At 40.5% G+C, this 144179-nt stretch overlaps 2 protein-coding genes across 2 annotated transcripts; both read right to left on the reverse strand.

Moving 5' to 3' along the window:
- Positions 1-24498: 24498 nt before the first annotated feature.
- Positions 24499-61560, reverse strand: LOC147612423 (P-loop NTPase domain-containing protein LPA1 homolog 2-like). Its single transcript, XM_086783026.1, has 8 exons — positions 61294-61560; positions 60815-61001; positions 60324-60667; positions 27099-27180; positions 26453-26956; positions 25619-26371; positions 25257-25370; positions 24499-25165 (listed from the first exon to the last, which is right to left on the reverse strand). The coding sequence occupies exons 2-8, from the start codon at positions 60974-60976 to the stop codon at positions 24797-24799; spliced, it is 2328 nt and encodes a 775-aa protein (XP_086639152.1). The 5' UTR covers positions 60977-61001; positions 61294-61560; the 3' UTR covers positions 24499-24796.
- A 60893-nt stretch (positions 61561-122453) lies between these two features.
- Positions 122454-124858, reverse strand: LOC147612424 (pentatricopeptide repeat-containing protein At4g13650-like). Its single transcript, XM_086783499.1, has 5 exons — positions 124087-124858; positions 123834-123974; positions 123576-123674; positions 122924-123476; positions 122454-122874 (listed from the first exon to the last, which is right to left on the reverse strand). Exons 1-5 carry the CDS (start codon positions 124856-124858, stop codon positions 122454-122456), a joined length of 1986 nt encoding a protein of 661 aa, XP_086639625.1.
- Positions 124859-144179: the final 19321 nt, after the last annotated feature.

Consider the following 144179-nt stretch of genomic DNA (forward strand, 5'->3'; position numbering starts at 1 on the left):
CGTTAGATTGTTATGCATTGGCTGTTTCTAGTATGTGCGATGAAAGTGAGCCTGTTTCATTTGATGAGGCACAAAGTTCAGAAAATTGGATGGCTGCTATGCAAGCAGAATACGATGCTATTATGAAGAATAGTACATGGTCTTTATGTGACTTGCCCCCTGGCAAGAAGGCCATTGGCACTAAGTGGGTATACAAATTGAAGCGTAAGCCTGATGGCACAGTGGATCGCCATAAGGCTAGGCTTGTTGCAAAAGGTTATGCTCAAGAGAAGGGCATTGATTTTGATGAGACTTTTGCTCCCACATGTCGTATGACCACTGTTCGTAGCATCTGTGCATTAGCAGCTCATAATGGTTGGAATGTACATCAGCTGGACATAAAGACTGCGTTCTTAAATGGAGATTTGCATGAGGAGGTGTATGTATCGCAGCCTCGTGGTTTTGTTCAAAGAGGGCAGGAAAACAAAGTGTGCAGGTTAAAAAAGGCTTTATATGGTTTAAAGCAAGCTCCACGAGCTTGGTATGAAAAAATACATGCATATTTGACTGCACATGGGTTTCAGAATAGTCCAACAGAAAGCACTTTGTATGTTAAACGTGTGGATGGTGTACATCTAATCATTGCTCTCTATGTCGATGACATGCTGCTCACAGGACCAAATGAGAGTCATATTGCTGATTTTAAGGCTGATTTGAATGCCTCTTTTGAGATGTCAGATTTGGGGCATTTGCATCATTATTTGGGGATACAATTTAAGCAGTGTGATGGAGGTATTGCTTTGTGTCAGACAAAGTATATTGAAACATTGTTGCGGAGATTTGGCCTTGAAGACTGCAAGCCTATTGCTACTCCAATGGAGACAGGTTTGAAGTTGAGTCTTCATGATGCTGGAGATCACTTTGATGTCACACTCTATCAGACAGCTGTTGGTTGCCTCATTTATGTATGCATTACGAGGCCAGACATTCAGTTTGCAGTCTCACAGGTGAGCAGATTTATGCATAGCCCAGGCATTAAGCATTGGCAGGCAGTGAAGCGTATCTTTCGCTATTTGAGTGGTACTCGGCATCTTGGGTTGTTTTATCCCAAGGGGGGATCATTGCCGCCAGATTTACATGTTTTTTCAGATTCTGACTGGGCTGGTTGTTATGACACACGCGTGTCCACGAGTGGTTTTTGCTTCATGCTTGGAAGCTCATGCATATCATGGTTGAGCAAGAAGCAGCCTACTGTGGCCACTTCTAGTTGTGAAGCTGAGTACAGGGCAGCTTTCACAGCTACGGTTGAGTGTGTGTGGCTCAGACGCCTTATGGCTGATTTGGGTGTTGGGCAGCCATCTGCCACCACCATCTTCACTGATAGTCAGAGCGCATTGGCAGTTGCGCGGAACCCAGTGTTCCATGCTCGTACGAAGCACATTGAGGTGCACTATCATTATGTCAGGGAGAGACTCTCTGCAGGAGAGATCAGTTTGGCTTATGTGCCAACACAGGATAACCTTGCAGACCTTTTCACAAAGGCTCTGCCTCGTGAGAAATTCGAAGCTTTTCGCAAAGCTTTGGGCTTACTCCCTTTTGTGGATTCGTCCACATAGCTAGACACTTCCCTATACATGAGTGCTAGCTCTTGTTCACCGCATCACTCCAGGGGGGATTTGTTACCATATTATAGTAGTGATGTGTGTGAACACACTTAGGACCGCCGGGGCACTTTTTCCCTCACTAGGAGGTTTTTTCCCCCGTGCATTGTATATACGCCCATTATCTTCTAGGGCTTGTTATCTTTCATTTTTGGCACTCATAATACACTACTGTGTTGTGCTCAAGCTTCCTCATCTTCTTGAAGTTGTGTGTGCATTCCTGCAACCCTAATTCCAACACTGGCTCCTCTCAAGAGCTTTATGAGGATCCAACAAGACTTGAGGTTTGGGTAAAACATTGTTGAACTCCCTTCGTAGATCTTAGATCTCCGCTCATGGTTGGGCTTTAGGCCAAATGGTGGTTTACCTGGGCATAACGCTTTCCTTGGCTAGCTAGGGTACTCTTGGTGGGTACTCATGTCTTCTTAATGACCTCCTTGAAGGGTTGTTGAGGTTGAGGTTTGGGAGGTGGTCTTCATCTTAATCGATGAGGTTTTGGATCTACATAATGGTTTGAGGGGGTAGCCAATGACACGGCGAAACATGATACTTGTTTAGAGTTAGTGGTTTATCTGAGGTGATGGTCTATAAGTGGAGGATGAGGCTTGTTGGGACGTCGATAGGTTTAAGGTTCCCTCATCCACTAGAGTACAATAACCATTCCCAAGGGGAGCTCGAGCGCATCACGATCCTTCTTCACCCAATAATGATGCAATCTGTGGTCACGATCCATCCCCCCAAGGATGATGCTCTCTTTCAATGTACCTACTCAGGGTCACATAAAACTTGCATGATGGAGGTTAGATCCAATGAGAAACTATGTTTTAAAACAACCGAGGTCATAGATTAGGAATTATTTACTATGGTAATGGTTGCAATAGATGGTGTGATGGGGGTGGGTGGCCTAATGAGGTCTATGTCTCCCAAGATAAAATAGTGTGGCTAGCCTCAGTGTCAACCAAAGATGGCCATGCTACTAAATGGTGTGAGGGGGGTGGGTGGCCTAATGAGGTCTATGTCTCCCAAGACAAAAAATCATGGCTAGCCCAGGTGTCAACCAAAGATGGCCATGCTGGTCGATGGCCTTCTTGGAGGAACTCCACCTCAAGGAGTGATAAAATGTGCATCACAATCACTACTATTTCTAGTGGTGGGAAACCAGAACGGGTAATCACATTCTCATAGAGGAACTTGGTACTTGCTCTCATCATGCTTTGCATTGCTTCGGCCTTGGCCCATGAAATAGCGGTAATGATGATAAAATGCACATGGGTTTCTTTAGTAGTAGGGCTAATGGGACCACTAAAATCTAAACCCCATTTTTCAAAGGGTTTTTCCACCAAAGCCACTTGGGTTAGGGGTATTCGGGCCTTTTCATTGACCATGACAAACCTTTTGCATTCTTCACAATGCTTGACAAACTCAACCGCATCTCCAAAAAGTGTAGGCCATCAAAGTCCAACCTAGAGAACCTCTTGTAGGCCATCAAAGTCCAACCTAGAGAACCTTGTAAGGAGTCGGTCCTCAACAAAGTGTTCTCCACCTATGCTAAAGTGGACTTGTTCAAGCACAACAATGAGGTCATCTTTATGAACACACTTCGTTTTATGATGCGGCCTCCTTGACCCTTCTTATAAAGCATTCTCACTATCAAATTGATAAGGAACCTCCTTCCTAATAACACATCTGGCTCTATCCTTTTTGATGGGATGGTCAATGGGAAATCCATTGCCCCAAGAAGTGGGCGATGCCTTCACTCTACTCAAGTGCAGGATAAATGTGGAATATTAGAGCATAAAGATAATCGTCTTCCAATTCTAGAGGGGGTTCTCCATTTGGATTTATGGAAAGGTGGTCAAAATGAACTCCAAAAGAATAAGCAACCATTTGGATTTCTTGAAACGTGGTCAAAATGAACTCCAAAAGAATAATCAACCATTTGGATTTCTTGAAACGTGGTCAAAATGAACTCCAAAAGAATAAGCAACCATTTGGTGATGTGCCTTGTGGTGCAAGGCTCATTCACCAAATTCACTAATGCTTGATGGTCGACAAAGAACACAGATTTGTTAGCCAATAGATAATGCATGTACTTTTTCATAGCATATACCATGGCTAACCCCTCTATTTCAGTGGTGGTGTAGTTTCGCTCAACATCATTAACTTGATGACTAGCAAAGGTCACATAAAGGAAGTCCATGTTGTGCTCCCCTGGCTATGCTAAAATGCATCCAATAGGTAAGGATGAAGCATATATATGCACATGAAAAGTTAGATCTCAATTGGGGGCTCTCAGGATGGGTACACTTGCTATGCCTTTTTTAGTTTCTCGTATGTTCATTGGCATCGTCAAGACAATTATAGCAACGCATACAAAGGTCTTGCATATATGACACATAGGAAGATAAATCTTTAGTAATACCCTATGTTCCCCATGAGTCTTTGCACCCCTTTGTATAATTGACTGGTGGTGGCACTCTAAGATCACACATATCTTGTTTTCCTCTATGGTGGAGATGCCATTGTTAGAGATGATATGTCCAAGAATGACACCATGTTTAACCCAAAATTGATATTTAAGTGGGTTTAATAAGATGTATGTTGAGATATGTGGTGCCAAAGAGCACAGGGAAGAGGTAGGGAGTGAGTTGAGTAAGCTAAGAAAATGCAAAGCCTAGCATAAAGCCACATGAGCAAAGGGATTTATCCCACATTAATGTACAAGCCCAAGGGTGTACCTCCTCATATAAAAAGGAGCCATTTCAAGCAATGAAATCGTATCACTTGCACACATCTTAAGCCTCTTTTATGAGTACAAGTATTAATCTTGTAACCTAATTGTGCTTGAGTCTATTGCACATACTCATCATCATGAGTAAACTTAGAATACACCCACCTTAGATTAATTCACTCTAATCACATTAAATTAAGTGTAGGATTAGTACTAATCAACTTTCTCACATGATATCCATGGATTTCAATATGGTATCAGAGCCTTCCCTTTCCTCCTTGAGCTTCTTCGGATCATTCACTTCAGCTCATTAGTAAGTTTTTATCTCATTAATCATAATAATTAACTCACTAATCATAATCTTATCCTCATTACCTCCTTGTGGCAAAAAAATGTGCTTACAAACATTGGAGAAAATCTCTTAGCCACACATTATCCATCTTTAGGGGAGGCTAGAGTTCCAAGGATTCACACCGAAATCACGCGCTACAGCCCGTATTTTTTGAATTTCTGGTGATGATTGGTTATTTAACCCATTCACCTTTTGTGCTTCAAATTACTCTAAGCCCTTTGGTAGGTTTGTTGCTTACCCTATAAGGACTCTACAGTTTGAAGATCAAAGCAAACAATGCATGCATCGTCGAAAACTGACCAAAAAACCAGTCATTAGAAGAGGCACAAATTCGCCTGTTTTCTGAGGTTTAAGCTAGGTTTCTCAGCATAAGCCACTTGTACTCATCAAGGGTAATAAAGCACTAATCACCATCATTAGTACTATATTTACAGAAATTAGGCTAATCAAAGTTCAAAATTGGAAAAGTAGGGTGTAAATCCACTGTGGTGGGAACTCTCTCTTTCACCCGAATTCATCATATTCATTTCCATTGCTCAATTTGAGTGGCTTTCACTACATTCACTTCATTTTTAGTACATAAGCTTGCATCTTATCACCTGCATCATCTTGTAATCAGTCATTGCACAAGAGCTTAATCTTGTAAGAGAGTATAGATAATTCCATAGAGATTTGTCACAAGCTCATGGTAAGACCCTCTCATGGCATCAAACATTGGGAAGTTCATTGGGGAAGGGTTAAATCCTTGGGAAACTCATTATGGAAAAAAAACATGTATATAAGCATCAAAAGCAAAGGAAATGTTCATTAAACACTATCATGAGCATGCTCAAAGCACAAGTGCATAAGATGATCATAGCACACCACGTTGCATCCACACTAAAAGCATCAAAGCATCAAAGCATCAAACATTGTGAAGTTCATTGGGGAAGGGTTAAATCCTTGGGAAACTCATTGTAGAAAAAAACATGTGTATAATCATTAAAAGCAAAGGAAATGTGTATAAGCATTAAAAGCAAAGGAAATGTGCATTAAACACTATTATGAGCATGCTCAAAGCACAAGTGCATGAGATGATCATAGCACAAAACATGGCATCCATACTAAAAGCATTAAAGCACCAACTATCAAGTGGCAACAAGAAGGATGCCCACACCAAAGAAGCTATCAAAGAGCCAAGAGTCAAGCCAAAAAGCAAAGACCAAGAGCCAAGAAGCAGTCAACAAAGTGAAGAAGGTAATGACATTGACATGAAGCATAAAGGAAGCAACAATCTTCATCAAGCAAAAGTAAGGAGATCTTGTGCTAGCAGCACTAAGCAACATTAAGTTACCAACCACTACCCTAACCTAAATCATATATTGTAAAGGCCACCAAATGAGTAGGCCAAAAATCATTTATTATATGTATCTACCCGACAACTTGAGAGTAGCCAGTTGAGCACCCATGGGAGTAATGATTGTTGTAACCCTACTCTTATTAGAAGAAACTCTAGATCTCAAATATTGTTGTAACCCTACTCTAGAAGAGACCTGTAGACCTCAAAGATAGGTGAAGTCTCTATCAAGGGGGGGACCTCACTCTTAGAGATGACCTCTAGGCCTCAAATATAGGTTAAGTCACCATCAAGGGGGGGTGAAAATATATTGTAACTCGTATCCGACCAACTTGAGTAGCCCAAAGATTTCACACCAAGGGGGGGTGTTAAGAAATGTGGTGCCCAAGAGCACAAGGAAGAGGTAGTTGAGTAAGCCATGAAAGTGCAAAGCCTAGCATGAAGCCACATGAGCAAAAGGGATTTATCCCACATTGATGTACAAGCCCAAGGGTGTACCTCATATAAAAGGGAAACATTTTAAGCAATGAAATCACATCACTTGCACACGTCTCAAGCCTCTTTATGAGTACAAGTCTTAATCTTGTAACCTAATTGTGCACGAGTCTATTGCACATACTCATCATTATGAGTAAACTTAGATTACACCCACCTTAGATTAATTCACTCTAATCACATTAGATTAAGTATAAGATTAACACTAATGACCTTACTCATGCACATGATTAGATTCATTGGTTAGAATGGCTCGGCCCATTGGATGAGTCTTCCATGTCTTCAGGTTTACCTTTAAGGACTAGAGTTATCTTTACATGTATAGATGTGACTAGTTTCCCAATCATGAACCACCCTTGCTTCCATCATGTAAGGCCTTCTGAGGATCATAGTGTATGATCCTCTTCTTTCAAAATCCATCATCATAAATGTGTGGTGGAAACTTAGTCCGAATGTCTTAATCTTTTCATCCTACAAGATGCCTAAGGGTTTAGTTGTGTTCCCTCTGCAAGCTTGACCACAAGGCTTGTGCCTACAAGTGGTGGGCTACCCCAACCTTTGGTGATTATGTTGACACCACCACCACCATCCAAGATCATGGAGACTATAAGTCTCTTGTACATAATATGTAGCACTATGTTGACTTTGTTGCTTTCAAAAAAGTGTCCCCACTTGTTCATGGGCACTTTGGACTGTCCTTTTGTCTTGACTATAGAGAGAGGGTGTTCAATGGAGCATGGTTCATTTTCTTCCTCCTCTGGCTTAGGTTTAGCTATATGGGCTTTTAAATTCCCATTCATCCAATAATCTGATAAGTCTCTCCAAAGTTGAGACTTTGCTTGTAAAGAGAACTTATTGGAACTCGGACCTCAAGGGCAAGAAGGCTATGAAGCCTACTATGTCGTGCGGGTAATACTTGCACTCTCACAGGGCTCGTACTCACTATGAGGTGGGCTAGGACCTATTAATGTGTAAGGTATGTGCACTAATCCCTAGGAGGCCATACCTTTGAAGGGGATGAGATAAAGTTGTTTCCAATCACCTTAGAAAAGATGTTGCATTGGCTATGTTGAGCCATGAAAGGCCAGCTTTTAGCTCCCACTAAGTCCTCTCTCACTACATATTGGGAAATTTGAGGCTTGGTTAGATTGGTTCCAGAGGCAGAGGCTCTGGAATTGGTTATATTTTTGTAGCTTCTTAAAAATGGATACATGTCTATCTAAGGCCTTGGGCAAACTCTAAGGATCCATCATTTGTTTTATAAGAGTTTTATAATTGGCTCTAGGATAGGTTCTAGGAGCTCTTGGGCTTGTTTCATTCTCTCTTTCTTTCTCTCATACTCCAACATGGGGTTGGGATACTCCTTGAGTTTCTTCATAAGGTTTTCATAGTCTAATGCCTTTGAGGCAAAATCCAAATGAGCAAATATTGGTGGGATCCTCAATACATCCCATGGCCTCACAAATTTGATTGAACTTCTCTAGGTAAAATGGGATCTCCAATTCCATCAAATTTGTTCATCATCCTTGAGATGTGGATTGGCTTGGTTTTGCCCAACTCTGAGCTTGTAGGTGCTATATTGGTTGTTGCAACCGAGCCCCCTTCATATTTCAAATGCCATCCTCATCATGTCTTTTATGTATTCATGTGTAAGGTAGAACATGAGGGGTGGTTGCACAAGACTCCTTGTTTCAGGGTATGGGATCTCTTGCTCTATGGGGTTAGACTGCATAGTTTCTAATGGCACTATCTAGAACCGGCATGGCTTTAAGGGTGTAGGTGCATCTAGCCGAGGACTATTGTTGAAACGGATGGTTATATTGTTATCATGTTATCACATTACAGACAAAGAAGATAAATGAATAACAGCACATACAAAAGTATACAAAAGACAAGTAGTCAACACAAACCATCGGTATATACATATATTGATGCTTCTCTCTCTGAATACACATATGCTTCAAAGTGATTGCGCTATGCGCCATAAGATGTGTCTAGTTTAGATACAAACAACACATATTATCTATATGCCAATTGAATAATGAATAAGAATAAAGAATAACTATTTGGTGATAACTAAGGATTAATACCTGGCACACCCGATGGTGGGTAGTCTTCCCTATGGAGGATGAAAGACAAACCCACTTGTTGATGACAAGGATAAGTAATGCAAAACCAGATTTTATAACTTCCTGAGAGAAATTTTCTTGAAAAAAAATCCAGTTCTGTCTAATGGGTTTCTAAAATTGATATCTATAATATGAGAAGATGGATGAACTTGTCTATAATATTGAAACTGAGAATTTTAATAATCTGAAAAAGAACGAGAGTGGTGGGCTTCCAGATTAGTGGACTCTAGAAGATCTTCAGGCTACTCCGTGACCTTGGGTTGGTTACTCTAACCATGTACTACACCTTTTCTATGTAAACGAGTCGTCTTAGACGACTGGACTTTGTGTGCAGGCTCTTTGTATCAAGTAGGGCACTCCGAAGCTTGCCGTCACTCCGGAGTTTCTTGACAACAATCATCCGGAGGTGGTTGTTGGTTTAAAGACGGCACGCCCCTACTAAAATGGACCACAATATTCTACACTATTTTCCAATTGGAGGGAAAGTGGTAGATTATCAGAGCGTAAGGTTTCCACTGCTTCTTGTATGTATGTAGCACACTTCTCCATCTCCCTTTCTAGAACTTGAATTGAATTTTTAAGTTGTCCTGCTTGCACTTTCAAAACTCTTGCTTTGACTTCACTTATATTTACATACTCTATATGTTCATGTTGTAGAGGCGCTGAAGTTCTTCTTCATATTGTTCCAACTTTTGACTGTATTCTTGAGCTCAGTAGAAGCTTTTTTGTGGAGTTTTGTAATCTTGGCCAAATCATGGACTTTTTCATCTTCTAGTTATGCGTTACACTCCTTCAGCTTGCTGATTGGCCAGCTTCAGTGTCTTGGCTTCATTCTTATATTTCTTGGCATTGTGCTGAAATGCCTAGGCTTGCTCTCCTGAATAACAATGTATTGCATACGAAGTTGGGCTAAAACACTATCTATATTTGAGCATCCCTGCTCGCCTTTTCTTTTAGGATCATTTGATGTTTGCTCTCTCTTGATCCTTTTGAGAGTGTCCTGGCTTGCCGGCTACTACTGAATGAGTGAGAACTAAGAGGTCCATTTGCTCCACCACCATTGTTAGATTTGCCTACGCTAGCTTTATCATCATGTTGTCATGGATGGAGCTCATCCGAGCGACATGTCATTTCAATAATTTTCTTGAATTCTTAAATATATCTTGAATATAAGCTATCCATGAGTTCTTGGATGCGAACTTCATAAGTATCGGCCTCGCTTTTGCTGACAACTCATATACTTCTTGATCATTTTACGAGCTTCAAGAGCACTGACTCTACAGGACTTGTAAGCTTGCCCGATCTGCCTTAGCTTGGGCCTCATGTTGTTGCATGACAAACATATGCTGGTTTAATAAATGTCGACTTTGCAGCTCAGCATTCGTGTATTTCTAATGGCAGATGTCGGATCTGCTATTGCATCTACACCTTGTCCTACTTGGCTTGTGATAACTCTTTGGCATGGAGCTCAATAATGTTGCAAAAATAAACTTGCTTTGCCTCCAGAGTTTGTACCCTCTGTTGGATACGACGGAAAGGTTTTGTAGAGCTTCTTTTGCTTTTCTTAGCTCCTCTTTTGTTGATTCTATGCTAGTTTGAAGGACTACTGTCTTTTCGGCACACTGGGAAATAAATCTGCAGGTAGCTTGCAACATGACTGGGTACACTTCCTCCATAGTGTCTAGAAAAGAAGAAACCAAGCTGCATCTCCTCTTTGTAGTAGTTGGATCCAAAAGTGCGGATCCTTCACCGGATTCCCTCTGAGGTTGTTCTTCCTAGGCTCCTTCTAAAACTTCCTTATGCACTTGATTCTTCTTGTTCTTTTTATCTTTGTGGAAAAATTCGAAGGCACCCCCGATAATAGTATTAGGATTTTGAATGGGGAGTACTATCTTAAGCATGCTAAGAGCAAAAATGCATGGAGTGAGAACATCACAAAGCATAGCACTCGCACACAAAACATTAAAGGAAGCATCGAAGCACCAAGCAAAAGCATCAAGTAATATGAGTGGTAAAGATGAAGTCTACACCAACGGGCAGAATGAAGAAAACAACGCCAAAAGGTGGACACGCAAGCAAGCAAGGACAAGTAATCAAAAGTCGGAGTCAAAGCCAAGAGCAAAAGACTGGGAGCAAAAGCAAGGAGATCTCAAAGCAAGAACTAGAATTGAGCAACAAAGGAGCCAACAGACACTACCCTAACCTAATGTTGTAAGCCACCAAATGAGTAGGAAAATCTATTTGTTTGCAAGCATGCTTTACCACCTAAGAGTAGCCAAAGAGTACCTAGGGGAAGTGATGCAAATGTAAACACTCCTAAATAACCACCACCTGAGAGTAGCTAGTCAAGCACCCAGGGGGGGAGATGTCCCATGTCCAAGTCCAAATGTTAATCCACCTACCACCTACATTAAGGGGGGTGACGTATTTGTAAACCTCACATCTAACCACCTTGCAATAGCCTAAGAATATGGCACCAAGGGTGAGTGTTGAGAAATGTGGTGCCATTGAGCACAAGGAAGAGGTAGGGAGTGAGTAAAGAGTCAAAAACCTACAAGATGGAATTATCCCATAAAGTGACCCCAAGGTAATCCATGTACCAGCTCATATAAAAGGGGTCATTTTTAAGTAATGAAATATAAAGTAAGCTCTCAAGCCTCTCCACCACCATGAGTACAAGTCTTAAGCTTATAACATAATTGTGCTTGAGTCTTAAGCTTATAACATAATTGTGCTTGAGTCTTTTACATAATTAGAAATTAATCATTATATTTATGCTTAGATGTCACCCACCTTAGATTATCTTAATAACCATATTAATATAATATTAGTACTAATCACCTTAGTCTTGCACATGCACAAGGTACCCATGTTTTTTGATAAATCATACTATTGCTGCACATAGTCTATGTGTGTATTCAGGATACCCATAAGAATCACACTGTTGTGATGCTTAATTAGTTTAGAAATTAATCATTATATTTATGCTTAGCTGTCACCCACCTTAGATTAGCTTAATAACCATATTAATATAAGATTAGTACTAATCACCTTAGTCTTGCACATGCACAAGGTACCCATGTTTTTTGATAAATCATACTATTGCTGCACATAGTCTATGTGTATATTCAGGATACCCATAAGAATCACACTGTTGTGATGCTCATATGATCTTGTTGTTCATAAGACTCATAGCTCTCTTATTCTTGGGTTTCTATTTATGTGGGCAGGGTCACCAAGTACTATTATACTAGTGAGGTTCTTGGAGGAACCAGTTGAGGTAGTAGTACCAGAGGTGGTCTATACACATCTCTCGATTAAGGGTTTTGATAGATGCAATGCAGCTTATAGTGGAGCTTGTGCATGTTGAGGAGTGGCTCGTGGTGTTGGAAGGTCCAATTGTTGCCTTACTGCTGCGAGGAGCATCTCTCATGGTTTTAGAGTCCACCCTAGTGGGTTTTCTTGGTACCAACAATGGGATGTGTCATGGTTTCCAGTGGCACTAGCAATGAGCATTAAATTATTGTTGTCTAGATCTCAACATCGAACACTTTTTACTTGTATGATTTTCATAGAAAAACCTTATCTCTTCATGGAAGTAGGTGTGAGTGTCATGTTTGAGGGCCTGGCTAGGGCTGGCTTGGCCTCCCTCATACCATTGCTGGCCTAAATGGTGATACAATTTTTGCTAACTTATCCATGCTCATGTCGTTGAGACTATGACTCTAGATGGAGATGGTGTTGGTGGGGCACCCTTTGCTAAGGCTTTGGATGATGTATCCCTTATCTCTTGGTTTCATTGGATGACTTCTACATCCTTGTCTTGCATACTAGGTTTATTGCCTCGTCGACAACATTCATCCAAAGATATAGTGTCTTGCATACCTATAGAGATGGTCATGAAGCCTCTTTCTCTTGAGATCGATCATAAATTGAGCGACAAATCATCCAATGTTTCAATGGGTGCTATATCTCGTGTGGAGATACTTGGTTCTAACAATGTAATCAGTGTAATCATGCATTGATGCTCCCTTCTCTTACTTAAGGTTATAGATTTGTGTGATGGGGCTCCATTTAGCTCCAGTACATTGTGTGTAAGAATCCCACAATAAATGTGTGTCTCAAGACCTTATAAGCTAACCTTTTCAAGTGAGTTTAGTGACCTAAACCATTGACCTACTTTGTCTTCATTAGCAAAGTCCAAATGTACTGATCTTGGTGGGATGATCAATTCTTCGCATGGCCTTACAAATTTAATCAAACTTTTCTAGGTGTTGAAAGAGAGAGCAAGGAGAGAAAGAGCAAGATCTGCCACCACCCTCCAACCTCTACCACCACTACAGCCTCGCGAGAGAGAGAGAGAGAGAGAGAGAGAGAGAGAGAGAGAGAGAGAGAGAGAGAGAGAGAGAGAGAGAGAGAGAGAAGCTTGATCCAGTGCCACCCTCCAACCTTCACACATTTATCAACGAGGTGAGCCTGGTGTGTGAGAGAGAGAGAGAGAAAGAGAGAGAGAGAGACCTCCAAGGTGACAAAAACCACGACATGCACCAACAAGCAGGCCAAGAACATCGAAAGTCAATAGAACCACATGAAAATCCTCGAAAGACCTGGTAGTGGCCAAAGCAACGACAAGTTTAAAGGTTGTCCGAAGGTCAAGCATCCCAACAAGGACACCATCCCAACAAGGACATTGGCCAACCACCACCAAAGCAACTGGTCAAGAACACCGAAGCCCCTCAAAAAACAAGCATGCAACTGCACCGCAACCCACCAGTAACAAGAGCACAAAGCAATGCAACACTTGAAAACCTGACAAGCCCCCAAAAACCAAGCATGCAATTGCAACCACAACCCACTGATAAGAGCAAAAAGTAATGCAATACTTGAAAACCTGGAAAGCCACACAAAATGCATTGGTAAAGAGACAAAATGTGCCCCACTGCTAAGAAGCAATCAGGCATTTAGGCAAGTGTTGTGATGCACCATCGACGTCCTTGCATTTTCCTAACAAACCAATAAATTGAGGTAAAAACATTTCTTAACCCTCCTTTTACTACTTATTATGGCTTTATCCCACTAAGTGGGTAGAGCTCTCCACACGGATAGTAGAGTTGGTATAGTTGGGTTTGCTTACAGCACAGGTACCCTCCCAAAAGTCTAATATCACACTTGGAAAGTCCAAGAGCTTTCACCCAATAAGTCGAAACCCCATTCCAAACCTAATCAACTCACCTAAGCCATTTACACAACTTGGCATTAATGTAGCACTTCCCACACGACGGTGCACTTACTCAGACTAAAAATTTAATCCCTTGCACAATAATTCACGTACATACCATGGCTAATAGAGCCACATGCACATCATTGCCACACTATATAGGGAGCCTAGAAAGCTGCCTCTAGATCTCCCAAATCCATTCGCTAAAATGTCACTCACCAGTATACGGATGATTTATGTTCCCCAGATCACCAATCCAAGGAACCCTCATTTAGCCCAAGATAAAACCCTTTAGGGTCACCTATCCATGGGTAGAGTGTCATGTCATTTTTCCACTTCTCTAAAGGTAGGCCTCGTGACCTTTTGTAACCAATCCCCATGGGGCATGGATCCCCCTCTCATCCTACATTACATTCAGTCCTACCATAATACGAACAATTCAGGGTGGTGGATGGTCACATCACCGGTCCCTCTCACCAAGGATCTCATAAGAAGAGCCCTACATCTCCTCTGTCTAAATGCTAAAGTGGAATGGGAGCCATTGCATCGTCACTTGTCACCAACGATGGTCTCAACTTCAATGGGGATAAATTTGAGGACATTTCAAATTCCCTAAATTAGCTCATGTGCTCACATTCCTCAGTCTCACTAGAAGGCTTGAAACTAACATAACAAGATGTCCCTTGCCATGCTAGCTAAGCTTCTTTCTAGACGACCATCAAATTGGTGGGCCAAAGCCTTTACAACCCACTGAATTCCGAAGCTCACGAAAGATCTCGAAGCCTTTACCACCCACTGAATTCCGAAGCTCATGAAAGATCTCAAAGCATGGTACATTGCATCCACATGTTTACAAAAATCATTTTCATGCCATTGGCAACCCCCTGTGCCTGGCCCAAATCATTCCTGGCTTATGATGTAGTGCCTCATCAACAACCCCAAGCCCCAACCTCTCCTAAGGAAGCACAAACTAGAGACATCCTACCCATTTCTTCCCCGAGGCCAGCCATGGAGGACCCTTCAACTGCCCACATGCCATTGTCACTAGCCCAACTGCAACTGCAACAACCACAATTCCCATTCCCCAATCCACTCAAGAGAGGAAGCTCCTCTCGGCTCTACAAATAATATGTTTAAGGGCGCAGACTTGCATATGAGTGTTAATCCAATTCTAGGATTAACAAGAGCTACCGCCATTATCTTACATCAAGGAGTCACGGTAGATACACCAAAGGGTCATACATTCAAGATATGAAGCAATAGTGTCCAAAGCTACAACTTGGACAGGCACCCGTAATGGTGTGACAAAATATTTATGGTGATTACCGCTTCAAGTGCGTGTGGTAGCAAGCAAGGATCAAGTCCTAAGTGATGTACTTCATGGATATATTATGAGAGTAGTCATTGTTATTGCATTAGGCCTCTTATGAGCCTAAAGTGTCCGGTTGGGCATAGTTTAAGTGAGTGTGAACACTTAAGGACATGTATATAAGTGAATATCTCTTATAATACAACATACTCTCCCATTGTGCAATTGAGTCTTGCTCTTGCTAATCCTCTTGCTAATCTCTCTCCCTAATGCATGCTAGTGAAAGTGTGTGAGTGAAGTGAGGTGAGAGGAGGGACGAGTACCCATAGTGCAACGCGGAGGTGTGACATTCTCTCTCCCTAATGCAATTACAATGACTACTCTCGTAATATATCCATGAAGTACATCTTTTAGGACTTCATCCTTGCCTACCACACGCTCTTGAAGCGGGAATTGCCATGAATATTCCGTCACACCATTACGGGCGCCTGTCCAAGGTGTAGCTTTGGACACTATTGCTTCATATCTTGAATGTATGACTCTTTGGTGTATCTACCGTGACTCCTTGATGTAAGATAATGGTGGTAGCTCTTGTTAATCCTAGAATTGGATTAATATCTCCCCCCTTGATGGTGATCACGTCCTCGTGAGCGCGTTGAAGACCTTTGTACAGAGAATAAACAAGCTTGTTGATGGCTTTGATGTTGAGTGACGTTCAATGGTCTTTGTTCCTCCGGAAGAAATAAGAAAAGATAGTTAATGAATGAAGAGGTTAGTGGTGTATTGGGAATTCCTAACAAGGTGGGAGTGGGGTTTTTTAAAAAATAATTACATTTTTATATTTGTGTGAGCCCTTTTTTTTGCTCAATTTATTTTTGGCAATCATCGATAAGGTTACATGCGATTTTTGTTAGTAGAGACACTAAAAAGAGATGTTAATAATGGGAGAGAAGAGAGGGAAGGATCTGGAGGAACGTAGACGTAATCATCAGAACGAGATGGTGATTCTCAGTTCCTCATTTGATTCATTGAAGCGACATTCATCATTTGAAGACATTGGCCTTCGATGATGACCCTGCCTATAGGATTCTTGTCAAATGTTGTTGAGGAGGACCTATTCCTGTCTTTTATGCCCATGTGCTTTTTATGTTTTTATGTTATTTAAGTGCTCTTATTATGAAACAAATTTACATGAAGTACAAGAATTGAGTCATATAGACTCTTATTGAACCTCTGTGGTGTTGAAGTAGCCACTTGTTGGTGAGGATTGAAAGAATTACATTGACTTGCGAGGATAATATAGATATCTATTAAAATTACAGCAATGTGATGAGCTATGGTGGATCAAATGCTAGAATCAACATCATTAACAAAGAGATTAGATGATAATTAAGATGTGATTAGTGAGCAATTGACTGATAGCTTAATGTAGGCATGGATAATAAAAAACCAGTAAATTCTCATTAGGCCAATGCCTCAATTTATAGAGTTTACATCCAAGCATCTAATCCCACTAATTTCTCCTTGATTCACTCCACCTCTTTTGCTTGATTCTCTCCACCTCTCCCAAAATATCTCCACACCTCCTAAATCTCCTCATGCTACCCTTTATTCTCTCCCAGTAGATTCTTCTCACCTTTTCACAGGTTCTCTCACATTTACAGATTCTCTTTTATAGCCTCTAGCCAAGGGCTTGTTCCTGCACACCCCCTATTCACTTGTATATTTCAACACCTCCCCTCATCAGTTTAAATGATGAAATCATTCATCACATCACAGGGATACAATGGGCAAAAGATGCATGGGATGAAATCAATAAATTATTTGGCACACACAAGCTAAAAATTCAACGATAAATTTGTTAATGCAATTCTATAAGCTAAAAATTCAAAGATAAATCTGTTAATGCAATTCTACAAATTGGATGTGAAGGAAAGTGAACCTTTAATCACATACTTGAACAGATATAAAAGCATTAAGCAACAACTGGTAGCTATTGGCAAAAAGGTAGAAGATGATGAGGCACTAGGAGTGCTTCTGAAGAGTGTGGACAAAGGTGAATATGAAAACATTGTAGCAACACTAAAGAATGTACTTGAATTGAAGCTACACGAGATAGAATGAGCTCTACTAGAGCAAGAGAGCAGAGGTATAGAGAAGAATCAGTTCGACTCAACAGCAGGAGAAGAAAAAGCATTCTTCACTCGAGGAGGATTCTCTCGAGGGGACGAGGACGAGGAAGAGGCAGAGTAGGAGGAAGGACCTTCACTTGCCAACACAACTGTGGAAAGCCATGACACATGGCAAGAGGCTGCTACTATAGCTAACCTAGTGGAGAAGGAATGATATCGGCAAACTTCATGGAGGCTCCTAAGGAAGTGGAGTCGGATCATCTTTTCTGAGAGAGAGAGAGAGAGAGAGAGAGAGAGAGAGAGAGAGAGAGAGAGAGAGAGAGAGAGAGAGAAACCCCACAACCCAATGTAACCTGCCCCAACAGAGTAAAACCACCTCTGAGCCACCGATGATGTAGGCCATGTGGTAGATGTATGTATGAGCACTTTAGTCAAGGTCACGGGCAATTGTAGTAGCCTTGAACACAGAGAGAGTGTGTGTCAACAAGGACTATGAGTTTAGGGACTTGAGGCACTGGTCACGGACTATCAAGTAAGAGGGAAACTTGGTATAGAGTCTAGGTGTGCTTTTCCCTCTCACCTTTGGGCATTCATCTCTTCCCTCAACTAGTCCCCACAGATTTTTCCTCATGAGCAGATACATGGTTTTTGTTTGCCATGTGTAGAAATGCTCCCCATTAAATTTGGCTATTTCTTGTGCCGTACTCATGATAATGTGAAGGGGTTCTTACCTCTTGATCCAATTTCAAGATTCAAGGGCAGTTTTCTACCCTTTTTACAACTCAATTTGGTGTTTAGGAGATGATTACAACAGATTTATCAGCATAAAATCATTAGAAATTACATTAAATCAAGGGTAACCAATTTGTACGGAATGGTTGGAGTAACAAACCATCTCTGAAGTTATAAGGATCTGTATCAGATACCTAATGGTTAACTTGGACCCTCAATTATACCAAAAAATATTGATTAATAGTGATTAATCATAAATTAGCAAATTAATCCTTTGTTTTGTGTGCAAAAAACAGAGTATGCGGGGAGCCCAGATTTGAGGCCTTGGAGTTCAAATGAGCTCAAATCCTTTCAAGGCCATCAATAGCAATTAGTCAACCACATGAAGCACAAAGAGAGCAACTCCTAGATGAGCTGAACCAAGCTAAAGAAAAAGAAGCCCAAGTGGTGCGTAAGGCTAATAAATTTGCAAAGGAGTGTGATGCTGCCCTTGCTTTGCAACTAATGAGTCAACCAAATCTCTCACTGAATTCCATGATGAGGAGTACAAACAAGCCATAACCAAAGGGGACGCTCAATTGAAAGTAGCTTACCAAGAAATCCTTCACCACAAAGTTTGAGCACAAAGAAGACTTCATCACCCAAACATATGACAAAATCCATAAAGTGGAAACCCTTTCCTCAGATGATATCCCATTGGAAGGGAACCACCAAAGGAAGCTATACATTCATCGACCTCCACACCTCGTCAACCATGAGCCAATCTCCCATGGATACCCTTACTCTTAGAACTATATCCTAACCCTTTAGTTACTTCAATCAAATATCTTTTTATCATACCTTATCTCAATCCTCAACTTCGACACCATCTTAATTCACATCAATACAACACAACAAACAACCCCTCACCGCCCTTTTCTTCTTTAACCAACCCATCTTAACTCGCATGAATACAATACGACAACCAACCCTTGCCATCCTTTTCTTCTTCAACCAACCCATCCTAACTCGCATCATCAATACATGGCAACCACCCTCACGACCCTTTTCTTCTTTGACCAAGTCATCTCCTTTATGGACACCACACTCTTGTACTCGATTGGATCCCATCCAATCGTGTCCAACCTCGTCACGTGATGCCACCTATTCAAGAATTATACACTCTTTAACAAGGAAGATCACTTCCTCAACCTCTCGGCATCACCTAGCCTCAACTTTCCCATCCATGAAGATTCACTTCACTCGGCCATGATAGCCATGAAGACCAGGCTTAGGACTCTAGCTGTGCTGGTTGGGCATCTCTTGGTTCGGGTGTGGATAAATTCTACATTCTTATCTTGTAGATTTTCTACTAGGTATATTGCCATCCGGAAACACTCATATCAAAGATGTAGTGTCTTGACCTGTAGAGATGGTCATGAAGCCTCTTGCTCTTGAGATCAATCACATAAATCAATCAATGAGTGATAAGTCATTTAGTCTATCTCGCAAGGGTTTCATCTCATGTGGAGATACTTGGTTCTAGCAGTATATTTCTGCAGTGTTTCTCCCTCCACTTGTTTAATAGTATAGAGTTGTGGGATGGGGCTCCATCTGGCTCCACCGGGTGAGAATCCCACAATGAATGTGTGTCTCAAGACCTCATAAACTGGCCTTTTTTCATGTGGGTTTGAAGACCTAAACCACTGGTCTGTTTTGCCTTCAAGGCAAAGTCTGATATCTTAATGGGATCATCAATCCTTCCCATAGCCTCATAAATTTGATCAAACTTCTTTGGATACTGAACGGAGAATTGGAACTTATTTCCGTGGTGAAGAAGCTTCTATAGTGGGCTCCTTTAGAATATGAGACTCTTACTTGCACTGTTTGTGCTTGTTATTAGGTGTTTTGTGGAACACTCGTCTCTAAGGGTACAATAAAAGAGACATGTCTGATTATCATATAAGAGTAGTTTTATTGGGCTACTTGTTGGTTGTGGTCAGCAGTGACAAGGACATGAGCATGTATAAGTTGATAGAAAATGGGATCAACTGTATAGGCTAGCAGTGGTATAGCCAAGCCCCAAGGGCGGCAACCCCAATGCTAGCCCCCCAACTAGTTCCTCAAGAGGGACATCCACATTTATTCCTCACAGAGCAGAGAGAGATGGTTTGGTGTGCAATCTATCATTGCTAGCATCATACAAGCATGGAGTGTTTGTTAAGACCTAGAAAACAATAGTATTATGTTCATTGCCAATGCCATGGGAACCATGATACAACCCATTGCTGGTACCACGAAAACTTGCCACTATGCTCCTTGTGCCAAATCAAACACTAGTAGCCCAATCGTCAATACCAAATGCTTCTCCATTTTGGCACATATAATTTAGTGTCCACATTTATCAGATTGTATTCAAAGAGTTATGTATAGACCACCACCGACCCACCCCCCGATACTACCACCTCAACTGGTTCCTCTTGGAACCGCACCAATACAACATTACTCCATGGCTTTACCAGAGAAGAGTCCCTAAACATGAGAGATATGAGTCATATGAGAAATACGGTTTATATAGATATCCAAATATATTAGTAATACAATTTATATGGATATCTAAAACTACCCCCATCCATTGACTATGCTTCCTTGTTTTCGAAGCTATGGTGCAACAAAGGCGACATACTTTAATAACATATGATGCAGGCCACCTCCTCAATGTTTCATTGTAAGGACTCCATAGCAAGGGTCCGCATTGTGTTGCTAAGTGTCCTCATAGATCCATCACACAAAGTACCCCAACTCCATCCTCCAATCCATTGTCAAACCCTAACCTCATTTCATACCGAAGCACATCTTACTAGTGTGGATTCATACGTGATTTCAAGGATTGTCCCAAAAAAAGAGTGACAATCACCTCGATTACAGTAGCAACCACATATGCCTTAACCATAATACAGTCCCTCTTAATGCCATCACAAGGCTACAGACCAAGACAGGGGAGTTGCCACCACCCAAGGAAACATTCAAGGCACCTAAGAGTGACAATCACCTCGATTACAGTAGCAACCACATACGCCTTAACCATAATACAGTCCCTCTTAATGCCATCACAAGGCTACAGGCCAAGACAGGGGAGTTGCCACCACCCAAGGAAACATTCAAGGCACCTAAGAAGCAGAAAGCTCAGGCTTTAACTTTGAAGTCACCAACTAAAGAGCATGAGGTGCAAGCCCCAAAGGCTGAAATATCCCTTGAAAAGGCTAAAGGACTAGAACCATAGCTCTAAAAGAAGAAAATCTCAAGAGAACATGGAAACGCAATGCACGATCCGTTGTCAAGGGAGATGAAATCATGATCATCTAAAGTGGTTTGGATGATATCTTCGAAGCTTCCTCCCTCACAAAGACAATGGACAATCTCTTGCTCAAACCAACTCTTCTAAAAGAGAATAAATCCAGAGAAGAAACAAATAAAACAAGCCCAGGTGCTTGTAAGGAAGGTGCAAGGTGAACTAGAGTGAGCACTTGAGCTAGTGGTCAAGTACAAACCATTAACCTTCCCTAAGCGTATCCTAGATCCTATTCCAGATTCCATCATAGAACCAATAAGGGAACCTAGAGTGTACCAAAGGCCGTAGCCAATCCCATGACCATTTTGAAGAAGTCATAAAAAGAGCTAGTTCCGGAGGAATGAAGGCATAATTCGGATAGTGCTAAATTTTTCAATCATTATTGCTTTTTTTTCGTCATTCCTGCTTTAAAGAAATGGTGACACTATTTTTATAGTGCTTTATTTGAATTATAACTAATAATCAAGTGGATTTGTAACTACCTTGATCTTCATAGAAAGAAGGCTAGATGATGGACTGAGATGACAAGAGTTCGATTTTGAATAGTGGATTTGTAACTACCTTGATCTTCATAGAAAGAAGGCTAGATGATGGACTGAGATGACAAGAGTTCGATTTTGAATTGAGCTATGGGAAAGGGAATTGAGCTATGGGAAAGGGAGTTATAAAACTACTAGGACATAGAGGGACGCGATTTTGTGTAGGTAGTAGTTGATAAATTGACAAAGATGACTCATTTCATTCTAACTAAAGAAAATGTTAAGACTGTGGAATTAGATTGACTATTCATGGATGGTATGTTTAGGCTTGATTGGATACCATCCAATATTATTAGATAATTTTGACAATCATTTTTTGAGACCTATCTTTGAGAAGTTCGATGTGAGGCAGGAATACATGGCCGCACCCAGAGAGTGCACATTGACCCCAAGTATATGCCAATCAAAAGAATAAAAAGAAGATGGTCTTGGCACTAGTTTTTGCACGAGGAAGGAAAAGGGCCCGTCTATAACTTCCCATAAATTGATGGCCCCACACCCCTCACCATGGTGATGCGACCCTAGAAGAAGAACTTTACTGACCTCTACTACTCTAAGATCCCTGAACCGTGTATAATAGCCACATGCCCTGTCTATAACTTCCCATACATTGAGGCCCCCACAGCCCTCATCCCAGCACGGAGTTGCGACTCTGGATAAAGAACTTTAATGACCTCTACTACTGTAAGGTCCCCAACCCCTTTATATAGTAGCCATATGCCGCGTCTTCCAGCTCATCATCCTTATCCTTGTTGAGGAGGAGCCCAACAGCCAATATGGATGAGCAAAGAGTAGTTAGTCTTTGATCACAATGAAAGTCCCGCTAGTACAACAGAGATAGATCTTTACGACATGGTCAAATACTTCCACAACCATAGATTGGTCATTTTTTAAGACATGCCAACTCTCGACTTCTATAAATTCTTTGAGATGATGCTTGGATGTGGGCGTTGGCTTTCTTACAAGCCCTTTGTCACAACTTTCTATGAAATCGATAGTGTCTTTGGAACTAATACGGGTTAGGAAGTTTCTCACCCTATGCTAGGCCTAGTCTACTACTTTCCAAATTCTTTATATGGGCCCAAAGTCAATACAAAACCCTTGTTCCAGGGTGCTACACACAAGCTGCATGAACAGAGTCAAAGAAAGCAGAATTATAAGACTTGAAAAAAGCAATATGTTGGAGTTTACACCAAAAAGAGCTTTTACATTGGGCACACCTGTAGCCTTATGCCCATGCACAACACAACTATTGTGAAAATCATTCATTCAATGTCACATACCTTCCTTAAATTGCTATGCTTTAACTATGAAGACACAAAACCCACACCCACAATTTACAAAAGTGGCTTACAGTCTACCAACAATGCACTTGCATTAGGTCATTAGCAATGATAATACCAATGTGCAAAGCTACTTTATCGTCAAATTAGATAGTAGCCCTCAATGTCTCTTAACTTTTTCCACCTCTCTTTTTACTTACTAGTAGACTTAGCATAATCTAAGAATATATATAGTCCACATTAATAAGAATATATATAGTCCATATATTAACATACTTTGGAAGCTTGATGCCTCGTCAACATCTCTCTTTCCTTGCTAAAAGCTAGTGTTGCACATTGCTCAAGAATAAGCTAGCGCACACACTAATATTTAGAACACGTAGGAAGTAGTGGAAGTGGCCTACATGTGGAAAGGAGTTGAAGAGCATAACCATCTACTTAGTGGTGATGTTGGCTCAAGGATGATTGGTGCAACTTCAGGTTTAAAACCAAATCCACGCTTCTTTTAGCTAAATCAGATCTTGGTCCTGCATCTCGTGTTACTACTTTGTGTTACCCCAAAGAAGCCTATATTGAAGCATCCACCAAGGGTGGAAGAGCCAAAACAGATTTTCATTCTGTGAGAGAAAGAGGAAAGACAATGATCAAAAAGTTCCTCTTCGAATTCGAGAATTATTCGCTATTAAATGCCACAAAAGTACTTCAAGGACTTGGGAGCTTGTGGGTATGTGTTGTTGCAACCACTGTAGTTCCGAGTGAGAACTTCTAGTTTTTCCTTCCATCTACTGAAGGAGTACATCCACCAAATCCTAGTGAACTTGTAGCACAACTCTTATAGCACACCATCACTATAATCTTTGGGCGATAAGACCCCTGCATACAAAAAACCTCACCCCGATACTTATTTTGCTTTTTAGAAGGCTGTCTTTTCTCTTTGGGGTCAGTTTAAGAGGACGGTTCTTTTCAAACAATCTTGGATTGCCCCCCACGTGATGTGGATATCATTTTGCACTCTCTTCATTCAAAGTCCACTCTTTTTCTCTAGCCCCCAACCATAGTAGGGGGCAACCTTACATATCAAATTTTATGTTGTCCTTTTGGTTCCCCAAAACCAAGCCAATAGTCAGCTACAAGGTGGGTGACCTACAGGGCAGCAATTTATGAAGCTCCATGAGATGCAACGCTGTATCTAGGCAAAATTTGAGGGAAACGAAGTTTATTTCAAGGCAAAATTTGATGAAAAGTTTTTAAGACAAGATGACACAAGGATGTTGGAAACACATGTTCTGCCATTATTCTGTTTAAAGCAACCCAATGTTCTGTCTACACCCACAGCTGAAGTGGGTAAGAGTTCTTTGACTGGTAACCACAAAGAAGTGACATCTATAAGAATGCTTGTTTTGCACATACTTTGCAGTCAACAAAATGCTAGCCTCCTCGGTGACAGGCAATCACAGAACAAATTTAAATGCGACAAAACTTTGGACAACAGGATATTATGAAGATGTACTTCCCAAAACATAGCAAGCCAAGAAGAGATTTGAGGGGGCTAAACTCTCTTTGTACTTTCTATAAGAAAAGAGTTGTCCCAAAATTACTGTAGGTTGTAAGGGGAGGAAGACTTTTAGACCGTCCATGCAGATGCTTCCCATTTGCTTCCCTGCCAGAAACTTCAGTATGGGTATTCGGTATAATGATGTGCTGGGTCCTATCAGCTTCGTTGAGAGGAAGCCCATAATTAGCTGAACCTGGATTTTGATGAAATAATTTATTCGACTTGCGTCCATTATCAGAATAAACTCGTAAAATAGTCCTACTTGTACATTCTAACGAATCCATTCTCTCATCATCTGCTAAATTGTCTTCTTGATCAGCAGCTGCAGCATAGTCATCTTCCTCATCTGAACCAATGCTTTGATCATCAACAGAGCCCTCAACCTGTAGAGAACCTCGCAGCCAATTTTCAATTAGTTAACAAGAGGGCAAATTTACCTGAATAAAAATGATTATGCATAAATCAAATGCATACATCTTCTTCATGTTGCTGTTCCCTTTCATCGTTGAGCTCTTCTTCACTATCAAAATCCAATACTTCCTCCTCTTGCTCCTCATCACTCCCGGATACTCTACTCTCATTGAGAAGCTGTGAACCAGACAAAGACCAGCAATTTGCAGAAAAGGCTACTTAATATCATGCACCCAAATCAAAATAGGTTGACAATACTAAATCACAACTTATCAAACTCAATGACATAGTGGGTAAAAGATCCAGTTACTTCCAGGTCCTTAATAGCTGATCCCAACTACACAGGTAAAATTTCTCGGACCTAAACAAATGCAGGAGATGATGCATAACTGTTTAAAACACAACATTGTTGAGCCAAAACACACCTCTTTTTCAGTTCCTTCAACCAGACGGGGAGAACTTGAACAGGATGATCCATATCGGCTACTTCGGTGACTACTCTGGTAGTCAATTCCATCCCCCCTTGAGCTTAAACCATCTATACTTCCACTGTAGCTTGTGCCCCCCATATCATTTGGCCAAGCACTAAGGCCAAAATTACCAAAGTGAAGATTTACACGGCTCACTTCCAAAGCCTCAGTTGTGTACATAAAGCATGAGTTTTCTTCCCCATTATTCTTATTGGGGATAGCTAGCTTTCTTGCAGTCTCAAAAGGCCAGGCTTTGGCAACTGAACCATCAGTATTCATGAGAGCCATCAGCTGACGGGACGACCCTCTCCGCCGTATAACTTGAAGCATTCCCTTTGAGCCTAATGAATTTGCAGCACACTGGTTTTTGTACTCATCATCAACCATTTTGACTGTATTTGTGGTCTCATCATAGTATGGCTCTCCTCCCTCTCTCCTACGCAAAGAAGCAAAAATGGTTGCATGTATGGAAGCTACACTCTGGTCCATATTTGTGTTGTTTACCTTTGGAATAAGGTGCTTATCTGCTCGCTTGCACTGATAGTCCTGTATGGCTCTAATGTTACGGATATATTTCACATACTTATTTTTTGCAGGGTCTAAAGTCATGTACTTCGCACGAACAGCAAACCTCTCCAGATGTTTCTCTTCATTTGAAATGTAAACCATGAAAGGTATGATTGACGGGTGCTTCTTCACAAGTCCCATCTGTAAAAGAGAGAAAAGAGTATCAGAACATGAAACAAGAAATCCCCACGACAAAGAAAGTGCAAGACCACTGTTACATACCACAAAATTCAGGCTCAAATGCACGCCTTCAACAATTACAGACTCACACTTCTGCTCCCATGAAGTGATCAACCTGTCAAGACTATCGATTACCATCTCACTCTGAGCCTTATAGCCCTGTACTGCCATTGTTTTTGAGCTAACTGTCACTTCCATTGAGCTACCAGGGAGGTTCCCTTCAATTGTCACAGGAGCCTTTCCTTTGATGTCTATCTCTGCACTGAGTGAATGCTCCTTTGCTCGTTGCATGACTCCATTCTCTCTCCCATTTGAGGAAGCCCTTGAGAACTGAGAATTCTCAAGATGAGAATTCACCAACCTCCTAGCTATTTTCTTTGCTATCTTTTTAGCCTTTGCCTCTGCAACTGCTACTGGATCAAGATGTTCTCCAGCAGAATACGTGGAGGCCCATAGGAGAGGGTTCTCCTTCTCATCCACAAAGCTCCTCATCATATGCCGTATTGAATCTGTTGACACAACTGTCGTAATTCCCAGTCTACTAGCCTGAACACATCAGGTAAGTAGTAATATTCAGTAAAAGCAGCAGCTGTACGAAAGCCAAAATCTTTAGGCCGACTTCATTGAAAAAATTAATCGTGACGCTTTCACCAGAAAATGATGCAAACATAAAATGTACTCGGTATACCAGCAAAGTTGACAAGGTTGACTTGCCACATCCGCTTGTTCCACACAGCAAAATTGTCACTGATGCTTTCTTTTCTCGAATTCTGAAACTCAACACATCGTACAATTCAGATATCTAAAGTTGACCATTGAGTTTATCACATGGAGGTTAATAACTGAAGCTTATAGGTATGCACATGTGAACAGGAGATAACTCCAGGGGCACTTCTATCCCAACGGGTTTTTCCCCGTGGACATGCGAAACGACACTTAAAACTAGGGCTTTCATTACAAGTTCTACTTGTGCATCATTTCGGGGCTTAAAGAATGCAATTGGGACAGATGTGAAGACACAAAGACCAACAACTCTCAAGGATGCAATGATCTTAACTGAAGTATATGAAGAAAAGTATGCAAATCCATGGGTGAACCGTCGACCGGATTATGGGTCAAATGCTTTCACAAAGCCATCTCCTACCACTACAAATGTACCCAAATTTTCTACGGTCTATGGTAGTGGTGGAAAACCATACAATGCGGGTGCTCTCAAAGGTGGAAATACTTCGCAAAAGCCTTCACAAGCAGGTGCAAAGCCAACTAATGATGGGGTCATCAAGACTAAATTTGTGAAGGAAGACCGTATTAATGAGATGAGAGACAAAAACCGAAGTATAGCAAGGAACATTGGAATGACTGCAAAGCCCGCAATGTCAAGATTAATATGGTTTATTCGAAGGTGGTAGATGACACTAATGACAAAGAATTAGAGCCATGTGAGTTTGTGGATGCCAACTATTCTTTAGATCCGGATGGAGAGTTTCTTTTTAACCCCGGTGGTTCTCTTGGTGATCTTCATAATTATCGGTGGTTCTCTTGGTGATCTTCATAATTATGATGATGGCTTACCTCATACTTTGGGTGCTACAAATGCATATGAACACAATACACAATACTTCTCTTTGTTCCATATCCAATGAATCTTATGCCGATTGCAAAGGGACACATACATTGAGATTCAAGGCTAAGGTCAAGGAAAGAGATGCATTTGTGTAAGTGGACAGCAATAGCACGCGTAGTTTTGTGAACTACAAGTCATTGGGAAATCTAAAATTGTACCCGGATGCATTGGCAATAAAAAGAAAAGTTGAAGTAGCAAACGGGGATAGCATGGATTCCACAATGATTTGCAAAAATGTGAAATTGATGCTCTCAAAAAAGTACACTTGCAAAGCTGAATTGCCAGTGCTCGATATGGGACCCATTGATATGGTTTTGGAGTGTGATTGGCTATCAACTCTTGAAACCTTTTCCATGAATTTGAAACAAGGTTTTTTGAGGTTTATGCATGGAAAGGAGACCATTACATTGCATGGTTTTGGCACCTCAAAGTTAACCTTGATCAATAGCACACAACTCAAGAGTGAATTGAAGAAGAGTGGCTATATGTATGTTTTGCAGCTTTGTAAGGATGAAGACAATAGCAAAGTTACACATGAGGACATGAAGAAGTTACTTAAAGAGTATGAAGACATGTTCCATATGCCCAAGTGCTTGCCACTCATGCAATTGAGTTGAGGTTGATCATGCAATTGAGTTGGAGCCAAATGCAAGGCCGGACAACAAATCGCAATATAGGTTGTCAAAAGTGAAAAAAGATGAAGTGGCAAAGCAAGTTAAAGAGCTCATTGATATTGGTTGGGTGGAACAGAGTCAATCGCCATTTGCATTGCCCGTTTTATTGGTGAAGAAGGATGAGACTTTTAGAATGTGCATTGATTATCGGGATGTTAATCAAATTACCATCAAGAATAGGTACCCAATCCCAAGAATAGGTACCCAATCCCAAGAATGGGTGGAACAGAGTCAATCGCCATTTGCATTGCCCGTTTTATTGGTGAAGAAGGATGAGACTTTTAGAATGTGCATTGATTATCGGGATGTTAATCAAATTACCATCAAGAATAGGTACCCAATCCCAAGAATTAATGATCTTTTGGATAAATTGAAGGATGCCAAGTTCTTCACCAAGATTGACTTACGGTCCGGCTACCACCAAATAAGAATGAAAAGTGGGAATGAGCACAAGACAATATTTCATACCGAAAGAGGTCTATATCATTTCATGGTGATGCCGTTTGGTTTATGTAATGCACCGGCCACTTTTCAAGCATTGATGAACAAAGTGCTACAACCATTTCTCATCAAGTTTATATTGGTGTTTTTCGATGATATCTTGGTGTATAGCAAGAGTGAAGAGGAGCACTTGGTTCATGTGAAGGAGATATTTGATCCATTGAGAGCCAACCACTTGTATGCTGAAGAAACCAAGTATACATTCATGGCAAAAGAGGTGGAATACCTTGTGAGCATTGATGGCATAAAGGTGGACCCCAAGAAAGTGGAATGTGTAAAGAATTGGCCTACTCCCACCAAACTCACTCAAGTAAGGAGATTCTTAGGTCTCTCATCGTTCTATTGCCGGTTCATTGAGAGATATGCACATATAGCGGCTTCTTTGACGGATAAGTTGAAGAAAGAAGCATTCTTTTTAGATGCAGCGGCACAAAAGAGTTTTGATTGCTATTTTGCACGCAATCAAGAAGTGGCATCACTATCTTTATGGAAGCAAATTCTATGTGCAAAGTGACCATAGGGTTCTTCAATTCTTCCTATCTCAATCAAACCTCTCACCTAAGCAAAGAAGATAATTGACTACCCTTCAACGATATGATTTTGAGATCACATATATGAAGGGAAAGGAGAATGTGGTGACAGATTCACTCTCTAGAATGTGGACATGTTCTTTATCGGCCATCACGAAAGTGCATAATGATTGGGTTGAGGAGATTCAAGAGGAATATATGCTTGATGATGAGGCTTCACAAATAGTACAGAAATTACAGCATGGTGTTTGTGATGATTTACCTCATTTTCGATTGCATAATGGTCTCCTATATTATAAGGAAAGAGTGTATCTTGTACCCCACTCACCCTTCAAGAAAAAGGTCATAGATAAGATCATGGCGGGACACGTGGGTTTGTTCAAAACCTATGATGCCATAAGGAAAAGTTTCCATTGGAAAGGCCTATGGAGGGAAGTCAAAGAATGTGTTGCTAAATGTATGCCTTGTCAACTCAACAAGGATCCCACACACAAGCCCGATGGTTTGCTTCAGCTTTTACCCATTCCGGAGGATAAAGACACATATTACTATGGATTTCATGACCGGCTTACCTTCTACCAAGAGGGGATGGAATAGCATCTATGTGGTGGTTGACCGATTGACAAAAGCTACCCATTTTGTACCAACAAAAGTGAGACACTCAACATCTATGGTGGCACATCAATTCATAGAAAATGTGTTCAAGTTGCATGGTATTGTTATGTGCAAAGTGTGTATCTACCGTGTGCTATACACTGTAAAGCTTTTATAGCTTTATTAACATTATTAAGACTTAATTAACAAACATAAGACAAATGTTGATAGAAAGATTGAGATGAGATGTTTGCATTAAGACAGGGGCCTTTCTTAAATAGAGGCCGAAAGGGTATAAGTGAAGAGACACATCCAGGGAAGGAGTGTGGCTCTTGAGTCAACGGTTATGTCCTTTGGACTTAGGGGTGTGCCTTTTAATGAATAGACATGTCCTTTGATAGTGACCCATGTGAAGGGTGTGACCCTTCACAGGTGTCCTTTCAGTTAATAAGAGATTAAAGAGTAATTAAGGAGAGATTAAGAGAGTTAGTCAAAATCGTGACATTCCCTCCCACTAAAAATAAGACTCAGGAGTAGTTGTTGAGACTCTGGAAGAAGAGAAATGATCGAATTGCTTCTGCATCCAAAGCTCTAGCTGCTAGATCCCATGTCATGGCATTATCGTTGACCATAACAATCTTGCATATACCAAACTGAATATTAACTGCATCTGCAACTTGTCTCATCTTTACCAAAAGCATGAGAATCATATCTGTAACTTGAGTAGAACTTTTGTTAACATCATTGGGAACTTCGAGCTTTGTCCAAGAAAAGATTGAATCTTTATCTGCTTCAAGTGAAACTATTGGTAGATTATCTGATTGTGTCGCCACGCTTTCCGGCTGAGAGGCGACAACCACCTGTTGGATGTCTGAAAGAGACTCCACTGATTTTTCTAGAACACAAAAGTCTTCAAGTGTTGTCATAGGTTGAGAAGAAATATCTTCCATATGCTTTTCTTTGCTCAGAAAGTTGTTCTCGGAACAAGTTATGTCCAAAGATTTATTTGTAACAACTGAAATCATGCTGCAAGAGTCTGCGTCTGATTTATCCTTTGCACCATTGAAGGTGAGGACTGGAGTCTTCATTTTTTAAGAAGAATCATCATTCACCACGGCGTCAGGTATCTGGTCAGAGACAAAGACTTCGTTTTGCACGGGCGGTGACGAGGGTATCGCTTCTGCCTGGGTCACGGCAAGAAAAGGAGTTGTGGACATTGTATTTGTCACACATGTACAAGAATCTTCTGAATCTTCAGTTTTCTCAGCAGGTATTAAGGCTTCCAATGTAGAAGGGGGAGGTTGAGATTGTTTGCGCCTCTTAGACCTCTCAAGGATCCTCTTGCACAACATGAGAATGAGTAAGTCTTCAACACTGCCACCAAGAGCTTGCAAGGACTTGAATGTAGGGCATTGCTCGCGAGGGGAAACTTGTCCAATGTCGCGGCGTTCACGACCGAGTACTCGACTAGGGTCGGACACACGTGCCACTAAGTAAGCCCATCTTGATATGGCTGATTTCTTTCCAAGATGTGATTCTTTGGAAGCTTCATGTTGCTGCTTCTGTTGCTGATGATTCCAATAAGAAGTACCGTAACATTTTCAAGAATATCCATGCTGAGGCTTGCGTTGCTCGCACGACTGTAAAGCTTTTATAGCTTTATTAACATTATTAAGACTTAATTAACAAACATAAGACAAATGTTGATAGAAAGATTGAGATGAGATGTTTGCATTAAGACAGGGGCCTTTCTTAAATAGAGACCGAAAGGGTACAAGTGAAGAGACACATGTGGCTCTTGAGTCAACGGTTATGTCCTTTGGACTTAGGGGTGTGCCTTTTAATGAATAGACATGTCCTTTGATAGTGACCTATGTGTAAGGGTGTGACCCTTCACAGGTGTCCTTTCAGTTAATAAGGGATTAAAGAGTAATTAAGGAGAGATTAAGAGAGTTAGTCACAATCGTGACATACGCACACAAGACTAGCTTCGAGGTTTGGGGAAGCTTGTTGGAGCTGGGCAGGCTGATTGGCGAGTTGAGTTAGGGATAGACTAACGGGCGGGCACCCAAGTATGGACAGGCGGGCACCCAAGTGTGGACGCCCGATGACCGGCCAAGAGCCTATAAAAGGGTGGCCAAGGTTAGTCATTAGTCATATAGAGTCTCGCGAGATTTGTGAGAGCTCTATGGTCTTGGAGCTTGGATTTAGTACAGACGTGCACCTGCTTTACGCAACCGAGGCCGGCAGCAATCTCAAGGCCCGCGAGGGTAGCTTCGTGGCGGTATAGGACGTCGTGAGGAGGAGATTGGTCGGTACATCAACCTAGTTAGCTCAACTCGTGGCTCGGTGGGGACAGCCAAGACTGTGGGCTTGCCCACGGCTGTCATGGTTGGGAGGTGAGTCAAGCCTCCACCCCCTTGTTGTTTGTTTGTTCACAGGATTCCAGTCGCGTACCAGGAGCGTTCCACGAGGAGATCCGGTGGGGATTTGACAGTGGTATCAGAGCATGCCTCGTGAACGAGCAAGTCGGTAGGTAGAGAAGATGAGGTCGAAGAAAGGTATGTGTTCAAAAAGCTTGCTGTTTTTCTGTGCATACTGCTGTTTTTCAGATTCAGTATGTTGTTTTTGCATCCTAGAAACCCGTGATGATAGCGATTGTGGTCTAGAAAGGGTTGTTTGCTTTGCAAAGAAGAGGAAAGATGTTTTGACCTGTATAAACAGTTTCAAGTGAGAGAAAACAGAAAAAAAGCATGTTCGTTTGTTTTGGTTGAACGAGAGAGAGAGAGAGAGCGAGAGAAGTGATGGATTGGCTATGCAAGGTCGCATGCGTGTGCTGGTCGTGTGCTGTTGAAGGGCGGTCGCATGCTGGTCGTGTGGTTGTTGGAGGCGCACGCATGCAGTAGGCCAAGCCTACGCAGGTAGTTGGCCAGGCCTACGCAGGCGTCCAGGCCTACACAGGCAGGCGGCTAGGCCAGGCCGGCAGGCGCCCAGGCCTACGCCGGCTGGCGCCTGCCGGCTTGCCAGGCCTACGCAGGGGCCACGCCTTGTGGCCAGGCCTACGCAAGGGGTCATGCTACGCAGGCAAGCTGGCGCCGACAACCACGCAAACCTGCACGAAGGCGGCGTCGGCAATACATGAGGCGACAACAGCAAGGTGGGCGACCGCAGGCTCACGCTGGCAGCCGGCGACGCTAATCCAAGAGGGAAGGGAAAAAAAAACCAAAAAGCATTCGGCGCTTTTGTTTTTTTTAGATTAAAACTTTTTTTAAAAAAGGTTTAAAGCCCCCTCCAAGGTTTAAAGGTGTTTGTTTTTTAATTAAGAAAACAGAATATATATATCCACGTATATATATATATATATATATATATATATATATATATATATATATATATATTTTAAAGCAAAAGCTCAAGTAGCTTTTGGGGATAGTTATATAAACCCCTTAAGTGGGCTTCTTGCCACACCTCTCTCAAGTTTTCAAGCTCTCAAGTTCCCTTGCACTTTTATTGTGCAAAGATCGAATTTTCTCTCCACTTACCCTCTTCACGATGTCGACCCAAGAATCAGAGTTGGAGCCCCTTGTCGAACGCGAAGGCTTGCCGGCTACTACGGAAGATACCGATGCCAAATCTTTTTGACGAATTGTGTGTCAAAATCAGATTTCCAAGAGTTCAAAGTAGTTACCGAAGCTGCTTCTTCGGAACGACAGGTACACGCCGCCCAGATCTTGCAGAACTCCATCTCTCTCTTGACCACTACCCTCTCTACTCTTTCGGGTATGGATACCTTACTTTAGGCCCCAACATTACTCCGGAACCGTTCGGGGGCGAGCAAAAGCAGCGTACCAAGGAGATCGTGGACACTTGGCTACATAAGTGGCAGGTCCATTTTCAGTTTCATCCATATGATGATGGAAAAAAGATCCAGTTAGCAGCAGGTTTCCTCTCAGGCAAAGCTTTGCTTTAGTGGAAGGAACGCAACCCTAAGCCAACAACTTGGGCACAATTCGAAGACGTCTTCAAGAAGGAATTCCTCAAGAAAGAGGATGATTATGATGTTGTTGCCCGGTTTACAGCTTTGACCATGACCTCGCAGCACCTCACTTATGAGGTCTATCTCCAGAAGTTTAGGGGCTTGCAGATGAAAGCTACAAAGATGGATCCCACTACTCTTTTGGAGTTCTTCGAAGCTGGTTTACCAGACTCATATCGTTTACAAGTTAAAAATAACAAATGCAAAACATTGGACGAAGCCATTCATTCAGCTCGTATCTATGATGATACAATGGTCTCTTCCAAGTCGAAACCCGTTACCGAGCAAGGGAACAAGCATAAAAACGAAAGTTCTCTGCACCCATGGCTAACACGACTTAAGGAAAGTCTTCGGACCAACCTTCGAAGAATTCAAGTTCGACACCAACGAAGAAGAAACGACTCCTTAGAGCTTTAAAGCTCAAGAAGGAAGGACGTTGTTTTATCTGCGAAGAAAAAGGACACATGCGTAACGAGTGCCCAAAGCAAAAGGGTGCCAAGACCAACGCAAGACCCAAGCCAAAGGTAGCTAACCAGTTGTCTTTGACAGGTACGTCAGTTACTGTACTTTCTCGCCCTAGTGCATGTTCTGATTGTCTGTTCAACTCTAAAGTATTTGGCTTGCATGATCTTCTCCGAGTTTATGGAGAAGTGTGGGGCCATAAAATTCAAATTCTTCTAGAATCTGGCAGCTCACACAACTTTGTTAACTACGAACTTGTGCAGAAATTGAGTCTTGATACGACACCCAGCGATCATACCTATGAGGTACGTCTACCTGCGGGAAGGCAAGTATGGGATCGAAAGGTGGAGATGCTTCCAATCCAGATTCAGGACTACAAAGATACTCTAGAATGCTATGTTATGCACCTAGAAAATGTAGACTTGTTATTAGGGATTGAGTGGTTTAAGACTCTTCAAGTCCAGATAGATTGGTCTAGTCATATTTTTTCTTTTCAGCATAGAGACATCCAGTATAGTATTTTAGGTGATTGTATTCATCCCTCTCAAGGACCTCTTGTAAATACAGTTGATTTTGGAAATATAATGGATTCTTCTTTGTATACCGCTTTCCATTGTGTATTGATTCCACTTTCTTCCTTTCTCATCCCTTCCATGGATGTAAATGAATTAAGTGTGTTTGAAAGCAAAGAATTACAGAAGATACTTAATTCGTTTCAAGATGTATTTCCTAAGGAACTGCCATCGGGTTTACCACTTGCACGGGCCGTAGATCATCGTATTGACTTGATCCCTGGTGCTCATCCTGTCAGTATTCCACCTTACAGGATGAGCCAAGTTGAGGAAGATGAGTTGGCTAAACAACTCGAAGATTATTTGAGGATGGGCCATCCGTCCAAGTAAATCACCTTGGGGTGCACCTGTGTTGCTTAGGAGAAAGAAGGACAACACCTGCAGAATGTGTATAGATTACAAGAGATTGAACAAGCTGACAATTAAGAACCGTTATCCTCTCCCTAGATCAGATGACCTGATTGACCGGTTAGCAAGAGCGAAATATTTCACGAAGATAGATTTACGTACTGGCTATCACCAGATACGTATTCATGAAAGGCATGTCGAAAGAACTGCCTTTCGGACTAGTAAGTATGGCCATTACGAGTTTCTCGTCTTACCTTTTGGATTAACCAATGCTCCAACCACTTTCCAGCAAATGATAAACGATCTTTTTCGTGAACATTTGGGGAAATTTGTGGTGATGTTCCTGGATGATATTTTGATATATAGTCGTACTCTTGAGGATCATGTTAGACACCTCACGATTGTCTTATCTATTTTAAGACAGAATCGACTGTATGCTAAGTTAAGTAAATGTGAGTTCTTTATGACCGACATCATTTACTTGGGACACAAGATCACTAGAGATGGATTGAGCATTGACTATGACCGAGTTCAGAAGGTTCTGGACTGGCCTATACCGCGAACAATGAAACAACTTCGTTCTTTTCTCGCTTTTGTTGTTTTTCTTCGGAAATCTGTGCGAGAGTACTCTCAGCCCACACTATCGATGACCGACTTATTGAAAGGTCATGGACGTAAGTCAAATCAGCCTATCACTTGGAATAACGATTTGGATATGGCCTTGAGACTTTTGAGAGATAATGTCAAGGAAGCACCTATCTTAGCATTACCCGATCCTAGTCGGCCTTATGTTCTTGAAACTGATGCCAGTGACTATGCCATCAGGGCTGCTCTATTTCAAGATGGTAGACCGTTTGCTTTTGAAAGTATAAAGCTAGACGACACTCAATCTCGTTGGCCAACCCTTGAGAAAGAGCTTTATGCTGTGATTCATGCTCTCAAGGTTTGGAGACATTATTTCTATGGCTCCAAGTTTGTGGTATTGACTAATCATTAGTCAATCAAGTATGTGTGTGATGTGGATGATTTGAAAGGAAGGAAAGCTCGTTGGGCTGAGTTAATGCAGGATTTTGATTTTGAGATCCGTTATCGGAAAGGGTCAATGAATAGTGTTGCAGATGCGCTTAGTCAAATTAGAGAGGTGAATACTTTGTCGTTCACCGAGATTTCTACCGACTTATTTCAGTTATTGAGAGGGCTTTGAAAGACTGATAGTTATTTTGGTCCATTTTGGCAGAAGCTCCAGGACGGGAGCTCATTGATTGACCAAAACTCAATGACTGAGCAGTCTACCATTCAGGCTGCAGGAGGCCAGTGGATGATTCGGAATGGTTTACTATTCCGTAATGACAAGATTTGTGTACCACAGATCCCGGACATTAGGTCCAAGATTCTTAAGGAGTGTCACAACGCCCCTTCTGTCATGGCCCTGTGAAAATGGAATAGCACAAGTGTGGGCATGGTGGTTGCTGAGTCAAAATATTGAATGATTCACATGGGGGGTGCCCGGACAGAGTTAATGATGTGTGGACATCCCTAGGTGTGAACGGGGGAACTAGAACATTAGGATTTTAATGTTTTATTAAAAGTTGCCCCTAGGCCTTAGTGGCCCCTAGGGAACTTTAATAACTTTTAAAGTTGGGGCCGTAGGATTATTATGGAGAGAGAGCCACTCCACTTTTGGAGTGTGTGCTTCTCTCTCCTCTCTCTCTCTCTAGCTTTTGGAGAAACGTGGAGCATACATGCTAGTTCTCATGCGTGGAAAGCAAGAGGAGAAGTCGTCGACTGAAAGAAGGTGTGCTGCTGCTGTTTTCTCTGTGCAAACCAACCGTACAGTTCAGTACGGACAGGCTGCTGCTGCAGGTACACGCTCTGTTGCTGGCTGTGCACAGGAGTTGCTGCGAGTATCTCTGCTGGAACAGGCTGCGCACAAGTTCTGGACAGGCTGCTGCAGATTCAGCTGTACAGACAGCTGTACGGACAGAACAGAAACAGGCGGCGCTGGACAGTACTGCTGCTGGCGGCGCTGGACAGATCTGGTACAGGCTGACTGCGCAGGTACATTCGTGTATAGATACTGGCTGCAGGCGGCATATGCAAGGACAGCTTCTGGCACGTATTCCGAGGCAGTACAAATTGATACAATGCTGTTTTTCAGGACTGTACAGACAGGTACAGCACTGAGGTAGATACAAGGAGGAGGGTACAAACAAGTACATACACGTGTGAAGCAGGGTTGTGGAAACAAGTGCCTACAAGTAAAGATTGATACCGTTACTTCCTCCAGTGCAGATACACGGGCTGATTTTGGTAAGCTCCGCATCTGTTCATCTATCTCTCTTTCTACTGCTTTATGACTGTTGCAGATTTGAGCTATCTGACCCCTTGTGAGAGGAGGGGTATGGCAGATTGACAGGGGTGGAGACAGAGGTTGAACAGTACACGTATGTATGAGCTAAGATGTTGAATCATGTGCTTGAGTTATGCCAGATGTATGCTCATGGCTGCCCTGCTTAGTGGTCTTGGCTCATCAGAGGGAGGCACAGTGTGTTGCTTTGAGACACAGATCTGTGTGCGTGCATCCTCTGTGCTAAGAGGTATTGTGGGCCGTCAGATTGGACATACAGGTGTAATCTCTTGGTGGCTGATTTTGGTTGTACTCAGCCTTTCATACTTTTGGAATTGAATAAAGAAATACCGCAAGGGGCGCCAAGCTTTGGGGCCAACAGGTGTCGCTTTGTTTTCAGATTTGGGCACTCTAGCCCCAATCTTTTCTGTTTTCATATCTAGACTACAAGTGGACGGGTGATTGCTAATCTACTGCACTCTGGTTTCTATCAGAGGCCGATTTCAAGGTTCCGCTGCCAGGACCAATCATCAACTTTCTGAAGGGAAAATTCAGCAAACATGTCTGATACAGAGGATGAGTACTTCTATCATGAAGAGGAAGAGCAAGAGACTTCTCCTGAGAGAGATGTATCTGAGGATATTCATGCAGGAGAACAGGCTGCAGATGCTGAGCCTTATGAGGATGTAACACAGCCAGAGGATGTACATGGTAAAGAGGATGATGATGCTCGATTCAAAGATCGTTTGGCTAGTGTTATGGATGTATTTATGCAGTTCACACAGAGTGAGAGATTTGCTGAATTTATCAGATCCCGCACAGAGCCCGAGAAAAAGGAGGAGGAGGTTCGTTCTAAGAATCTTCCACAAGGTCATAGTGGTGCCATCCCACAGGAACCATCTTTTGGCCAGTTTCTGAACATGCAGCATGCTTATGGTGCAAACTCTCAGAGTTCCTTCTATGGACAGCCACCTATTCCTCAGCAGAACATGCATCCAGGTTATTTTGGTGGTGGCTCGGTGTTCCAATCTATGACTGGGGGTTATCCTCAGGGAGGCATGGGTATGCACGGGCCTTTTGGAGCTAATTTTCAGCCTGGTATGCAGGGGAATATGTATGGTGGTATGCAGTCCGGTATGCAAGGAAATATGTTTGGAGGCATGCAACCTGGAATGCAAGGCAATATGTTTGGTGGTATGCAGCCAGGTATGCATAATGGAATGTTTGGAAACATGGTTGGAATGTATGGTATGCCTGGTGTGGGAATGGGAAATATTGACCCAATGATGGGCATGAATGTTGGGGGCAGCAATCTTGCGAAGCCACTTCCATATGATAATCTAACGCCTATGGGAAAGGCGAAGGATTACAAGGAAGGGGGGGCTGCAGTGAAGTTTGATACATTCAGTGGGGCCAAAGATAAATTGAAAGCACTTACCTTTTTACAGCAGTTTGATGCTGCTTTTTCTGGTGGGAATTACACAGAGTAAGGTGAGGAAAGCTGCCACTTTTCTCAAGGGCAATGCTTTGCATTGGTGGTCTACTCTTCTTTTGCAGGGCATAGCACCCACTACATGGGTCCAATTTAAACAGGTTTTCTCTTCCGTATGGCTCACATCTACATTTGAGGTGGATGTTATGACTGCATGGCACAAATTGGATGCTTCAAAGTGTGAGAATTTGGAGGATTATAACAAGAAGATTTGGGAAGCTTTACTCCCAGTGACTTCTTACCGTGCAGTGCCTTTGTCTGAGCAGGTAGAGAAGTATTGTTGTGGGCTGCCAAAGAGGTACGAGATTATTGTATCAAGACAAGAGTAACGAACATGTCACAGATGATTGAAAATGCTATGACAGCTAATGCGTTACTCACTGGTGGATCATCTAGGTTTAAAGGCAGTAAGAACTTGAGCAAGAAAGCTGAAAAATCTGGGCATGCTTCTCGTGATGCTAAAGGGTCTTCAGAGACGAAGTATAAGAAGTTGCCAATGCCCAAGAGGACTTCTGAGGAAAGACAAGCTTTGAGAGATGCTCATAAGTGTTTTTATTGTACTGAAGAGGGGCATATGTCATTCAATTGTCCCAAAAGAAAGTCCCAAAAAGACTCTGACAATAAAGGAGAGCCCAAGTCAAAGAAACCAAAACCTTCTGCAAGCTTAGTTCCTGATCTTGTGGAGGAACAGCCAGGTGGTGAAGCAACAGAGTTGTGCAGGGCATGGGGCAAAGTGAGAGATCAGAATGCCTTGATCTTCTTTGACACAGGTGCTAGAGCCAACTTCATTTCACCAGATTTGGCTGGCCCATTGGGGATTCGCGCAGAGGAGATGGGGCCGTTACATGAGGCTAATATGGCTTGTCCAGGGTATGCAGAACCCGTTACTCCTATCATTGGGAAGCTTCGGCTTCATTTGCAAGGTTATGTGGATAGCGAAGAGTTCTTTATCATGCCACTTGATGGCTGTGATGTTTTGTTGGGGATGCCATGGTGCCACAGGGTACATGCGGTGGTGGATACTTACAATAGGAAAATCACTCTGACTCATAGAGGGAAAGAACATGTATTGGATGTAAAACTCAAAGGGGAATCTGTTCCTATTGTATCTGCTTCGGCGATTTCATCAGTGATGAAAAAGCATCTTTCCGCGTACTTGATTTATGTAAAGGATGCATAGGATGATGAGTCTAAGTCTAGTTTGTCTATGTTAGATAAGGACAGGACTGATTTCTTATGTGGGTTTCAAGATTGTTTTTCCGAGTCATTGCCAGGAGAACTTCCTCCTGAGAGGCCAGAGGACATTGATCTGATTCCTAGTAGTACTCCACCGAATAGACCGCCGTATCGTGTTAGTGCAGCCCAACAGGAAGAGATTATGAGTCAAGTGCAGGAGCTTTTGAATAAAGGGTTGATACAGTGGAACCGGCCTGACGGGCGGTGAAACAAACACTCGCACATAAAACACTTCAACGCCATTGAGGACCTAGAAAAGGAAAACAAACAGGGGGAGCTAGAGTGCTCCTGCAAACAGTACACGGACACCGATTGGCCCCAAAACGTAGTGGCGCCCCTTGCGGTATTTCTTTAATTGATTATAAGAGCTTTGGTTACAATATAAGGCTGGGAACTCAGCCGACACAGTAGAACTCCTGAAGCCTGCAAAGAACCTGCATCATGGCTTCAAATCCACACGGCATCCCCAAACAAGTCCAGCCATTGTTCATATCAAAAGGCTCTCTCACATTGAGTCTGCATACAAAAGCTTTCTCCCATGATTAAGGCTGCCACAACCATCCATAGCCTCTCACACTATGAACAGCATCACACCCTGACACATCCAGTGCTTCTGCATCACAACACAGACTCCCAAACTGTCTCTCAAAAGAGAACTCGCATCACAGCACAGCATACCATACAGTCGACACACCTGTACCAACCCTCTCTACCTTCCAAGGGTATATCCATCTCTGTCATGGATTCCTTGTCCCCTGTCCAATCAATAGCAAGGCTGTACCATACATGTGTCCATTCCTGTACCCTCTGCCTGCATGTGACCTATCTCCTGGAGAAACCCAAAAACATGTTTCCTCGAGAAAATCTACGACCTGTTTCCACATGAAACCCTTAGGCCTGTTTCCCTTTGAAACTTCTGTCCTGTTTCCATACATCTAGTTACCTGTTCCCTCATGAAACATCTGGCAACATAGAGATGCCCATAACTGTAGGTCCCACTGTTCCTTTCTAGCATGAAGAAAACAATATGCTCCATGAGCACGCAGCCATGCGAGCTTGCATCACTCCCATGCCAAGAAACATAACCAAATGACCTGTACTTGCAGCCAAAAACCCAAGCACATAGCTGAATTTGCAGCCAAACAAAAACAGCCCATAAACTGTCCTATTTCCACCCTCTGAACTGCCAAACCCTTCCTCTCACAAAGGGCTAGAGAGAACCACTCTGGAACAGTCTTGAGCCAGTGAAAAGAGAGACTCCGAAAGACATCACATGCAGTCCCACTTGCTCACAAAGAAAGAGAGACTTACAGTCTTTATGTCGCTTTCCACAAGAGAGAAAAAGACACGAGGAAAAGCCCCGTTGTGTCCTACCTTCTTGTCCTGCAGCCGCCTGCAGTCCAGCACCTGATTCAACGTGAGAGAGAGAAAACTTGTGGGTAAACTTGCTGTCTAGCCCTGCACTCCCTCCTACAGTCCACGCCTTTGTGTTCAGCTCTGCCTGTTTGGACAGCAGCGCAGCCAGCCAGCTTCTTGCCAAAAGCAAAGGGGAAAGAGAGATTCAATAGGCGCCTGTGTGTACTGTTGCGCAGCAGCCAGACCACCTCCTTCCTAAAGCCACGAGCGAGAGAGGTTCAGTCTGCGCCTGTGCTTTCTGTAGCGCAGCAGCCAGCCAGTCTTCTCTCCCCAAAAAGCATGCGTGAGTGTGACATTCAGGCAGTGTATATCCAGCGCAGCCCGCCAGCATCTCCTCTTTTTTCCAAAAAGCACACACGTGGCCCCAAAATAGCATAAGGGCCACGTTTTCTTTCATAAAAGACATTAAAAATGATTTTAAAGGTTTTTAAAACCTTTTAAGTTAAAATCTCTTTGCCCCCCTTCACACTTGGCGTTGTCCACACATGAGCTCCCTTTTTGACTCCAACCTAATGCCATTCACACTGTCCACCATGTCCCCGTGCACACTTGCATATTGTCCAGAGAAAAACATAGGGTCATAACATACCCCCCTCTTGAAAAATGGCAAGCGTCCTCGATTGCACTCAATGGCACAGTAAGGCATCTCATGAGCAAAGACACCCCATATGGCAAAAACAATGGCCTTCCAATGCATCTGGGTGATAAAATAATCATCCTGCACAATAAGCCACACTGTCCTCTTGCTTGTTCCTTCAGAACCTACAGCAAAAGTCTAAAACCAAATGGAAACACGTTACCTGTGTTAGCCAAAAACAAAACCATGCATCATTCTACATATGACAAACATATGCATGACACATATATGCATTTGCAAACAATATGCTCCTCAAAATGCTCTACCTACTCCAAAGTAACAGTCTTAAGGGCTGCTCGCAAGCCTTATGCCCATGGGCATCCCGCAGGACCCTTGACTGATGGTACAACATGAGCATATGAAAGCACTCAATGCATCCAAACACTACATCCACTAAGTACTTTCCCACATATGTCTCATGGCCATCCCGCAGGAGTTACACCCAATGGTGCATCCATGAACATAATAAAGCACTTGATGTATCATACCAACATACATGCAGCACATGACACAATGCAGAGTATTTCCCAATGTATTCTCAATGGTACCAGGATCCAATGGCACCAGAATACAAAAATACCTCTACCTCAAAAAGTGAATGCATACATGCACAAATAGGGTTCAAATAGGGTTCAATCCATATTTCCATGAACCAAACCAACTCTAGGACTGCTCGCAAGACTTATGCCCTCCATAGAGTTATCCATAGTTGCAGTTAGAGTTCAAGGTGCGCGCGACTGTGAACCATACTCAACCACCATCTCCTGTGACTAGTACACAATATCATAGAAGTTCCATAAGCAGATGTACTGTCAGCCTCAGTACCTTCGGGTGAATACAAAGATGTCACCAAGCGACTCCTAGATAACAAATGAGCCTGTCTGTAACAAGGGAGCGGAGGTGCTACCCCCCTCTTGAGCATCAGGCAATGCTCCAGACCTATGCTCTGCTGAACCTGAATGAGCCGTAACAAGAGTCGACTCCAACTCATAGGCATCAAGATAAAGCTGCAACTCCTGAGGTGAATCTGCTAAGTCACCCTCCTCCATCCACTTCGCATCCATCAGTGAACCTCCTCCATCCACTTCGTATCCATCAGTGAACAGCTCTTGAACTTCACAGGATAGCGACGGGAAACCTTACCCTATACCTTTCTTTCCTTATGTGCCAGTATATGCTCAGGAATAAGAACCTCGTCAAGTTCCTCCACTTCCATCTGAGCCTCATCTGATACATCCTCAGGCAACCAAAACCTGCTTGCACTCCACCCAAGTGGTAACCACAAGTTCTCGATGAAGCATAGTAGATCACCACTGCTAAACATAGAAAGAAACTGTCTTCCGAACCCATGAAGCCTCCGTGAAGATACCACCGGTGACAAACTGTCAAAAGCCATAGCCTTCAACACATCTCCCGCACCATAACACTTCAACTGCTTCTTGTTCCTGGCCGACTACTTCTTGTCCTTGGTGTCTTTTCTCCTGAGCTTCATCTTCAGCTCTTGCTCTTCACCTCAAATAGGCAAAGACACAAAATCCTGTACTGTGTCCTGCACTTCCTTTTCACTTTCCTCATGTTGAAGCTTTTGATGTGACTCTCATGAGACAATCACGAGCTCGCCCCCTTAGGAAAGTTGGCGATTGTCACGACCAAAGCAACCACAGACTCGCCTCCTTGAGGAAGTCGACGATGTGTCCCTGCAACGGAACCTTGAAACCGGCCTAACGGGCGGTGAAACAAACACTCGCACATAAAACACTTCAACGCCATTGAGGACCTAGAAAAGGAAAACAAACAAGGGGAGCTAGAGTGCTCCTGCAAACAGTACACGGACACCGATTGGCCCCAAAACAAACAGGGGGAGCTAGAGTGCTTACTTCGGACCCAGTATTGGTGTTACCGGACCTCCGAAAGGCTTTTGTTGTCCAGTGTGATGCATGTGGAAGTAGCATTGGTGCAGTTCTCATGCAAGAGGGACATGTGATAGCCTATGAGAGTAGAGTATTGCAAGATGCTGAGAAGCATTTACAGGTTTATGAGAAAGAGATGTTGGCTGTAATTCACGCTCTTTCTACATGGAAAGACTACTTGCTTGGGGCTGATTTCACTGTGCAGACAAATCATCACACCTTGCGTTATTTCCTCACGCAAACTAAGCTTTCAGAGAAGCATATGCGTTGGGCAAACTTTTTGTCAATGTTTCACTTCCAGATTGTGCATGTGGAAGGCAAAAAGAATGTAGTGGCAGATGCTTTGTCACGCAAGCCACAGGTCTCTGCAGTTTCACTTGCTTATCATCATGAGCTTGATGAAATGAAAGAGCAGTATGCCCATGATGAGGACTTTGAAAGGTTGTATGATCAGATGTCTGAGGGTCAACGACATGAGCACTATACTCTCAGAGATGGGTTTTTATTGATGCATGGCAGACTGTGTGTTACCAGGCCATTGCGACTCAAGGTTATGATTGAAAGTCATGCTCCACCGTATGCAAGTCATAGAGGTATTGACGCCACGGTTAAAGCAGTGGAGACTTTCTTTTATTGGCCATCCTTGAGAAGAGATGTTGATGCCTTTGTGAGGCAATGCATCGTATGTCAGAAGGTAAAGTTTGACCGTCAAAAGACACCAGGGTTATTACAGCCTTTACCTATTCCAGATAGACCTTGGGAGAGCATTGCCATGGATTTTATATTTGATCTTCCACGAACACAAACGGGAAATGATGGCATCTGGACTATCATATGCAGATTCAGTAAGCAGGCACATTTCATTCCCGTGCGTAAGACGATCAAAGTGGATCATATGGTGAAGTTGTTCATGGCGAACATCTTCAAGTATCATGGCTTGCCTACGTCTATCATTAGTGACCGTGATCCACGGATGACGAGTTTGTTCTGGAGAGGGTTGTTTGACAACATAGGTACAACTCTCAAGTTTTCATCGTCATTTCATCCACATACAAATGGTCAGTCAGAAGAGGCTAACTCTACAGTATTGGATCTTCTCAAGTGTTATGTGTCAGAGCACAAGCAACAATGGGAAAAGTATCTTCCTTTGGTGGAGTCTGCATATAACAACACTGTACATAACTCGACAGGCAAGGCGCCTTTTGAGATTGTAGGAGGAGGGAAGAAGGTACCACCCATTTTGCATACAAAGGATAAGATCTTTGAGACTGATCAGTATGTGGAAAGTTTGGATGCAGCTTATCGGAGGGTTAAGTTGGCACTCCAGAAAACTCAGCAGAAGCAAAAGAAAGCCGCAGACCGTCACAGACGTGATTTACAGTTTGCATTGGGTGATTGGGTTCTTTTGCGCTTTGAAAAGGCTAGACTCAAGAAGATGAAGGGTAAAGAGCGCTTATTCCCTAAATTGAGCATGCGTTATTATGGGCCTTTTCAGGTATTGGAAAAGATTGGTGAGGTAGCCTATCGTTTGAAGCTACCAGATCACTGGAGGATTCACAATGCTTTTCACGTGAGTCTTCTTAGACCTTTCCGTGGGGATGTGCCTGAGGATGTATCAGATGAGGCTAAGCCGGAAGTTGAGGAACTTGATGAGGTTCTGATTCCAGAGCAGATACTGGCACATAAAGAAAGGAAGGTACGAGGTAAAGTTTCCCGTCGCTATCTTGTGAAGTTCAAGAACTATTCACCGATGGATGCGAAGTGGATGAAGGAAGGTGACTTAACAGATTCACCTCAAGTTTTGCAGCTTAATCTCGATGCCTTTGAGTTAGAGCCGACTCTTGTTGTGGCTCATTCAGGTTCAACAGAGCATGGGTCTGGAGCATTACCTGATGCTCAAGAGGGGGGTAGCACCTCCACTCCCTTGATATACAGACAGGCTCAGATGACATCTAGAGGTCACTTGGTGCAGTTTTTATCTCACCCGAAGGTACTGACGCTGACAGTACATCTGTTTATGGGACTTCTATGATATATGTGTACTCATCACATGGGATTTTGTGGATATGTATGGTTCACAGTGGTATACAACTTGGACTATTACTACGCCATTGTTTTGCAGTGAATGTTGATACATGTGCATGGCTTAGAGAGATTGGGACGCTGATCTTGCCATATTGTATATTTCACTTTGGATATTTTGCTGTATCACCAGAATGCAATCGAGGACGCTTGCCATTTTTCAAGAGGGGGATATGTCATGGCCCTGTGAAAATGGAACAGCACAAGTGTGGGCATGGTGGTTGCTGAGTCAAAATATTGAATGATTCACATGGGGGTGCCCGGACAGAGTTAATGATGTGTGGACATCCCTAGGTGTGAAGGGGGAAACTAGAACATTAGGATTTTAATGTTTTATTAAAAGTTGCCCCTAGGCCTTAGTGGCCCCTAGGGAACTTTAATAACTTTTAAAGTTGGGGCCCTAGGATTATTATGGAGAGGGGGCCACTCCACTTTTGGAGTGTGTGCTTCTCTCTCCTCTCTCTCTCTAGCTTTTGGAGAAACGTGGAGCATACATGCTAGTTCTCATGCGTGGAAAGCAAGAGGAGAAGGAGTCGACTGAAAGAAGGTGTGCTGCTACTGTTTTCTCTGTGCAAACCAACCGTACAGTTCAGTACAGACAGGCTGCTGCAGGTACACGCTCTGTTGCTGGCTGCGCACAAGAGTTGCTGCGAGCATCTCTGCTGGAACAGGCTGCGCACAGGTTCTGGACAGGCTGCGCACAGGTTCTGTTGCAGGTACAGCTGTACGGACAGCTGTACGGACAGGACAGAAACAGGCGACGCTGGACAGTACTGCTGCTGGCGGCGCTGGACAGATCTGGTACAGGCTGACTGCGCAGGTACGATCGTGTACAGATACTGGCTGCAGGCGGCATATGCAAGGACAGCTTCTGGCACGTATTCCGAGGCAATACAGACTGGTACAGTGCTGTTTTTCAGGACTGTACAGACAGGTACAGCACTGAGGTGGATAGAAGGAGGAGGGTACAGACAAGTACATACACACGTGTGAAGCAGGGTTGTGGAAACAAGTGCCTGCAAGTACAGATTGGTACCGTTACTTCCTCCAGTGCATATACACGGGCTGATTTTGGTAAGCTCCGCATCTGTTCATCTCTCTCTCTTTCTACTGCTTTATGTCTGTTTTGCAGATTTGAGCTATCTAGCCCCTTGTGAGAGGAGGGGTATGGCAGATTGACAAGGATGGAGACAGAGGTTGAACAGTACATGTATGTATGAGCTGAGATGTTGAATCATGTGCTTGAGTTATGCCAGATGTATGCTCATGGCTGCCCTGCTTAGTGGTCTTGGCTGATCAGAGGGAAGCACAGTGTGTTGCTTTGAGACAGATCTGTGTGCGTGCATCCTCTGTGCTAAGAGGTATTGTGGGCCGTCAGATTGGACATACAAGTGTAATCTCTTGGCTGATTTTGGTTGTACTCAGCCTTTCATACTTTTGGAATTGAATAAAGAAATACCGCAAGGGGCGCCAAGCTTTGGGGCCAACAGGTGTCACTTTGTTTTCAGATTTGGGCACTCTAGCCCCAATCTTTTCTGTTTTCATATATAGACTACAAGTGGACGGGTGACTGCTAGTCTACCGCACTCTGGTTTCTATCAGAGGCCGGTTTCACCTTCTACTGGACACGCTGGGGTACACAGGACACTATCGTTAGTGAAACACACTTTTTATTGGCCAAAGATGAAAACCGGACATTAGGTCCAAGATTCTTAAGGAGTGTCACGACGCCTCTTCTGCTGGACACCCTGGGGTACACAGGACGCTATCGTTAGTGAAACACACTTTTTATTGGCCAAAGATGAAAGGATATGTAGAAGATTATGTTCTCAAGTGTCAAATTTATCAGGCAAATAAAGCTAAACGCTTTAGACAAGCTGGGTTGTTGCATCCTTTGCAAATTCCAGGTAATAAATGGGAAAGTATTTCCATGGATTTTATTACCGGATTGTCAAGAACACATCAAGGCCACGATTCTATTTGGGTTGTGGTAGATCGCTTGTCAAATCCCCACGGATCCCCTCGTGATCGATCTTGGTTCGAAACTCGAATCTTGCAAACAAACGAACAAACAAACAAGCAAGGGGGTGCAGGCCTTACTCACCTCCCATCCATGACAGCCGTGGGCGAGCCCACAGTGTTGGGTGTCCCCACCGAGCCACGAGCTGAGCTAACTAGGATGACGTACCGACCAATCTCCTCCTCGCGACGTCCCATACCGCCACGAAGCTGCCCTCGCGGGCCTCAAGATTGCTGCCGGCCTCGGCTGCATAAAGCAGGTGCACGTCTGCACTAGATCCAGGCTCCAAGACCATAGAGCTCTCACAAACTCGCGAGACTCTCTATATCCAATAACTAACCTTGGCCACCCTTTTATAGGCTCTTGGCTGGTCATCGAGCGTCCACACTTGGCCGCCCGCCCGTCCATACTTGGGTGCCCGCCCGTTAGTATATCCCTAACTCAGCTCGTCAATCAGCCTGCCTAGTTCCAAGCTTCCCCAAGCCTCGAAACTAGTCTTGCATGCGTATAGCACACGGTAGATACTCACTGTGCACATGACATACTCCCCTTCCTCTAAGAGCTCACTCCTGAGCTCACTAAAAAGCCAGGGTAATCTCTCTGAAGAGAAGTCAATGTCTCCCATGTAGCGTCCTCCTCAACACGATCCTTCCACTTGATCTTGTATTCCGTGATAAGCGTATGACGCAATCTTCGTTCACGAAAGCCAAGAATCTTTTCAAGTTCGTGCGGAACAAATGTCATGTCCTGGACATCTATAATTTCTTGAGGAGTAACTAACTGATCTGCTCCACCCAGAACTTCCTTAAGTCTACTGACATGAAATACAGGATGAACTTTCACATGAGAAGGCAAATCCAATTCATATGCAACTGAACCAATCCGTAACTCAAATTCAAAGTTGTTTCCAACTTCTCAAAAACAAGTTTCCAAAAGTCACTCGTAAACTTAGAGTCCCTACCACTCACTATGTCCTGCGGTAACCCGTACAGTCTAAACAATTGCTCGATAAACTGCCGAGCTAATTGCGTAGCTGTAATATTCTTCTGGGTCGGTAAAAATCTAGCCATTTTTGTCAAGCGATCTACCACAACCCAAATAGAATCGTGGCCGTGATGTGTTCTTGGCAATCCGATAATAAAATCCATGGAAATACTTTCCCACTTATTACCTGGGATTTGCAAAGGATGCAACAACCCAGCCTGTCTAAAGCGTTCAGCTTTATTTGCCTGACAAATCTAACACTTGAGAACATAATCTTCTACATACCCTTTTATCTTCGGCCAATAAAAAGTGTGTTTCACTAATGATAGTGTCCTGTGTACCCCAGGGTGTCCAGCAGAAGGAGCGTCGTGACACTCCTTCAGAATCTTGGACCTAATGTCCGAGATCTGTGGTACACAAATTTTGTCATTACGGAATAGTAAACCATTCCGAATCATCCACTGACCTCCTGCAGCCTGAATGAAAGACTGCTCAGTCACCGAGTCTTGGTCAATCAATGAGCTCCCGTCCTGGATCTTCTGCCAAAATGGACCAAAATAACTATCAGTCCTGCAAAGCCCTCTCAATGACTGAAATAAGTCAGTAGAAATCTCGGTGAACGACAAAGTATTCACCTCTCTAATCCGACTAAGCGCATCTGCAATATTATTCATGGACCCTTTCCGATAACGGATCTCAAAATCAAAATCTTGTATTAACTCTGCCCAACAAGCTTTCCTGCCTCTCAAATCATCCGCATCACACACATACTTGATTGACTGATGATCAGTCAATACCACAAACTTGGAGCCATATAAATAATGTCTCCAAACCTTGAGAGCATGAATCACAGCATAAAGCTCCTTCTCAAGGGTTGGCCAACGAGATTGAGTGTCGTCTAGCTTTTTACTTTCAAAAGCAACCGGTCTACCATCTTGAAATAAAGCAGCCCCGATAGCATAGTCACTGGCATCAGTTTCAAGAACATAAGGCCGACTAGGATCAGGCAATGCTAAGATAGGTGCTTCCTTGACTCTATCTTTCAAAAGTTTGAAGGCCATATCCAAATCGTTATTCCAAGTGACAGGCTGATTGGACTTACGTCCCCGACCTTTCAATAAGTCGGTCATCAGTAGTGTGAGCTGAGAGTACTCCCGTACAGATTTCCGAAGAAAAACAACAAAACCGAGAAAAGAACGAAGTTGTTTCACTGTTCGTGGTATAGGCCAGTCCAAAACCTTCTGAACTCGGTCATAGTCAATGCTCAATCCATCTCTAGTGATCTTGTGTCCCAAGTAAATGATGTCGGTCATAAAGAACTCACATTTACTCAATTTAGCATATAGTCGATTCTGTCTTAAAATAGATAAGACAATCGTGAGGTGTCTGACATGATCCTCAAGAGTACGGCTATATATCAAAATATCATCCAGGAACACCACCACAAATTTTCCCAAATGTTCACGAAAAAGATCGTTCATCATTTGCTGGAAAGTGGCTGGAGCATTGGTTAACCCAAAAGGTAATACGAGAAACTCGTAATGGCCATACCTAGTCCGAAAGGCGGTTCTTTCGACATGCCTTTCATGAATACGTATCTGGTGGTAGCCAGTACGCAAATCTATTTTCGTGAAATATTTCGCTCCTGCTAACCGGTCAATTAGGTCATCTGATCTAGGGAGAGGATAACGGTTCTTAATTGTCAGCTTGTTCAATCTTTTGTAATCTATACACATTCTCCAAGTGTTGTCCTTCTTTCTCCTAAGCAACACAGGTGCACCCCAAGGTGATTTACTTGGACGGATCTGGCCCATCCTCAAATAATCTTCGAGTTGTTTAGCCAACTCATCTTCCTCAGCTTGGCTCATCCTATAAGGTGGAATACTCACAGGATGAGCACCAGGGATCAAGTCAATACGATGATCTACTGCCCGTTCAGGTGGTAAACCCGATGGCAATTCCTTAGGAAATACATCTTAAAACGAATCAAGTATCTTCTGTAATTCTTTGCTTTCAAACACACTTAATTCATTCACATCCAACGAAGGGATGAGAAAAGAAGAAAGTGGAATCAAGACACAATGGAAAGCGGTATACAAAGAAGAATCCATTATATTTCCAAAATCAATAGTATTTACAAGAGGTCCCTGAGAGGGATGAATACAATCACCTAAAATACTATACTTGGTGTCCCTATGCTGAAAAGAAAAAATATGACTAGACCAATCTATCTGGACGTCAAGAGTCTTAAACCACTCAATCCCTAATAACAAGTCTACATTTTCCAGATGCATAACATAGCATTCCAGAGTATCTTTGTAGTCATGAATCTGGATTGGAAGCAGCTCCACCTTGCGATCCCAAACTTGTCTGCCCGCAGGTAGACGTACCTCATAGGTATGGTCGCTGAGTGTCGTATCAAGACTCAATTTCTGCACAAGTTTGTAGTTAACAAAGTTATGCGAACTGCCACGGTCTAACAGAATGTGAATTTTATGGCCATTCACTTCTCCATAAACGCGGAGAAGATCATGCATGCCAAATACCTTAGAATTGAACAGACAATCAGAACAAGTACTAGGGCGAGAAAGTACAGTAATTGACTTACCTGTCAAAGACAACTGGTTAGCTGCCTTTGGCTTGGGTCCTGCGTTTGTCTTGATACCCTTTTTCTTCGGGCACTCATTACGCATGTGTCCTTTTTCTTCGCAGATAAAACAACGTCCTTCCTTCTTGAGCTTCAAAGCCCTAAGGAGTCGTTTCTTCTTCGCTGGTGTCGAACTTGAATTCTTCGAAGGTTGGTCCGAAGACTTGCCTTCAGTCGTGTTAGCCATAGGTGCGGAGAACTTTCTTTTATGCTTGTTCCCCTGCTCGGTAACGGGTTTCGACTTGGAAGAGACCATCGTATCATCATAGATACGAGCTGAATGAATGGCCTCGTCCAAAGTTTTACATTTGTTATTTTTAACCTGTAATCGGTACAAGTTGGGTAAACCAGCTACGAAAAACCCCAAAAGAGTAGTGGGATCCATCTTTGTAGCTTTCATCTGCAAGTCACGAAACTTCTGGAGGTAGACCTCATAAGTGAGGTGCTGCGAGGTCATGGTCAAAGCTGAAAACCGGGCAACAACATCGTAATCATCCTCTTTCTTGAGGAATTCTTTCTTGAAAATGTCTTCAAATTGTGCCCAAGTCGTTGACTTAGGGTTCAGTTCCTTCCACCAAAGCAAAGCTTTGCCGGACAGGAAACCTGCTGCTAACTGTATCTTCTTTCCATCATCATATGGATGAAACTGAAAGTGAACTTGCCACTTGTGTAGCCAAGTGTCCACGATCACCTTGGTTCTTTGCTTTTGCTCGCCCCCGAACGGTTCCGGAGTAATATTGGGGCCTAAAGCTGAAGCCAAGGTATCCATTCCCGAGAAAGTAGAGAGGGTAGTGGTCAAGAGAGCGATGGAGTTCTGCAAAGCCTGCATCTGGGCTGCGATTTGTGCCTGACGTTCGAACGAAGAAGCTTCGAGAGCTACTTTGAACTCTTGGAAATCTGATTTTGACACAAACTCGTCAAAAAGATCGGCATCAGTGCCTTCCGTAGCCGGCAAGCCTTCACGTTCCACGAGGGGCTCCAACTCTGATTCTTGGGTCGACATCGTGAAGAGGGTACGCGGAGAGAAAATTCGATCTTTGCACAATGAAAGTGCAAGCGAACTCGAGAGCTTGAGAGCTTGAGAGCTTGAGAACTTGAGAACTCGAGAGATGTGTGGCAAGAAGCCCACGTGAGGGTTTTTATAAAGGTTTCCCAAAAGCCAAAAGAAACTCGAAAAGCTAGGCTTAGCTTTTGCTTTAGCTTTTGTGTTTTTTTTTTAATAAATATATATATATATATATATATATTAATATATATATTATATATATTTGCTTTTCTTAAAAAAAATAAACATCTTGAAACCGTTTGAAACCCTTGAAACCTTGGAGGAATCTTTTAAAACTTTGAAAGTTTTAAATTCTTAAAAAAAACGAAGGCTAAAAAAAACGTGCTTGCCTTGTGTTTTTTTTCCCCCCTCCAGGATTAATCGGCCGGCGCTGCTTGCAGGCGTCACCTTCGCCGTCAGCTTGCTGCCGTCGTCGCCTGTGGTTGCGTGTGCGTCAGGCGTTACTACGCTGGGCCGCCTACATGGCGTGGCTGGGGCGCTTGCCTGGCGTGAGCGCTGGCCGGCCTGGCCTGGCCTGCCTATGAGGCGCCTACGTAGGCCTGGCTGAGGCGCCTGTGTAGGCCTCGCCGCCTGGCTTGGCAGGCCTGGCCACGCAAGCCTAGGCGCCTACCAACCGACTGGCCGCCCATACCATTGCGCCCTCCGCCTTCTACACCCCGCAGCAGCGAACAACGGCCAACGCACAAAATCAGCCGGACAGCATACGCTTCGCACGCTCTCTCTCTCACTCTCTCTCTCGTTCGTTCAACCAAAAGCAACGAAAACAACGTGCTTTTTCTCTCTCTTTTTTTTTCAGTTTTCTCTCCCTGCAGGTTATTCGACTGCACAACCAAAACTTCTCTTCTTTGCAAAAGCAATCAACTCTTACCCGAGCCACGAGCTGAGCTAACTAGGATGACGTACCGACCAATCTCCTCCTCGCGACGTCCCATACCGCCACGAAGCTGCCCTCGCGGGCCTCGAGATTGCTGCCGGCCTCGGCTGCATAAAGCAGGTGCACGTCTGCACTAGATCCAGGCTCCAAGACCATAGAGCTCTCACAAACTCGCGAGACTCTCTATATCCAATAACTAACCTTGGCCACCCATTTATAGGCTCTTGGCCGGTCATCGGGCGTCCACACTTGGCCGCCCGCCCGTCCATACTTGGGTGCCCGCCCGTTAGTATATCCCTAACTCAGCTCGTCAATCAGCCTGCCTAGTTCCAAGCTTCCCCAAGCCTCGAAACTAGTCTTGCATGCGTATAGCACACGGTAGATACTCACTGTGCACATGACATCGCTTGACAAAAATGGCTAGATTTTTACCAACCCGGAAGACTATTACAGCTACGCAATTAGCACGGCAATTTATCGAGCAATTGTTTAGACTGTACGGATTACCGCAGGACATAGTCAGTGATAGGGACTCTAAGTTTACGAGTGATTTTTGAAAACTTGTTTTTGAGAAGTTGGAAACAACTTTGAATTTGAGTTTCTCAAATCATCCTCAATCTGATGGTGGCCAGACTGAAAGAGTGAAATCAGATTTTGGAGGATATGCTTCGAGCATATGTATCCAAGAGACAGAGTTCATGGGAGGATTATCTTCCTATGTTAGAATTTGCATATAACAGTACTAAGCATACGAGTACAGGTTTTAGTCCTTTCATGCTTATGTATGGTTTTCAACCTAGATCACCTATTACAGTAGGATTCTCAGGATTTCAGCATGATGCAGCACGTAATTTTTTGCAAGATATGCAGGAAATGTTACAAGTTGCGAGGAATCTATTAGAAGTGCTCAAGACCGAGAGAAATTTTATTCTAATAGACACGAGTTCTCTGAAGGAACGATGGTGTATTTCCGAGTTCCGAAAGATTCCGAGACTTTACGGACAGGTCGATCTCCAAAATTATCCCCTAGATACTGTGGACCATTTCGTATTACACGAAGGTTTGGTTCAGTTGCATTTGAATTCGATTTGCCTTCTACTGTGAAAGTTCATCCTGTATTTCATGTCAGTAGACTTAAGGAAGTACTAGGTGGAATAGACCAGTTAATTACTTCTCAAGAAATCATAGATGTCGAGGACATGACATTTATTCCCCACGAACCTGAAAAGATTCTTGGATTTCGTGAAAGAAGATTGCGTAATACGCTTATCACGGAATACAAGATCAAGTGGAAGGATCGTATTGAGGAGGACGCTACATGGGAGACATTGACTACTCTTCAGAGAGATTACCCTAGCTTGACAAAGCATTCCAAGATCAGTTTGAAGATACAACTCTTTGATCCAACCATGGAGAGTAATGAAAATTTAACAGCTGTGATTAATAGGTTGAAGAGCTTAATGACACAATTGGTTTATGTTAAGTCTCTTGTTCCTGAAGAAGATGCTATTATTGCTATTTTGCTTAAAAGTTTACCTTCAAGCTTTAGGCAAATTGTGACGGTACTTAAAGAGAAGGAGCCAGTCCCTTCCTTGGAAAGTATCATAAATTCTTTGCAGGAAGAAGACAAGAAGATTACAAAGGATGTGATAGATCCTTATGCATATGCTATTACTACGACATCGACAAAGAAGAAGTATACTAGTTGTGGTCGTACAAATCATCTTACTAAGGATTGTTTCTCCAAACATCCTTGTGAGTATTGTGGAAAGACGAATCATCCATCCTCAAAGTGCTACCAAAAAGATCAAAAGCTAGCAAAGGCACATGTGGTTGAAGAAGTCAACCAACAAGAAGAAACAAATCTTTGTTCTAGTCTTAGTATAAAAGATGTAGATGATGAGTATGCTTTTTAAATTATGTCATGTATGTGGTTGAGTCAAGACTTATGTTGTTCCAACTTGACGAGTTGTAGAGGAGAGTACACCACCCTATGTTGTTGACAGATTCTCTTTTACAGCCTCTTGCCAAGGGCTTGTTCCCACACACACCCTATTCACTTGTATATTTCAACACCTCCCCTCAAGTGAATACTCCTAGCACACCTGGACCCTATACCAAGTTTCCCTCTTACTTAATAGTCCGCGCCAATCCCTCAAGTCCCTAAACTCATAGTCCTTGACACTCTCTCTCTCTATGTGTCCAAGGCTACTACAAGTGCTCGTGACCTTAACCAAAGTGCTCACACATACATCTACCACATGGCCGGTGGTTTTACTTTGTTGGGGCAGGTTACATTGGGTTGTGGGGTTTCTCTCTCTCTCTCTCTCTCTCTCTCTCTCTCTCTCTCTCTCTCAAGGAGGTATGTTAGTCTTGTTCATGTTCTTGTAAGAAGTTGGTCTTAAGGGAGGATTGTTGGATAAATGTAATCCCAACTCCTTAGTCCAATTTAATGTGTGGTTGATAGGCTAGTGGTCAGTGGTGGTTGGTGTGTAAAGCCTACAAATGGTTGGTGCATATGGTTCATGCAACTCATGCAACTCAAAATAGGGTAGAGGAGTCTCTAAATAAGGTACAAGTCGTGATCAAGTGATTATGTAAGTTTGGTTCATGTCTAATCATAATTAGTGTCTTCTTGTGTTAATCTCAAAGCAATTTTCTGCATATACCAGTTTTTGTCCCTCATATTCATGATGTTTTGCACAAGATTTGATCCACCTTGAATATGTTTTGATCAATCTTCATAGCTGAATTATCATATCCAACATAAACCATCCATAAATCAGTCCGGTACGGAGCCAAAAGCTGCCCTGAACTCCGTGCCAAATCAACCCCAAAACTGTGCCTCAAATCAGCCCCCGAAGAGCTCTCAAATCAGCCCTGAAAACAGTCCATAAAAACAGCCAAAAATAGCCCTTTGCTGTGGAAACCTGTCCCGCCTTCTGTACGACTGCAACACCACTATATAGCTGTTGTACCATCCATACAGTCAGGGTAGAGAGTAGAGGAGGTACTGTACAGCCTCTGTACGGGTATCCAAGCCCAAAATAATAATATGTCCAACCCATCATTAATGATATTGAACACACTGACTTATAAATATTACAAGTCACTTTGATAAATAAAATCCCATGTTGCTCATGCTGTATGGCCATCTTTCAGGCCAAACCATGCCAGTAAAATGCTCTAGCTCTCTTCTGTGAAAAATCCCCGTTCACACCTTGGTTCCAGACAATATGTGAAACACTGTTCAAGACTGGTGAGGGGACCAAATTGGTGACATCCCCTCCATCTTATAAGATGGTTGTCCACAACTGTATAAGCCTGATACCATTGAAATATCCTTCAAATATAGCAGATCCATTGTCCATCAGTAGTATTCCAAATCCACAATCCGAACTTAGATACGAGCACAAGAGCCAACCGTATCAAGAAACTATTTCCATGTCCTGAGTCAATAACTTTGATAATAAGTGTGTATGAAAAGGGGACCATGGTATATAGGCCAATGTGAATAGCTAATCACAATTAACACGTACTAATCAAATTTACAAGCTAATCAACTTTCATGGCAATCTTGCCCTTTTCCCTACTCATGGATGGTGCTCCTACACCCATGTTGCCACTCCATGCTTTGAGTGGCCATAGCTAGTTCTTTGCATGTGACATGATTGATCACTTGGGATGTGTAGTTAAGAAAGATGAAAGAGTGCACACGAACGTTGACACGATCCCACAACTATACCTGGGCCTTTCGTTCTTTGACTGACAGTGAAGAGACCACCTCTGTTGGATCTGGCCTTGAACCACCAATCGTGACAAATCAGCCAAATCATAAGATTCCAATACAGACTCCATCATCACCTTCCAAATGCCATAGTTGTTCCTGTCCAACTGTCGGTCCACCGAGAACGTCGCGAGGGTGTGGATCTTCACAAGTTTCTCCGCCGTCTCATGCAAACCTGCCATCTCGGGGGTTCACGTGGTCTTGTGAAGGAAGAGAGGGAGGGAGGGAGGGAAAATTTTTGAAAAAGAGGCTGCAGTTTCTTACAAGGTGGCTGTCCAGCAATGAGGTCCACTTTCTACCCACTTCTCCACGTCCTATACAGCCCAAATATTCTCCAATCAACAACAAAAATCAGCAACCCCGCAAGCTCTCACCATCTCCAAAGCTTCAAGCCACCTGGGGGTCTATTACCATGTCAAAGTGTGCAACGGAAATGAGAGAAATCGAAGAGCAGAAAATTGCATAAGAGCAAGAGAGGAGATGTAGTGTTGAACTCTGCTATATACACAAGTATATCCGGTACAAACTGTGGGGGAGATAGTGTGGTATATATATGTATTGGGGCTGCCAATCAACTCTATGAAAACAAGCCGACACCCCACTGTGGTCCCCACGACCAGTAAGACCTGGTCGGCCAGCACCAAGCCTCGTTGACAAGTAAAGGCTGGTCGACCAGCATGCAGTCAGGCCCCTCCTGGCCAGCAGCCTCCTGTAGCTGACCAGCGAAACAAATACAGCATCCCCACGGCCTACAAAACTCGAAAAAATGGAGAAAAAATTGGAGAAAACTCACATGGGGACACACCCACATCACTAGCCCTCACTCCCTATGTATAATATCGTGCAGACAGGAGATGACTACTAACAACCTCCACATCACCACAACCTTAGCTAAATCAAGCCCTCATCTTCACATATGCCATGCAACAACGGATCACGAAAGGTATGAACCATTTGAATACTCATCTAGTGAACCTTGAGACACTGGTTCAGCAATCCCTGGGTGGACAAGCTCGTCCCCAAGTGCCACAACACGCAATGGCTCCTACTACCTTACACTTCCTAGGCATACCTTTTTCCAAAGAGAGAAGTGCAAGGAGACATTTTCTGGAGGAAAGTGATGGATTTCCAAATTTCATTAGCATATGCATAGCCCGTGTATGCTTGTGCTCTTGGTTGATTTGCTAGAAGTATCACATGTTTTTGTGTGCTGACTATGTTGCCGTGAGTCAATCTTGTAGTGCTAGGGACACCCGAAACTACAAGCTATACCCTCTACCTTGTACCCAAATTCACTACTGGAATAAAGTATTCCTTGGGGGGATAGCCCGTTCCAGCCCTAGTGCGGTGTATCGTGTTTAATTTATGCTGAGTGAATTGGTTAATTGTTGTTTGGCATTATTCTCTTTAATAGTTATTTACCCACAAGATTAGAACACTTAATCCGTCGCATTACCTCGATCTTCTCCAGATCCATCAAGATTCCATCCTCGGAGATAACATTTCTTAAAAAATATATTTTGATCATGAAAAATTATGTCTTTCGAGAGTGAAGCCGCAAATGGACATCAATCAACGTCAAGGGCGTCTTCACATGCTTCCCCATGCTCATCTTCGATCTGCTAAAGACCAAGATAGCATGCAAGAAGACAATGATGATAATCCAATGATGATGAATATCCCAAGAAAAGATTGAAAGATCCAAGACATCGTCCTGCTCATTACCCCAAATGACATCTAGATGTTTACGAAGCATCTTTGAATCTGGTTAATGCTACTAAGAGCATATGCCAATCTGTTTAATGCTAGTAAGAGCAATATTTACTAAAAGAATCATATCTACTAAGACTTACAATACAAAGGATTCACAATTTATTTCTTTATGTTTCAAAAATCCCAATAGTGTGAAAATAGGGTTTCACTACATGAAAAAATGTCCTTGTTTTATGTGGATGACCTTCCCGTCTTAGGAAAAAACTGACTATTTTTTATTTAGAAAAATGAGTCATGTTTAAATAAAAGGGGTGCAACAAAATATATATCTTGTATAATCATCTTGCCAAATTCAACTTACTTGCAAGCTAAAGCAAAGTCGTTCCTCTGATTGGGGCCCAAGTACCGGTACTCCGACATGGCATTACACACAACTTCCATGAAGTCAACCCTGTCAAGAACGAGGGTAGAGCGCTTTTTCTGCACATCATACAGTTTTTTGGTGATTTCTTTCAGCCGGATCTCATTTTCCTCTGCAGCCTTTCTTATGTCTTCGGGAGAATACTCTCTGTTGTTGTCAATCTCGGAATCTGACAGATGTCTTGAAAAGTCGTGTCTAGGAAACTCGTGAGAGGCAGATGCACTCCTCTCTAAAGCCTTGCATGGAATTTCTTCTCTCAAGATCTCAAAGACACGCTTGCTAATCTGGTTAAGGCATGCAGGAAATATAATTATCAGCGCTAAACTGTTCAAATGTACAAAAAATCCGAAAAATCAACAAAAATGCAGTATCTTTGAAGCCCCCCCCCTCTCCCAAAAAAAGAAAAAAAAGAATCTACAGTTTTTGCTCACCTTGAAGGCATGCCTTGCTTTGCATCCAATAAGCTGCAAAGTGCTCTGCATAACGGGCCGAGTGTATCTGAAAGAGCTAGACAGATGCTTTTTTCCTTTCTCTGTGATGTCTGAAGCCACGTCTTCGACCATGATGTAGAGCAGTTTTGGCCTTTCTGACATGGCTACTTTGAGGAAGCAAGCTTATCTACAGACACACACCACACACAGAGAGCCGGGGGGGGGGGGGGGTTTCAGGAAAAAACATGGTGAAACAAATCAACAAATCACACTTAGATGGTTAAGCCTAGATCTTGCTGTGCGACATTCTGCACAAAAAGCAGGGAGATGAATCAAGACCATAGAAGCTTCTCTGAGATGCATTGAGATGAGATCAAACAAGATGCATATGCCAGCAAAATCTGTGCAGAGGGATCGGAAATGGACGCGTTCCTAAGATGTACAGTGAAATATTGGGGAAAAACCGGGTCGAGAAAAACCTTTCAGGTCCGAGGCAGAGGCGGAGAAGCGATGGAGTGATGGAAACGCAGGAGGCGAAGGGGTAGATGGCTTAAAGAAACGATGAAGAGAAGAATGCAGGTTTCAGAGGCGTACGGTTGGCACAGGCGAGTGCCTGGTATTAGCACAGACGAACGAACACGAGGAGGAAAGGGGTGAGGGCAAGGGTGCATGCTGTAGTTGTTGAGTAGTGCCGCCATCGCTAAAAGCTTCACAATTCGTCCTCTCTTGTCCCGTCGGCCCAAGATGGCAAATTTCACATTTGGCTCCTTTCTAATTATCAATTTTGAACCCTCCCCAAATCACCTGTCCTTTCGGCACTTTTGATTTGATTTATCTAAATTGGGATTTGATTTATCTAAATTACTTAATTATTTATATTATTACCCTCGATGCTACCTTAGGTTGGTGCAAAAATGGAGTAATCTTGCCCATCCAAAAGACAAGGGTTTTACTTAATTAATATGCCACATCAATCAATTCACCTCAGAAAAAACCCACCTACTTGTAACTAGCCTTAATGACTTTTAGGGAAAGGTAGGTCCAATTTGACCTAGATCTCACAAACAAGCCTGGAATTCCTTTTTTTATGTGAGAGTGAATCCGTATTGAGCTCAAATGCCATTCGAGTACCTCCACTTTGGGAGGCATGGGTACTATTGTTGGGCTGTAGCAGCCCGAGAGTCTCTAATTCTATGGAGAAAAGACATTACCTTCTTAAACTTTGAAGAAATAGTTTTAATTGGATAAAATTATAAATAAATTACTTGTTAAAAGTTACCATTTCCTCGTCAAACCATAGTGAGAAGGACTTGGCAAAAATAATAACAATCTGAAACACTGAGCATTATCTTCTAAGCCATCAACCTTCTTGCTTTGATGAAATTTTTCCCTTCCTAACTCCATGAGCCTATTTTATAACTTGAGCTCTTAATTTTAACCCTCTTCCATTTTCGCCTTGAATTTCAACCTCAATCGCCCTCTCGTTCTTAATGCCTTAATGACATACCTCTTTGCTTAGCCTTGATACTTGTACCTTAATCGTGTAAGTTTGCATTCAATACTTCTACCTTAATCATGTAAGTTTTCCTTTGGTGCTACCTTAAATGTCCTCAGTCTTTAACTTTGTGAAAATATCCACTTTTTAACTAAAGCCCTAGATGTTGACCTTACTTGAGTCACCCTTTTCCACTATGCCCTCTGTGTTACTTTAATAAGTCCACGATAAAGATAGGAAAAAACATTATAGATTCTTGAAGATTTAATTAAAATAACTTTGTCCGTAGTACTATCCTATCATTTAATTTTCACCATCAAAATCGTCTAGAGTGGAAAGGGGTTTAAATATCTCTTGCTTATGAGTGGCATGTCATCTCTTTCTCGAGGTTGTGGAAAATACATGGTTTTTTTGTGGACATTTCATGGATTGTACATGTAATTGCTTCACATTGTGTTTTTGCATGCTATTGATGGATCACATAAATACATTGAGTAAATTTCCTAGCTTTGTCACTTCTCATGGGGGAGTGGATGTTGCTAAGTTATTTTTCTTATGGATTGTACAAGGCACACGACAAAAAATAAAAATAAAAAATATAGTGGCCTACACATAAATCTCCCATGTTGTACATGCAAAAGGCAAAAACAATGGTGGCCTACGCACTAATCTCCCCATGTTATACATGCAAAAGACAAAAACAATGGTGCCCTACACACAAATGTCCACATGTTGTACTTGCAAAAGTTTAGATGGGGAAGATTGGTCTTTCATGAGATGTCCATGATCCATATAGGCCACTGCGATGAATGGAAGCAACATACTCCTTTCTTGTCATACAAAAGTCCATTCTCCCATGCATTATCTCGGTCTTAACATTCCAAACATGGTTTTGCAACATGTGTTTTACCATGCTTGACTATAAAGATTTCACCATGTTCATTGGAAATATGTCCTTTAAAACAAGCTCTCTTTTCCCCTCCAAGTTCCAAAAACATGTTCGCGTGGCTCAGACACCTACATTGGAAAATGTCTCCTTCATTCAAGATCACAAGATCAAACAATTTACAAAATGTCCACTTATCCCAAAATCTTGATGGCCCATGTCAGCTAAAATCTTGGAGCATTCATGAGTCCATAACATCAATTTGCATATGGATCTTCGCCCTATGTGAGTATCATATCATGTTTGCAAATTATGTTGTTACTTAAGCAATATTAGCATCTATGTTGTTTCTTCAAATCTAGAAAATGCATAACCCTTCTAGAGTTATGTAAATGGAGCTTAAGAAGTCTCTTAACATCGACATGTAATGCGTGTACAAATCCTTTGAAGATATAAGTTTATAATGTGAAACAAGTGTTGTTTGAGAGCTTCCACTGGTTGAGAGTGGTATAATTCAAGTTATAACAATATAAGTATAGAGACTGGGACCGTCGATGCATTCAACCTTGATGTTTCTAACGTCCCTTTACATCGACCTCAATGCTTCTAAAGTCCCTGCTCTTCTCTCTCTGTTGCTAATGCTTAGAGTCATATATTGGGTCTGTAAGGCTTCTTTTGCTAATCCAAATGTGGTGGTAAGAATATCTAGGTTCAAATTTTTCTTGAGCATACGATTTAAGTCATGCAGCTATTGCTCAATAAAAAACATGAACTTGTTAAATTAATCAAAACAAGGACTTGTTACATTAAAATTAATCGGGTATCACAAGAATGTACGAAGTAAAATGCTAGTTTTAAAATAAAAATGTATGGAAATTCATTCCTCATTAAATTAATTAATTAATACAAGGCGCAAACAACATTTTGGAACATATTTAATGTGGTCTTGAAACTTTATTAAATAAATTCAAGCTTGATAATTTTTGGCAAAATAAAGGAAAGGCTAGTACTCGAGCCCTCCACGTCAGCATTGCAACTACAGTCTAAACGTCGTCTTTCAAAAAGAGTTGGGAGCTCGACACGTAGGATACGATGACGTGGTTTTGTCGGCCGTAGTATGCCACGTGAGAATCTCGTCAACAAGGCAGACAGAAGCTTCAGCGTGATTCTTAAAGCTTGAGCACTTGACACTTGGCATCCATGCAGCTATACACGCTCGCTGCTGCCGCCTCTAAGGCTCTTCCCTTAATATAAGAAAGTAACTATTTTATTGTTTTTTATTGGACTCCCCACACCTTATGGTGGATACATGTATATACACTATAGGGTGTGTATAGGGTGTGTATATCTATCTATATATATGTGTGTGTGTATATATATATATATATTATAGAGTTCACATTATTTTTTAAATATAAGAAAGTAACTATTTAATGGCTTCACACCTTATGGTGTTGGGAGGACAGCTCGTGAGCGGGGTGGGGGGCAGCCAAGTATTTGGGTAACTAGACCTAGTATAGCGTATATATGTGTGTGTGTGTGTGTGTGTGTATATATATATATACATATATACATATGTATATACATATACATATATATTACATATACATATGTATATGTATATATATATATATATGTGTGTGTGTGTGTGTGTGTGTGTGTGTATATATATATATATATATACATATATATATGTGTGTGTGTATATATGTATATATGTGTGTGTGTGTGTGTGTGTGTGTGTACACACACACACACACACACACACACACATATATATATATGTATACACACACACACACACACACACACATATACATACATACATACATATATATATATATATATATATATATATATATGTATGTATGTATGTATGTATATACATGTATATATATATACATACATATATATATGTATGTATGTATGTATGTATGTATGTATATACATGTATGTATATATATACATATATATATATAAGTAATATTAAAAAAACATTTTATTCAACCAACCAAAATAAACATAGTCAAACTCTCAAAACAATATCCAACCAAACAAAATAAAGACAACCCATTAATTCAATCGGTTTTTATTACAAAAATTTATTTTATTTAACAAGTCTAATTTTAGCCATTAAGATACACTATAATGTCCTTTTCCTTCAACTAGTGGGATTCGAACCTGACCACACCTACTAGAAGTCTGAAACCCCTTACCAACTATAGGCTATGTTGAATGTGACATGTTTTTAAGGACGTGCATATAAAGATCATAGACCATAATAGTTGGAGGGAAAATAAGCAAAAAAACAACATAATGTGGTAGCATTCTGATGACACTTTTGAGACTAATGATGTATTATGTTTATGACATCACTAAGAATCCAAGAAAGCTCTTCACTAACAAAATGAACATTTTGTTTGACTTGGAGTTGCTTAAAGGAAATCTTGAGCCGATCACTTTTCTTTTTAGAAGGTTTAACATGGAAACAATTGGAATGAATCCCTACTAAAACTATCTCACTAAGGTGCTTAAATTTCAAGAAAGAAATTAAAGACAACCATTCAACTTTGCATCCATGCACAGTAAGTGAAGAAGAGGCAGAGTATTGCATGTTGAAGGCGTGGGGTGTTTATTACCATTTATGCTAGAGCCCGTTGTTGGCGAAAAAAGGGTTGTGACCAACAATGAGTGCATGTTGAATTTTAACCTTTGCACCTGGTATACTATAATATAGTAATTAAACTATTAAACCAACTAATCAAAATAGGGGCATACAATGACTAAAAAATCAAATTCGATTAAATAATAAACTCGAAAACCTTTGTTATTAAGGTTTTTCTAAACGTTAAGTTCTTTTTTTTATAAAAATGTTGCAACCTTGTAAGCGGTTGAAGATGTTGGCGAAGGGTTTGATGCATTTATGGAGATCCAACGAGACGATAATAGCGAACATCCTGCTACTATAGAGTTTCTCTCTAAAGACGTCACCTGCCCAAATTCCTATTGTCCTGACTGAAATCGCAAAAAAAGCCTCTAACATCTAAGGAAATTTGGCGATTAATTAATAGTTAGTTTACTATAATTTGATTAGTATAAGCGGCACAAGCGAGCATTAAAATCAAGCACAAATGCCTCGCCTATGAATCCTGTTGTTCATTGCGATACGAAGCCAATTTTGAGATGAGAGGAGAAGCGACCCAAAATGGGCTGCTCAGGAGCAACCTCCTTGCATTTGGCAACCTTGCATCTTGCGACGAGAGGCTACCTCTCCTCCCTTCTTTTCTCTTGCTTGTGAGCTTGGTTGTAGCTACTCAAAAGACTTCTGGTAATGCTCACAACTATGCGATGTACGCACAACAAAACCATGATCTATGATCCGAGAAGGCTACGTTTACTTTTTACCTAACCTTGGAGCATATATATTTACTCAAAGCTATATATATTTATACATAGCAATTGTTCATTCTAGTTGGCAGTTCTGCAGCAATTGTTCGTTATGGGGGTGCCTTGCTAGTTTGGTGACAGTTTTGCACACGTCTTATTCTATTGAAGGCATAGGTTTGTCTGTACGTATTAAATCTACGCAGCCATTTAATTTTTTCAGCCTCATGTTTACCTTATCCTTCTCAAAATATTAACCATGATTAGAGACAACTTACAAAATCGCATTTCTCTTTTGAAAAATGTAAATTTATATCTTATTCTTTTTTTTTGGTGTTTTACATATAGTGAAAATGTCAAAAATGAGAAAAAGAGCAAGAGAAACAACGACTGGAGAATTTTTAAATTCAACTAATCAAAGCAATGAAGTTTTAAGCATAGAACTGAAGAAAAATCATGGTAGACCAAAGAAGTTATCTAATGAAGATACATAGTGTTTTACATAGTGAAAATGTCAAAAATGAAAAAAAGAGCAAGAGAAACAACGACTGGAGAATTTTTAAATTCAACTAATCAAAGCAATGAAGTTTTAAGCATAGAACTGAAGAAAAATCATGGTAGACCAAAGAAGTTATCTAATGAAGATGCAATGTGTGATCAATCCAATGCCAACTTCAAAGTGCTTAAGCTAAGTTTGACAATATCATTAGGTGGTAGTGATATTGATGAAGCATCAATAAATAATCTCCATGATTTTATCATTAAAGAATGCCTTGCTAGTAGTAGTTGTTGCTCATTGGAAAGAGGAGGCAAAGTTTTGCATCTACATTATCAAATGGCCATCTACACTATCAAATGGCCATTAGAATTCATGCAAAGTCAATAATTGCAGTTAATAAACTCATCAAAAAGTATCTTGGATGGGATAAGAATAATCCCATTGGTGGCATTGTAATGTGTAGAGCATTAAGGCATAAGAAATGTGCACACATTTCATGGTATGATAGGCTATTGTATGAAAGATCTTGATAAGCCTCATTATAAAATGTGTCACATGATATTAGTGCAGAAGATATTTCTATGGGACTAGAAATTTACATGCAATATGGTGCAGATGATTTGAAGAAAAAAGTTTGTCTTAGTCTAACAGACATTTTTTATAAAGCATTGATGCTTTGGAAGTTCTATTTAAAACATCCTTTTGGCAATAAACCATTCATAAAATGATCAAGACAGGAAAGTACTACCCATGTTCTAATTGGATAACTCTATATCAAGGAAGAAGAATGGAGCTACAAAAAGCTAATGCTTTATGGAGGACAATGGTACACAAAATGAAAGATATCTTTGATATTTTTATTAACAAACAGAATTTCAATGCTCCAAGATTAGATTGGTTCATGAATAGATGGAAAAGTAATGAGACTGAAGTTGACGATTTGAGGTATGCCTTTAATAAAGATGAAATAGTAGAGAATTTATATAAGACAAATAAGTAAACAATTGAAATAACAAAGGAAGAGCAAACACATAGAGCGGCTAAAGAGATAGGAAATGAGAATAACATTACTATAGATAGTGAAGGTGATGATAGTGACAATGAGGAAAATCCACAAGTTAGAATATATTCCTCTATGAAAAAACTGGTATTGTAATGACATGAAAGTTCAATAAATTACATTTTTAATATGTTTCTCACAATTGTGGATCCATAGGAAATTTTGTCATGAAAAATAAAAAATATCTATGGTTTTATTTTTGTCATCCTTCTTCTAAATTGAGAGTCGTGATTTTTTCCAAGTAGTAGAGCTAAACACATTCAACTAAACAAAATAAGGAAAAGTCATTGAATCAACCGATTTTTCTTACAAAAATGTATATTAAATATCAATTTCACTCTTTAATTTCAACCGATGAAGGTACACAATACCCAATGCCTACTAAAAGTTTACTACCAACTAGGCTAGATTGAATGTAAAATGTTTTTTAAGGCCATTTCTTTTGTATAGAAAGATCGCATGCCAATATTGGAGGGAAAATATCATGAGTGAACAAAAAAATGCCATGGTGATTTGTTGATGACAACCTAATGTTGTTAGCATTGATATAACACTTTTGAGTGTAAGCGGTGTGTTATGTTCATGAAGTCACCGAGAATCCAAGGTAGGTCTTGACTAACAATAAGAACATTTTGCTTGACTTGGAATTTCTTTACATGGAAACCATCATAGTGATTCCCTACTAAAACTAAGGTGCTTATATTTCAACAAGCATTTCACAAAAGAAATTAAAAGACAACCATTCAAATTTGCATCTGTGCACACTAAGTGAAGCAATTAAAGACCAACCATCCAAATTTGCATCGGTGCACACGTGCACACTAAGTGAAGAAAAAGGCTCACTTTTAGCTAAAAGAAGAAAAAGTGTGCTTCTTTTCATGCTAAAAGAGTAGAATCTTCCCATATCATTATATGATAGGGCATTAGATTCATAACCATTACCTTTAATGCATCTATGGTGGCCTTTGTTAAAAGTGTTTATTTGTATCACCTTTTTAAGACGTTATCAAAGCATTACGTAGAAAAGGCTCATATTAGCAAGAGAAGTTAAAGCCAAAAGAAGAAAGACCATGATCCTTCAATTTTTATGAGGAATCATAACTTCTTAGCCACGCTAATACTTTCATAAACCAAGGAAAACCTTTATTCCAAAAGGCTAGAGACTTTATAATGCAATTCATCATTTTCAATAGATCTTTAGTGTCTTTCATACTAGCTTTTTTAAACACTACTCCGCTCTCCTTAAATGCCTTGGACTAATAAACTATAGTGCTTGCACCCTCTATAAGAGATAAATTTGAAACAAAAGTTACATATGTGTATTTAAGTTCTTTTGCTAATTAATAGAAAAAGGAACAATTTGGCAGATTCATGTGACACTTTTAAGATTCTATCATTATGAGATTGTGGAGAAAGGTTGTCATTTAGCTTGAAGCCAAAGGAATAAATAGCACGCTCCTTTTCCACATTCAAAATTCTTGTGAGGAATCAAAACTTCCTCATATCACCATAGCATTTTCAAACATTGAAATCTTGAAAGCATTTGATTTAAAAATGCTAAAAACTTTAAAGAGTTGTTTAAAGATATGTTTATTATGTTAAACACAACTATAATGGTCTCTGACTTCTTGTTTCTTCTTTACCTGCTTTCACTCACCATTAAAATATCCTTTAAAAAATAAAGTACCTTGAATTAGTAAAAAGAAAATTGGTAAGGACTTTTCAAGAGAAAGTGCATGTAAAAAACTATTTGATTAAAAGCATTTCCGCTCACCCCCATGACCACTTTTAGACACCACTAACCTTTGCTTATTCCCTTTATTGTGCGCCTCTACTTAAAGACAACAACAATACACACCACCCATAAAAATGAAAGAGTTGTACACCTATATGATTGGCAGACAAAGAAAAAGTATCTAGTAATTGGGTAGTTGTTTTTCTATTTTTTCAATAATTTGTACTCTAGATGTTTTTTTTAAAGCACTTTTACTTTTCTAACAAAGTCACATAACTTGAAATTTAAGGGAATCATTAGTACAACAAGAGATAAAAATTTATTAGAGTATGTCGTTGCTTTCTATGTGTGAAGCCAAGCAAATATGCTTTTATGTGTTATGTTTCCATTTTTTCAAAAACTAAATTGTGCACTATATGGTTGTTTAAAAGCACTTTACTCTTCTTCCAAACTCACATAACTTAATATTCAAGGGAGTTTTCAAAAGGAATCATTTTTTACAACAAGGGAAAACTTTATTTTTTATTAGAGCATGCCTTTGCTTTGCTTTGTGTATATGTGTGTGTGAAGCCACACAAATGTGCTTTCGAAATCATAATGTGCTATATTTCCATTTTTCCAAAAATAAATAAACGTTGTTGATAATTCAACTACAACATCATAAGTATTGAGACAAAATGACTTTTTTTGTGTAATGTGGTAGAGACTCAAATATATACAAGATGATTTTTTTTTGTGTAAAATGTGGTAGAGACTCAAATATATGCAAGATGTTTGCAATATATTTTCTATATTAGTATTCTTATTATAAATTGCCTTATGTATTGACAAGACTAGTGAGCTTATATATACTAATCACCTAGGGATAGTGAGATTTGAATAATTAGATGTGAATAGTAATCCCCTAGGGGTAGTACCTCACCTACACCAATCTGATAAAAAGTATAGTTGAAACCAATATAATATATTTGGTGTGTGGGTTTGTTTACGTCAAGAGCTTACCTTAGCCTTGCCGAAGCAAGTGTTGTTCGATCTTGCCATTAAGCCACAAATAGCTGTCCGATGTAATGTGCTAGCTTATTTATCGCGTCCTCACTTCGTTGTCGCACTAGAATTCTCCATGGTTATGGGGTGAAGATAGAGCTCTCTTTGCCTAGTTGGAGGCAAAAAGGGAATGGCCTTTGTGGTGGTTCTCTCTCACATCAGGTGGATGGAGAAGAAGAAAATGAGCAACCTATAAGCAAACCTATTCAAGTAAGCAATCCATCTAGCATGAAAGAATCCAATAGCATACAAGCAAGCAAGAGTAAGGAAGAGGGAGAGCTCACGAGTATCCTATTGCAAGGGAATGAATGTCTATTTCTTAAATTAAAAAATGACTTATATACAAGCGACTAACTTTCGCACTAGGCCGTACAAGACTTAAAATAGTCTATCAGCACTAGTTCTAGTCCTAAGCAATTGTGTGCATGGAGTTCCCCATCTCGTATTAAGTTCAAAAGGTAAGAAGACCACCTTATAAGTCTATTAGCACTAGCTCTAGTCCTAAGCAACTAGGCACATAAAGTTGATCACTTCCCCATCTCATATAAGGTTTAGGGTAAGAAGGCTGTCTTACGAAGCCTAGCATTGTTTTATAAGAATTATGCTTATGTTATATGTGGGTAAGGTAGCAAAGTGCCTTATAGTAGAGTGGGGGGGTGAAACCATGTTAACATGCGAAGCCTTCCTAATGATGATCGCATCCTTATGTCACCAAGATCGGGTGGTGCAAAAGCTATAAGTTCCATAGAGGTCAAATGATAGGTTGATAAAGAGGCGTTTCAAGTGCTATTGGAGATAGGGTTTAGTTGGCCATTTAGTTAGGAAGCAGATCAAGGCTACATGTGGTGTAATAATGTGGGCAAAAAAATGCTTGATGTGAGGCCTCATCTCTAGGTTTGTGAGTTTGGTTAGGCTTGTACAAGGCAAGAGGCCCGAGGCTTGCTTGTTGTGGATTCATGTGCTAAGGCCACCTTCATGGATGGTGGTTCATAATGGTTTGGCACAACAAGGTATAATTCCCAGATCTCATGGTGGTGAGATTAGAGAATAGGGTGCTTTGTTTGTTGCTTTTTGCTCTTTGGTTGATGAAAGGCTCTTGTTGTGATGGTGAAGGTAGTCGAGGAAGAGGGAAAATGGTCTCATGAAGACCGCAACAAGGAGTATTCTCATTGAAGATGTTGAGAGTTTCTTGCATGATCGAAGAGGATCTAGGTGATGGATTGTATGGTCCGCACACCAACATGATGTTGCACCACCATCCACCCCCACTGATGTACTTGGATGTCTATTAATGATGAGGGAAGCTTGGTGTATGTGTTATCCATGTGAGTGCTTATGTAGGTACGTAAAGTGCAGAGCCCTTGTGAGTAATGTAGGTGTCATGCATGGGCTAAAAGCATGCACGTGTGTCATTCATTATAAGGACTCCAACTCTCTACAGAGGCCTTGTGAGAAATGCACGTGTTGTGCATGGGCTATAAGGGCCCCTGCGTCCTTCCCACTATCTTCATTAGCTTCTTCTCGAGTGGTTGATGATAGTGTTTCAGTCCCTCATAGATTGATTTGGTGATTGGGGGCTCATATGGATGCAGGTGATGTGGTAGTTAAGTGGAGGGAGGAAGGCGGAGGATTGAACTATGGAAAAAGTAGGTAATCCCGGGCTCATGGATGTGGGTGATGAGGTGGTTGAGTTAAGGGAGGAGGATAGGGGGTTGAACTATGGGTGAAGCAAGTAATCTCATGGAGGATGATGCATAAGGATTGATGGGAGGGTTATAGTATGGGTGGGGTGTTGGGTTGGATAGGGCAGAGGGTTAGTGGGGTGGGTTGGATAGGCCCGGGTGGTCGGTGGGGTGGCTCTAGGATCACCCATTCCTAGGGTTAGGTTTTTCTCCTTCCTTTATCACCCAAACTGCCAAAAGAGTATGCCTCATTGGCTTTTGGATCGTCTTCTCTTAAAGGTCGGGCCTCACCTACTTGTCTTCTTTTGAGGAGTCTTCAAGGACATCCTCTTCATATACACACTTATGGATTTTGAAAAAGGCACATGCCTCATGTGCCGTATTGATGGACAAGTCGACGAGTAAGCCACATGGATGGTATGAATAATCGCATCTCTGCTGGGAGGGCTTGCTCATGGTATGTGAAGACTATTTGATATAGTTAGAGGATGCCTTGTGGGTTGTTTTGGTTGTTGGGCATGTGATGAGCAGTAGATTGTATTAGTTGTTGGGCAAGTGACAAAGCTAGCAGTAGGTTGACTTCAACAATGAGGGTTTTCATGGCTACCATTGCGGAGTGAAGCAACTCTGTGTTGAAGGGATAGTTAAGACTGGTGGTCTTCCTTGGTAAAGAGTGTAGAACTGTGACAAACAAGTGGCACCTCTCCCTAGTGTGGTTCCTATGCTAAGAAGTCCTATGGCTCTGTGCACCTCTCCCTGGTGTGGTTCCTATGCAAAGAAGTCATGTAGCTTAAACATATCACTTCCAAAGCCGATAGGCTCTTCTTCCTAAGTGGATTGGGGAATGGGGATTGTAGCTTCTTGGTGCAGCTATGATGTGGTTGCTCTTGGGCAAGAGGCTCATGGACGATTGAGTGATCCTCAATAGGTACCACCAATGGTGAGGAGATTGAGGGGTTTTGGGACGTTACCACCAATGGTGAGGAGATTGAGGGGTTTTGGGACGTTTCCAATTTTTGTCCACTTTGGGGGAAGATGAGGGTTGGGGTTGTTAAAGAGACACTCCATCATAAGATGGGATAAGGCTAGTCAAGGTATAGGGGTTGAAAGTTATTTATTGATAGAATGACAAAGGAGGCAAGACATAGAGGGTGGAATTTATTTGTCGATACCATGACAAGGGACTTTTGTTAGCATGTGGGAACAATGTACCTTGCCTATCGGGTTGTTAGACCTTTGCAGTTAACTAGTAAAGGTCTTGTCCCAATTTACCAGTTGGCATATAAGAAACTTGGCTAGAAATGCCTTATTATGTCAGTCTCCCTAGCCTTTTGATGAGTGAGAAAAGTGAGCACTCTAGTTGTGTAGGCACCAATTATGGGACTATGATGTCTACAAACTTAGCCCGAATGGATCCCCATTGGAGTTGAGACCAAATGTTGAACTTCGGCCATGGCTCCTTTCTTGTTGTGGAATTTGGTGAGATGACTAGGAGGTGTAGGGCTCTTCTAACTAGATTTCTAACAAGATTCTTAGTGAGGGTGATCTGGAATTGTGACCCATTTGGCATCTCAAGCTCCCCCGAATTGTGCGTGTTGTACTCAGTGAAGTGCAAGGTAAGAGGGAGATTTGAGCCTCATGAAGATTGGCTTTAGAAGGAATTGATCTTGTTGAGGTGGTTGGGGTTTTGGGGAGTTGAAAGATAGCATGAAATTTTATTGATGGATAAGCGACCCTAAAGTGATTCCTTCCTAAGGGTGGTCTTAACTTGGACATGAATGAGGGTGCCTTGAACCTTACAGAGTGTGTTGGGGTTAGGGGAGCAAGAATCATCCCTAATGGTGACTCCCATTTTGGAAAATGGATCAAGAAGATCCAAAGGCTATTTTTAAGGAGATCTAGAGGCCGCTCTCTAGGTTCCCGATCTAGTGGATCTTTCTAGAATTCTAGAGAGGCCGCTTTCTAGGTTCCCTAAGTAATCTTGGAATAAACTTTGTAAACTATAAATGCTTGGGAAACTATGGGTTGGGTAGATTGGAATTGGTGACTTCGGTGTGGTTTTGTGGAATTTTCGGTTATAAACATTTTGACTTTTTGAGTATGCCTTTGGAATTCGCTTGGGTGAGTACCTACATGAAACCTAGTTGTACTTGCTCTTACCTAGGGGAGTCACTCTACCCACTTAGTGGGGTAGCCATATAAGAATTAAAATGAGGGTTTAGAAATTTATTGCATAAACATGATTACTGGTGACATTGGCATTACTTTGACGTGTGCTTTGTTGGTGGGGCAGATTTGGTAGTTGGTTCTCATTAGTGCCCCCGTTGTTGTTGGGGTTCAAGGGTGCCTGATTTCTTGTTGTTTTACTGGTTCTCTTCTCGGCCTATTTGCTTACTAGGTCTTGTTTATCGCATCAGGCAAGCAAGCGGTACACTTTTTTGGGAGGGGGTGGGGCTAAAGGGAAATCGCGCCCGGCCCGGGGGGGGAAGAAAAGGGGGGGAATTAAAAATCTTAAACAAAGGGGTGGGGTTTCTATTTTTTAAAAGGGAGGGGACATAAAAATTAAAAAGGGGGGGGGCGTACAAATTGAAAGAAAAGGAGGTAAGGGAGGGCTAAAAAAATTAGGGCCCTTTTTTATTTTTATGTATTTGTGTGTGTATGTGTGTGTGTGAAAGTGTATGTGTGTAGAGAGTATGCACGTACGAATAAGTGTGCTTTAATATTGTACATAAGTGGTAGGTTACACGCAAGCGGCACACTTTTTTGGGAGGGGGTGGGGCTAAAGGGAAATCGCGCCCCGGCCGGGGGGGCGGGGGGGGGGGGGGGAAAGGGGGGGAATTAAAAATCTTAAACAAAGGGGTGGGGTTTCTATTTTTTCAAAGGGAGGGAGCATAAAAATTAAAAGGGGAGGGGTGTACAAATTAATAGAAAAGGACGTAAGGGAGGGCTAAAAAATTAGGGCCCTTTTTTATTTTTATGTATTTGTGTGTGTATGTGTGTGTGTAGAGAGTATGCACGTACGAATAAGTGTGCTTTATTATTGTACATATGTGGTAGGTTGTGTGAAGAGAGTGTACATGTGTGTGTATGTGTGTTTTATAATTGTGCACATGTGATAATGTGTACATGTGTGGGTAGGTGTGTTTTATAATTGTGCACATGCGGTTGTGTGCATGTGCAGTTGTTTTAGTTTTTAGTTGTTTCTTGTTTTGTATTAGGTTTTAGGTTTGCAATAATTCCCCATAGATATGTCTATACATTTGGTAGGGGGTGTTATGTTACATATACAATTGGGGTTTAAGGTTTTCAGTTTACTACGTGGGCTCACTTAGCAGGATGAAAGCTTTGACAACACTGTTGATTGAACTTTAACCTTCTAATTGGCTAATTAGTGTTGTGGCATTACGCATGGGTATGTAGTGGGAAAATGGAAATCCCTTTGAGCCTTGGGGTCGCTTGGTGGTGCCAAGGGAGTGTTTATGCAATTCTCTTGGGGCTTTGACACCGTAAAGGGTGGTCATTCTTTGTTTTGAATTGACAGGGGTATGACCACCACTGTACATGGACTTGGTGAAACATCTATGGGCTCTTTCAAATGCGCTTAGATAGTGGTATTGGGACATGAGTCAAGGAGGTAGTAACCATTACACTCCATTCCTGCTTAAACTCAAGGGGTGGAGTCAGAGGTATGGCTTTAGGTCTCCACTTGTTAATCTTGTATTTTATGTTTGATGGTGTGTTTGTAGAGGCTTAGGGCATGAGTTTCTTTAGACTTGGTGAAACATCCATGGGCTCTCAAATGATTAGGTGGTGGTATTGGCACATGAATCAAGGAGGCAGCAACCATTACACTCCACTCCTGCTAAACTTAAGGGGTGGAGTCAAAGGTATGGCTTTAGGTTGCCACTTGTTGATCTTGTATTTTATGTTTGATGGTGTTTTTGTAGAGGTTTATGTTGAGATATTCAAGCTCGATGTCAGTGTGGGCCAGCTATGCTATGTGTTGGCAGATTAGGTAGGAACATGTGTGAGACATAAATGACCGCGTGTCCAGCTGGTCATGTGTGGTGTGGACATTACATTAGGTTTACTTGTAGTGTGGACATAACACTATGTTGTGTTCTCCTTGGTGTGTGTGAGAGAGATGGTGACTATGGCTTCTCTCCTTCTTTATGGTTGATGATTAATGGATTAGGGTTTGCTTCTCTTGTGTGTGTTACATCCTGCTCCTGTTTTTTATCATGGTATCAGAGCCAAGAGCTCATTAGCTGTGTTGTGAGAGTGAGTGAGAGAAGAGGGAAGAAGAAGAAAAAGCTGTGAAGGAAGCCATTGGAGCTTGGAGCAAAGGAAAAGCTGTGGAGCACACACCGGCATCAGATCTGAGAGCTAAGGACCATTGGTGAGTGTAGCAAGACCCCCTCTGCGGATTGCAGGTATCAAAGAGCAAGTTCAGTGAAGATTGAAGGGCATAAAGCAAAGGAAAAATTCTGGTTTTTTCTCTAAGCTTTCATGGAAAGCTTGAAGTGAATGTATACTCTTGGCAAATGTATACACAAAGGCACATGTATTCGGGCTTGCAAATGTATTAACAAAGTGGACACAAACAACATACAGGATCTTGAAGCAGATTGATGCATACAGATTTGAGCAAAATCAAGTGAAAGTGAGTTTATGCAAAAATTTCTGGTTTTTCACAAAAACAGAAAACATACCCCCCGTGGAGGATCAATTGCAGGAGCTAGAGGCAAAATTGAGCTAAACCCTTCATACCCAAGGTAGATTAGGTCATTGCTAAGAGGCCTATCTATTCAATTGTGATTTCCCCTCTCTCTACAGCCCTCTGGAGCAGGCGGTGCATGCAGATGCAGAATTCTGGACAGTTTTCAAAGATTTCATCCTAATTCACTCATTTGGACACAAAATTGAATGCTTTAAAGCTTGGGGAGTTTAGCAAAGACATTGCTAAGGACTTGTGATGCTTGGTTGCAGCTCATTTCATGCATTTGGAGCTCATTGAAGTGATTTATCAGAGGTGTGCAGGTTTGCAGAAATTCTGTCCAGAAACAGAGCATTTTTAATCAAGGCATTAATCTTTGTCTATATCAAATTGGCCTAATTGCTCTGGTACAAGTAGAGTCCTATGAGTTGCTAAACTTTTGAATCAAAAAGTTTTGGATTTGGAGAAGATTTGAAGGAGATAGAGCAATTTTAGTGAGAGGTGGTACCTGACAGGTGCAGAAAAATTCAAACCAGAGGTTACAAAAATTGGTGGTTCTCATTCCCCTTGAAGAATTGGATCAAACCCTTCTAGGATATGTTGGAGCAATGTGTTGGGAAGCTAATGCAAGTTGAATCATTGCATTTGGACAAGATTTCAAGGATTTAGAGCATAATCTTGACTGGTTACTGGCGAGAATTTACTGGCGAGAAAAAAACCAGAAAATTTTTTGTGAAGGAGTTTCATTTGATTTCAACTTTGATCGAGTGTACATTGTTGGTGAATCATTGTGGGATGTTAATGCACACAATTTTCAAGCATTTAATGTGATTTGGAGAGATTTGGAGCATTACAGGTACTTCATACATTGTAATCGAAAGGGTACATCTACTCTATTTTTTTTTGCAACAATGGGAGATGGTCCGATACAGATTGTTGGAGAGAAGCTTGATCGCACTAACTTTCAAGTGTGGAAGTTTCGAATGAAGAGTTTTTTGAAAGGCAAAGGTTTATGGAGTCTTGTCTCGGAGGAAGATCCAGAGCCATACCTACCTCCTCAACCAAATAATGCTCAGTTGCTGGCTCACAAGCAATGGGTAGAGCGGTCTTCGAAGGTGTTGCATTATTTCTCAATATGTGTAACCGATGCCTTGCTCATTCACATCCAAGATGCAGATACACCGAAAGAAGCATGGGGTATATTATGCCGAATGTATGAGACAGACACTGGTGCAAGGAAGATACAACTAAAGCAACAGATTCACAGTGTAACACGAAGGAATAGGAGTATACATGAGTATGTTCAGGAAATCAAGGGTTATGCTGATTCCTTGTCATCAATCCATGCCCCAATGGATGATGATGATTTGGTTGCACTCACGTTGCGTGGTTTAGGCAAAGAATACAAATCTTTTGACACTTCCATCTCAGTAAGATTGGGAGGAATGCCAGACTTTAATGAGCTTGTGTCATTGCTCATTGTGGAAGAATTGAAGCTTGGCCTTGGTGGTCTGAGTGTTACAGGTGGTGCATCCTCGTCAAGCAATGATGAACATGCAAGAATCAGGCTTTTTACTCATCTAGAGGCTTTCGAGGCAGGGGGAGATTTACCCCTCGAGGCCGTGGAGGACGTGGTTGGAATGACAGGTCTACTCAACCACAATCAAATCAGAATTTTCAGAATTCACAGTCATCATTTGGATCCCGTGGAGGTCGTTAATTTCAATCCCATAGGGGGAGATTTGGAACAGGTGCTCGTGGTAGTAGAGGACGATGGCAAGGTCCTCAACAAAATTTGAATGGGATTGAATGTTACTATTGTGGCAAACTTGGACATTTGGCAAAAGATTGCTACAAAAAGCATAATGATGCGAGGAATGGAAGACCACAACATGGAAATTATGCATCTACCAGTAACAATGATGGGAGTTCAAACCATCTTTTTGCAATGAAGCATGTTATGGGGACAATGGATTCTCAGAATGCTCGAGATGAGTCATGGTATATGGATTCAGGTGCCTCAAACCACATGACATGTCATGGTGAGTGGTTTGAGAAGATGCAACCATTGGATACAAATGGTTATGTGGTCACAGGAGATGATACTCAGCATCTTATAACACATGTTGGCAGTGTGCCTTTGAAGATGCATGATGGAAATGTGAAAAATATGTCAGAAGTGTTATATGTACCATCCATTACAAAGAGTTTGGCATCTGTAGGCCAAATGGTTGAGCAGGGATTACAAGTAAGATTCAATGAGAAAGGCTGTTTTGTGGAAGATTTCAAGCATGGCTGTAGATTGGTTGCCAAGGGCAAGAAGGAAGGAAGGTTGTTTAAATTGGATGCAGGCATACCAGAATTGAGCTCAGCCATGTTTTCAAAGAGCAATGGGATTGTGCAGGACATTGACATGTGGCACAAGAGGATTGGCCATGTCAATATACAGAGATTAAAGAACATGCAAACAAGGGGCATTGTCAGTGGATTGCCTCGATTCAAATATGATGGTCATATGCATGTTTGTGAAGCCTGTCAGTTTGGAAAGCAGGCAAGGTTGAGGTTTCCTAGAGAAGGAAACATGAGTAATAGACCACTTGAAATAGTGCACAGTGATGTATGGGGCCCAGCACAAAACCCATCTATCAAAGGAAGTCTATACTATGTGACATTTATAGATGACTTCATCAGGATGACATGGATATATTTTTTGAGAGAGAAGAGTGAAGTGCTGGAAAAATTCATGGATTTCAAAGCTCTTGTAGAAAAACAATATGGCTGTTGGATTAAGTGCCTGAGAACAGATGGAGGTGGTGAATACACCTCAAAAGCATTTGAGCATTTCTTGCGGAAGCATGGGATAAGGAGACAGTTGACATGCAGGTATACACCTCAGCAGAATGGTGTGGCTGAGAGAAAGAATCGTGTCATATGTGAAGTGGCAAGGGCAATGCTCAATGAAAAGAGCATGCCAGATTACTATTGGGCAGAAGCATGTGCTACTGCAGTGTATATCCTGAACAAATCACCTACAGCAGCCATTCATGGAAGCACGCCTGAGATGCGGCTTACAGGTTACAGGCCAGATATTGGACATCTGAAAGTCTTTGGATGTGTAGCTTATGTTCATGTACCTGATGAAAGAAGACGGAAGTTGGATCCTAAAGCAGAGAAATGTGTCTTTGTTGGATATGCACAGGATCGCAAAGCTTACAAATGCTATAACCCTCAAACTAGACAAGTAGTCATCTCACGGGATGTTGTATTCGATGAGCTTGCTAGTTGGTATAAAGCCAAAGATGAGGGAGTCATTGACACACTTGAGGCGAATGTGCCTGTGAACTTGCCATCACAAGCAAGTTCTAGTTCTACTACTATGTCTGGGCCAGCAGAAGCTGAGAGTAGTAGCAGTGTACGTCCATGGTCAGGGCGTCTGAGACATGAGAGTGTGAGCACTGGGAGTAGTGCTATGGATAAAGGCAAGAAGAAAGTCGAAGGAATTGGGATCACAGGTTATGAGTCCTCTAGTTCTGAGAGTTTGGATGAGGAGCTCGGGATACCTGTTGTACGCACACCTGGTGTTAGGCAGGACAGATATGTGCCACCACATGCTCGTGTTACAGGTGTACAGAGTGACCCGCATGCATTGCGGAGATCCCAGAGAGTCAGATATCCAGTGGAAAGATTGACATATAGAGATTTTGCTATGCATTATGCATACATGACATCTATGGTAAAGCATGTGGAACCTACATGCTATACAGAGGCTATTGGAGAGCATGTATGGCAGAAAGCAATGGATGTGGAGATGGACGCATTGGTCCATAATGATACATGGGACTTGGTTGCTCTACCAAAGGATAAGAATGTTATTGGATGTAAATGGGTTTACAAAGTGAAGTGCAAATCTGATGGGTCTATTGAGAGACATAAGGCAAGATTGGTAGCAAAGGGTTATGCACAGACCCAAGGATTGGATTATGATGAGACGTTTAGCCCAGTGGCTAAGATGGGCACAGTGAGAGCAGTCATTGCTATGGCTGCAGCTAATGGCTGGGAAATGCATCAGATGGATGTTAAGAATGCATTTCTGAATGGAGATCTACAAGAGGAAGTATACATGGCACAGCCAGAAGGGTATGTACACCCTAGATATCCCACTCACGTATGCAGGTTGAAAAAGGCATTGTATGGTCTGAAGCAAGCACCACGTGCTTGGAGTGATAAGATGAGCAGATATCTTATCTCACTTGGTTTTCAGACTTCTACAGCAGATTCTTCACTGTATGTGAAGAAGACACAGCATGGGATTGTTTTACTAGTCATCTATGTGGATGACTTGATTATTACAGGTGATCATAGTGCAGATGTGATGCATGTCAAGAAAGCTTTAAGTGGGAAATTTGACATGAAAGATCTTGGTGAGTTGAGATATTTCCTTGGCATTGAAGTGGTGAAAGATCATGCAGGTACTTGGTTAGTACAGCGCCAATATGCATTGGATATGTTGGCAAAGTATGGCATGACAGGGTGTAAGCCTATGAGTACACCATTGGAGCAAAATGTGAAGTTGCGGGCTGATTATGGCGAGGAATTGGATGATCCTTCCATGTACAGGAAGATGGTTGGTAGTCTCATATACATGACTATCACACGCCCAGATTTGAGTTATGCAGTGGGGCTAGTCAGCCAGTTTATGCAGAGCCCCAGGAAACCACATTTGGATGCAGTGAGACGCATCATGAGATATGTGAAGACCACAGCACATTATGGTTTATTCTATGAGAGTGGTAAAAGCTTGGACATACATGGCTACACAGATGCTGATTGGGCAGGTAGCGCATATGACAGGAGGTCTACTAGTGGATATGCTTTTACACTTGGAAGTGCCGTGGTGAGTTGGAGTAGCAAAAAGCAACCTACAGTTGCTTTATCCAGTACAGAGGCTGAGTACAGGGGTGCTGCCATTGCTACTTGTGAGGCTATATGGTTAAAGAGTCTCTTGGCAGATTTATGTGAGCCTCTTGATGGCAAAGTTGTCATACATTGTGACAACATGAGCAGTATACAGTTGGCAAAGAATCCAGTGTTTCATGCGAGGACCAAACACATAGAGGTCCATTATCACTTTGTCAGAGAGAAGGTGCTGGATGGTACAGTTGATCTTCAGTATGTGAAGACTGATGAGCAGGTGGCAGACATCTTCACGAAGCCACTTAGCAGGGAGAAGTTTGAGTACTTCCGGACTATGTTGGGAGTACATGGGATGAGCTTGAGGGGGAGTGTTGAGAGTCTTGATATCCCAAGCTCATCTACATCTTCATCGGCAGTACATCATGAGCTTGAGAGGGGCTGTTGAGATATTCAAGCTCGATGTCAGTGTGGGCCAGCTATGCTATGTGTTGGCAGATTAGGTAGGAACATGTGTGAGACATAAATGACCGCGTGTCCAGCTGGTCATGTGTGGTGTGGACATTACATTAGGTTTACTTGTAGTGTGGACATAACACTATGTTGTGTTCTCCTTGGTGTGTGTGAGAGAGATGGTGACTATGGCTTCTCTCCTTCTTTATGGTTGATGATTAATGGATTAGGGTTTGCTTCTCTTGTGTGTGTTACATCCTGCTCATGTTTTTTATCAGTTTAAGGCACGAGTTTCTTTGACCTTGGAACCCACATATAGAGATTCCCTTCATGGAATCCTTCAACTTTTGGTAGCTTTATTTGGATTCACAAAATGGTGAGGTTTTTAGGACCTATTCATAAGGGTTTCCCTCGTATAGTCCTTGAGTTTCTAATATCTTGACATGTATTAAATGATGCTTGGGTTAAGGGTATAACACCTTTTCTTGAGGCTCTAGCTTGATGGCAGATTTGTGCTCATACATGGGCCTCTACTACAAGTCTTTCTTTTCGGCATCGTATCTACCTTTGGCTAGCCATGGTACTCTTGGGTACCTACTCCTTCTTAGTGACCTCCTTGAAGGTTCGTTGAGGTTGATGTTTGGGGGGGTGGTCTTTTTCTCTATCGGTAAATTTTTGGGTTTCCATAATGAATTAAGGGAGTGACCACACCGACACATCAAGGTGAGAGGAGTGTGTCAATTATAGGGGTTACCTGAGGTGATGGCCCATGATTAAACGATAAAGCTTGGGATGTTGAAAGGTTTAGGATGTCGTGGTTCTTCTTTGCCAACTGATTATGCAATCAGTAGTAGCCATGGGATGATGCACTATTTCATTGTACATAAAATCTTGGGATGTTGAAAGGTTCGGGATGTTGTAGTTCTTCTTTGTCGACTGACTATGAAATCAATAAGCTGTGGGATGATATGCTCTAACTGACTATGCAAGGTTCAAGATGTTGCGGTTCTTCTTCGTCAACTAACTATGCAATCATAGGTAGCCGTGGGATGATGCACTCTTTCGTTGCACAATCAGTAGTAGTTGTGGGATGATGCACTCTTTAATTGCCACGACTGACTATGCAATCAATAGTAGCCATGGGATGATGTACTCTTTCATGTACAATGTAATCATTATACATGTGGTGGTCAACACATGTTTAGTTCCAATAAAAAACTCTTCTTCCATAATAATCAATGGTCATGGATTGGAAATTATTTAGGCTAGCACACCTATAACTAGCACTCACAACAAGGAAGTTGCATTTTGTAGCTCTATGATAAAGCTTCCAATGACACTTGTTTTAGCATAGGCAAGGTAAGCTCTTGACTCAAGCATATTTTGTGTTGACCCTGGTGAGTAGATTAAGGGCTTAGCTCTAAATTCCATTCATTCCAAGCTATTGGGTTTACATATCTTCTGGTGCTGATTAGGAGGTCATGCCATCATGCCTCAAAGGTGGCCAACAAGGCCCATGTCTCCTAAGGCAAAACCTTATAGTAGCTAGACCTGGTGTCAACTAAGGTTGGCCAAGAAGATAAGTGATCATCCTAGGAGAACTTTAGATCAACATATGAGCTTTGGCTAATGGGACCCAAGAAGTCTAAACTCCATGGTCGCTCCAAAATTATAAGGGCACATACAATCCTTATCTTGGACCAAACCTTGGGAATTCATTGGCGGAGCGCTTGATAAATTCATTTGCATCTCCAAGGAGTGTAGACCATTATAGTCCATAACCTACAGAACCTTGCAAGCTATCGTGTCCCTTGGCAAAGTGTCATCCACCTATGCTATAATGGGCTTGCTTAAGATGGCAAAAACGTAATCTTCATGAACATATTTCCTTTTGATTTGGTCTTCACCAATCTTGTGAAGCATTCCCACTATTAATTGATAGGGGACCACCTTCCAGATGAGGCATCTAGCTTTGGTATTTTGTATTGGATAATGAATTGAGGGAATTCATTGGCCAAAAAGTGGGCAATGTCTTCACTCCATTCCAATACATGATCAATGTCTTCACTCCATTCCAATACATGATCAATGTTTAATAATGGACCATCAAGAAGATTATATTTCCTCTTAGAGGGGGTTCTCTATTTCAAATTTTACAAAGGTAACTGACACCTTTTACATTTTGTATGGTGATGGTAAAGTCAAATTCTAGAAATAGGTACTTATCTTTTGACAGATTGCATTGGAACATATAAAGTGGCCTTACCTTGAGCTTAATGTCTAATAGGGAAAACCTAAGGACTTCATATACATACTTACTTAAGACTAGTAATAGAAGCTGTACCATTTTTAAGTTTGGTCAGCCTAGTATGAAAGCTAATCACTTGCATACATATTATTTTTGATACACAATAATTCCCTTGCAATGGAATACTTGTGTGCTCTCCTTCTTCCCTACTCTTGCTTGCTTGTACTCCATTGAATCTTGCGTGCTTGCTTGCTAGATATAGGAGGAAAGTCTAAGGACTTCAGGTACAAGATATAGGAAAAGTCTGACTTCAGGTACATACTTACTTAAGACTAGCAATAGAGGTTGGACCTTTTTTTAGCCGACCTGCTATGAAAACTAGTCACTTGTATATAAGTCATTTTTTACAGTAAGCAATACATAATCATTCCCTTGTAATAGACACTAAGGACTTCATGTACATACTTGCTTAAGAATAGTAATAGAGGCCAGACCTTTTTAAAGTATGGTTGGCCTATTGTGAAACCATGTCACTTGTATATAAGCTATTTTTTATACTAAGTAATACATAATCATTTCCTTACAATAGAATACTTGTAAGCTCCTCTTCTTCCCTATTTTTTCTTGCATGTGCTCTATTAAATCTTGTATTCTTGTGCTCTATCTTGCATGTTTGCTAGATAGGTTTGTTTGTAAATTTCCCTCTTGCATCAGCTTCTTCTTCTTCTCTCACCTTTTGTGAGAGAGAACCACCATGAAGACGAGTCTCTATTTGCCTCCATCTAGAAAAAGAGATCTCTTCCTTTACCCTAATAATAAGGAGTAATCCAAGTGACAAAACAAAGTGAGGATAAGCTAGCAAACCCATAGTGGGGAGTTGCATTGTGGTTCTAAGGTAAGGCCCAACGACACATGATTTGACAAAGGCTAAGGTAAGCTCTTCATCTGAAGATATTGGCACCACAGATGGTGACTAGCCTCAGACTTAGCTCCATTTTTCTATCCATTCTAAGCTTTGTAGGATCACCCAATATTTCTCAGTGTTGATTAGGAAGTCACACTCCAAAAAAACATTATGTTTTGGAGCCTTGGATGTGTTTAGATTGTCGTTTTTAATGTTGGGTTGAAGCTTAGGGCATAGTTGTCGGGTTCTATAGGTAGCCGAGTTGCCTAACCTTTTCTCGAGTGATAAGCTAGGCCACTGACTCACTGTCCATAGAAATTTGATTAAGATCCATGGTCATAATGTAGCCAAGAGTTGTTGCCTTCTTAAGGAATCCCAATCCAGAAAGTGGTTGGTGGGGAACTAGCTGTACCATCGATCTACATGCACTTTCTTCCAAAGTAGTTAGGAACAAGACCAATCAAGCATCATCTCGATTGAGCCCACATTACACACTATGAGAAACGGGCGCACATGGTCTTTAGCATCTTCCATGATAACCCCTTTGAAAAAAGGAATGCTCACATGCACACGACTAAGCATTATTGCTAGGTGCTTTGGCCCTTGGAGAGTAGCCATAGGGGTAGGAAAAGTACCTAGCAAGGGAAGAGTAAGGGAGTGGTGTAAAACCCTATGATTTAGAGAAGAGGCAAGAGAGGTGAGGTGCTACTAGAAGCTTTGGTTTTTGAGGGCATGCATGTACGCTAAGGGCACTCAACACTCATAAAGAAAAGAAAAAAAGAAAAAGAAACTATCCTAGACCTCTAGGAAACTCCCACCATGATCACCAATTTTTAGTTTATATTTGTAGATGACTCTGTTAGTCTTTGCTTCCAAGAGGAGGAAGAGAGGAAGAGGAAGAGGGAGTTGGGGTTCTCTTAGGGATGTATGCCCATTATCTCAAGACTAGTCTCATACACCACCTAGACGTGCAAGACTTCTATATAATAACACCATCTATTGTACTAGACTATATTAAGTAGGCCACAATCTCACTCAGACCACACTGCTCTAACAAATTATAGTAAAAGAAACAAGATACACACCAACAATCTATAGTAAAACAAACAAGATACATGACAATAATATATTCATCTTCATAAGCTTGTCCAATACACAGACTATCTTCCTTTCTATTCCCAAAGTGACTATCTTCCTCTCTATTCCCAAAGAGATGTAACCTACACAATACGATACTCCCAACTCTAGGGGTGCAGTCCTTTTACAATGCACACTCTTATGTACTAAATGGGTTACAACTACTACCAAAGGCTACCTTGATATACACCTTGTCATATGATATCGATTACAAGCAAGATATTCTGATCTAGAGATAAATTGGGAAGGAGAGATAGTGCTCAACAAAGATCTCTACTTGCCTTGGTAAAGGAAGGGAAAGATAACGTTTAAGAGAGATCTCAACTCACCTTGGGAAAGGGAGGGAGATGGACGAGCCATGAGTAGCCTAGCTGAAGGTGGCCATGCACATCTTGAGTTCACACAGCCACCATCAGTTGACTTGGTAGTCAGAAAAGTCTGAGGGCATTGGTGGTGACGGTAGAGGCGAGAGACGATGAGAGAGCACACACCAGTGAGATTAAGGGCTTAGAGAGAGCACCACTATTAATGATAATGGCCACTGAGGTTAGAGAACTTGGAGAGCATTGGTGATGACTGGTGGTTTGTAAGGTCGGGGAAGCTCGGAGAGCACCGACAATGATGACAAGGCCAATGGTGAGGTCAGTGAACTCGAAGAGCACTGGTGAGATGACAAGAGTCGATGAGGTTAGAGACCTTGAAGAGCACAAGCAATGACGATGAGCTAGTGAGGTCAAGGAAGCTCGGAGCACCAGCAATGATGGTGGGATTAGAGGGAATTCCTAATGGATGGGGGATTGCATTTTTATAATTTTGTGAACATTTTTTTTGTTTATATTTTTTGCTCACTTTGTTTTTGGCAATCATAAGCAAACATGTTATTTGTGTTAGTTGGGAATCTAAGAGTGGTAATGATGGGGGTGAGAATAGAAGGAAGGATCTGGAGGAATGTAGACAAAATCATCAGAACGAGATTATGATTCTCATTTTATTAAAGCGACATTTAGCAATTGAGGAATTTAGCCTTCGATGAAGTCCCTTTTTATGGCAGGATTCTTGTCAAATGTTATTGTGAGTAGGACTTGTTTCTGCATGCTTCTTCCCATGTACTTTTTTTGCATGCTTCTTCCCATGTACTTTTTTTGCATGCTTCTTCCCATGTACTTTTTTTTGCTTTTATGTATATTTAAGTGTTTGATGAAGTAGATATACATGAAGTACATAAATTGAGTCAAATAGACTCTTATTGAGCTATTGCTTGTTGAAGTAGCCACTTGTTGGTGAGGCATGAAAGAAATACGTCGACTTGTGAGGCAAATTTAGCTATCTTTCACTAAGGATTAGAGGACAATCTATTGTGAAGACTTAAGTTTTTATTTAGATAGGTTTGCAATTTGAAGAAAAATTCCACACGATGGGTTGTACCATTGACCAGGCTTTCGCCCACCATGGCTCTCCATCCAGAGATGTACCTGGAAAGTTGTCAATGATGAGCCTTTGGTGTAAATTTTCTCCAGTGCATGAGTATAGATATGTACTTATGGAGGAGCAGCTACATTAACTTAGCCAAAAGATTGTTGGGAGTTTATTCTACCATTTTTAGGTAGGCCATGTGTGTGACTCCCTTGTAATTTTATCTTTTTCTTTTTCTCCTTTTTTTTTGGTTATTTTTCTTTTTATTTTTACTATTATTTTTTTGATTACCACCTTGCGAGCAACAAGTTCTTGTGCGGCTACTCTCCTTTTTGAGAGAATAGGTTCTTACATGTACCACGTAGTTTCTGCACTCATGCTTTTCATCCACACAGGGGTGAAAAGAGCATTGTGAGTTTGTCCTTGATGCGCTCATAAGTCTCCATTGTAGACGTGGGGATTGATTCTTGAATTTATGGCTCAAGTGTTGTCGAGGCGGTAGGTACGGCTTCTGGTTGGTGTTGCCATTGGTGGTGACCAAACACGCAAGATCTTGTGTAGGTGTCGTATGGACGAGATGGGTTGAGTGGCTTGCTTGGTATTGCTTGGGCCTCCATTCTTGTCAAACTTTATATGAAGCTTATGGGATTGAAGATGTTGGTAATGTATTTCTCCCTTTATTTGAGCTTGGTAACCATATGATGGGATTTCCATCATATGTCATAATATCCTTGTTTCCGAAGCACATGCACAGGCACCCATCTTTGATGAACAGTATGAATTGGGCGCTGATGCTTTTGGTGCTAAGGTTTCTTTCTTTATGCAGGCTTAGGTGACTTCTTGAAGTGCTTGGGAATCTAAGCTTTGGTATTACTTTGGTAGTACCCTTGAGCTTACAATAATGTTTTTGGTACCCACACTTGTTGAGTGGCCGAAGTTCTTTGAGGGACTCGCATGGACGATAATGTGGTGTACTTTTATTCTTCCTTGGCCTTTGATATTCGAGATCCAAACAATTAAATGTTAAAAGAGGAATTTTTGGGCATAATTTAAATTATGAGTATTTATCAAAAGTGAAATTTTGAGTATTATCATTTTTATTGAGAAATATGGGTAGAATTGATTTTTGTAAATCCCACGAATCTTTTATTCAAAAAGAAGAATATTGAATATATCTTAATTGAGAAATTTGAGATAGAATGTGAAAATATCCATCGAGAAAACTTGGACAATTCTTATTCAGAAAAGGGAATCTGGAATCCCTGAGAGGATCAAGCATCCAATGAGTAAACGGAAGTTTAGTTCTCATTAATGAAGCTTAAGGAATGAAAATACAATATGTAAATGCTCTTTCTGAGTTTTTACTATTCAATTTTGATAAGGTTTATTTTCTCTTTTTAAACCTTCAACAACACTCTGATACTTAGATTTGATGGGATGGGATCGAGAAAAAGTACCTTTAACTAGGTCAATCAATTGGCAAAAACTTAGAAAAGTCCTATCAGTATATCGAAAGTAGAGAAACTGTACTAAAAGTGGATGTGATAAGATGTGATGTGGATCTAAATAGATGTAGATGGATGTGATGAGATGTGATGATATGTGAATGGGTGTGATGAGATGTGAATGAATGAATGGATGGGTGTGAATGAATGTGATGAGATGTGAATGGATGAGATGTGATGTGATGTGATGTGAATGGATGAGATGTGATGTGATAGATGTGAATGTGAATGAATGGATGGATGTGGATAGATGTGAATGTGAATGAATGGATGGATGTGGATGAGATGAGATGTGATGATATGTGAATGGGTGTGATGAGATGTGAATGTGGATGAGATGTGGATGTGATGATATGTGAATGGGTGTGATGAGATGTGAATGGGTGTGATGAGATGTGAATAAATGGATGGATGTGAATGAATGTGATGAAGTGGAATGAATGTGATGTGATGTGGATGTGGATGTGGATGGATGCGATGAGATGTGAATGGATGTGAATGTGATGTGATGATATTTGAATAGATGTGGTGATATGTGAATGTGATGTGATGAGATGAGATGTGATGTGGATCTGGTTAGATATGAATGTATGAGATATGATGTGGATAGATGAGATATGATGTGATGTGGATCTGGGTACATGTGAATGGATGTGAAGTAATGTAAATAGGTGTGAACGTGATGTGATGATATGTGGATGTGATGTGGATCTGAATGAATGTAGATGGATGTGATGTGATATGAATAGATGAGATGTGATGTGGATATGTTGTGATGTGGATAGATGTGATGTAATGTGATGTGGACCTGGATAGATGTGAATGGATGAGATGTGATGTGGATGGATGTGACGTGATATGATGAGGATAGATGTGATGAGATGTAATATGATGTGATTGGATGATAATGTGATGAAGGACGATGGGAATACATATGACTGGATGTGGAATAAGCAATGTAAATTGATGTAGAAGAATGTGGAATAACGAGAAATGATGTGGAAAGATGAGAGTTCGTTAAAAATTATATTTATGAAACCTATTTTTTAAATGACTGTTTTATGTCAAGAATGTTGGGGAAGCATTTTGACCATCTTGTGAATGAGGTCGTGTGGAGACCTAAGTGATAAAGTTGCAACAGCTGAGGGAGAGTCAATGGAGGACGTCTCGCGTAGCAAGGTCCGAGGTCTTGACCAGACTCGGTTTGATTTTAATGATGGTGAGCTTCCGGTAGTACGATAGATGAGGGACCAAGAAAGTGGCCTATGAGTGAAGCACTAGGTGACTTGCGTGGAAGGAGCCTAGAGGGTGCTGACCATACGGTGCTCGGGCTCTTGGTCACCGAAGATACCCATGCATGTGTCGGGGAAGAAAATGGAACAAGGAGTTAGAGTTGTTTTCTGAACTCGGGCATGGATCTGGTTGATTGGCCTTGCTTGTCCTCAATGGATGAGTCCATGGCTCTTTTATATGGATTTGTTGGTTGTTCTTGCTAATCTTCAATGGAGAGTCCATCTGGATTTTTCTTATGTGATTATATTTCTAGATACTATATCTCAGTCACCGAAGATACCCATGCATGTGTCGGGGAAGAAAATGGAACAAGGAGTTAGAGTTGTTTTCTGAACTCGGGCATGGATCTGGTTGATTGGCTTTGCTTGTCCTCAATGGATGAGTCCATGGCTCTTTTATATGGATTTGTTGGTTGTTCTTGCTAATCTTCAACGGAGAGTCCATCTGGATTTTTCTTATGTGATTATATTTCTTGCTAATCTTCAACGGAGAGTCCATCTGGATTTTTCTTATGTGATTATATTTCCTGGGTAACCCTTGTTCTATGGAATTGAATCAACGGTTGTGCCTCTTGATGAGGAAAAAAGCATTGGTCTTTATGATCCAAGTGCAAGTCTCTTCCTTGATCTGACCATGTGACTTACAGGTTTGGTCGGATCAGTTTGGTTAGTTAAGGATCTTGACTACGTTAGAATAGATTTTTCTTGGTGGTATCACCTATGTCTGCTGGGCGAGGGAAGTTTTTCTGGATTTGGTTTTGGAAGAATTGAGGGATTAGTCTCTTGTCTGGATATCCATGGGCGAGGCCCCGAGTGGGAGACTCTACCCTATGCAAGAAGTGCTACTTCCACTGCTAGCACCCCTGAATTCGTTGCACTGAGGGGGCAGGGATCTTTCACAAGTGCTGATGAAAATCACTCCGTTTGATTCGACACAAAATCCAGCATATAGTTGAGGTGGCAGCACAATGTCCCTTATCCTCTCAGAGCCCCAATGCCAGATCTGGAAGAGTTGCTGCCAATACAAGGAGAAGGTACATTGTGGGACAATGTGGCAAAGCATACAACGCTGGTGGTTATTGTTTTTGCAGGATGGCGATGCCAGCCAATGCACACATGGGGTGGTTTTTATACAATGGAAATAGATGGAGACAACCCCCGCCTGGAGGATTTCGTCATCTATCTAGAATGGAGCAAGAAATACCTGATCATTCCATAATACTACTGGGAATATAAAGGCTCAATCCCCAACAAATGAGTCGATCTAGTCTTCATGCCTATCAAACAGAGACTCATGCCACTACAGTTCAAGGTAGAAAAAGAACAGGACTCCCATGTTTGCTACAATTTTTCAAAGTTCTTGCCATCGGAGTTTCTGGATATAGCAAGTTAGAAGAACCAAATGCTCACCTAGATCCACTCATGGTAGAGTATACCAGATCTAGACATAGTGGTGGCTGTGGTTAGCAGGTTCTTGAAATTGATTATCGTACTCATCGACCAGCCATGCTCACCTAGATCCACTCATGGTAGAGTATACCAGATCTAAACATAGTGGTGGCTGTGGTCAGCAGGTTCTTGAAATTGATTATCGTACGACCAACCACCAATAGAAACACATGATGAATACAATGTAGAATGCCTTTGCTTCGACATGAACAAGGGACCAGGTGAGTGACTAATGATGCTTTATTACCATTGACTATGGTGTCTTCTAGGCTATGTGCACATTACATTCGAAGACATGATTGACACCGGGTTCTGGACATCACACTTTGCATTCTAAAGAACCCTAAAAAAGCTTCAATCACATCACAATTTCTATATACATGAATTTGGGACCAGGTCTTCTGACCTAGGTAAAAGGTTTTGAGAATAGAACCTACATCAAGTAGGAGGGGATTTTAATCCCATTTTGGATTAACAAATATGCTCCTCCATTTGAGGACATTAATAAATATGCTTCTCCATTTGAGGACATTAATATGTGTTATGTAATGGCACTATAAATATTGTACATTATGAGATACTAGCCAGCAAAGGCTTTAGATTAGTAAGTTTTGGGCACCCAAGTGTGAATAAGGGGCAAATGTATGGAGCCACTCGTGGGGCAGAGAATACCAGATCCAGACATAGTGGTTGCGGTCAGGTTCCTAAAATTGATTATCGTACTCATCAACCAACCAATAGAAACACATGATGAATAAATATAATGCAGAATGCCTTTGCTTCAACATGAAACAAGGGACCAGATGAGCGAGGAATGATGCTTTATTACCATTGACTATGGTGTCTTCTCTAGGCTATGTGCACATTACATTCGAAGACATGATTGACACTGGGTTCTGGACATCACACTTTACATTCCGAAGAACCCTAAAAAAGCTTCAATCATGTCATAATTTCTACATTATGAATTCGGGACTGGGTCTTCTGACCTAGGTAAAAGGTATTGAGGACAAAACCTACATCAGTAGAGGGGATGTTAATCCTATTTTGGATTAACAAAGATGCTCCTCCATTTGAGGACATTAATAAGTGTTATGTAATGGCACTATAAACATTGTCCATTATGAGATACTGGCCAACCAAGGCTTTAGATTAGTAAGTTTTGGGCGCCCAAGTAGTGTGAATAAGGGGTAGATGTATAAAAGATAATTTCTCATAATGAAAGAACACAATCCCTCTTTGTGCTATGTGAGGTTTTGGTTTGTCATGTTTGTGTGAGAGAGAGTGTACTCTAGTGCATGTTCCTCTTCTATGCATGTGTATGAGAGAGTGAGAGGGAGGAAGATTGCCTTACATTGTGGTGTGAGCAATTCTGTGGTAACAACGTGGAAGAGGAGTGGACCTTCCAAAAGCGAGCTTGGAGAGCCTCAAGGGACGTGAGATGAATATTTCCTTGCATCATTGTGGTGTGAGTGACTCCATGGTGATAGTGTGGAGGTGGAGATTGGAGGAGTGGACCTTCCAAAGCCGAACTTGAAGAGATGTGAGCTTGAAGCATTGGTAAGTACCCAACGATAGTTGTTGTCTATTTCTTCTTCTAACTGTGGATGTGTGGAGTTTCCACTTGGGAGGTGTGGTAGCCCATAACAAGAACCTAGGATCTTGTTTGAAGACATTCAATCATTCATATGTATATATAATTGATGTGTGTGTGTGTGTGTGTGTGTGTGTGTATAAATGATATATATATATATACATGATTATGATAATCTCAAAATCATCTTACACATTAAGATCTAAGATGATTTGAGATCCTAAAGCATGATAGGCACTCTCATCCTATACATCTCTTAAAAATTGCACAATCTTTATATTGATCTCAACAATAAAGAACTCCTAATCAATTCTATGTATTCTAAGCTCATAAGACCTCAAAAGAAACTTTTTAAGGTTTTTTGAGTGGAAAACAAGACATAAACCTTATGAGCTCAAAAGACCTCATGTGAGATTATTAGAGCTCAAATTTAACCATAAGAAGCTCATATAATATCTCTCAATTACTCAAAGTAGCTCTAAAGAGATAAAAATACCTCTTATAAGTAGTTTTAAGATTATGAGAGATCAAAAGACCAGTTTTAAAATCTTAAATCACTCAAAATACCTTTCATGGACTCAAAATAGGATGTCTTATAAGCTTGTAAGAGCTTATGTTTCCTCAAACTGACCATAACTGTGTGAGGATGGATGTACCCATCTTATCCCATCATGAAGAGAATTATAGTGATGGTAAATAATCATGAATATTTAGTGTTCACACCACTATAGTGTAGTTGAGTTTCTTGCATGCATGGATTGCTTAAATATGCAAGTATTTGGTTGCGTGCATGGATTGCTTTCAATATGATGGTGTTGGGTTGAGTCACACTCAATGTTCTCACATAAGGGAATCATTGTAAAGGTTTCTTTTGACATTTCTTAATAATTTTTATCTACAAAGACCATTGTCCAACATATTTTTGCATGATCTCCTAATAACCTTTCATAAATTAAGAAAAAAACATAGCTGCAATCTAAAAAAGGATGCTATTATATTTGTTACTTCTTATGTTGGTGGCCTCATAAAAATCTCAAAACCTACAAGGATACTACTTCACCCTAGCAACCAAAGGCCAAAGTTCTAATAATGAAAGTTAAAATAGGACCAAGAGGAAAGTAAAATATTAAGCTTGTCCATATCAATTCTTTTATCCTAGAAGATATTCACTACTAGAAGACATTGGTAAGTCTAGATCTAGTCACATCTTGAAGTAATGTCATGATTAGATCCTTTATCCATGTACCATGCCTTGGTGTGAGTGTCAAATAAAATTTAAGAAAAGAGAATATGTACGTGACGAGAACAATTAAATGGAATCTAGAAAGATAATTAAGAGATCAAAAGGAGAGTTGAGTAGAAGATTTGCTAGAAGGCAAAAATCTTGTTTAGGTGGTATGGTTTTAATACTTATTAGCATAACACATTTTAAAGCATCTTCGTTGCTATTTATAAAAATCAAAACTTCTTTAAGTGCTAGCAAGTTATACAGAAATTTTCTAATTTTGGCTTTAACAACATTGAAAAAGTGATATTATAAACTATACTTTATGATATACCTTACCATGATTTTTCTTTAGATAGTAAACACCAAGGAAATATTGTGGAGAAACTCGTAGGAGAAAGAGAATTCATGGAAAAGTGATGCATACATTTTTCATAGGGGGAGCATTATTGAGCTCTATTTTTCAAGATAAAAGCCTCTTTATAGGTCTCACATGTTTTCTCTTTGAAATGATATCATATTATTAATATTTAAGATTGTGATATATATTAATAAATGCATTCATGCAAATCAAATCTTTTCTTTATAGATGTGCATTAGATTTTGTTACGAGCAGATTCTTCTAAGTTTTGACAACATACATAAAAATGTGTGCTTACCAGTTGCCTTTGTTAACTTTATCACTATTCATGCAACTTGGATTCTTGTTCTGTACTACTCCTTGTTAGTAAAAATTTTACAAGAAAGTTCTTAGTTGCAAGCAAATGTGAAAACATTCAAATATGTACTCTCAAGTTGCCTTGTTTTCCCTTTAGAACTCACCATTGCCATGCAATCTAGGTTCTTGCTTATCATTCTCGTCTCCAAGAAACTCACCATTGCCATGTAGTCCATGTTCTCGTTGCTTATTATTCTTATCTCCAAGGTTTTCAATGCTTCTTACACTTTTTAAAGAGTTATTGCAATCAAGGTACAATAACTTGGCCTCGTTTTTAACATTTTATGGTATTTATATTAGTATAATAACATGTATTTACACTTAACAAGCCAATGATAAGTTAAAGAGTTATTGCAATCAAGGTACAATAACTTGGCCTCGTTTTTAACATTTTATGGTATTTATATTAGTATAATAACATGTATTTACACTTAACAAGCCAATGATAAGTTAAATTAGGATTACTAAAACCATTTCTTTATATATTTATTACAAGGTAAGATCTAACAAATATGAGCACATTGATATGAGGACTTTGTGTTTATGTGCACATGTGCATACACATACATGTGTGTGTGTTTGTGCATGTGCGTGTGTGTGTGTGTGCACGTATGTGTGTGTGTGTGTGTGTGTGCATGTGTATGTGAGTGAGTGTGTGTGTATAAGAGAGATGTAACCATATTTGGTAGTGATGTGTGTGAACACACTAGGACCAGCCAAGGTACTTTTTCCCTCTTTAGGAGGTTTTTTTCCCTCGTGCTAGTATACACCCATCTTGGGGTATACTTATCATCTTTGTATAGCACACATTCATTATCTATTTATTATCTCATTGTATGCTCTCTTGAGATTCTCCACTGTGTGTGTGTATGTGCGCGCGCATTCTTGCAACCCTATTTCTAACATTTGGTAATCTCCTCGCCCTATGCTTCTGCCTACCCTTCACCTTGAGTTGCTTGTCTTTTGAATCGGATCAAGGAGACTTTTTGGGAGAAGAAAGAGGACCGTGAAGTGTGTAGTACTTTGTACTGTATTTTTACGGCCAGATTTTCATTTCGGGTGTGTTTTAGGGACTGTTTGCACAATTTTCAGTTTTCTACAGACATCTTCGGGGACCGAATTTGCACTATTCTTCATTGAATTCTGGATTAGTTTTTCAGATCCACTACAGACGGGTGTGTAGATATACGAGAAAGCATCCATAGGCTTCACTTCAGCGACATCGATCTCTGCATCTTACAAGACGAGTAAAATTTCTACTCACTATACTTTACATTTTTTTCATACACCTTGCAAGTCTCCATTGTCAATAACATCCACCTTGGTTGCATCAAAGATAAATCAACACTTTGTAACTTGCGTGATTATTTGGGTATTATCGGAAATGGTAAACAATGATGTATTTCGGATGTTATTCGATGAAGATAAGCTTGACGGGACCAACTACTTGTTATGGTCCTATATGATGCGGCATGTATTAGTAGCCAAAGGGCTATGAATGTTGTGGTTGGTATTGAGAAACGTCTTGGTTCCTCTGATGAACATGATGCAAAAGGCACAATTGCAGACATGGACTCAGTTTCACATGGTGCATTACCACAACATAGCATACCTCCTATGCAAGGAACAAACAAAGTGGGATGGAAGAGATGCACAAGCACATGCTTTACTTGCTTTGTTAGTTTAATAGGAGTATCATTCCTCACATTCGGTTATGTAGGACTGCTAAACATTCTTGGAATACACTTGCATCACCAGGCACGTAATGAAGCAGGTGTTGCCTATATACACAAGAAATTAGAGTCAAAGCATATAGATGAGGGAGACTCCATGGATAGTTTCCTTACAAAAATCAAGGATTTTAAGTAGTTAGCCAGTGTTGATGAAATATATCTTGATAGTTCATTGGTGCCTACTATCTTGAATGTATTGCCAAACTCATATTAAGGTTTTGCTTCTACCATCGAACTTATAATGAAAGGTAATCCAAATGCCTTGAAGTTTGAGGAGTTGGTTTCTATGCCCTTGGAAGAAGAGAAATCCATGCAAAACAGATCAGGCAAAGGTAAATCCTTTCCTCATGGTAGTTACAAGCCATCGAGCAAGCACGTAACAAGGAAGGCGACAAGCCAAAGAAAAAGTAAAAATGCAACTATTGTAGGAAACCTGATCACTACATTAATGAGTGCACGAAATGGCTAGAGAAGGAGAAAAAGAAAGACTCGGGTATAGCTGTAGAGTTGATGCATCAGCATCGAATGTAGAAAACAAAGAATCTGCAAACTATGTAAACGATGTTGGGTTTTCATTGTGAAATGCAGTTATGACCCTTCGCATAAGGATGTATGCATGGTTGTTAGACAGATGTACATGTTTGGTATTTTGACACAGTGGTGCTAGTAAGCACATTACTTCTCATCGCAGTTTGTTCTCATGACTTGAATCTGCTCCATAGGGAAACACGGTAACATGTGCAAACAACTCCTCATATCTTGTAAAACGAGTTGGTAAAATTGTTCTCATTGCTACAAATGGTGGAACAATCACGCATTCAGATGTATTATATGTACTAGGGATTAAGAAGAACTTGTTGTCTATCTCTGCCACCATTGCTAAGGCTAGTTTAGTGGTTCAACTTGAGGATGACAAATGTATTGTTCATGATCGCAATGACGGAAAGACTATTGTTGGTTTTAGTACTTTGTCTCATGGTCTTTATAGGCTAGATGCATATGAAAGACAAAGGCATGTTGTATGCACAGTTTCTGCCACAAAGGCAATGGGCGATGCTAAGCTGTGGCATGCACACTTTGGTCATTTGAATTTTGGCAGTTTTTTGTGTTTACATAAACACGATATGGTGTCTGAGCTACCACATCTTGAAGCCCCAACCAAACATGTCTATGAGGGCTACATTCTTGGAAAAATGCAGCAAACATCATTTCCCAAAGATGGTTCATTTAGAGCTGTCCAAAAATTATAGCTTATACACAATGATGTATGTAGTCCTATGAGGACACCATCTATTAGGGCCTACCTCTCTCGGGGGGTCACTCATAAATATGTAAGCATAGCACGTGGGTTCAACATAGAAGGGATTTTTAAAATCTCCTTTTTACACATTTTTTACATCTCGGGGGGTTTACTATATGTAAACTCTCTATATCACGTGCGTTCAAGGCCTAATTAAAAAACCCCTTATCTATAAATTTTTCATGAATAAAACACACCCTTTTTCATGAATACCCCCTTTAAATGGTACCCTTCTGTATGTAAAAAATGTGTAAAAAAAGAGATTTAAAAAATCCCTTCTGTTGCTACGCTTGCATATTTAAGAGTGACCTCCCCGAGTTTTACATACAGAAGGGTACCATTTAAAGCGCGTATTCACAGGTTGAATAGAAAAAGGGTGTGTTTTATTCATGAAAAATTCACAGATAAGGGATTGTTAAAGTAGGCCTTGAACACATGTGACACTATAGAGGGTTTACATATAGTGAACCCCCCGAACTACCTCTATTTTGTCACATTCATTGATGAGTATTCCAGACATACCTGGGTATATCCATTGAAATAGAAATAAGAGGTTTTTATGTGCTTTACGCACTTTGCTGCTATGGTTCAAAATGCTTCTTCATGTAAGATTGGTACCCTAGAGGTACTGATCGAGGGGGGGAGTATATGTCTAAAGAGTTTCATGCATGCATGGGATAAAACACCAATGTATTGTGCCCCATACACCTCAGCAAAATGGTGTAGCTGAACGTAGAAATAGGTCTCTCATGGAGATGGCATGTTATATGGTCAAAATTTAGGAGTTACCTCATAGTTTCTGGCTAGAAGTAGTCATGTGTGCCAACAGCTGTTTTGAATAGGTGTCCTACAAAGGCTTTGCATACAATTACGCCTTTTGAAGATTGGAATGGCAAAAAGCCCTATGTGGCTCACTTACGCATTTTTGGTTGTCTTGCTCTTATGCACTTATGTCTGAGCACCTTCACCAACAAGCTTGTTGATAAGGCTTGTATTTATATTGGATACAGCTCGGAAAGTAAGGGCTGCCATCTCTATTATCTTGCTACCAAGCAAATTCTTATGAGTAGAGATGTTGTATTTGAGGAAGATGCAATTCAACCCTTGCTTTCATGTAAAGAACATCAAAATGTATGTTCATAGGACATATTCAACACTCTCCTTCCATTGTTCAATTAAGGACACATTGATATAGAGAATTTGGATAATCCAAGAAATGCTGAAAATCAGCCCACATAGGTTATAAATCAGCATGTTTTTCAGCCCCCACAGATTAGTCTATTGATGAGGCAAATGTGGATGATGCATTTGATGAGGAAAGAAGGGAAATTGTGGAGTCAAAAAGTATGCCAAAATGGTTGATGCAGACACTACATGACAAGAAATTGGCCACTCCTTTGCCTACCAGAACACATGCAAGTTCTCATCATGCATCTCATGTTGATGCGTGATGCTATTATTGCCAGTTTATGTGATGAAGAGGAACTTGTCTCCAAGTTGATGAAGTAACAGAACTAGAAAATTGGATAAGTGTTGTGTAATCTGAGTGTAATTTGATACTAAAAAATGATACATGGGATTTGCTAGACTTACCTCTTGGCAAGAAGGCCATTGGTACAAAATGGGCTTACAAGCTCAAACATGGAGCGGATGGAAATGTTGAGCGATACAAAGTTAGGCTTGTTGCAAAGGGTTATGCACAAGAGAAAGGCATTAACCATGGTAAAACCTTTGCATCCACATGTCGTATGACTACCATATAGACTTTCATTTTATTTACAGCACATAAAGGTTGTATTTACAGACTATCATTGTATTTACAGCACATAAAGGTTGGAATGTACATTAGTTGGATATCAAAATTGGTTTCTTGAATGGAGATTTGCATGAGGAGGTCTATGTATCTCAGACTCATGGTTTTGTTCAGAAAAGTCACAAATCAAAAGTATGCAGATTGAAGAAAGCTTTATACGGTCTTAAGTAGGCTCCTAGAGCATGGTATGAAAAGATACATGTATACTTGGTTGCACAGGGTTTTTGCAAATAGCCCAACTAATAGTACCCTCTATATTTAAGGGGACTAAGGATATTTTATTAGTCATCGTGTTATACATTGATGTATTAGGGGTTATTTGAACACATTTTGGGCCTTTTGCTAATGAAATTAATTACCAACAACGGACCAATAGGAAGAGAGGATTGTGCATATTTAGTCTCCTTTGAATATAGGGAGGGAGACTAGGTAGTAGGGAGGGGGACTAGGCTTTCAGCACTAATAATTAAACTTGTCCCTTTTCAAAAAGTAGGGGGGTTAGGGTAGGTGTGGTCCCACCATTCTTGTGGCTCAAAAAATCCTTCAAAGTTTGAAATTTTTGAGATTCCCTAAAATAGTCTTTTTTCCTCCAAAAACCCATCTCAAATTTCATTACAGTCAAAAATTTCATTTTCAAGTCCACTTTCCCTCTTGAATGTCCAAATTAAACTCTCGTTAACCTTCCTCCCTTCTTCTTCCATGTCTACATTATACACCAAGCTCGAAACCCTAATCTGAATAGCATCTTCACTTTCTCTTTCTCTATCTCATTCACCCAACACCCTAATCTCACTACTATACTTCACAGTTGATATGGTCGCACCACAAAGAAGACCAAAAAATGAGATTGAGGAGATCTCCCTATATAACAAGAGGGACAATGATGGTGCTTGGGTGAGAGAGGAATTTTGCAAGGGCTAATGAGATGTAATGGAGCTTCATTGGAAGGGTCATTTACAGGGATTCAAAAAATCAAGCAATGGAGACCTGGTGGCCATTGTACAACATGTGTACATAGCACGAGACATCCATCTTTGCCAGTAAACTCGATTCCCATACAACTGTAAGTATCATAGGGAAGGAAGGAGGCATGTGATATTACAATAGCTACATCCTTCATGTTTAATGATCTTATTTTTGGGTTGCAGATATTTTTCCTTCCAACTTGGCAAAGGAGCAACCATTACAAAGCCTTACCAAAATATTTCAAGCTTTCCATCCAGACATTGGTGAGGCACTATTTTCTCGTAAAACCAATGTAGACCTTATTAAGGAGAAGATCTTCTTTTACCATCACTCCTATGTGGTGGTACCAATGCATGATGGTGGGTTTGGTAAGCTAGAGATCATCACATCTCCTCCCCTCTCTTCTGCTGATGGCCAACCCTTGATGCTTGGACGGTTATGGTCATGAAATCAAAGATGCTTTATGACATACAAGGATCTTTGAAGTTTGCAAAGCCATCTCATTCTGTGGGTCTCAGCTGGGTATGCCCACTTCATCTTTTTGCTAAGATGTTCAATCAATTTACTTTCTCACAAACACCTACCATGTTTGTGTGCAAGAAAGTACTAGGTGATGACATGGTTGCCTTACTTGGAGAGCAGTGGAAAATTATAGAGGGAGAGCATAAGGATGATACATTTAAGTGCAATATAGTAGAGGCCAGTGTTGCATTTTGGTATCTTGAAGCTCGTGCTACCTTATACATCCACTTTTATTACGAACGGTTGATGAAGAAAAACAGAAGTTGCATTTCATTTGTAAGCGGATGAACAAGTTGTTTTGCCTCTTGATATATGTGTTGGGTTACCCAATGATGTGGTGGAAATTGTAAGTGTAAGAAGGCATTGGAACCTCCTAAATATTAGGGAGCACCTAAATATCATGGGAAGTGAGGATAGGGCACAATTCAAGTGAAGAATAGAAAGATTCAAATGCGAATGGAGTCAAAGACCTTGGTAGATGCTGATTGGGAATCTGATGGTACAAGCATGACTTAATAAGAAAGCTTTGGAGTTTTTTAATGAAGTCCATTTAGACTCTTGGGCTCCACTCAAACCAATTTTGTAAATTTACTTATGTAATTCATCAATGAAAAGTTTTGTCTTGTGATTGTTGTGTCTTTGGAGTTTTTTTATGAAGTCCTTTTAGAGTTCCAATATTTTCCTTTTAGAGATGTACTCGAGTCACAAGATGACATTTGAAGGCAACTGTGGCACAATATCTCAAAACCATAGCTAGCCCATCACAAACTCAACATGTTCCTACCTTGAAAAATTTTAAGGTCTGAAATTAAAGCTTGTTGGAATATCAAATGTGTTATGAGTATAAAACATGATAAAATGAGAAGAGGATTTCTCAATCTTTTACAAAAAAAGATGATAAAATTACAAGAAATTTTATAAATATTTACAATGATAAATAGGGAGGAATGAAGCTTTCTATTTTGTCTCCTCTAGTTTTGTCTCCATCTCCTTTGGATTTATCTCCTCCTTTGTCTCCATGTCCTTCTTTTCCTTTGTCTCCATGTCCTTCTTTTCCTTTGACTCCATGACCTTCTTTTCCTTTGACTGCTTTTGGTTATTCTTACTAGCAAACTTGAGTTCCTTCTTAGCTTTCTTGCCAACACCCTTTTTGGCACCCACTTAAGTACCCTCAGGTGGCTTCTTGACAGAACCACTTTTCTTTGAGGTACTTCCTAGTTTAGTACCTCTTTTAGGAGTGCCTTATTGTTGAGGAGCACCCTTGGTTCCTTTATATAGAGTTCCTTGCTTAAACATAATTGCTTTAGTGGGTGAATGTACATGTATTTTCTTCTTCTTCTTAAATAGAGAGGCTTGACTTGGGAGTGGAGAGTCGTCTAGATCTTTAGGAGTAATTGAATTATTTAAAATAATATTGATTTCTCTTCTTACACGAGCACTTCATATCCAAAACTCATGAGATCCAAGAGTATGCCAAATTAAGAAAAGTTCTCAGATTTAAGTACTTGAAATTATAGAATATAAGTTAAAAAATTGGGTGAAGATTTAAAGCAAAAATAGTGGGTTTAGTTTGACATAACCTACACTGCTATCAATCTCAGTATACTTAGACAAAAGAATTTTCCACACAAGAATTATATCCTTCTCTCCCACATACAAAAGCTTTATAATTTTATTAGAATTATTACCTCGCAATTATAGCCAGATAGTTGTGAAGCTGCCAGAGGTATAATCGATGTGAAAAATGAACATAAAGAGGAGTTTCTAAAGTTGGACACCGAGGTGACAAAGAACTTCATTGAAGCCTCTAGAGCCATGTCATTGTGCTTTGACAAAGCCAAGGAGATTGAAAGTTCTCTTCCCATAGAGCTAGAATTTCAAAGTCTTCAAGAGGAGTTGGGATTATTGAAATGGGAAGAGAGCCCTTGCTCGAGCTTGATCAAGGAAATGAAGAAGGCTCTATCAACCTTTGGGATGCATCCAAGTTGGAAGAGGATGAGAACTAGAAGGTAATTTATAAGTTCTTGAGTGAGTTTATGTTATTGACTGGGTTTATGTGAAAGCCAAGTTCTTTGTCAATGCAGATAGAGCTTGATGATGCCGATGGTTTCCTTGGACATGTAGGTGCTGCCCGTGCAAGATTTGGGCAAGATGCCACTCTTGCGCACTACATTCCATCTATTGACAAAGAAATATTTATTGTCTACCACAACAAATATTCTACTAATGCTGAAATTTCACTTCTCACACTCAAGGCACTATCTAGATATACAAGCTATTCTTTTATCCCCCTTACAATACACATAAGGTCATGCTTATAGAGAAGTGTTCTTCCATTCATATCTTTGGATACGGTACATGATTTTGGCCTTCCAAAATCGGATACTTCCTCTACTAACTATGCTTTCCAAAATCGGATACTTCCTCTACTATGCTAACTATGCCCGGATTAGAAGATATAAATGCACTCAAGGGTTATAGTCGCAAGACATTTTTGTGCTATAGAGGAAAAATGCCTACTAAAGAGGAGGACTTAAATCGATAACCATCTTTCAAGAAGTAGAGAAGAGACTCGAGAGCAATTAAAATTAGCTTTTGTCATTGTAAATATTTTGTTATATCTTTTATGTAATGAAATGATGCGATTAAGTTCTAATGTAATGAAATGATGCGATTAAGTTCTAATGTAATGAAATGATGAGATTAAGTTCTAATTGCAAGTCTGTATTATCCATTCCTTGGGTGCTCCTTATGTCAAGAGAACCATACTCATTCATGAAGTATGCACCATGAGCATACAAAATGTGCTACAGAAGAAAATAAGATGAATTCAAAAGCTTTTATTCATAATCATTTCAAATTGATGAGTAGAAAGAAACTCTACATGTTTACCATGTAATGCATAATGTCGGTATCGCCCCATGTATCAACCATGGCCTTTGTAAAATTTTGAAGATCTTCTTGAAATTCTTGGCGCTCCTCTATAATCATCTTGCTTTTGGTCATTAATTTAACCATCTTATTGAAGTCTAACCAAACCTTCTCAAGTAGAGCTACAAGGCTTGGGTTGGTGCAGTAGAACGTCATACATTTACACAAATCCTTCCACAAGTCCTAGGACTTTGAGTTCTTTACTTTTTCTGGCCTCTCTAGAAAATGTCTTGCCTTATATCCACTCATTGCTGTGCCACTTCATGATTCATGCTACAGGTCTTCTAGTTAACAGTAGAATCTGCACATTGCTGCCATGGCACCCAATTGAGTTGAGTAGCTCCTCTACTTTTTGAAGAGCGTCATGTTGTCTTTCCTTGCCTTGCATGGTAAATGCATAATCAATGTGACACTTGAGCATACGATCAAGCACATGCATGTGGACATTCTTGAGTTTGAAGGGAATAATAGGATTCCATTTGGGGTCTCTTAAATGCTTGTTTGGCTCAGCTAGCATGTTAGAAGACAAGACACCACTAACCCAATTGACAGCATCATCATCGACTGTGTCGTTCTTATCATCTTGAATCTCCAGGTTCCTTTTCCTTCCTACCTTCTTCTATTTCTTGTATTGCACATCATCATTACACATCATCATTACATGTCCACTTTGCTAATCTTATCTTTCTAGGGTCATGAAAAATATTCCTTGTGATGCCTTGTTTACGGAGTGTATCTTTTAGCAATTGATGTGGAGGGCTTGATATCCTTTTGTTCTGATTCCCACCTCATCACATGCATTACGAACCTCTTTAATGCTTAAAAGATTGGTAATGTCATCCATTATCTCATTTGCAAGTACCTGACATATCTTCTTCTTGTGGCACGGATCTCGAATGATGGAAAGAATGTCACGCCTCCTCACACAACTACGTAATATTTTCCCAAAATCTTGATGACCATTATCACCACATGCTTCTTTCAAAAATTTTTTGTCACAAACTAATGAAGATTACCAAAAGCACCTTAATCTATTGCTTACAACAACTAAAAATACCTTAATCAAAATTACCTGCAACAATAATAGACAAAGAACAAAAGACAAACCTTGTTGTGTGGATTTTTCGCTTGCGAGCACCACCACCAACTATGAGTTTTTGAGTGTTATTGATTGTCCTCTTTTGCTCTCTTGCTCCCACGGGGGTGCTCTTCATGCGAGAGATTGTGTCTTGTAGCTTCATAACGCGAGCCTCTTTCTCTTTGTCTGTTTTCTCTAGCTCTATAATATTATTGTGCATCTTGTAGTGCATGTTGCACACTACTCAAAGTGCTTTGTAAGCTTTGTATTGTGAGTGGAGAAATTTGACTCTCCATGCATCACTCATGCTTAACCTTCTATAGTACCCAAGTAGCCCATTTTCACCCTCTCCAACAAATTGAATAAATAAAGGGAGATCAGTGGAAGGATGGAGGAAAATGCGAAGAAGAATCATCAGGATATAAATATTCATCAACCCAAAGATCCACATTAGTCTGACCAATGTCTTCGTGCATACTTCTCCTGTGCATTCAGATGTTCTTTTTTTATTGGTGCATATTCATTCAATATACAAACATGCATATTCATTCAATATACAAACATGCAAGTCCACCTTCCGCACTTTTGTTGAATCTAAAATTTCTCTTTGTGCTATTTGAATAATGGAAGAGACTATTCTGAAGTGACTCAAGGTTGTCTTATTGTATCACAATGGGAGCTTGGGGAAGAGAGAGAGAGAGAGAGAGAGAGAGAGAGAGAGAGAGAGAGAGAGAGAGAGAGAGAGAGAGAGAGAGAGAGAGAGAGAGAGAGACCTATTGTATTCGCAATAGGAGAGGAGAGCTTGGGAAAAAGGGAGAGAGAGAGAGAGAGAATCTTATTGCAGAGGTTGGTAGGACACGTGATGAATAATAATAATGAGTGAAAGAAACGGTTTTGATGATGTGGAATGTGGGGGGAATTTCAAATATGACTATTAAAGTGGAGTAAATAAGATTGAAAGCGTAGATATTAGTGATTATGCTAGTAGGGGTTTTAATAGCTAGAAAGAGAATCCTAGTTCGAAAATTAGAGAGATCCCCTACTTTTAGGTCCAAAAGTAGTCTTCATTATGAGCTTTGTCTCCTTAAGCCTCAATAAAATTAGTATTAATTCCTTAAAATTAAGGATCCTTAAAAGTCCCTTTTTATGCTCAAATGCCCCCTAATGGACATGCGCTCACAAGCCTTGATGATGATCATATTCTAGCTTTTATAGAGTTGATTTAGAGAAGTCTTTTGAGATGTCAGATCTTGGACCGTTGCACTATTATTTGGGCATTGACTTTTGGAAACGTGATGATGGTTCAATCTTGAAGATTGTAAACCTGTGGCCACACTTATGAAGCCAAGTTTACGACTAAGTCTTGAAGATGCAAGTGACTCTTTTGATGCTAGCTTGTATCAAGAAGTTGTTGGATGCCTTATCTTTTTATGTAACACCGAGATTGACATTCAGTATGTGGTCTCAATATTGAGTAGATTTATGCATAGCCGAGACACAAAGCATTGTCAGTCTATCAAACGGGTGTTTCGTTACCTAAAGGGCACTAAGCACTAAGCACTTTGGGTTATTTTATCCCAAGGGAGGTAAATCACAGCTGCAAGCATTTACAGACTTAGACTGGGCTGGATGTTATGACACATGAGTATCTACAAGTGGTTTTTTCTTTCGCCTTGGTGATTCATGTATATTATGGCTCAACAAGAAGCAACCCACTATGGCCACTTCTACTATGAAGCTGAGTACAAGGTAGCATTTACAGCTACAATTGAGTGTGTTCAGATCAGGCATCTTATTTTATTGATTTGGATATTGGCGAGTCCTTAGCCACTACCATCTTCACTAACACAGTGCCAGAGCGCTATGGAAGTTACAAGGAACTTATCTAGTTTTTCATGCTCGCAAAAAGCACATTGAGGTGGTGCACTATCATTATGTCAGGGAGAGATGCTCTGCAAGGGAAATCAGCTTATCTTATGTGCCAACACATGACAACTTGGTAGATTTGCTCATAAAGGCTCTCCCACAAGAGAAGTTTGAAGCTTTTTGCTTTTCGTCGGAAAGCTTTAAACTTACTTTCCTTTGGGGACTAGTCTACGTGCCCTATCATAGTCCAAAGAGCCTGGCACATCTCTGTACTTTTAATGCCAGCTCACCCCTTGTTCACATCATCACTCCCAGGAGGGATTTGTAGCCATATTTGGTAGTGATGTGTGTGAACACACTGGGACCAGCCAAGGCACTTTTTCCCTCTTTAGGAGGTTTTCCCCCCTGTGCTACTAGGATACACCCATCTTGGGGTATACTTATCATCTTTGTACACAACACACATTCATTATCTATCTATTATCTCATTGTGTGTGCTCTTGAGCTTCTCCACACTGTGTGTGTGTGTGCATTCTTGCAACCCTATTTCCAACAAGAGAGAGAGAGAGAGAGAGAGAGAGAGAGATAATTTTGATTTACATAATAATGTTGATGCATGAATATAAATTATAAATTATAAAGATGAATAAATAAATTACCAATGAAATCTATAAATCAATTTTCTATGTAAAAAAGTATTCGCTTTGATGGTAAAAAATATACAGCTCTATATTTTCAATATAAAAAGTTCTCAATTACCTACATAATGACCATATTTCTTAGCTAAACTTTGAGATTCCTTAGATAACAACCAATCTTTCTTAGATATAAAAGATTGAGTACGTAGGAAATTCAATTCCCTAGTTTTATGTAAGAAATTCCCTTCACCTAACTCAAAAATCTCTTGAGTTAGGTGAAGGGAATTTCTTACATGAAACTACGGAATTCCCTTCACCTAACTCAAAAATCTCCCCTACACTGCGACAATGTGGGTTTAATACCCACCCCCTCCTCCGGCATGCTTAATGGCGTGCGGTCTATCAATTCCCCACTAAAAATAATAATTTTAAAAGAAATATCTCCGTATACAAAAAAAAAACTCAAAAATCTCTAAAGTTTATGTATAAATTTAAAGATTCCCTACTTAGAATATGGATCACGACTAGTACTCTGCCTATCATAAGATGGTGCTGCATGATGATGAGGATGAGCTGACACAGTCATAAACATAGTTTTTGCTAAGGAGGAACAAAAAGGGGTTGTATATCAAGAGGAGTAATTATTCAGCCTTAGGAGGGGAGCTATGGCACTATAAGTGAGGTCAGAATGCTAGCTCTTGCTTGTACATAGTAAGGCTTGTTTGTGACAATGTTGCCATATTAAAGCCCCCAACATACAAAAGGTGCCATAGCCTTTTGTGCTTGTAGTATTGGTCATCATCTCCATGCTTCTCAAGAGAAAAAGGCTTTGTTCCTTCAGTGGGGGCCTCGGCCATGGGCTGAGTTCCTTTAGTGGTGGGTGCCTCGGCCATGGGCTGAATTTATGACCAGCTTGGCTACTCGACTCATCTCTTTGTGGCCACTGGGCGGATCGAACCTCGGTTTTCTTATCTTACCGTTTGAATAGAATCGACCCGTAGTAGGTGAGATACGGGATGTATCATGTTGCTCTTGACTATGTAAACTCTTAGTTGGGTCTTGTGACTTATGGTGATTCTAGCTTAAGGTTTTCTTGGCTAGGAAGGCATCATACATGGTTCTTGTCTCTTACTTTTAAAAAAGCATCATGGATGCATTCTAGGGCATGTGATAGTGTGGTCCCACTTGAGGGTGGCAACGGAGGTGCTAGTGCTTTTCTCTATTTTGGGCATGGTACATCTAATTTGGGAGGTGTTTTTATCTATTTTGGGCAAGGTACATCTGATTTGGGAGGTGTTTATCTCTTCACACAACGGTGGATTTACTATTTCAAGATTGATGTATTGATGGAATTTGCTATTTCAAGATTTACTATTTCAGGATTGCTGTATTGATGGAATTTGCTTGCTACCAAAGGCAACAAATTTGGAGTGTCTTGTTTTCATCAGAAGGGACTTTTCCCAGGTGTCAAAAAATAAAAACTATAACCCAAATGGTGAAAAATCTTCATCTCTCAAAATTGGAGAAATTTTTGAATAATTTGAAGTTTTTTATAACTCAAACCTCCCAAAATCTAAAAAATTTGATACCTTGAAGTCTTAAATGTGCATGTATTATTCAAATTTTTCGTAGGGCAAAATACATTAAACCTTGTGTTTTTCCACAAGTTTTCCATCCAAAAGACGTTATTTGCACTTTTTGATTGCCCCTCCTTTTGACTTACCTCCGTCTCGCATAGCAAATTGCATTGTTTTTAAGTTGGGTAGCTTTGATATTCAGTAATCTTTGAAAAATCAAAGTGGACTAGATTTTCGTATTTTGTAGTATAAAAATGTTCTTGTTAAACTTGTCTCTCTCACCACGTAGTGAATTCATTGGGTTCTATTTGCTTATAAAACTCATTTTTTAAATAATCATTTAGCCACTAATAGGCCTTAGTAGAGGTGATCTCCCAATCTCAAGGAATATGGGGCTTGTTCTTGAATTTGCTTCTACTACTCATTTTTTAAATAATCCTTTAGCCACTAATAGGCCTTAGTAGAGGCAATCTCCCAATCTCAAGGAATATGGGGTTTAGTTTGTGAGGTTTTTCTTTTGGATCCATTCTATATTCATCCACCTAGCAAATGAGATGCTATCTCCCAATCTCAAGGAGTATGGGGTTTGTTCTTGAATTTTAAAAGTATGTGAGGTTTTTCTTTTGGATCCATTCTATATTCATCCATGTGGAAAATAAGATGCTATCTTTGTATACCTCTAACACTAGTATAAATAAGGTATCAAACATGATCCTTGGTGGGTTGCAAGAAATTTCAAATGTAGAATATACCCTTCTATCAAAGGCCCAACCTCAACATTGCTATACACTCCTGCCCTTTACAATTGGGCATGACTTCTATTCCCAAATTGTACACTACCTCCATTGCCTTATATGGTGGAGAAGTCCCTTACGTGAATCATGATCTTGACAATGTGATTTTACATTCACCATCAATTTCTCTAAAAGCATAGAATTGCTATAGGACGTCCATAAGCTTTTGAACATCTTCCATTAAGTGTTGTCATAAGAACTACATTATCTATGCACAATAGGAGGGTGAATGTCTCCCTAAATATGGGTATCAAATCTTTCATTGCATTAATTAATTATTTGAGACAAGAGAACCTTAGAAAAACAACTAGAGTGTATGGGGCTAAAACATCAGAGGTTTAATTATTTTTTCTCTAGAGACGGTGGGATCTTGCTGGATTCCTCGGGCCAAACCATTAGAAGTTTAATTATTTTTTCTCTAGAGAGACGGTGGGATCTTGCTGGAGTTCTCTAGAGAGTTTGTAGGGCTCTTTTTTTTCCCCTAAGAGCGGGCTCTGTCTCTGGCAAACGGCGTATTTTCTCAAAGCAAGGATGAAAGCAAAGGTGCTAAGGTTCAAACCTTAGTTTGAACCTCAATATACCACTTTCTTGAACAAAGGCCCTTGGATACCCTCTTTGGCATACATATTAATGACTTAAGTCAAATCATGTGAAGGCAAAACATGGGAGAGAATACCCATGTGGGAGGGCACCTTAATTTTTTAATAAATTGCATTCGATGCATCATGTGTTTAGCCTTTTTTGCATTAGTGGCCCTATTTTCTCCCATTCTCTCTTCTTTTTACTTTCTGGAAACAAGACCTCTTAGACACCATCTCTTTGAAGGGGCATTTCTCCTTGAAGCCTCACAACAAGCTTTCCATTTCGAGGGAGCAATGGGGGACAAACGGTAAAAAATAGTGACAACCATAAAAAAGTATCTTGCTATGCGTAAGTCCATGAGAAGAGTATGCATACCGATCGTATTCTTATCTATCATTTAGGAGATGTCTATTTCATGAGTAGAGGATGTGTGCCTATTTATGAACATAGTACATGTACCAATCTATATGATGATAAATTATACATATCCTTTAAAAGAGTATGTACACCAATCCAAAAAGGAGTATGCATACCGATCCATAAAAAAAGGTACTTACACATTGATCAATCAGAAGAGTATATATACTGATCTATGGGAAGAGTATACATACCAATCCAACAAAGGAGTATACATATGGATCCATGAAAAAAGGGACTTGTATATTGATCCATGAGAAGGGTATATATATACATCTATGGCAAGGTGTATATATCATCTTCTTCTTGTCTTTCATCTACGCCTTCAGTTCTTTTTTATTATGCTTTCATCTACAACTTCAAGGCATCCAACTCCTTCATCTATTTTTTCTTAACAAGAATGGCTACTGTAGTACTGACCATCCTAGCCTTCAGCGGGGCTGATCAGCTGCTTGACAAGATCCTCCCCTATACCTTATGGAGCTGTGAGGCCTATGAGATGTTGAGGAAAAGACGATGAGATCCATTAACAACCAAGCTACTGCTTTAGGAGAAGAGTAAGTTGCTAGAGTGAGATTCTAATAGGAGGCTCTTCTACTTCCATGGCTTTTATCATCATCTTCTTCTCTTTCATCTACACCTTCACTTCTTCTACTTCCATGGCTTTTATCATCTTCTTCTTCTCTTTCATCTATACCTTAAGCTCTCTTTTCTTGTGCTTTCATCTACAACTTCAAGGGGACCAACTCCTCCATCAACTTTTTCTTAACAAGGATGGCTACCTTAGTACTAACCATCTTAGCCTTTAGCAGTGCAGCCTACAGGTTTACTCTCTGCTTTAACAAGATCCTTGCCTATGCAATTGGCCAACATGTACCTCGTGGAGCCACTCCAAACTTCAGGAGGAGTTGTGAGCTTTGGCTGATTTTTCTTCCATCACCATTGCTAAGACATTGAAATAAAATTGAGCATCTGGTGCACATAAGGACCTAATTAAGAAACCAAGCCTTCTTATCTATTTTTCAAGCATGTGGTTTTATGAGACAACATCTATTTCCAATTAAAATAGAGGTCCAAATTTATATGATGTTGCACCTATGTTGCCTCATGCACAGTAGAAATAGATTGACCTATTCACATCCCTCATACAACTCACATGCTAAGATATCACATAGACCTACAAGCTAAGATATACCCCTTGATGCAATCATCAACTTCCACACAATGTCCATATCAAAGGTTTTGGACATTTCAAAGGAGCCATTGGAGTACAAGCTGAAAAGATACTTCTTATATGAGATGTGGACATCATTGGGAGTAAGCAGACAAACATGATTCCCTTTAATGTACCCAAGACTGACTATTTCATACTCTTGTTGTGTACGTACACTGGAGGGTAAACACAATGCTCATGATTTTTTTTTCTCAAACGGTCTAAAAAGGGAAAGGTTGAGGCTTTCATTAATAAAAATCTTGCTACTAATCGGTTTTATAACTAAACACTTCCTCCCCCTAAAAAATAGGTAAGTAAACATAAGTACATTGTTATTTTTTATATGCCTTTGTAATAATTTGCTCTACTCCAAATTCAATAAAAAAAAGTATTGAAGGTGCTATCCTCCACTTTCAGTATTGCCTAGCAATCATCTAAACAGGGGAACGACACATTCCCCTATGATTATAGTTTTAATGGGAAACTCGTACACCTCCTCGTTATACCTTGTGTATGATGTTTTTCTTTTTCCTTTTTCATCACACATATACATAGAAATAACATTTTTACAATCAAAACAATTAAATTTATTAACGATTAATGTTGAATGCTAATTTGTAAGGATTATGTGAAGAGGTTCTTCTTATTCAATAATTGATATATTTGTCGCCTTCCGAACCTTGAAATTCTAAAAGGTGCACTTCTAATAGTATTCTTATTTCTATGTGGATGCGCAAAAAAATATACTATCCTATTACATTTTTATAATATTTCATAAAGTTTTTTCCATGTGTAAAAATGAGAATGAATTATTGACATGTTAATGTCGTGTCATTATATGAAGGAGGCTTAAGCGATTTTCAAATGTAATGAGATTAAACACCAAATCCTTATTTCTTTAATATGTGACTATTTCATTGACTAGGTTAGCAATGCCCTCACTCAATGAATACATTAACCTACTCTCAAACCTCTGTATCGCCCTCATATTGTGTATTTTATACGTACATGAGGAACCACATACATAGCTACCCAAGCATTTTAGTTCATTTTAGCAATGAAATAGTTTGAAAACTCTTTAATTGAAGACAAAACACCATCCTAGATTCCCTCTTATTGGCTAGCCTAACATCTCACATGCATAGCTACCCACACATTTTAGTTCATGTTACCAATGAAATAGTTTGAAAACTCTTTAATTAAAGACCATACACCATCCTAGACTCCCTCTTATTTGACTGGCTTTGTATCTTTACTTGAGTAGTATAATAACATTTTCATTTTAAAGCATCACCCTTTTTTAAAGCATCACCCTTTTTTTAGCTTTTGCAAAAAAGCATGAGAAAGCTTAAATTTGCCCCCCTTTATTTTGGCAATAACGCTTCAAGGTAATTTAGTATTGAAAATCGTTGAAGCTTTCATTGCATCTTTTTGGTGGGTGAGTAGCAAAACTCTATTTGCCCTCCTCTACTATATTTACATAATCTTCATCTATGGTGGTTGTGATTGCTAAGTAGCATATTGCTAAGTAGCATCTATGTGCACCTCTTCCGTGGACAAGTCCAAAATCTCTATCTATGGCCTACATAGTAGTAAGAATGCCCAAATTCCTTTCTCTTGAAAGTGTCTTCAAATAACATCAACAAGCTTCTAATTCTTTGGCAACAAGGAAAATCTCAAAACCTCAAGATGTAAGGTTAATATTACAACCACAACATAAATTCATAAAGGATTGTAAGTATTTCCAAGGAAGTGTAGGCTATATGTAAAGCAATTGTCAAGGCATATTTGTCTCCAACTTATACTTGAAACTATCTTTACAATGCTCTTAGGAGGTTTAGACATGTCGAATCACATAATTGGTGAAAAACAACCACTTAAATTTAGCCATGTGGCATCACAAGATTGGTAAAAAAAACCAACCACTTAAATTTAAGCTTTAAAAAAGAATAGTGTTGAAAAGAACAAAGTGTTGGTTTGCTTTAAAGCCACTAGCATGGATTTTTTTAAATAACTTGAGCCTAATGAGAAAGCTATTTTGTTTATAAATGTTGTGATGGTCTCATCAATGGTCTCATCCCTATAGCGAGACCCTAGAGTACTCTAGAGATGTCCAAAATTAGCTTACGACCCTAGAGTACTCTAGAGATGTCTAAAATTACCATGTCTACGTCCTACTCCCTATGATGAGTGGATCTATGGTGGTACTCCCTTCATGAGTGCATTCTCCATCTCTATCCCTATATCCCTTTCTTGCAGTGGTATCAGAGATTTTGGCTTTGATCTTGGTAGCTTTTGGCTTTGATCTTACTAGCAATCAAGACTTAATCAAATTTTGATTAAGTTTTACACATTTTTTCAAGATTACTTTTATCTTGATTTTGGTGGAGTAATAAATAAGATTAGTGTTAATTATTTTTGGCTATATGCTAATCACTATTTTCAAAAATCTTATTCTCTGAGTTTAGTGCACAATTTTGTTGATTAGTGATTTCTATCATCAAATCTTTTCATAAATCCTAGTTTCCTTCAACATTTACCTAGTTTCTTTAGATTCTTGGTAGTGTGGGAGATATTGGTGGTTGCTGTGAAAATCTTATTAAAAGTTTATCAAGAAAATGTATAGATTGGAGTTTTGTTTTTACAGATTTGAGCAAATTTATGTACAGATTATAGTTCTGTTGTAAATTTAAGCAGATTTATGTACAATATACAATTTTGCTGTAGATTTAGGAAGAGTTTGCTGTGCACAGTGGTATTTATAAAGTTTGTAAAGATTAAGTGCAAAATCAAATCTTGAGCAAACTTAATATCAGTGAGTGATTCTTGATCAAATCTTTCCTAATCTTGATCATTTCTTGTAAGCAATTGTGTTTCTTAAAAAGAAATTGCTATCAAACATTATGGAAGTGGTGTAAGATTGATCAAGTTCTTGCAATCTTTTATGACACATTTTGCATCACTAGGTGACTAATTTCCATCTAAGAAGTTCTTGATCAAGAAAGAGATTAGCAATAAGAAGAAGAATAATGCTTTGAGGACTTATGCAGAGAGATTAAGCATGCTTGAAGCTTAATCAAGGAGATCAAGTTTGGATTCATAAAATAGGTTATGAGTTAGATACAATTGAGACAAATTTGTGACAAAGATTGGTAGGTTAACAACAAACTACATGTTCAAAGTAGTTGAGGCAAAGATACAAGTAGAGAGGAGTGTTTCATAGAGCATTCCTCTTCAAAGAGGGCTTAGAAGGCAAAAGCATCAGTTAGCTTTTGCTTTTAGCAAAGGGGTCTTGACTTAGAAAGTGCTTGTACAAGCAACAAAGCTCTTTGCTTGAAGAAAAAGTATGCCTTCCACAACACCTAGGCACTTGCAAAGTGATAACAAAATCACACAGGCCAACATAAGAGTGATAGAAAACTGAGACAACATGCTCAGAGGGCTCTATTTTAACATCATGCTTACTGGACAAGGTCTCTAAAAACTAAGTAGGAAGCAGCTCCAGACCAAAAGGCCTTTGGTTTCTACATCTTATTTATCAACAAATATTCTCCTTTGCAAATTAGTCATCTCTAGTGAAGAAGAACTCAGGCAAACGGACATAGCTCTAGTGAAGAAGAAGAACTAGGGTAACTATGGAGAAGCTGGTAACTTTTGTTGTCCATATAGCACTCCAAGTACTGCTAAGAGTGTTTGATCACTTATGTTTTTGTTCCCAAAAAAAAAAAGCAATGCAAGTGTAAGGTATAAATGATATAGCATCAGTGCATGCTCTATTAAAAGAATAATCGAGTAGACTCCCATTATATGAGGAGGAAAAGGGGAAAATTTTACTTGAGAGAAAAAAAAGGATGCCTATTTACACTTTTCCTTAGGGTTTCTTCTACGCATTCACACCTTCCCCCTTACCCTAAAGTTTTTGATCCTTTCACACCTTTTGGAGATTGTATAAATGCAGAGTGTGCATCCATGTAATTGGGTGGATTTGAGGTTTGTTTGGCACATTTTTGGATTTGCATAAGGGTTGTTTATATGTAGGTGATTTGGGAGCATGTTTTGGTGATTGTTTGGGCTTGTTTACATGTAGTGTGAGATTTCACATATATCTGAGCATCTGTGAGCATTCTTGGTGGTTCTTCACATGCGACCATGGGTTATTCTTTCTATTCCTCTTATGATTGCCATGGTGCAAGTTTTTTTGTCACATTGACATCACTTTGTTTCCATTTTAGATGGCTCTACGCTCATTATCACATGAGTTACCATTTCATGTCTTGGATCACAATTCTTTTTCCAAGTTCACATATACCTTTGGTACTTCAAGGCTTAGACCTCTAGATCCTCATTTGCTGACATCATACAATGACGACATGGCATACTCATGCCATGGTTGAATGTTCCAGCTTGAGGGTTTGATGCCCAGTCATTTAAGGCACTTTTTTGATAAGAGGGATGTATGTGCTCGATGGTCCAGATGGTTTGTACATAGAGGCTTTATTGATTCACTACTTGGCTACCTTGACACAAATGGTTCGGCATTGTTTGCATGGGATGGTTCTTCTTTAGCGACTTGCATGAGTGTCCTACTCTCTTGGCCCTCATGATTATGTTCCTGAGGATATAGACCATTCTAACACAGATTCAGATGGTCATGATGATGTATCAAACGCACAAACACATGTTGATATTGTTGAAATTTATGGTGCCATTGAGGGCAAGGTATGAGTAGAGGACCAGGATCAAGAAAATGCAGCCACATCACACTTGGACATTATCCCACATGAGCATATTTTTAAGAGGTGTACCCTCCTCATATAAAAAGGGTCATTTTCAAGTAATGAAGACAAGAAGCTCTCAAGCCGCTCTATGAGTGCAAGTTTCCATCTTGTAACCTAATTGTGCTTGAGTCAAGCTTGATTAAGTCATTAGGATCATCCTCATTATTTTGTTAATTAGGCTACACCCACCATAGGATTAGTATTCTTTAATCACAATAATTATAGTTAAGCACACCATATATATTTATGCTTGAAGATTAATAATCTTTTGACATATATTAATACACATGCACATGATGATATTGATACACATGCACATGATGATGATAGTGACACATATGCACATGTGGTATTGATGTGTTTGAGCTAGATCATGTGGTATTGATGTGTTTGAGCTAGATCATATGGACATGATCTCATAATGGATATACCTATGTCTACCTACCTTCCTAGGGATCATGGGGACACATTAGATGTTAATAAGGATCTATTAGAAGATCATGAGCATTTGACTAGTGATGCATCCATTGTTACACACGAGGTTAGTGATACTTCACATGTGGGTTCACGAGATACCTATGAGCATAGGCATGAGCTTCTTATGTTAGATGTGTCAGGATATTCCTCTAGGGCTTCCACATGTGGGTTCATTCTTGATTTGACCACAACTCCTAGTTCTCATAGCTTACCTAATAGTGTTTATGTGGATATAGTTCATGTTTTTGAGTAGTCATGCACAGTGCATGAGAGTAGTGATGACTTTGTTGAGGCGAGACCTCGTAGGAGAGGTATGACAATATGCAAATTGATCAGATCTTTAGTGGATCATATGATTTGGGTTCACACTATGGCTGTGAGAATGGGCTTGCTAGTTTTTCCTTCAACCTAGGAGACATTGTTAGATGGGATGATTAGACATTGCATTATCATTACCATATGAGCATACATTTGGGCCATGTATTTGATGGCATCTTTAAAGGTCATTTCACCTTGGATGAAGAGTTCTTGGATGAAGAGTATGGATACTATCCTTTCAATGTAGGTGGTCACACATTTGTTTCATGGATGGGTGATATGCACTACGGCTATTGATTCAACCTAGGAGGATTTATGGCTAGCGTCATCATTAACATTGGTTTCCTATATATACCACTTGATCCAGGTGGATTTATGGCTAGCCTCATCATCGACATTGGTTTTCTATATTTACCATTTGACCCAGGTGGTTGGAGAGCCATGTGTTGGAGGTTGCATGGCTTGGATTCCCATTTGATCTAGGTGGTTATATGATTAGCCTCATCTTTGATGACATTTCACCTTCCTTTCCATTTGATCCCCGGATGTCTTGCAACTTCGACATCGACACCTAGTTATGGTCAATTTTTTACTTTTGTATATAGCCTTTTGTATATGTTTTTTTTGTGCACGACCACCCTTAGATTTTGAGGATGAAATCATTGTAAGAGGGGATAGTTTGTAACAAAGTGATTTTAGAGTGCACATGCAATGGGACATGGGACATGGGCCTAGGTACATGGGTTTCATGGTGGCTACTCCCATGAGTAGCGCAAATGTGTACTCCATGCTAATGAGTAAAAGGCTGTGTCATGGAAGACTTCGATGAGTGGATCTATGGTCCCTTCATGAGTGTAATCTCCATCTCTATTCTTAGATCCCTTTCTTGCACTTTTTCTGTCCACTCACACATCATGCACCACAGTGTTGTTGTCAAAATGATTAACTTTATCAATAGTTTAACATGTTGATATGTGAGATTTTTGTGAGACAGTTTCTACATTTAATGATCAAAGCATCCATCACATTCCCAACAATTACTCTCAAATTTCTAGCACATGCACTTCTAAGAGTATCCTCGTTTTAGAATTGTTAAGCAATTGGAATCATTTTTTAAAGCTTTAGTCTCATGCAATTTCATAAAGTCATCTATGTTTCTATGTAGAAACATGTAGAATGAATCATCGCCAACATTGTGCACACTTTGGTTTGCATCAATCTCATGTCATTTGAAAAAGTGAACTATTTTTCTTTATAGCAACAATGAGAATGAATCATTGACCATTTAATGTCTTGCATGCTTAGACCAACATCCATGTTACCAGCAAGTTACCACACCACCTTTGTTTCTTCAAAGCAATAGTTAGAATGAATCATTCACCAATTAGCCCACCACATACTTGGTTTTATGTCTGCCATGTCGTTATAATACGGTCGTGTTTATTTCTATATAGCAACATTGGCAATGCACGATTAATGAATCAACGCTCCTTGTACTTACACTTGCATCAATGTTAGTATCCAATAAAGGTGACATATCTCTTGAGAAATGCTAGAGCAAAACAAAGAGCTCTATATGAGGAAGTTGTCTCAAACCTTAATCTTCCTCATGGTCAATTGTGAATTGATTGTACAAACAATGGACTCGTCAAGGTAAGTCCAACTTCTTATTGCTTAAGATGCATGAAGTTGGGGCATCGTTTTAATTAGCAAAGTCAATATCTACTAAAATCTCCCAAATTCTAGACCAATCATCTGCACTTGAAAATGTTGTCCACACAAAAACTTGTAAGCACTTGGACATGCGATATTGTTGAGTAAGACTATTGGACTAGCTAGTGTGGTCACTTGTAGGCATGCTATTTAGTAATAATGGGTTAAAGTTTAATCAAGAATGCATATTGTAGAGGACCCACTATTGTCTAATCCATTTTTGGGATTTCACGACAGCTCAAAGTCTATTGGAACGCCCCTTATGTTATATGTTTATCCATTGAAATCTTTCTCTTGCTACAAAATCCCAAGGGACCACACAACTCTTGTTGTAGAATCCCAAATATCTAGCCAAGGACCACACAACTCTTGTTGCTGCAAAATCCCAAATGTCTAGCCAAGCTTCAAGACAAAAGAAAATTTGGCAAACCAGCTAAACATGTGCTAAAACTAAGTCATCCCTTCAAAGAAGATGATCCCTTCAATGTCTAAAATGGGTCATAAGTTGGCACTTGTGGGACTACCTTGGTGGACATCTCAATTAAGCATTTTCATGGTATTAAACTCACGACTGAAAATGTGTCATTGATGCCAAAGAACTAGCACCAACTTTGTTATTGCTGAAATAGTAAATGAGTTGGAATCACTATACCTCCACAACTTCATGCTGAGGATGAGACTGATAATGCTTGAAGCTATGCACTTTTTGAGTTTCACTGTATTAAATGTGCCAAGTCTAGTTTTTTACCATTAATCTTTTGTTCACACATCATGCCATAAACTACTACACGTGGGCATCCTATTCACAATATAAATGGCAACAGCTTGCTACAGCTTCAACCTAAAAATAATAAGGCATCCCTTTCTCATTCATCAATGCATGAGCACCTCTAATATGCGTAAATTTTTTTTTTTGCAACCCCATTTTTCTACGAGGTAATTGCTTCTTTATCCATACTCTCCAACTAAATTCATTGGAAAAATATTCTCCCCCGCCATCCAACCTTAGGCATTCTATGTGCATACCTTTGTTTTAGTCTAACATAGCTGTGAGGCTAATGTGGGGCACTCTTGTAGAGTGAATCAAAGCTCTAGAGTTTCCAGGTTAATGTTAGGGTTGAGAAGAGATGTATGTCCACCTTGCTCAATGCTCAAGCATGGTATGATGCCATTTAACTAGCACACTCTTGAATGCAAAGGCGACATCAATTTCCCACTTCATGCAAAAGCAACAAGATAAGTTTTAATTTGAAAAGAGAGAACCTTTGCACATTTCAGGACAGAGAGAGTAATGCCGTACGCTAATGGGTGATGAACACTTCAAAAGTGTTGTAATCCAATTTTTGGGGATTTTCAAATGGGAAAACCATAGGAGTGTAGTAAGTGTATCTATGTGGTCATGGTGATTAACGAGCTTGCCTACAAGATGATTTGCCTCCGAGGGCCTGTTATCCATGTTTGGAAACAAACATTGGGAGTCCGATACCCCATTGGAGAGAATACTTGTTTTGACAGGGGACTCCTTCAGATACAGCATCCAAATCAATTGGTTACAGAAATCTACCAATGCTTTTAGCAGGTTGGGAGATTTGCATACATCCACCAACTAAGTTCCGACTTCTTCCACGCTCCTTTTTCTACTCTCATTGCCTCAACCTTTTTTGTTTCCTCCTGCATGGCAGCATCTGCATAAATGTTAGACATGCATACATAAACTGCTGGGTCCTTTTCATCCAATTGTACTGCATATTCAAAGGCATGTCTTCCAAGCTCCACATTGCCCCACTTTCGACAAGCACCCAATACAGTGCGCCACACCACAATATCAGGATGCAATGGCATCTTCCTGATCATTGCTATTGCCTTATCTATATGGCCTACACGGCCAAGGAGATCAACCATGCATGTGTAATGCTCAAGACTTGGGATGAAACCATAGTCATTGCTTATGGCCTCAAAGTACATCTCGCCCTTATCCACTAGACCCACATGACTACATGCATTAAGAACACTAATGAATGTTCCCAAATCTGGTTTTATACCTTCTCCTATCAGCCTTATCAAAGACATGGAAAACATTTTCATTCTCTCCAAGCTGGTTATATCTTGCAATTAGTGCATTCCACGAGACCACGTCCTGAACTGGACGCTTGTCAAACACTTGTTGTGCTTCTGAAAGCGAGCCACACTTAGCATACATATTGACCAGAATGTTGCCAACGAGGAGTTCTCTTTCCAACCCTTTTTTGGCAATCTCAGTGTGTATTTCTCGGCCCTTGACTGTGGTTCCTATGCTGCCACAAGCTTTCAAGCTGCAAAGACAAGCGACAGCGTTCAGAGAGATGCCCTCACGTTGCATCTCTTCAAAACAGTAGAGTGCCTCCTCACTACGAATGTGTTCAGTGAATCCTGAAACAAGTGCAGTCCACGTTACAACGTCTCGAACTAAAAGCTTGTCAAACAACACTTTTTGTGCTTCTACAAGCGAGCCACATTTAGCATACATATCTACCAAGATATTGCCAACAGGGAGTTCTCTTTCCATCCCTTTTCTGGTAGCTTCAGCATGTATTTCCCGGCCCTTGTCTGTGGCTCCTATGCTGCCACAAGCTTTCAAGCTGCAAACAAATGTGCCAGAATCCGGAGAGATGCTCTCATCTTGCATCTGTTTGAAACAGTTGAGAGCTTACTCACCGTTCCCATGTTCTGTGTATTCTACAATGAGAGCATTCCAGGAGAGAACTGTTCGAACTGGATGCTTGTCAAACACTTCTTGTGCTTCCGTAAGAGAGCCTCATTTGGCATACATATCAACCAAGATGCTGTTATCAAGGTGGTCTCTTTCCAGCCCTTTTTTTAGTAATCTCAGCATGTATTTCTTGTCCCTTGACTGTGGCTCCAATGCTGCCACAAGCTTTCAAAGTTTCAAGCTGCAAACAAATGTGACAGCACTTAGAGATATGCCCTCCTGATGCATTTTCTCTAAAAAGTAGAGTGCCTCCTCACTAAACCCATGTTCAACATATTCTGCAATTATCAAATTCCATGAGACTACATCTCGAACTACTGGAAGGTTGACAAACAAGTGCTCCGCTGTCACAAGCAACCCACATTTAGCATACATATCAACCAAAGTGTTGCGTGGCTCCTATGCCGCTACAAGCTTTCAAGAAGCAAACAAATGTGACAGCATTCAGAGAGATACCCTCGTGTTCCATCTGTTCAGAACAGGAGAGTGCCTCCTCACTGCGCCCGTGTTCCACAAATCCTGAGACAAGTGTAGTCCACACAACTACATTTCGAACCTCAAGGTTGTCAAACACTTGTGCTTCTTGAAGAGAGCCACATTTGGCATAAATATCAATGAAGGCGCTGCCAACAAAAATATATCTTTTCAGCAAACCTTTTTTGGCAACAATCTCAGCATGTACTTCTTTCCCCTTGTCTGAGATTCCTAAGCTGCCACAAGCTTTCAAGATGCAAACAAGTGTGCATGCATCCGGAGAGATGCCCTCATCTCGCATCTGTTCAAAACAGTTAAGCATTTCCTCACCATGGCCATGTTCTTCATATCCAGCAATTAGCGCAGTCCATGAGACTACATTGTGAACTGGGAGCTTGTCAAACACTTCCTGCAATTTTTCAAGGGAGCCACACTTGGTGTACATATCAACCAAAACGCTGCCAACAAAAACATCTCTTTCTAGCAACCCTGTTCTAGCAATGTTATCATGTAGTTCGCTGCTTCTTTCCAAATCTTCCAGCATAGCACAAGCCTTCAGCAAGGCCACAACAGCATACTCACTAGGATGTAAAGAATCCACATCCTTCATCTTCTGGTACAAGGTGAGAGCATGCGGTGACACCTCGCATTTAACATAACCTATGATAAGTGAATTCCATGAACACTCATCCCAACACATCAGCTTATCGAAAACCTGCTGGGCAAGGCACATGCTTCCGACTTCCACCAACATGGCAACGCGGTGGTTCCCGAGAGATGGATGGGTTTCTCGCCCTCTTTGGACCATGTAGGTATGGAAGTGCAGCACGTTTCTGACCAAAAGTCCTCAAGAGACAGTGGCATCCCTTCTTTCAAAGGAGGGACCATCCTCCGACGACCACCACCACCACCATCGCCATCGCCAGAGTTTGTGGTCTTGCAATACTGTTTCTTCTTCTTGAGCCTCCATCGCAGGCTCTTCGAGGTTCAGAGTGTCTTGAACCCTACCTGGATTGTGCCAGAGATGTGGAGTGCACAGTTTCTACCCAAACCTTCGTTTTTCAAGACAAACACTAATATTAGAAATTTGAAAATGATCATGACTAAAAACTCTCAAGAACTCAAAACTTTCTTTTTTGAAAGGGCTTGAAATGTACTAAAACTAAGGGGGAACTCTTTAAAAGAAGAAGAAGCTTTAGTTTAGCCAAACTTTCAACCATGATTATTGAAGCTATTTCTCAATTTTAGAAGTTGGAAATGCACTAAACTCTTCTTACATTTATATTGAGTTCAATATGAGTTTTGTATTGCATATACAAAACTCATATACTATTTATGTATATACGAATTCAATATGTATATACTATTTATGTACCAATTTTCATGTTTTGATGCATGTACATCATATTTATGATTATGAGATATTTTTCATACATTGCACAATTTTAACGATGTATTATATATTTAAGAACTATAAAAGTATCACACGTGTGTGTGTGTGTGTGTGAGAGAGAGAGAGAGAGAGAGAGAGAGAGAGAGAGTTATGAACAAGCTAAATTGTTACTAAAATTTATATAGATACGATACTAAATATTTGTATTGATAAAAATATTGTTTAAAAATATCTAATCATATTATCAATATATAAAGTAATGGACTAGCCAAGTAGTGTTGATTAATATTGTTTAAAAATATCTAATCATATTATCAATATATAAAGTAATGGACTAGCAAGTAGTGTTGATTATGTGTGCTATGATGAAATAACTATTGTATTTTATTAAATCAGATTAGGAAACCTACTATATACATTGATGTTTTAACCATAATCAATGGAGATACTTTTATGATTAATAAAAAAACACAACCCCCTCCCCAAATCACAAAAAAAAAACACAACATATTGTTAACCACTCCATATGTTAAAATGGTTTTCACCTGCATGACCTATCGTAAGATGCTTTGCCATCTTAATCGCTCGATACTTATCTTTTATAAGATGGAGTTGGAACATATAAAGCAGCTTACCTTGTATTTAATTTCAAATTAAAAAAAAATCTAAAGACTTAGTGCACATTCTTGCTTAAGACTAGAGACCGCACCATTTTTAAGTTTGGTCGGCCTAGTGTGAAAACTAGTCACTTGTATATAAGTCATTTTTGACAATAAGCAATACATAATCATTCCCTTACAATAGATTTCCCCTTCTTTCCTCTTCTTGCTTGCTTGCATGCTATTGGATTCTTACACGCTAGATGGATGCTCCCGTTGTTTCCTCTTCTTACTTGTTGCAAGTTATTGGATTCTTACACACTAGATGGATGCTTGTTTGAATAGGTTTGTTTATAGGTTCTCCTCTTCTATTAGCTTCTTCTTTCCCCCTAAAGAGAGAACCATCACTGAAGGACCATCTCTTGTTGTCTCCATCTAGGCATAGAGAGATCTCCCTTCATCCTTTCAACAAAGGAGCATTCCGATATGATGACGATGAGTGAGGATGCAACAGGTGAGCTAGCACACCCGCATAAGAAAGTTATAGGTTACGGCTCTTAGACAAGACCCAACGACACATGCTTTGGCAAGACTAAGGTAAGGTCTTCACTTGAACATATTTTGTGTGCTGTCCATCACGAGGACTAGCCTAGGGCTTAGCTTTGTTCATCACCATCAATTTCGAGCTATTCGGATCACACAATATTTGTAATTATATATGCACATGCACATGTATGGGTTTGGGCCTAGGACCTTGGGTTCCTTTTGGGAATGGATTTGGGCATGGGCATATTATTAGCTAGTGTGAAATGGCCAGACACTATATAAGTGACTTTCGTCTAGGCTATTATACTCTTTGACACCATAATCACCTTTGATAAATACTAATCATGTCTTGCAGAGCAAGCTTTCATGGAGACCTTCTCCCATGTCTTAGACTCCATGTAAACAATGTCTACATGTCTCTAGACTCCATGTAAATGAGTCTCCTCTCCCTCCTTTCCTTTCATTGGTATCAGAGCTTTGCTTTGAGCTTAGTAGCTTTGCTTTGATCCTAGTAGTTTGGTTTTGATTTTGGTGGCGATTAAGAGTTAATCATTTTTAGATTAAATTTTACATAGTTTTTCAAGATTACTGTTATCTTAATTTGTGTAGATTAGGATTGAGATTAGTGTTAATCATTTTTTAATCTATGTATTATTTTTAGAAATCTTATTCTCTGAGTTTAGTGCACAGTTTCTTGATTAGTAAAGTCTATGATCAAATCGATCCATAAGCCCTAGTTTTCTTCCACATTTGCCTAGTTTCTAGAGAATCCTAGTAGTTTGGAGGGAACTGTTGGTCATTGTTCAAATCTTGGTACATAGTTCATTAAGAACGGATGTGGATTGTAGTTCTATTAGATTAGAGTGGATTTGTATGCAGTTTACAGTTCTATTATAAAATTAAGCAAAGTTTATTGTGTAAAGGGGTGTAGTTTACAAATTTTGTTAGAAGAAATGCAAGATTATCACAATAGTTTGATGCTTTGATATGATCTAAGATAATGGATAATTCTTGATCAAGAAACCATTAATAGCAACTTATAAGTACTAATCTTAGGATTAATAACTACTCTTGATAGATCTTGGTAAAATCCAAGCGAACTACAACAATTAACAAGAGATTAAGCTTGGGGGGTGCACTACTAAGAAACCCTATGTATTACGTGCATTTAAGGGGTATTTAAAAAACCCCTTACCTATGAATTTTTCATGAATAAAATGACCCCTTTTCCTTTATGGACTTACGGGTTATTTAAATAACGCCTTCTGCAAATGTATTTCTATAAATTTACATTAAATTTTTGAATTAAAAAACCCTTTCATTTGAACTCACGTGATATACTTACATATTTTTAGGTGACGAGAGATTAAGCTGTTGACTAACCTCTACTAGATTGGTTAACAATTTTGCAACACCTTGACCAGAGATCCTTAAGTTTGATTGAGACTTAATAACATCAAAACAATATTTGCATTTGTATAACCCTGTTGGGAGTTGAACCCAACACTTTTGGTGCAAGCACTAGTGCACAACCAATGCTCAGGGTTCCATACTTGCATACAAGATTCAATAATAGTTTGGAGAGGAAAAAGGCAAAGCATGAAAGAAAGCAAACTTACAAACTGATCTACTTACCTTACAACATATGCTCTTTATCAATACAAAGAAACAAGATTGCAATACTAGCAGAGCAGACAATGTTTTAAGTTAGTGTAGAGCATTAATTGGAGTGCAGCATTGTAATGTGTTATCAACAACGAGGTGGTACAACAATAGAGGTTTCAGATTCGTGGTTGATACAAACATAGTAATGGTGCAAATGTAGTAATCTATAAGAATAGTTTACAAGCAGATTTGTTTACCTTCACAAACCCTAACCAAGCCTCATCATCATAAATTAGATTAGTACATGGCAGCATACATGTTCAAATTTGCAAAGGCTATAGTAGTGTATCAGTAGAGATTCGCTTGAATTAAGGAGATTGACTCTTAATAATTTACAAAGGTTATAGTAGTGTATCAGTAGATTCACTTGAATTAAGGAGATTGAGTCTTAATGCAATAGCATAGTAGATGTCAAGTTGGCCATCAATGCAAGGATTGATAACCTAAGAAGTGAAGTTGGCTCCTTCCTTAGCTAGGTCATGGGTATATGAAGTAAGCACAACACACAATATTATAGATTGAAGAAGGTGGGCATGCCTATTGCTATTAAACATGAGAATGCTGATCCATTCGGGAAACCACAGCAGTAAAGGAAAGGGTCTTATTCAGTCCACGACTGGGAAAATTTCTTAATCATTGAAGAGTGTATTCTCAAGCTTGGGTAGCAAGTCGCACAAAAAAAATATTGACGTAAAGATTGAAGAAACTTGTAAGCCAACTTGCACTGTTGTATTTTTGCACCTGATATATGGTGCTAAAGATGCAACAAACATCAATGTTATAGAAATGAAAAAGGAGCTTGGTGAATGTACCAAAAAAGGCATCTGAAGCCTTGAAAGAGGAGGTGGAGTAGCCTCCTAAAGAAGGAGCCTCAGATGAGGTAAACACTACCAAGGAAGAAGTGTAAAAGAGTCCCGACGATGAAGGAGCTTATGTAGTGCAAAGATCACCTATCAACACATATACCGTTCTTGCAATGGAGTTTGCATGGGCCTTGATAGCTTCTAGGATTCGTCTATGACATCTACTAGCCATCATCCCAATGATTTACATTCTCCTAGATTAACCAAAGATGAACTACCTGGTCCCATATGTCCAAGCCTTCCATGGGGCCATCATCAGCAAGGAGATTCATACGGCCCATGGAAAGGTAACACTGCAATATCACAGCCCAGAGTGCCTCCAAATCCTGGAAGAGGCAGAGGTAAAAGAAAAGCTAGAGAAAGTGGACCTAGGAAGAATGGTGCAGATTCTCCCAAAGAACATCGACACGGAGCTCTGTGGGGAGTACATCAAGACTTATGACAAAGTCACCAAGTGGGGCACAGTCACGAAGGCCGATGGCACAACAACGCAGGTCTTAATCACAAAAGAACTCATCCGTGAAGCTATGCATCTCCCAACAGCAATCAAGGTACATGCCCATGCCTTTGACAAAATGCCTTTGGACGCTATGCTGAAGAAGAGTTCATATAACTCCAATGGGCCAGAGTATGAGAATATCCGGGATGAGGTCATGGAGAAAGCATGCAGAGCTATGTCACTGATCATGCAGGTGAAGCCAGTGGACCACTACAACAGGATCCCACTGAACATGATTGCTAAAGTCCATGAAGAGAAGGAAGAGGAATGGGCGTGAAGTGCTCACACATACATCTACCACATGGCCTACATCATCGGTGGCTCAAAGGTGGTTTTACTCTGTTGGGGCAAGTTACATCGGGTTGTGGGGTTTCAGTCTCTCTCTCTCTCAGAGATTCAGAATGGTCTCCGCGCCAGTTTCTTTTGACTCACCGAGGAGCCTGTAGCGCTGGCCTAGGTGACTGCGGGGGTCTTTACGGCTTCGGTGTCTGAGGTCGACATTTGTACATGAAAAGAAAATCAGTCAGACTGGTGGGGTAGGTACCATTCCTTTTCTTTTCTTTTCTTCTTCTTCTTCTTCTTTTTGGGTAAAATGGTTAGCCGAGATGAGAAGTGTGTTAGTGTAGGAGCAATAAACACGGTGTGTTAATTGAACAAGTGAATGTTGTAGCATGAAGGGGCAGGATTTTGGTAGTTTCGTGAACCTGCAGTCAGGTCGTGTGAGGAGGGATTCCCATGAGAGGAAATCCCATGAAGAGGATTTCCGTGATACAAAATCCTGTAAGAGTTAGTCACGTGAAAGGGATTTTCATGATATGGAATCCTGTGAGAGTTTGTTACATGAAAGTTAAAGACGTGAAAAGGATTTCCGTGAGACGAAATCCCGTGAGAGTTTGTGACGTGAAAGGGAGTTCGGTGAGATTTTGTTACATGAAAGGGAGTTCTGTGAGACGGAATCCTGTGAGATTTTGTGACGTGAAAGGGAGTTCCGTGAGATGGAATCCCGTGAGATTTTGCTACGTGAAAGGGAGTTCCGTGGGACGGAATCTCGTGAGAATTTGTGACATGAAAGGGATTTCCATGAGACGGAATCCCGTGAGATTTTGTTACATGAAAGGGAGTTTTGTACAGAATCCCGTGAGATTTTTGGAAGTGTGAAGTTGTAGGTTTTTTATTGTTCCATGAAACTACAATTTTGTGGTAGTTCCATGAAGTTGCATGGAAAACTTCACTTGGTTGTAAAGGGTAATAAAAATAGCAAGATGTTAACATGCTTGAGGTGAAGGCAGCTATGTTTGCACATGGGATAGCTATCACATATATTGACATATTGGCATAAGTGCATTGGTCATGTGAATATACAACAATATGCAAGCCTAAAACATTATTGCAGGTTTGCTAACATTTAAGATCGATGGTATGCACAAAGTATGTGAAAGCATGGCAACTGGGTAAGTAAGCCAAACATGCTTTCCCACATGAAAATCATGTGAGTTTAGTGATTTCTTGAGAAAGCAAGGAATCAAGAGGCAATTCACATGCAGGTATATTCCATAATACAATAGTATTGTAGAAAGAAAGAATAGACACATTACAAAAGTTGCTCGTGCCTTGATGTCTAAAAAGAATATTTTTATGTGAATGTATTTTAAGCCCTCTTAAAAATATTATTCAACCCTCTTAGATAATTCGAGGATACCTGGATTATCTTTGCGTCATGCCAAATTGTGTTAATTTCATGGGTGATGCCATCACAAATATTAATATATTTGGTGCACATTGGTGTATATTTATGGCTTCCTATATTTATTAAAGTTGGCTTATATGGCAGGGTGATTCCTGGAGTACTTTCTTGATGTGAACATGTATGTGGTGATGGTTTATATGCCTATGAAATATGTGTTGATTTCATTGAATTATTTATTAGATATTTTATAGGTGATTTATCAGAAGTAATGATGATGTCCCACTTGAAGTGAGAACCAAATTACATTCAAAGCCAAAGAAATGCATCTTTAGTGGTTATGCTTTGGAGGAGAAAGGTTATAGATGTTATAACCCTACCATTCATGAGATATGAGTAAGCAGAGATGTTGTCTTTGATGAGATGCATAGCTAGTATGAATCAGTGAAGACAATTGAGGATTTAGATATAAGAAGTAATGATGATGTTCCACTCATGAGTAAGTAGAGATGTTATCTTTTATTAGATGAGTAACTGGTGGTATACATCAATGAAGGCAATTGATAATGTAGATGTAAGAAGTAATGTTGATACCCACATGTAGAGTAGTAGGCTTAGTGGACCTAGAGAGTCATCTAGGAGTGGATCGAGTGTGAGTCCATGGTCAGGCAAGTTGAGGATAGATGCAAGTAATGTGGATGCATCATCTCATGGTACTACAGGTACTAGTACACATGTACCACGCAAAGAGAAGGAAAAGTTAGATCAACCTTTTGTACTTGATATGAAAATAGACTTTTATGTGGATGGTAACTCTAGTTCTGCTAACCATAGCCTTGATGCGGAGCTTGGCATTCCCTCAATGGTTACTCCTAGTGTATAGAGAACCAAACTCTTTTGAGGACATAATCCAGGTGTCTCTGCTGTTAATTTCATTTTGGATTAACAAGTATGCTCCTCCAAATTGAGGACATTAATAAGTGTCATAAAAAGGCACTATAAAAGTTGTACATTATGAGATATTGGCCACCCAAGGCCTTAGTTAAGTAATTTTTGGGCACCCAAGTGTGAATAAGGGCCAATTGTATATAAGGAATTTTCTCATAACGAAAAGACACAATCCCCCTTTGTGCTATTGAGAGCTCTTCTTTATGTCTTGAGAGAGTGAGAGGGAGCATTCTAGCATTTGTGTCTCTTCTATGCTTGTATGATTCATGCTTGTGTGGGAGAGAGCATTCTAGCATTTGTGTCTCTTTTATGCTTGTATGATTCATGCTTGTGTGGGAGAGAGAATTCTAGCATTTGTGTCTCTTTTATGCTTGTATGATTCATGCTTGTGTGGGAGAGTGAGAGAGAGTGATTGCCTTATGCGACGGTGTGAGCGACTCTACGGTGACAGTGTGGAGGTGGAGCTTGGAGATTTGGAGCTTAACAAGTGAGCTTGGAGGTTTGGAGCTTAACAAGTGAGCTTGGAGACCTCAAGGGACTCAAGTTCGAAGCATTGGTAAGTGCCCTACGACAGTTGTGTTCTATTGCTCTTCTTTTAGGTGAATGCATTGAGTTCCATCTTGGAGGTGTGGTAGCCCATAACATTGAGTTCATCTTGCAGGTGTGGTAGCCCATAACATTTTTGGCGCCGCTGCCAAGGAAACACTTTGTTTCTTCCTTCCTCTTGGAGTTTTAGCTCCCATTGCATAAGATTCATGATTGCCTTTCCATTCTGGTAGTGCATTGTGTAGGAAATAAATGGATAAGATTTGTGTGGAAGTAAAAATTGTGTAGGAAATAAATGGATAAGATTTGTGTGGAAGTAAAAATTGTGAGGAATTGGTTGTGTTTGTTGTGTATGTGTGTGGTGGAGTGGTCTTAGAATAGAGCTTCACGATTTTTTCTAGTTAATTTTGATATTTGCATCACTGGAATCATCAACATGAACGAGCAGGTTGGTGTTTTGTTTTTCTTCTTTTTAAAAATTTGTAAAAAAAAAGAGCCATTGACTGTGCCTTGAACTTGTATTCCACTCCTTAGATATGGCATAATCATTTTAGGAACTGTTGGATAAGTATTTTGCACCCAAAATCACATTAGTCAACCCGTGAGAAGTTTCCACGTGAAATTGCAGGAAAATGTTCACGTCGTGAACCGTTTTTTGTAACTTCACACCGTGAACCGCTCCTGACATCAATGCCACGATTAATGCCGCAATTCACGGGATTACCTTGCCATAAACAGGTAGCCTTATCCTGACACCTCTGAGGTCTGACAAAATTAAGAATAGTGAAAGTGCAGAAAATCGTTCACGACATGAACTATTTCAGAACTCTTCAAGGCATGAACCAATTCGCTCACGATGTGAACCATTTTAGAAACTTTCACGCCGTGAACTATTTTTTGTTCATGACGTTAACCCATTATTTTTCACGACGTGAAACCTTATCTCTTCATGGTGTGAATGTTTTCCTACAATCTCACGCCTTAATCAAATCCAACTTATGAGCTTGGTATAGTCAGGTTAATGCTACGAAGGTCTTGAAAAGATTGACACCCATAACAAGGTAACATGGAATTCTGATCCCAAGAGCCAAAATTTTTAATACGTGAAAGTGCAAAAAATTGTTCACGACGTGAACTGTTCTCTGCAATCTCATGGCCTTAGAAGCAAGTCGATAGAATCTGATCAAAACTTAATTGGGACATCAAAGTAGCTTATCAAATCATACATACATGCACTTAAGATCTGGAAAGCTCATCGGAGACGATCTTACACATGACGATAGTGCATCAAATCACCCAGGATCTTCCTATCATAAAAAAAGTGTGGGTTCAGGCCACTCAATAAGCACTCACTTGAGTGTCTTAAGGAATTTGACCACTGTTGAAACTAGTAGTGAGAAAGAGTCCATGGAAGAAGGGTTGGGGTACTCTGGGTTTGGGGAAGAGGAGAAACCACCCTCCCCAACTAGATCCACTGATGAAGAAGCGCAATATGTGGGCATGGGTCTGTCAAAACCAATGCTGGACTTGGTCCAAGGCAAGAAGTTCCCATCCAAACATCAAATTCAAGGCTGTCGAACACCGACAACACCCCCCGAATGAGATGGGACATGGTAAGTGCGGCCAGGACGAGTCAAGTAGAGTTAGATCTAAAAAAGATCGAGGTGGAATGACAGAGCTACGAGAGTTGAGCTTAAGGAAACAAGAGCTCAATACTCGAAGGGCGAGAGCTAAACAAAAGGAGATGGGAGGTTTAAACCTACTCTAATCACGGGGTAAGGAGCCAGAATTACTCATGAGAAGAAGTGAGGGAGAAATTCCAAACTTAGAACCCATAAATGAAGAGCCTAGAGCCGAGGAAGGCTTTGTAACCCTAGAAGAAGAGGATAATCTAGCAAGGGCGGTAGGTGAAGTGGAGGACCGTCTGTACACCAAAAAAGATATTGAGCAGATGATCAACCATCCTACATTCCTATAGGACATGGAACTTTTAATTCTACAAAGGCGTACAGAGGCAACTAATGATGAGCCACTCCAAGGTGCAATGGCATGGCCATCCCATGGACCGGAGATACTTAGAAGAGCCAACGCAGGAAGAGAACAAGGTCTAGGTAGAGGGGGAGCAACTCCTCAAATACCAAGGGTGGATCCAGCCATTGCTCTTAATGCAGCCACATGGACGGATCTATTAAATATGGCTGCAAAAATGGGCCAAGAAATGGTCAGGGAACTAAGCACTGCTCTAGAATCCTGACCCTCTCAAATGAAGCCACACATCATTTCCAAACTCATCCAAAAATTCTCTAGGGATGGAGATCCTATTCAACATGTAGAGATTTTAAATCCATAATGCGAAACCTACGTGCCTATTAGTGATATGACAATGATTCATGCTTTCTCACTGACCCTAGAAGGGAAAGCATATCAGTGGTTCCAAACCCTAAAACCCAAGGATAAGGTTAACTTCACCACTCAAGAATGTGTTTGTTCCCAGCTTTTCTAGAAGTGGCGATAGATGGAGTTCTGTGGCACAGCTGCACAATATCAAACAAAAGGAAATGGAGTTGATGAGAGACTATGTGTCTCTACTTAATCACTTAAATTCAAGGTGCAAACTATAGGAGAGGTTAACTGACAATCAGTTATTGCCTTGCTTTCAGAGAGGAGTTAGAGACCACAAGATGCATGATTATCTGGTACTAGCCCAACCAACCACTCTAGATGCACGTTGTTGCAAATTGGCAACTGAATATGAAGATAATATGCTGGAATTGTCGCAACCAAAAGATGTCAGAATATCTTTGGCAACAACGACTTCTCATGTCTCGAGTCACCAAGAGATTGGAACTCAGAGCAAGCAAGTCAGAAACATGACTGTGGACGAGCTCAGTAATGCAATACTAGAGAAATTGAAGGTAAAGGAGGGAAGAGAAACATCTAGGCATGGGCATAACCATCTTTACCCCATAGGGAATTGGTGTGGTGCTCTATGTGCAAATTGAATCACACTACCACCGTGAATGTCCACAATTAAGAGCAAGGCCATTACTCTATTGTGCACACTATGTAAAATTAGGGAATCATGACACTTCAATGTGCAAATATCCAAGGTTCCAAATAGTTGCACAGCTGCCGGCACCTAGAGCTCCATTGGCTTTACCAGCACCACATGGACAAATCACTATAGCCGTAGGACAACCCAACTCTTCCTATTTGTCTAGGGAAATGTTTCGGGTATAGGACACTTCACCTCTACCACCAAAGACTAAAATCAACCAAGTATTGATTTAAGAGCCATCAAAAGATATTGATATGGTATGTGAAGTAGAACTTAGCAGAGAGTACTATGAAGAAGTTGTGGAGGTCACACCTGAATTCTATGTCCTACAGAATAACACGCAAGTATCTGTGTTTCAAACCACGGTACAATGGAAAGGTAAGGACATGAACTTGAACATGAGGAGAGGACAGCTACAATGTTTTGGCTGTAGAGAGGGCTGCATCAAATCGCTGAGTGCCCAAACAAGAATGTGGTTCATATGCACCAACCCCAACAATTGACTGCTTCGCCCACCACTGGCATGCTAGTACTCACTTGCACTAAATGTGGTATTGATCATTTGATCAAGGATTATCCATACCGTGCAAGTGGTTTGACTTCCACTTCTAATCAGGCCACCATTCAAACCATTAGTGTGTAGCCTGGAAATATCATACCACTCAATGTCCTAACATAAGCCCAAGTCCAATTGGGAGACAAGGGAAAGAATCAAGTAGATGCGACCATTTCCAACTGGCCGCCGCCACAGGAGAAGAGTGAAAAAAGTGGGTAAGGGTGACACCAGGGTCACAATCCAAGATGGATCCGAAGAAGATACGATTGACATCGGATCCACCTAGTCGAGAGAAGAAGGGTATCAAGGAATCAACCACAAAGAGCCGGACCTAGAGGAGCAAATGGAGAGACCATTAACTCCTAAAGGAGTCGGTGAGTACCCAAATGCCAAAGAGGAGATAAGGAAGCTCGAAGAAGATACGATTGACACCGGATCCACCTAGTCGAGAGAAGAAGGGGATCAAGGGATTAACCACAAAGAGCTGGACCTAGAGGAGCAAAGGGAGAGACCATTAACTCCTAAAGGAGTCGGTGAGTACCCAAATGCCGAAGAGGAGATAAGGAAGCTCGAAGATGCCAGGGCCTTAGTAGAAGAATGTCAATGGCTTCATGATGCCAAGCCAAGGGCTAACCGGATTAGGGATACAATGTATCCAAGAAACGAGCCAACAAGGGAAAGGGAATTGAATGTACCTACTCCAATTCCGAAGAAACAGAAGAGGGATCTCAAGCAAACACAATGTCCAAGATGTTTGAGGAAATGCGCTAGGTGAGTCCATCCATTCCTTCCCTAGGGATGAATACAAGATACACACCTGAAGATACACACCTGGGGAGAATCCTCAATCTCCAGAGAACCCAGAGACATAAGAATTCTCACGGCTGTACTGTCCATGCCTATGCAAATGCCATTGGGGCAACTGCTACACAGATCACCAACCCTATGGACAGACATAAAGGAATGGGTGTAGAAGGTGGCCGATACTACAGAGGAGGTTCTACCACCTATGGCAGAAAGACCCCTAAAACACATAAGGAAAACCCGAGTCATCACAAGATACCAGTTAATCAATTGGGAAGTTATATGAAAGTGATGACACAAATGCTACAATCACGATTTATCATTGACAGGCATTAGTCATTGGCTGTTTTGGATGGCAGGGTAGGGGTTAGCATCATCACGAAATGTTGCTAGGAAAATTGGGGAAAACCCAATCTAAAAAGAGAAGATCTAATCGTTAAAATAGCAAATAGTACATCTTTAAGACCCATTGGACTTTTGAAGAGTGTGAAACTCAAACTCTTTACATTTCACTACCATCATACATCTGCGGTAATGGACTTCCTGTGCTAACATGACTCATATGACATAATATTGGGGAGACCCTTCATGAGGGAATCCAAATTGGTGCATGATTGGGTATTAGATCACATTTATGTGCATAGGGATTCGCAAATTTTAAAGATAGATTTGAGAATGTGGAGAACACACCCCATGGAAGGGAAACTATTTGGTAATGATTTGGTCACAAACGGAGCAAACCACATCCATACAAATATGCCAACCCATGGTGGAAAACTCCAAGGAAAAAGAGGAGATGGAAATGTATGCATCAGTTCCTCCTCCAGACTTTAGTGAAAACTGGATGCATGTCCTAGCTACCATAGATGTGATGCAACCCAGGGGAACCCAATATATGGAATCTGGAACTGTTCCTAAAATGACCTCTGTCTCTGTATGGTTAATTGGAAAACCATTGATGAAGAATCAGAAGAGGAGACCTCTAGCATAGAAGGGACCATAACACAAGGCTATACCAACGCTCAACGCCTCAGAAGATGGTGAAAACAGAAATGATATATTGCCCAACAAAATGCCCTATTACTCTACGAAGAAAACCCACGGATGCCTAGTGGCTGAGATACCTTGAGGTCACTAAGATACACGATGAGTTTTTCAAGGATTGGGGTGAGGAATTAAGTAAGATATTACTGGAGGCAAAGCACAAGGAGAAAGTCACCCTTCAAGAGCCAGAAACACCTAAGCTTACGAAAGCTGGGCGTTAAAAACGGAACAAAGCTTTGGCAGAAGCCGAGCATGAGGCTATAAAAGTCGTGGGTGGCTAAGACAAAAAGTGAGAATGAGGATAAACCAGACTTACTCTCAGTACCAGACCACTTCAAAACCTACACTATTGATGAACGGAAAGTGGTCCGACTAACGGAAACAAGGGTTAAGGAGGATGGGTTGTCCACATCATACGATGGCCCTGCAGAAGTCAAGGAAGTTGATATTGCAGGACCAGGGGAGGAAGCCATACCCATATATATTGCTAAGGACTTGACTTCGCTTAAGAAGATGAGCTCGTTGCCCTCCTTACGGAATTTAAGGACTGTTTTGCCTGGAATTACAAGGAGATGAAGGGCGTACCACCTGAGGTAGTACAACATACGATTCCAATCGTGGAAGGAACAAGACCAACCAGGCAGAAACCATACTAGATGAATCCTAAGTGTGCGACAATTGTAAAGGAGGAAATAGATAAACTCATTGCTCGATTGGAACAGATACAATGCCTCAATTGTGGGGATAGAGGTCACATAGCACCTTAGTGTCTTCGGTAATATACCTTGTGATTCAAAGATAGGAAGAGGATAGACATGCGAACCACAGAAATAGGGGAAATGTACAGGCCCAGGGTTCCTTGGGCAATGTGAATATTTTAGAAGCTATTCCAGAGAGGAGACAAATGAAGTTCTTAGCATGAGGTGGAACTACTAGTATGGAAATTGGTCTATGCAATCAAGAGGGTGAGGAGTTACTATACATGCCCTTTGTGGTTTTAACATCTTACAGCTTGCTGCCCCATCAGCTGAGATTTCCAGGAGATAACTCCAAGGTATAGAGGTGGATATTGGCCCTACAAGAGTTTGGCATGAGCTTCATCAAAGAGGACAATGTGAGGGCACATGTGGCATGTATGTTAACCTCAGAGAAGTGTAGATCAAGACCAAATCAGTTAAGGATGTTGAAAGACAAGTAGTTCCTAGTCATAGTTTACATGAGGAGTTACAAGTTGCTAAGGGGACCATGTACTTTGAAGGTGCTTTCAAAAGGAGTATACGCAAAGGAGGGGCTAGATATGTATTTCTAGATGCATAGAGAGAGGAGGTTTGGTGTGGTTACCATGAGATATAGGTGAAGAGCAACAATGAAGCAGAGTAAAGTAGCTTATGCTGGGGGCTTAAGGAGTGCAAAAGGAGGAAAATCATAAGGTTAATAATAAAGGGGAATGCCCTCTTGGTCATCAGACATATCTAAGGAGTTTGGAGAGTTAATAAGGATGATTTGAAACATTGGTTCTTCAAGGCCAGGAAGTTGCTTGAAAGCTTTCAAGCTATCCAAATCAAGCATATTTCTAGAGATCAGAATAAAAGGGCTCATGAGGTGACTGAGCAAGTACTAGTTTCAGTTGTGCATGGGGTAAAGTTTCAAGAGCCTTTATATCAAGGTTGAGGCCTTATTATATCAGAGTTATGTGAAATCACAAGATGGTGGAACACTTGAAAGTTTTCCACTATGAGGTTGGGGAAATATGTGAGGAGCATTTTTTTGATGTATGCATGAGGGATCAGAGCCCCAACAAAAGTCTATGGTAGGTGTGAATTTGAGAAGAAATACTATAGGTGGTTCTTGAATCTTGATAGTATGGGGTTTGATGGATGTTGAATGAATGCATGTGGAGAGTGATGAGAATGAGCTATGGTTGATGATGTCCATGGTGATGTTACATGATCATATGCATATAGCACCCACATTGTAAACTTGTCCACTTGGCAGCAGTAGAGCTCTACGAGTCTAAGAGGGGATGGCCTTAGATGATTATAGGATTCTCATGATGTGAGGATGTTGGGAGATGTGTGAATGTATGTGATATGGTGTTAGAGATGTCCTATGATTGATCATACACATAGTGACGATGCATTGCCATGTGCATCCAATATCCATGCATAGGGTGCTAGTCCACTTGGCATTAGTGAGAGGTGTCATCAGTTGGGGAGAGCCCAAAAGGAGTATGAGTTAAGAGTGGTAGTTTTTTTAGCTAGTTTCTAGTTGGGGGTGACCATGCATCTTTGTAGAAGAGAAGGAAAAACAACGAGGAGGAGTAGGAATTGAAGATTGGGGGGATGATCATCAAGCTAGAATAGAGGTGAATTGGAGAGGGATTACCTGTGTGTGAAGATGAAGATGTGAGAGAAGCTACAAAAAGGGGGGGTTGAACAACTTGGGTCTGGGGACTTAGGACTTGTAGTTTCTTGTTGAGAGTTCATCACAGGGAGCTTCTTTTTCATCACAAGATTTAAGCTGTTCATAGCATCAAAAGCATAATAATTGTCGTCATTTTTTTCATCTTACTACTATTGATGGCTCAATTGAGAAGGAATTATTATTAAATTTGTCTATAACAAAATTGCAATTTGGATGTCTAGGAAATTTTTAAACTTGAGGGTTCAATGTCTGAGTAGGTGGTAACTAACTATGAATTCCAAGTTTTGAGCTTGTGTGTGTGTCGATCTAGAGGAGATAGTATCTGATTATATAGGTTTAACTTCATGGGTTGCTTGGGTTTGATTGGAATTTAAAGATTGAGCAGTGAGTGTTAAACATGGATTGGGTCACTGATTTGTACAAATTTCTTAAAGGGTGATCATCAGTGAGAGTAGGTGATTCCTAGCTGTATGGTCTCAAGTTTGAATTTGAAAGTAGGAGCAAACATGTTTATTTGTGTTTTGGATCTAGCATAAGGAACATAGAGGGGTGGAATTCTCTGGGGGGCTGACAAGGAGGAAACCAATTTGAGACAGATTTGGGACCATAAAGTGTATGAGACAAGATAGCTTTGGACTTGAAAGGGGTGATATGAGATCAGAATCTGTCCAGCTGCTGTGAACTATTAGTCTCGTTATTCTAAGACTTGAGGGGAGAGAGGAACTACAAATTTTGGGAGACCAGTGAAGAGATTGGCTGGATCAACCATCTTAGAAGAATAACAAATTGGTTTGGAAAAGAGGGGTGATACAAGATCAAAGGTGATCAGTGTTAAATTTGCAGCAATGTGATGAGCTATGGTGGATCAAATGCTAGAATCAACATCATTAACAAAGAGATTAGATGATAATTAAGACGTGATTAGTGAGAAATTAACTGATAGCTTAATGTAGGCATGGATAATCAAAAACCAGCAAATTCTCATTAGGACAATGTCTCAATTTATACAGTTTACATCCAAGCATCCAATACCCTTGATTTCTCCTTGATTCACTCCACCTCTTTTGCTTGATTCTCTCCACCTCTCCCAGAATATCTCCACACCTCCTAAATCTCCTCATGCTACCCTTTATTCTCTCCTAGCGGATACTTCTCACCTTTTCACAGGTTCTCTCACATTTACAGATTCTCTTTTACAGCCTCTTGCTAAGGGCTTGTTCTCTTTTACAAAGGGCTTGTTCTCTTTTACAGCCTCTTGCTAAGGGCTTGTTCCTGCACACACCCTATTCACTTGTATATTTCAACATCTCTCCTCAAGTGAATACTCCTAGCACACCTGGACCCTATACCAAGTTTCCCTGTTACTTGATAGTCCATGACTAGTGCCCAAGTCCCTAAACTCATAGTTATGTGTCCAAGGCTACTACAAGTGCCCGTGACCTTAACTAAAGTGCTCACACATACATCTACCACATGGCCTACATCATCGATGGCTCAAAGATGGTTTTACTCCATTGGGGCAGGTTACATTGGGTTGTGGGGTTTCACTCTCTCTCTCTCTCTCAGAAAAGATGATCTGACTCTTCCTTAGGAGCCTCCATGAAGTTTGCTGATGTCGTTCCTTCTCCACTGGGTTTGTTGTAGCAGTCTCTTGCCATGTGTCCTGGCTTTCCACAGTTGTGGCAAGTGAAGGTCCTTCCTCCTACTCTGCCTCTTCCTCATCCTCGTCCTCGAGAGAATCCTCCTCTCGGGTGAAGAATGCTTTTTCTTCTCCTGCTGCTGTTGAGTCCAGCCATTTCTTCTCTTTGCCTCTGGTCTCTTGCTCTAGTAGAGATCCTTCTATCTCGTGTAGCTTCAATTCAGGTACATTCTTTTCATATTCACCTTTGTCCACACTCTTCAGAAGCATTGCTAGTGCCTCATCATCTTCTACCTTTTTGCCAATAGAGCTGCCAGTTTGCTTAATGCTTTTATATTTGTTCAAGTGTGTGATTAAGGTTTCACTTTCCTTCATATCCAATTTGTAGAATTACATTAACAGATTTATCTTTGAATTTTTAGCTTGTGTGCCAAATAATTTATTGAGTTCATCCCATGCATATTTTGCCCATTGTATCCCTGTGATGTGATGAATGATTTCGTCATTTAAACTGAGTGCGATAAGTCCTAATGCTTTCTCATTCTTGCTCTTCCACTCATTTTCCCCTCTCACCTCTGGGCATTCATCTCTTCCCTCAACTAGCCCCCACAGTTTTTTCCTCATGAGCAGATACACGGTTTTTGTCTGCCATGTGTAAAACTGCTCCCCATTAAATTTGGCTATCTCTTGTGTCGTACTCATGATGAGACAATGAAGGGGGTCTTACCTCTTGATCCAATTTCAAGATTCAAGGACAGTGTCTACCCTTTTACAACTCAATCTGGTGTTTAGGAGATGATTACAACAGATGTATTAGCATAAAATCACCAGAAATTACATTAAACCAAGGGTAACAAATTTGTACGGAATGGTTGGAGTATCAAACCATCACCGAATTTCAATATGAAGTTATAGGGATGTGTATTAGATACCTAATGGTTAATTTGAACCCTCAATTGCACCAAAAAAGTGATTAGTACTGATTAATCATTGATTAGCAAATTAATCCTCTATTTTGTGTGTAGAAAACAGAGTATGCAGGGAGTCTAGGTCTGAGGCCTTAGAGTTCAAATGAGCTCAAATCCTTTCAAGGCCATCAATAGCAATTAGTTTAGTAGAGGATTAAGCTAATAAACACAAGATTTGACCAAACATTGAATGCTTAATATCTGTGTTTTACAAAAGTCACCTGTAGATTTGATGAAGAGCTTGGATCTCACTATAGACTTGATCAAATCCAAATCTGTCTTCACTAGCTTGTAGAGCACCCTTGAAAACCCCTAGGGCCAAGAGGAATTAGACCCATTGCAATTGGAGAAGAAGAGATATCATTTTTCCCTCAAAAAAATGGCGCCTATAAATTAGCGAAAAATGGAAGCTCCAGTAGGCGGTTTGATGTTTTTTCTTGATGGGCTGAAGCACAAGGGAGGTGGCTATGTATGCCTAGAAGCTTTTGCCCTAATGTTTCTCCTCGAGGGAGATCAAGCCCCTCCACTGGCTAGGGGTGCACAGAGCTAGTTGAAAAGAGGTAAAAATCTTAACTATCTACTAATCTTAATTAGCCAGGTGATTAGCAAGATAATGGGCTCACAAATTGATGGATTCTAGGCTAGGCTCTAATACCATGTTAAATTTGCAGCAATGTGATGAGCTATGGTAGATCAAATGCTATAATCAACATCATTAACAAAGAGATTAGATGATAATTAAGACATGATTAGTGAGCAATTAATTGATAGCTTAATGTAGGCATGGATAATAAAAAACTAGCAAATTCTCATTAGGCCAATGCCTCAATTTATAAAGT

The sequence above is a fragment of the Cibotium barometz genome, chromosome 45, assembly GCF_041138505.1.
Source record: "Cibotium barometz isolate CiBa-2024 chromosome 45, ASM4113850v1, whole genome shotgun sequence".
Classification (NCBI taxonomy): Eukaryota; Viridiplantae; Streptophyta; class Polypodiopsida; order Cyatheales; family Cibotiaceae; genus Cibotium; species Cibotium barometz.

What these genes read in the sequence shown, in the direction of transcription:
- LOC147612424 (XM_086783499.1), bottom strand. Translation starts at nt 124,858, where the DNA reads ATGTTGGTGGAAGTCGGAAGCATGTGCCTTGCCCAGCAGGTTTTCGAT. An exon ending in TCAGGAGGGCATATCTCTAA is followed by an intron (nt 123,675 to 123,833) that starts GTGCTGTCACAT and finishes ATGCCAAATGAG; the next exon opens with GCTCTCTTACGGAAGCACAA. An exon ending in ATACACAGAACATGGGAACG is followed by an intron (nt 123,477 to 123,575) that starts GTGAGTAAGCTC and finishes GTGGCAGCATAG; the next exon opens with GAGCCACAGACAAGGGCCGG.
- LOC147612423 (XM_086783026.1), bottom strand. Translation starts at nt 60,976, where the DNA reads ATGTCAGAAAGGCCAAAACTGCTCTACATCATGGTCGAAGACGTGGCT. An exon ending in ATTTGAGCCTGAATTTTGTG is followed by an intron (nt 26,372 to 26,452) that starts GTATGTAACAGT and finishes TCTCTTTTACAG; the next exon opens with ATGGGACTTGTGAAGAAGCA. An exon ending in TTGAAGGAACTGAAAAAGAG is followed by an intron (nt 25,371 to 25,618) that starts GTGTGTTTTGGC and finishes TCTGGTTCACAG; the next exon opens with CTTCTCAATGAGAGTAGAGT.